This window comes from Gopherus evgoodei, chromosome 1, assembly GCF_007399415.2.
Source record: "Gopherus evgoodei ecotype Sinaloan lineage chromosome 1, rGopEvg1_v1.p, whole genome shotgun sequence".
NCBI lineage: Eukaryota > Metazoa > Chordata > Testudines > Testudinidae > Gopherus > Gopherus evgoodei.
The window spans coordinates 197,662,549-197,785,724 of NC_044322.1; the positions used below are offsets into that span (position 1 = coordinate 197,662,549).

The 123,176-nt window shown below is 43.3% G+C and overlaps 2 protein-coding genes across 3 annotated transcripts; both read left to right on the top strand.

Moving 5' to 3' along the window:
* The first annotated feature begins 43,663 nt into the window (after positions 1–43,663).
* SH2D1B (SH2 domain containing 1B) lies at positions 43,664–53,833 on the top strand. The gene is made up of 4 exons (XM_030552490.1): positions 43,664–43,928; positions 46,754–46,817; positions 49,681–49,852; positions 53,477–53,833. The coding sequence occupies exons 1-4, from the start codon at positions 43,795–43,797 to the stop codon at positions 53,512–53,514; spliced, it is 408 nt and encodes a 135-aa protein (XP_030408350.1). The 5' UTR covers positions 43,664–43,794; the 3' UTR covers positions 53,515–53,833.
* A 10,438-nt stretch (positions 53,834–64,271) lies between these two features.
* CIP2A (cell proliferation regulating inhibitor of protein phosphatase 2A) lies at positions 64,272–100,916 on the top strand. Of its 2 annotated transcripts, XM_030582111.1 has the most exons (21): positions 64,272–64,378; positions 68,866–69,013; positions 70,899–71,011; positions 76,075–76,169; positions 76,818–76,914; positions 78,648–78,770; positions 78,946–79,091; positions 79,450–79,525; positions 81,500–81,727; positions 82,354–82,513; positions 84,326–84,467; positions 85,311–85,410; positions 86,510–86,628; positions 87,275–87,467; positions 91,254–91,328; positions 91,434–91,544; positions 92,525–92,721; positions 93,976–94,089; positions 96,604–96,686; positions 97,300–97,439; positions 99,291–100,916. In XM_030582111.1, exons 1-21 carry the CDS (start codon positions 64,277–64,279, stop codon positions 99,459–99,461), a joined length of 2,733 nt encoding a protein of 910 aa, XP_030437971.1. In that variant the 5' UTR covers positions 64,272–64,276; the 3' UTR covers positions 99,462–100,916. The 2 variants fall into 2 exon arrangements, with proteins under 2 accessions (XP_030437971.1, XP_030437980.1); XM_030582120.1 differs by lacking the exons at positions 64,272–64,378; positions 68,866–69,013; positions 76,075–76,169 and having other exon boundaries at positions 70,905–71,011.
* Positions 100,917–123,176: the final 22,260 nt, after the last annotated feature.

Consider the following 123,176-nt stretch of genomic DNA (forward strand, 5'->3'; position numbering starts at 1 on the left):
GCCCTTGTACTGTCATCTAGTTAATTGAAGTGTACCTTATGGAATATTTCCCTTTATTTAAGTTCACAGTAGGAGAGCAAATTTTAAGTAACTGCTTGTAAACAAGTTCAAACACATTGGTTCTTTACTTAACTGCATTTAGAGAAAAGCCCAGTTCAAAACTAGAGCTGTTTGAGAAGACTGGAATTTTTCTTTTTTAATCCTGCAAGACATTCCAATATTTTGACACTGTAACTTTGTCCTGAAATAGCAGTACCTTTTGCAGAACAAAATTCCAAAATATTTCAATTTGCAATTTTTGTTTTGAATCTTCAATCAAAAATAGAAAATGTCATTGAAACTCATGTCAGGATACTCCAAACTTGAGTACATTTAGATCAAATCTGAACTTTCTTCCAAAAGATCTTTCAATACCTGTATTTTTAATGTGTTTACTTAACAGCGAGGTGGTTTTGGGGCTTGGTACAGGGTTTGAATAGTTCTCTGGCTGTATTTTCTTCATTCTAGGTGAAACTGTGGTGATCCTTGAGTGTTTGGATTTGGATTCAGTTTAATTTAGTGAGATGCAGCTGTGAACAAGGCTGGCTCCAGGCACCAGCGAAGGAAGTCTGTGCCTGGGGCAGCCAATAGAAAGGCGCAGCAGTCCATCCATTGTTGGGACAGCACGTCTGGGCTGGTGGCGGCAGCAGCTCAATCAGTCCAATTATGTCTTCTGCGGCAATTCGACAGTGGGTCCTTGAGTCTCTGTCTTCCTCTTCAGTGGCACCCTGGCGACAGCTAGATCAGGTTGTTTGTTTGTTTGTTTTGCCATTTGGAGTGGCAAAAAAGCTGGAGCCAGCCCTGGCTGTGAAGCTGGTATTTGAATTTTTCTCAGTCTTGGTGTTATGCCTGAGGTCTATCTCTAAATAAAATATATCTAAGTGCAAGATCAGGTAGCCCCTGCTGCCAAATCATTTCTTATTGCTAGCTCCATTCCTTGTTGGTGTATTTTTGCAGATGAAGGCTAAAGTATCTGCAGTCTTGCTAGGAACACAGAATGTAAAAGATGACTAATACAAAGTGGAATAAATAAAGTGCAGTCTTTAGCATGCATGTGCAATATCTGTTTCTCATTTCCTATTTTTGACTGAAGGGGCTTATAGAGGGGAGGGGAAAAAGCAGCAACTGCATTTCTGTAAATGAACATTTCACTTTCTATAACTTGATAAGCCCAGGATGGTTCTTGCTTTGCAAAACATAAATTAGATCCGCTCTGCATTTTATCTGAACTTCCTACATTTGGGAATTCATGCAAAGCTTTGCCCACTCACTTTTATAAACTGATTGTTTCATTTAACCTAACTATAAATCTGCCTCTGTCCAAACATTATACAACTCCTTCAGTCCTGTGGTAGTCAAGTTGCAGATTATACCAAGTAGCCTAGGCAGAGTTTCAGACTTTACACTTGGGTTCGAGTCCATTGTCCGCTCCATCATGCTAGCTGCAGGGTGTAGTGCAAGGTTCCATCTATTAGTCTAAATTACCTCTCCACTGCAACTTCAGAATGTCCATCAAAGTCAGCTATCTGGCCACCTATCTGCTCTCCAGAGTTCACACAAGCCAGAAGCCACAAGTATATCTCATCCAGCACAAGGATACAGATCTTTACCGTGAGCAGATTATATGACATGTTCTAGTTTTGGCCCCTCTCAGACCCTGTCTGCTTTAAGGAAATTCACATGAACTATATCCAGGATGAGCTCAGTTACTAGATATGCTGTGCCACTTTAAAGCAGCATTTATGCCTGTGCAGCTTAATCTAGTAACACAGTGAAGTAAACTGGGATTTGCCCCACTTTGGACTGGTACAGTTTATCTGTAATCAGGTCTTGGACCAGTGAAGCTTCACGGGAGTACCTGTACTATGAATTTCCTTAATGTAGACAGGGCCTCATACTGAATGAGGGATAGGTAAAAGGGGTGGCTAATCAACTGGAGTTTGTTTTCCCAAAACAAAGAGTTGGTTCAGCTGTGGAGATGAAATTTAATGTTGATAAATGCAAAGTAATGCACACTGGAAAACATAATCCTGATTATGCATATAAAATGATGGGGTCTAAATTAGCTGTTACCACTCAAGAAAGATTTTGGAGTCATTGGGGATAGTTCTCTGAAATCATCCTCTCAATGTGCAGCGGCAGTCAAAAAAGTGAACACAAAGTTGGGACTCAAGAAAGAGATAGATAAGAAGACAGAAAATATTATGTTGCCTCTCTATAAATCCATGGTATGCCTATGCCTTGAATACTGCATGCAGATGTGATTGCCCCATCTCAAAAAAGATATATTGGAATTGGAAAAGGTTTAGAAAAGGGCAACAAAAGTGATTGGGGTATGGAATGGCTTCTGTATGAGGAGAGATTAATAAGACTGGGACTTTTCAGCTTGGAAAAGAGGTGACTAAGGGGGATATGATAGAGGTCTATAAAATCATGAGTGCTATAGAGAAAGTAAATAAGGAAGTGTTATTTACTCCTCATAATACAAGAACAAGGGCCACCAAATGAAATTAATAGGTAGCAGGCTTAAAACAAACACAAGAAAGTATTTTTTCAGGCAACACACTGCCGACCTCTGGAACTCCTTGCCAGAGGGTGTTGTGAAGGCCAATACTATAAGGGGGTTCAAAAGGGAGCTAGATAGATTCATGGAAGATAGGTCCATCAATGGCTATTAGCCAGGATGGGCAGGAATGGTGTCCCTAGCCTCTGTTTGCCAGAAGCTGAGATTGGGTGACAGGGCATGGATCACTTGATGATAACCTGTCTGTTCTTTCCCTTTGGGGCACCTGCCATTGGCCACTGTCAGAGGACAGGATACTGGGCTTGATGGACCTTTGGTCTGACCCAATATGGCTGTTCTTATAGGTAGTAAAGTTCAGGTACAGGTAGGCTAAACAAATGTTTCCATATGTAGTACAACAAAGCTCTGTCCTTGACTCTGTCCGTCCTGTGTTTCCTGGTAGATTTTGCTAGCCTCAGAGGCTCACTGAGGCCCTCCACGTATCCTCTCTCTCTCTCTCTCTCTCTCTCTCTCTCGAGGCAAGGGTCACAGCTTACTGAGCCTTTTTCATCATAAGCCAACAAGGGAGGTAAGGAGAAACAATCCTCCCTCACACAGTTTCTATTGTCTCCCAGTCTCAGTGATTAATCAGGGAGGGAGGAGCCTGGCTCTACTCCAGGCTCCAGCCTAGGGACCCTAAAATTAGCAGCTATGGTTGCTGACTTTTTGGAAATAGGACATGTACAATTCCCTGGGCCACTTCCTCACAGCAGTCCCCAACTCAATATCTCCTTCACCATTACCTCAGAGCCTCCTTCCTTGCTCTGGATATGACTTTACACTACTTCATTCCTCCAACAGCACAGCTCCTACCTGCACCTCACTGACTAACTGGGAGGCTTTTAACTAGTTCCAGCCAGCCCTTGATTGGCTTCAGGTGTCCCAATCAATCTAGCTATCTCCTCTGCCTTCTAGAAGGTTCTTAATTGGCCCCAGGTGTCTTGATTAACCTGGAGCAACTGCCATTTGGTTACCATGGTACCAGGGATTTGTTTAGCCTGGGGCTAACATACCTGTTCCTCACTACTTTACTGTAGCCATCTGGCCTTGCTCCATCACAGTAGTCAATTGCTATCTACGTTCCAGAGCAGTTGGGTGGCTAAAGTTAATGTGTATTTTCATAAAGTCTTACAGTGTCCTGAAAGGACATAAACTTTTGTTGCTTCATGGTGGTCATCAACTTAATGCTCTGCTCAAGCATCCCAGCATACAGAAGACTGAAGCAGGCCAGGAGTCTGCTTCTGAGGACTATTTGTTTTGTTCAATGCAGGGAGGCTTGCTAAGGATTTTTTTTAAAGCATATACGATGTGAAAAATGAACCTCAGCGAACCAAACAATATGCAGAGGTATCTTTCCTTGTAACCAAGTTCTCCTGTGGTAGCATTGCAATGGTGGTCAATGTCCTATAGAAAATAAGGGATGATTCTGGAAAGCAGGAAGGTAATCTTGGAGCAAGCCATTTGGGTATGTTTATGCAGCAGCCAGGAATGAGCCTTCTAGGCCAGGTTGGCAGACTCACGTTAGCAGGGCTCAATCTAGCATGCTAAAAATAGCTGTGTGGATATTGCAGCACCCAGCATATAGTTCCCAGCCTGAATGGCTGTGCCGCAATGCAGACACTACTGTTTTTAGCATCAACTCAAGCCCTGCTAACGCAAGTCTTGCTCCCAGCTGCAGTGTAGACATACCCTTGAGGACCTGGATAATTTAAACATACTGTAGATATATGTTGAAATAATTGTTTGGCTATTCAGCTACTTAAGACATTAGCGTGGTATGGCTAAGACAAGTGCAGTTCACCTTTCAAAATGAGAGAAGAAAAGAACCATGCCAACTGGCTGTGTGTATAAGAGAGAGCGAGACTCCTGCAGCTTATCATGTGTCAATAATGTAAAGATCAAGGAGTTTGCTTGTTAAAATATTATTGCTTAGTTTACCTCTGCAGTTAAAGCTGTCTTGGTTTTCTCTTTCAATTTATGCCTTCTAGTTTATTCCGGCTGCTCACCGAGATCTGAAACACAAAACTCAGAAGCAGTCAGTATTTATTTAAGACTTTGATACAAGGTAGTTGTATTGCAGAAGGATACTCTCTGCTCCCTCTTGGGCTTGGTAAAGAAATTGGCTACATAGAGAGATTTATCTAAGAATATCAGCTGCAGTAATGATTATTTCTCCTAACACTCTTATTAACCACAAAACAGAGGTCAAACAGCTTAACTGTATGTTTACACTGATGTGAATCAGGAGAATGTCTGGCACAAAGTTAGCTACATCTGCACTCCACTAAATACTCTGTAACTCTCTGAGGCCTAGATCCTCAGAGACACTTAGGAACTTAATTCCCATTGATTTCAATGGAAGTTAACCCCTTTCCAAGGTTCTGGGCCTGAAATCCTGCCTGTAAGGCAGATGACTTTACAGCTGGATCAAGATACTAGAGAAGGTATACTGGTTATCTAAGGTAGCACTGTGGGCCTCATCTCTCATATCTGTTTTTATCTTGAATAGTTACTTCTGATTAGCAGGAGAGTAACTGAGAGGAAAAACAGGTCCAGTGAAGCATTGGCAGCAGAGTGGGAATAAAATGTAAGGCTCCTAAATCTAGTATCTTCCTGTGATCCTAAGAGTCCCCTAGTGCCAGTTGGCACACAGTTATAGCGATATATACCCAAAAGGTGGCATGTAATATATCACTGGAAAACCAGTAATTCACTGATCATTAATATTCTTGTGTGTTGTATGTACCGCAAACCCACAAAGAACTTTATAGATATGTGCTGGGAATATGTTCTTAAAGTATTTGGCAAGCAGTGTCTAAGCCATGCCTGGTCCAGACAATGGAATGTGGTTCCACCTGCTTGAATGTCTCCAAGGTAAATTAAGAAAGGTGTGACCACAGACAAAGGAAAGCAAGGTAAACAAAAGAGAGCAAGTAGGGAAAGATGACCATTGCACCTCCAGGAAGCCTCCCTGCCTATTCAAGCAGGGTCAGTGAACTTGGGGAAGATATAAGCAGAGGAAAAAAAGCCATTTTGCATCTTTCACCCAATGAGACAAAGAAACCAACCCCTTTGTTCTCTGTGAAGGGTCCTGGCCAGAGAGTCTGGTCAGCCTTGCTGGAAAGAGACTTGGTAAGAAACACTTCTTCAAACATGAGACTCTAGGTTGTTATTCAAGACTAAAACCTGATTTGTGTATTTTTTTACTTTGTGTTGTTGTAACCCTTTCTATCTTTATTCCTTATACCTGTTATCACTTAAACCTATGACTTTTTGTTTAATAAACTTACTTGACTTTAAACCAATTCAGTGCTTTGATTAAAAGTGTGTTTGTACCTAGTTAAGATGAGCTGCTGGGTACTGCCTCATTCAGTTCGCTGCTCCTTTAAAAACTCTATGTGTGCTCAGTGAGAGAGCAGGGTAGAGCAATGTCTCTGAGGAACTTGGGCATTGGAGTTCACTCATTGTTGCCTGCTAGGCAAGGTCTGGCCGAGCAGTGTGCTGAAGGGTTTGCTGGCAGAGTAGATCAGCTGGTATGTTAGGAAGCTGATACAAAGCTCAGCAGCAGCAAATCTCAAACTGCAGCCTGAGGTTGAGAGGAGTAATACATTAACTCACAATTCGGAGAACTGAAGCAGATTTGTCACACTGGCTCCAACACCTAAACACTTGCATTCACTTCAAGGGAAGCACAGTTCGGCCAATGCTGGGTTCTTTTGAAAATCCTAGCCTACCTCTCTGGTTGGAATGGAGCTTGTTGGTGAAGAAGGTCATCCATGCCTGTGAGTTGTAATGCACAGCACTCCTTCAAATGCAAAAATTTGTGGTCAGTTGAGCAAAATGTCATGGATCTGAAGGACCATCCAGCATACCATGTAAAGCAGATCCTCGGTAATGGGACAGATTAACCCTTTCCATGGAAAACTTAATTTCATTATTTTTAGGGGTGAATTCCAATTGTAATCTAAACATAAGGGAATATGTAGTATAACCAGAACACTAGCCCTGATCTTTCACTGGAACTAAAACAGGTACTCTGCTTGCCATTGAGGAATCAAAGGTTTTAATTTTTTGGCAACACTAGTCAATTATTCCAGATCCTCAAAGATGTTTTAGGTGCTTAATTCCTATAAAAAAACAATGGGAGTTAGGTGAGGATCTAGGCCTTAGTGACTCTAGCCTAGTGCTTAATATGTTGTGTTGGGTAGTGTCTAATTTGGCAGGGCCTTGTAATCTTGAGCCTGTTCATTATTTTTTATTTCCGTAGGCATCACCTGCTAATGATCCTGCTGTCACATTAGGGATGGTGCTTGTGTAAAAAGTAGTTAGGAAAATGGTACCAATTTTTATAAAGATAATTTAAGCAGTTTAATCCCACTACAGAAACAGGAGAAATATTTTTGCTTGTTCTAGGACAACACACAGTATAACCTTATATATGCTTTAGCAAAATAATGGTAATCATATGGCTGATTAACCCTTCATTACTGTTGCGTACAGCACACAATCCAGCTATAGAAATGAAGATCATTGCCTCTTGTGCATACAACCATGCAATGTTAATCAAGTATTCAGCCCCTAATTAATTGTATCGAAGCTTGCCAGTTCACTTTCTTTAGGAAAAAGCTGGCCACTTTGTTATGCTTATCTATAAGCTATACTTCCAGCATTAGCTACGAGCAACTTCTGTAAGATTATTTGTCATGCATAAGCTTACATTGTGACCGAAGAACTAATTAACCACTATAAATTAAGCTATTACTGCACTTGCCCGATATATAAAGAACTCGAAGCATATTGCTTGGCAGCTATAAATTCTTTTCCACCTGGCAGGTCAAAAATTAACTGTTTTTAATAGTATTGCTCTCTGTGTATTAGGCACTAATACAGAGGCACAGTGCCACCTAGAGCCCGTACAAAGTTTTTGAAAGGATTTCAGCTCCGATTTAAAATAAATAAAAGGCTTCAAGGCTATGCACGTGCATACAATCAAACCTCTTTGCTTTCAGAACAAAATAGTACACTGAGAGAATGACTTTTACTGTCCCATCACCATTTCCACATGCATTTTCAGATCCTGATGCTAAAAATTAAGTTAACTAATTCAAAGGGGGTGGAAAGGAAAAAGGCAAGAAAATAATTGAAATAGCCACCTAGTTAATTACAGTTGTTTTAAGAATTATGTTGCAGTCACAAATGGCGCTGTATTCAGTGTGTAATCTTTTTGGACATTAGAGTTAGTATAACTGACGTATGTTGTCCTTGTCTCAGCTGGTTTTCATTGGCTTGAAGAAATCCCTTCTGTGTTTCTTGCCTTCTCTGAAGCTTTATGTGGTAAAAATGTGCATATTTGGATTGTAAAGTCAAGTAAAAGTCTGTCTTTGCAAAAAGGTACCATTACACTTATTCCTATAAAGTACAGTATCTAAAAATGTAGTGAAACAACTAAGTTAATTTCCATGGACTGTTGTTCTGTTTCCAAAATCTGGGAAGAATACAGATTTACATATTTAGAAAAACCACTTGATCCTTGCCAGTAAAACTGAAATAATCCTCCAGGATGATCCATACCTATAACTATTTCATTTTCATTCTCCAACAAACTTTAACTTACGTCCCGTCATGAAAGAAAAGCCTTCAAGGTTTGAGGAAGGATTCTAGTGTCAACTGGATATTATCACCTTAAACAAACAACTTTCCATTCAGGTGGTTTGAGGGTCTGAATGCAGAGCCAAGGTAGAACATGGTCTCAGGATGAAAGGTGAAACATCAGTTTCACGAGTTGGGCTAGGTAGCTTAATAAGTCTTCCATATCTCTGGTTTCTTCTATATTGCACTCAATTGGTTAGCCAATAATTGTTTGATCATGTGGTTGCTAGCATATTAGAGAATTTTACATGGTTTTAATGAGGCCTCTCTCAGGGCCTCCAAAGATTGGTGAGTAAGCTAAGCAGTCAGAACTCACAAAATGGCTGACTTCCCCACCTCTGCCCCCAGTCACAAATGATTGCCTTTGTTCCAAGAGGTGCCCCCTGCTCTTTCTGGGGGAAGGTCCAGTGGTTTGCAATCCCCTGTAAACTATTTAGGGAGGAGCAGCAGATCCACAGTATTGCCAGTGCCCAAAATGTCAAAAGTTGTGAGGTTGGCTTAAAAATTATGAGATTAAAAAAAAATGAGATTCTTCCTGTTTGCCGCCTCATGTCTGCACTGGGGTCACCCTTTCAAGTTTTCCTTTGAACCATGAAGGCTAAAACATTTTTATAAATTGAAAGCTGACAATTTCACATAATAGGTTGTCTTCACTGGCTGTAGGTTTAAATAAAACCTCAAATATTGCAGAACTTGTAATAAAATAATGAGAGTTGGCAACACTGGCCCAACTCCCTCTACTGGTTTTCAGATATTGCTTCTGCATCTCTTGCTGCAGAATGGGAGCAGATCATAGGGCAGGCCTGCACAACTCATAAGTGGCGAGGGCCACATTACTCCAAAGAAAACAGCTGAGGGCCGAAACCTCCTGGCCCCGCAGAAACACCCCGCCCCAGGGCCGCCCAGCCCTGCAGAAACAAACCCTCCTTCCCCAGCGCCACCCCACCAAAACAGCTGTGGGCCAAAAAGGAAGGTTGGAGGTGGGGAGGTGACACTTTATTTAAAATAAACCAGGGGCTCCCAGTTGAAGAGGTGACTGGGAGCCCTCAGGGTCAAATTAAAGGGCCCGCAGATCTGGCGGCTGGGGGAACCCAGCAGGGCCGGCTCTAGGTTTTTTGCTGCCCCAAGCAAAAAAAAAATTTGGCTGCCCCCCTGTTATAACCTTAGTCCCAGATTTGGACCTTAGCGTCCAAAATATGGGGGTTAGCATGAAAACCTCCAAGCTTAGTTACCAGCTTGGACCTGGTACTTGCTGCCACCACCCAAAAAAATTAGAGTGTTTTGGGGCACTCTGGTCCCCCTGAAAAACCTTCCCTGGGGACCCCAAGACCCAAATCCCTTGAGTCTCACAACAAAGGGAAATAATCCTTTTTCCCTTCCCCCCTCCAGGTGCTCCTGGAGAGATACACAGACAGAAGCTCTGTGAATCCAAACAGAGTGACTCCCCCTCTCCGTTCCCGGTCCTGGAAACAAAAAGGACTTTCCTATTCCCCCAGAGGGAATGCAAAATCAGGCTAGCCAATTCAACACACACCGATCTCCCCTGATTTCTTCCTCCCACCAATTCCCTGGTGAGTACAGACTCAATTTCCCTGAAGTAAAGAAAAACTCCAACAGGTCTTAAAAGAAAGCTTTATATAAAAAAGAAAGAAAAATTACAAATGGTCTCTCTGTATTAAGATGACGAATACAGGGTCAATTGCTTAAAAGAATATTGAATAAACAGCCTTATTCAAAAAGAATACAAATCAAAGCACTCCAGCACTTATATTCATGCAAATACCAAAGAAAAGAAACCATATAACTTACTATCTGATCTCTTTGTCCTTACACTTAGAAACAAAAGATTAGAAAACAGAACTACTTCTCCAAAGCTCAGAGAAAGCAGGCAGACAGAAACAAAGACCTCGGACACAAAATTCCCTCCACCCAAAGTTGAAAAAATCCGGTTTCCTGATTGGTCCTCTGGTCAGGTGCTTCAGGTGAAAGAGACATTAACCCTTAGCTATCTGTTTATGACACGCCCCCCCAAATTGCAGACAGTGGGGAAGCTCACTGGCGGCGATTTCCTTCTAGAACTTGAAAATAAACAGATTAATACAATACATGCACCTTTACATATACTACTAAGTATATAACTAACAGACTTTTACATTTTAAGAACACTTTTTAACTACTGAATTCTGGGAAACTCTCACGGGAGAGTGCATCAGCAACTTTGTTAGAAGCTCCTGTGATGTGTTGAATTTCAAAATCAAAATCTTGGAGAGCTAAACTCCAACGAAGAAGTTTCTTGTTGTTCCCCTTGGCAGTATGAAGCCACTTTAGTGCAGCATGGTCAGTTTGTAGTTGGAACCGCCGTCCCCAAACATATGGGCGTAGCTTTTCCAGGGCGTACACAATGGCATAGCATTCCTTTTCACTGACTGACCAGTGACTTTCCCTCTCAGACAGTTTCTTGCTGAGAAACACGACAGGATGGAAGTTGTGATCTGTTGCTTCCTGCATGAGCACTGCTCCTATACCACGCTCAGATGCATCTGTGGTTACAAGGAATGGCTTGTCAAAGTCCGGGGCCCTGAGCACAGGGTCAGACATGAGCATTGCCTTAAGCTGGGTAAAGGCTTTTTGACACTCATCAGTCCACTTAACGGCATTTGGCTGGGTCTTTTTGGTTAGGTCGGTTAATGGGGCAGCGATTTGGCTGTAGTGTGGTACAAATCGCCTGTAGTAACCGGACAAGCCTAAGAAGGATTGGACCTGTTTCTTTGACCTTGGGACAGGCCACTTTTGGATAGCATCCACTTTGGCCTGTAGGGGGTTTATGGTTCCTCGACCCACCTGGTGCCCCAGGTAAGTCACTCTGTTTTGGCCTATTTGACACTTTTTGGCCTTAACAGTTAGTCCTGCCTGCCTGATGCGCTCAAAGACCTTTTCCAGGTGGAGTAGGTGTTCGGGCCAGGAGTCTGAAAAAATGGCCACATCATCGAGGTAGGCAACTGCAAATTCTCCCAGTCCAGCTAGTAGGCCATCTACCAGCCTCTGGAAGGTGGCGGGTGCATTTCAAAGGCCGAAAGGAAGGACATTGAATTCATACACCCCCGCATGGGTGACGAGTGCTGACCTCTCCTTGGCAGGTTCATCTAGTGGTACTTGCCAGTACCCCTTGGTTAAGTCTATTGTAGAGATGAACTGGGCACGTCCCAACTTCTCCAATAGCTCATCAATGCGTGGCATTGGATAGTTGTCCGGACGAGTTACCGCATTTAGCTTACGGTAGTCCACGCAAAAGCGTATTTCCCCATCTGGTTTGGGTACCAGAACCACTGGAGATGCCCATGCACTGGTAGATGAGTGGATTATACCCATCTGTAGCATGTTCTGGATCTCCCGTTCTATAGCAGCTTGGGCATGAGGAGACACCCGGTAGGGTGGGGTTCTGATTGGGTGAGCATTACCTGTATCAATGGAGTGGTATGCCCGTTCAGTCCGTCCTGGGGTGGCTGAGAACAATGGGGCGAAGCTAGTGCACAGCTCCTTAATTTGTTGCCGCTGCAGACGTTCCAGGGTGGTTGAGAGGTTCACCTCTTCCACGCCACCGTCTTTTTTCCCGTCGTAGTAGACACCGTCAGGCCACTCAGCATCATCTCCCTGGACTGTAAACTGACAAACCTGTAAATCTCTGGAATAGAAAGGCTTGAGAGAATTAACATGGTACACTTTAGGCTTTAGTGAGGAATTGGGAAATGCTATGAGGTAGTTTACAGTTCCCAGGTGCTCTTGGACCGTGAATGGCCCTTCCCATGATGCTTCCATCTTATGGGCCTGTTGCGCCTTCAAGACCATAACCTGGTCTCCTACCCTGAAAGAACGTTCTCTGGCATGTCTGTCATACCAGGGCTTTTGCTCTTCCTGAGCATCCTTTAGGTTCTCTCTAGCAAGGGCTAAAGAGTGTTGGAGGGTGCTTTGTAGGTTGCTTACAAAGTCCAGAATGTTAGTTCCTGGAGAAGGCGTAAACCCCTCCCATTGCTGCTTCACCAACTGTAATGGCCCCTTAACCTCATGACCATACAGAAGTTCAAATGGTGAAAACCCTAAACTGGGATGTGGTACAGCCCTGTAGGCAAACAGCAACTGCTGCAACAGTAGGTCCCAATTATTGGAGAATTCGTTGATGAATTTTCGTATCATGGCCCCCAAAGTTCCATTGAACCTTTCCACCAGGCCATTGGTTTGATGGTGGTACGGGGTGGCAACCAAGTGATTCACCCCATGAGTTTCCCACAGGTTTTCCATGGTCCCTGCCAGGAAATTAGACCCTGAATCGGTAAGGATGTCGGAGGGCCAACCTACCCTGGCAAAGATGTCTGTTAGGGCCAGGCACACAGTGTTAGCCCTGGTGTTGCCTAGAGCTACTGCTTCTGGCCATCGGGTAGCAAAGTCCACTAAAGTCAGTACGTACTGCTTTCCTCTGGGCGTCTTTTTTGGGAAAGGGCCCAGAATATCCACAGCTACTCGCTGAAATGGGACCTCAATTATGGGGAGTGGCTGGAGAGGGGCCTTGACCTGGTCTTGAGGCTTACCCACTCTTTGGCATACCTCACAAGACCGGACATACTTGGCAACATCCTTGCCCATCCCCTCCCAGTGGAAGGACTTCCCCAACCGGTCCTTGGTTCTGTTCACCCCAGCATGGCCACTGGGATGATCATGGGCTAAGCTTAAGAGCTTCCCCCGGTACTTAGTTGGAACCACCAACTGTTTTTGCGGCTGCCATTCTTCCCGGTGTCCACCAGAAAGAATTTCCTTGTATAAAAGTCCTTGGTCTATAACAAACCGGGATCGATTAGAAGAGCTGAGAGGTGGTGGGGTGCTCCGTGCCGCCGCCCAAGCTTTCTGAAGGCTGTCATCTGCTTCCTGCTCAGCCTGGAACTGTTCCCTTGAGGCTGGGGTCACCAGTTCTTCCTCAGACTGTGGACTTGGGCTTGGTCCCTCTGGAAGCGATGTAGGTGATGGGGTTGTTTCCGTTGCTGGTGAACCGCTCTCCGCTGGTGCACCTGAGGGTATTTCAGGCTCTGGCTGAGCCTTTTGGGTATGGCTGTCTGTTGCTTCTGCCAGTTTGGGCTCGCTGGCGCCCTCTGGCGTTGAGTTTGAAGATGTGGTTGCACTTGCTGGTGCTGGTTGCTGTTCCAGTTCCGGGCCTGGGACTGGAGATGCTGTGGCTGTTTCAGTGTAGGCATGGAATCCGGGTCCACTACCTCTGTCTGGGTCTCTGGTAACACAGACAGGGCCTCTGTGGACGGCTCAGGAACAGGAATGGGTCTGGAAGCTTGCCTGGTTTGGCTACGGGTAACCATTCCCACTCTCTTGGCCCGCCTCACCTGGTTGGCCAAGTCTTCCCCCAGTAGCATGGGGATAGGATAATTGTCATAGACTGCAAAAATCCACATTCCTGACCAGCCTTTGTACTGGACAGGCAGTTGAGCTGTAGGCAAGTCTACAGCTTGTGACATGAAGGGGTAAATTGTAACTTTGGCCTTTGGGTTGATGAATTTGGGGTCAACGAAGGATTGGTGGATAGCTGACACTTGTGCCCCCGTGTCTCTCCACGCAGTAACCTTCTTTCCGCCCACTCTCAAATTTTCCCTTCGCTCCAAGGGTATTTGAGAGGCATCCGGGCCTGGGGATCTTTGGGGTGATGGTGGTGTAATGAATTGCACTCGCATGGTGTTCTTTGGACAGTTGGCCTTGATATGTCCCAGTTCATTACACTTAAAGCATCTTCCATCTGATGGGTCACTGGGCCAAGGTGAGTTACTGGAGACTGGTGAGGTGGAAGAGTAGGGTGTTTGTGGCTTTACTTGGGTGGTATGCGGGGTCTTTGGCTGTCCTCGGTTGTAGGGTTTATGGTCTGTGTGCCCCCTGGGGTAATCGTTCCCCTTGACAGTAGCTTTCTTGCTTTCTGCCAGTTCCATCCATTTGGCTCCAATCTCCCCCGCCTCAGCGAGATTTTTGGGTTTTCCATCTTGTATGTACCGTGTGATGTCTTCAGGAACACCATCCAAGAACTGCTCCATTTGTATGAGGAGGTTCAGTTCTTCCAAGGTTTGAATGTTGTTTCCTGTTATCCAGGCCTCATAGTTTTTTGCAATGTAGTAGGCGTATTTGGGAAATGACACCTCTGGTTTCCACTTTTGGGTTCTGAAGCGCCGACGGGCATGATCTGGGGTTATCCCCATTCTGTATCTGGCCTTGGTTTGAAAAAGTTTATAGTCATTCATTTGCTGCTTAGGCATTTCAGCTGCCACCTCTGCTAAAGGTCCACTGAGTTGTGGCCTTAATTCTACCATGTACTGGTCTTCGGGGATGCTGTACCCAAGACAGGCTCTTTCAAAATTTTCCAAGAAGGCCTCGGTGTCATCACCTGCCTTGTAGGTGGGAAATTTCCTGTGCTGTGGAGCAATAATTGGCGCCGGGTTGTTAGGGTTGGCTGGCACATGCAGCCCAGCTTTTGCCAAGTCCAGTTCATGCTTTCTCTGTTTTTCCTTCTCTTCATCTTCTTTTTGTTGTTTTTCCATTTCTCGGCGGTGGGCCAACTCTTCTTCTTCTAGTTTTCTTTTGTGTGCTGCCTCTTTGGCTGCCTGTTCTCTTTGGTAGGCTGCCTGCTCTCTTTGGTAGGCTGCCTGTCTGATCTGTTCTTCTCTTTCTTTCATCTCCATGTCTTTTTGTTTTATTTCCAGCTGTCGCCTGTGTTCAGCTTCTCTGATTTGTTCTACAGCCTCCATTTTTGTCTTGGTAGACATGGTTCCTGTTTTCTTGTGTTGGGGTGCCCTCCGGTGTTTATCTTCCGAACTGCAGGTTCTCTGTTGCCTCCTGAAGTATGCCTAGCAACAGTGCCTTTAGCTAATCTTCAATGTTAAGTAAACCTGAAAAACCACTTTATTTGCATTTATATAGTGCTGGTATGACTCTCAATGGGAGTGCTATTGTGGTAATGGCTTCTTGCTTAACATGCAAGCCACAAACTGCCAGAGAGAGCAGAAAAAAAAATTCTCTCTGGTTCCCTTTTAAAACCAACTGTTTCTCTCTGCCTTTAGCTAATCTTCAATGTTAAGTAAACCTGAAAAACCACTTTATTTGCATTTATATAGTGCTGGTATGACTCTCAATGGGAGTGCTATTGTGGTAATGGCTTCTTGCTTAACATGCAAGCCACAAACTGCCAGAGAGAGCAGAAAAAAAAAAATTCTCTCTGGTTCCCTTTTAAAACCAACTGTTTCTCTCTGCTAAAAAGCCCTTAGCAGAGAAAAGAAAAATATAATATTCCTACTGGCTTCTGGATTCTGTCTATCTCCCACCCGCTGCCACTCAGTTATAACCTTAGTCCCAGATTTGGACCTTAGCGTCCAAAATATGGGGGTTAGCATGAAAACCTCCAAGCTTAGTTACCAGCTTGGACCTGGTACTTGCTGCCACCACCCAAAAAAATTAGAGTGTTTTGGGGCACTCTGGTCCCCCTGAAAAACCTTCCCTGGGGACCCCAAGACCCAAATCCCTTGAGTCTCACAACAAAGGGAAATAATCCTTTTTCCTTTCCCCCCTCCAGGTGCTCCTGGAGAGATACACAGACAGAAGCTCTGTGAATCCAAACAGAGTGACTCCCCCTCTCCGTTCCCGGTCCTGGAAACAAAAAGGACTTTCCTATTCCCCCAGAGGGAATGCAAAATCAGGCTAGCCAATTCAACACACACCGATCTCCCCTGATTTCTTCCTCCCACCAATTCCCTGGTGAGTACAGACTCAATTTCCCTGAAGTAAAGAAAAACTCCAACAGGTCTTAAAAGAAAGCTTTATATAAAAAAGAAAGAAAAATTACAAATGGTCTCTCTGTATTAAGATGATGAATACAGGGTCAATTGCTTAAAAGAATATTGAATAAACAGCCTTATTCAAAAAGAATACAAATCAAAGCACTCCAGCACTTATATTCATGCAAATACCAAAGAAAAGAAACCATATAACTTACTATCTGATCTCTTTGTCCTTACACTTAGAAACAAAAGATTAGAAAACAGAACTACTTCTCCAAAGCTCAGAGAAAGCAGGCAGACAGAAACAAAGACCTCGGACACAAAATTCCCTCCACCCAAAGTTGAAAAAATCCGGTTTCCTGATTGGTCCTCTGGTCAGGTGCTTCAGGTGAAAGAGACATTAACCCTTAGCTATCTGTTTATGACACCCCCGTCCCAGCCCTGGGCTCCCCTCTGTACCCCCCTGCTGTCCCAGTCCTGGGCTCTCCCCCCATCCCCTCACCCACACACACCCCCTTCCGCCCCAGTTCTGGGCTTACCCCTTTCTTCCCCACCAGTGCCCTTCCTCCACCTCGCTGCTGCCCCAGCCCTGGGCTCCCCCCCACCACTGCCCCCTCACACCTCCTGTCACCCCAGCCCTGGGTCACTGGTAACTCTCTCCCAGGATGGGTCATTCAGCAGGAATTTTGGATGTGCACAAAACACAGACAGGATTGGCTCCCATATGGTTATAGAGCTGCAGTAAAGTGGAACAATTTTCAGCTTGTGTGATTGGAGGATATCTGGATGCATATTATAAGAATGTTCTCCATAAATAGGAAAAGTTGAGGTGCCGTTATTATTCTTTTGTTCCACTCTTTCTTTCTATGGGGAATTTGCCAATGCAATACCGCTGTCTTCCTTTCAAACAAACAAAAAGGCAATGGCTGTTGAAAATACCAATTCCAGTCCTAATAAGCATTTCTTGCTCAATTTTATCCTACTTTTTCTACAGCAAGTTACAGTGGATCAGTATATTTGATTTGGGAGAAATGAAGTAACAGCTGCCCAAACTGAGCGTGAGCACTCCTAAATTTTGAGGTGTTCAAATCTGGAAAGCAGGTTCTGGGCGGGGTAGGGGGGGCTGTGGGCTCTGCGGGGGAGCATGGCAGCAACATGTCTGGAGCTGCATGGAGCCAGACACGCTGGTCTGAGTGGCACCGTAAGGGGGTTGGGGGTTGGAGAAGGGATAGGGAGTTCCAGGGGGGCAGTCAAGGGACAGTGAGCAGGGGAGGTTGTATGGGGCGGAGGTTTGGGGGGGGCAGTCAGGGGACAGGCAGCAGTTGGATAGGCATGGGAGTCCTAGGGGTTTATCAGGGGATAGGTAGGGGGTGGGGTCCTGGGGGGAAATTGGGGGAAGGTCTCAGGAGGGGGCAGTTGGGGACAAGGAGAAGGGAGGCTTAGATAGGGGCTGGTGTCCCAAGGGGCAGTTAGGGGCAGGGGTCTCAGGAGGGGGCAATCGGGGGACATGCAGCAGCTGCATTTAGATATGGGGTGGGGACTTGGGGGGCAGTTAGGCGCAGGGGTCCCAGGAGAGGGGTATCAGGGGACAAGGACCAGTGGTGATTAAATAGGGGGTGGGGGTCCTGGGAGGCAGTTGGGGCAGCAGTCCGGGGAGTGGGCAATCAGTGGCCGCGGCCAGGATTCAAAGGGCTCTGGGGTGCCCGCAGCCACGGGGAGCTCTGAGCCCTTTAAATCCCAGTGGTGGCAGGGATTCAAAGGGCTCTGGGCTGCTAGTCACTGCAGGGAGCCCTGAGCCCTTTAAATCCCAGGCGGCCCTGCCGCCGGAGCTGCGGCCGGGATTCAAAGGGCTCTGGGGTGCCCAAAGCAGCGGGCAGCCCTGAGCCCTTTAAATCCCAGCCGCGGCTGGGAATCTCTACGGGCAGCCCAGAGCCCTTTGACTCCCGACCGCACCTGGGATTTAAAGGGCTCAAGGCTCCCCGCCACTGCTGGCAGCCCAGAGCCCTTTGATTCCCGGCCACGGTTGAGATTTAAAGGGCTCTGGGCTCCCCGCCGCTGCAGGGATTCAAAGGGCTCTGGGCTGCCCACAGAGCGCTGTGTGCGGGGGATTTAGAATCCCCCCCGCAGGCCGCACAGTGAGGCTCCGCGGGCCGCATGTTGTGCAGGCCTGTCACAGGGTCTCTCTCTCAGGAGCAGGGCAGAGTTAGGCCTTCCCTCATCTGTCACTTCTCCCCTCCATCTTTCTGTGGCCTTTTTGTCAATTTGAGATGTCCATGTCCATGGGCCCTATTCACCTCCATTTCCTCCATGGCTGTGAGTTGCCCCATGAACATCTATCCCTCTGCTCCCACCCAGAGTAGGAAGAGAACAAAGAGGTGAGCGCTACAGCAGCACATGGGAGCCTCTGCCCCCTAGCTACTCACTGAGAGAGTCCTAGATGTGTCACAACCAGAGTTGGGCAGCCAGGCCTAGTGGTTGAAGCAGTTGCGGTCAGAGGCCACAAATAGCACCAAAGGTCAGTGCCAGGATCAGGAACCAGGAGTCAGAACCAAAGGTCAGAGCAGGGGTCAGAAGTCCAAGCACAAGTCAAGAGGCAGATCCATCACTACCATTGCCAGTAGATACCATCTTGTTGCACAGCCACTTCCTGGAACTCCTCCTCGGATTAAACAGGGCACCTAGACCAATCAGGGGCCACAAAGGAATCAGTCAAGCCTTCCGAGGTGGCTCTTCCTGTGGTGTTTATCTCCACAGGTTCTATGTGATAATGTGTATGGTCCTATCACAGTTTCCAGGTAGTAGTATAGAGGTGTCTGCTATCCCACGCCTGACAGAAACTCACAAGGAGCTGCTGCTGCAGGCACTAGCCCTGCTGCACACATTTAAAGACCAGCTCCTGACCTTTCTGCTTTTTTTTTTCTTCCTCCTCCAGTAAAACTACTATCAGATCTTACTGGGCCAGGAACTGCATTTTGTTTCTTTAGATGGGAAGGAGGATCAGAGCAAGGAGCTTGCCAGCTGCCACAGTCCTGAGAAATCGGCTAGTATTTCAGTTCTCCGGGACTGGTATTCAAAATCTTGGACTAATCCAGCCAAACCAAGACTGTTGGCAGCTATGTGCTTGACAATGCAAAAGAACTTTTAATTGTAAATATAACATTGCTCGAAATTAAGGTGCCCAGGGGTCTGGAAAGGGCTTTGCAATGTATAGGTTGGAGCATAGGCGGCAGGTTATATACATTTGCGGTGCTCGGGCACCAGGAATATTCAGGGCCGGGTGCCCTGCTCCAGCAATATTTGGAGCTGGGTCTCTTCCCCCAGCCCTGCCTGGATCAAGCCCCGGCCCCCGCAGGTCTCCCCCAGTCTGCGTCCCTGCCTGGAGCAGGTCCCAGCCCCCACCTGCCACTCCTCCCCCTGTGTGTCCCCCACCCCTACACTGCGCCACGTCTCTGCATGACAGAAATCAGCGCGCGCCTCTCCCCTGTCTGCTCCTGCTGCCGGAGTGAGTAGAGCAGCCCTGGCAGAATTGCTGTCTGCTGCCTCAGGGTCCTAGTGCCTGCCATCCCCTACTGGCAAGGCAGGCTGCCCTTACCCTGCTCTTCCACCCTAGCCCTGAGCTGCTTCAATGCCCCAAACCCCTCATTCCCAGCCAGAGACCTCATCCCCTCGCACCCTAATCCTCTGCCCCAGCCCTGAGCTCCCCCACATCATGAACCCCTCATCCTCAGCCCCACAGCCCTCACCCTGCACCCCAAACCTCTGCCCTGAGCCCCCTCCTGCATCATGAACCCCTGAGCATCAGCCAGAGCCCTTATCCCCTCGCATCCTAATCGTCTGCCCCAGCCCTGAGCCCCCTCCTGCATCATGAATCCCTCATCCTCAGCCCCACAGCCCTCACCCCTGCACTCCCTCCTATCCCCAAACTCCCTCCCAGACTGTGCACCCCCTCTCCCTTCCCACACACCCCTTCCCACCCCCAAACTCCCTCCCAGAGCCTGCACTCCTCACTCCGTCCCAAAGCCTGCACCCCTCACCCCCTGCCCCAGCCCAGAGCCTGCACCCAGCACCCAAACTCCATCCCAAAGCCTGCACCCCTCCAGCATCCTAATCCCCAGCCCAGGACCTGCACCCCAGACCTCCCCTCCCAAGTCCCCTCCCAGAGCCTTAGGCTGGCAGGGGCAGAGTTTGGGGGGGGCAGAGTTGGGGGGCGGGTTCTGGGCACCACCATAATTTCTACAAACTTGCCACCCATGGGTTGGAGAATGTTTCTTTTTCATTTTTTTTCCCCTCTCCACAGACTTAATCAGTCCCTTTCAGGAGTGTGATCCTGAACCCAAAGACAATGGCTTTGTAGCTCCAGGGGCTAGAGACTGGAGTGGATGTTGGGAAACCTAAGTTCCCATCCAAGGTCTACTACTATTGCTTCTGTGCCTCAGTTTCTGGAGGCTGTAAAATGAAAATAGTTACCCTCCTTGTAAAAGTGCTTCGAGATCTATGAATGCAAAGCACTTTGTAGAAGTTAATGTTGGTGACTGAACTAGAAAGAAAAACTGGATAGAAGTCAGAAAGAGAAACTTCTATCTACATCTGCTGCATGAAATGCACTAAACAGTTTACATACTGAAAAGGGTATTTTATTTTTGAAATTAGCAGTATTAATAATCTATGCTGGATATAAGTAAGGATGCTTCTGTGTAGTCTCTTGTTTCTATTTCTGGCAGATACTAGTCAAGAGGAGAGTAAAGTAGTTCTAGTTTCTTTTAAACTCTAGGATTGTACTGCTGAATGTCTTAACTTGTAAGGGTTAAAAAAGATTTTTCTTTACAAAACTTGAGTAGAATGTGTTCATTTTTCTTTTAATACTATGACAAGTTTTGGGGTGATCTTAACACTCCATGGCAATGTTAAAAATGAATGGAGAAGCAAAATGGATTAGACATTAAATATTAGGAATCTAACCTGTTATAACCGTAGCTACTGAACACTGACTGCCGCATAACCTTTTTTACCCTAATGCATTCCACAAGACCAGGGACTGGAAATAAAGTTTGGTCTTGTTAACACTTCTGTTTCTCACCTTTTAACACACCAGTCAAACTAATTTAGGCTCAACTGAGGTCAAGCTTACACTTCAAAGCTAAGTCAAGTAGTTGTAGCAGTCAGAGATGTGAACCCCCCCCCCCCACAAACCTGACCAAGGTAGCAACACCAACCTTTAACTCCCAGCACAGATGCAGCTGTGTCAATGGAAGACTGCTTCTGTCAATGGAAGCAAACTTCATTCAAGGAAGTGATGTTCCAATGCAGATTGGAAAAAAACAATATAAAAAACAAAACCCTTCCATTGGGGTAGATTGCATCTGAACTACAGGCTTACACTGACGTAGCTATGCCAGTATAGTTTCCATTGTGTAGACACAACCTGAGTGATATGGAAAAATCTGTGTAAACACAGAAGAATGAACATTACATTACATTTGGCCAGTCCCATGGTTTAAAATCCCACCTCCCAAAAGCCATGAAATTAGCTTAAAAATGAGATTTTTTTAAAATTGTCTTTTTATTTCCCTTCTGGTTTTTGAGACTTAATTTGAGCCATCAAGGGTTTTTGGGTTCTTTTTTTCTGCAACTAGCAAGGCTAGAAACTTACCTTCATTTAAAAATTAAGAGCAGGGATTCTCATGTAAGAACATGATTACAGGAGCTGCAGCTTCACATAAAACATCACATACAGTGAGGCTTGCAATAACGACATCACAAGAGTTGGCTGCACTGTAATAAATGACTAAAACTTTCTAATTTGGGCCCCAGCCCTTCAAAGGGATTTGCACAGTTGGAACGTCCTGCCAGTTTAAAGTCCCACGGAAGTCAGTAGGACTCAGCCTGGGTGTAGGATTCTGCATTCTGCTCATGTGAATCCCTTAATAGGATCAGAGTCTTAGTACTGCAAGGCAGGGAAGGAATCTGTTTATGTATAATAATTGGCTTGCCAGTTTCTCTTTAACAGTCCATATGTAAGCAGTCGGAATGAGCTCTACCCTGACATCTGGTGGTGAGTTGTGGAAAAGGACTTCACGGCCTGATCTTGTTTGCATGGGCACACCCACCCCAGCTAGCCTGAAGGGACTGCTTGCCCAAATGGTCATTTTGGCTGCTGTGGGACCCCCAGTTTCTTTGTTCTTGGGGGCAGGAGTAATAAAGGGTTGTTATCCTGGTTATGGAATCAAGGACAGTAGAACTGTACTTTGTATTTTATGATGGAAGGACTCACCCTCAACTAAGTAACACTCACTAGGCAAGGAACATGGGTTCCAAAGCCCAGTGAATTGAGAGTGAGTGGTGATAGTCTTGGTCATTATTACTTTGACTGTCTTCTCTTTCCACTGTGTAATAACAGTTAATCTTGACTCTATTAGGAGTCTTATTTATATGCTGCAGAGCTGAAAACACTGGCTCCTAGGTCTAAGCAAGTGGTTCTGAATGTGCTAGTAATGGGGCTCTCCTAGTAAAAGCTGAAATTGCAAAAGTTGCTAAAGAGCTGAAATCACTGAGAGCTGTGTTAAGTGGGGGTAGGGGGCCTGAAGATACATTGGTGAGTAGCTAACAGGACAGGCTGGTGGAGAGGAGCAGCCAGCAGGACAGCTGACAGAGAGGAGTGGCTGGCAGTGAAGACTGTAGCAGAAGCCTGCTGAGAGGTGTGGCAATTGGCCATCAACCTGAGCAGCAAAGCATGTAAGCTGCTTCTCATATTTCCCTCCCACTTCCACCCAGGTGGGGAGGTAAACTCTGCAGATGAACTTCTGAACTCTAGGGGCTGCACTGACCAAGGACAGAAACTGTGAGTGGGAGTGACTGTTGGGTTGCTGGACTTAAGACCCTGAGGGGAAAAGGACACTGCCAAACTTACTTGGGTGTGAGTCTTTTGCTCATGGTTTGTGTTATGAATCCTGTTTGTGATGTTTCCCCAACATATGCCACAATGTTTCCCTCCTTTATTAAAAGGCTTTTGCTACACTCAGACTCTGTGCTTGTGAGAGGGGAAGTATTGCCTCTTAGAGGCACCCAGGGGGTGGTATGTAATTGTCCCAGGTCTCTGGGTGGGGGCTCAAACCAGTTTTGCATTGTGTTATTGAAATGGAACCCCTAGATACTGAACCCTGCCCTTGTTGCTGCCAACTCTGATGGGCAGAAGGGTTACACATATTTAATTTAGAAGTGCAAAAACAATCTCAGTTAAACTGTATAACATGACTGAGAAATGTTTTACTATTTCTTCTTGGAAGTTGTTTCTTGGGTATTTCTTTCTCACTAGTAAATGTTGTTGTTTGAGCTGGTAGTTCAGGACTGGGATGTATGCTCTGAGCTGACTGCATTTCTTTAAAGTCTGTCATGCAACTGGAGTTTACCTTCCCATTGTCATATATTCAGTACAGCTTTATTGTATTTGCTTGTAACAATTTGAGTGACATTTTGTTTTACAAAATATCTTGAAGAAGCCTATGGAGCTGCTTTTAGACTATGACAGGGTGATTTGTTGAATCATTTCAGCATGAAAAGCCAGCATGACAGGCCTTGCTTATTTTTCAGCAGGCAAGAAAATAACTCCTAGAAAATAACTTAGCATGGAGTTAATAGGCACGGCTGGGGAGCAGAGGGTCTAATCATGCTCTCAGAGGGTGTACAAGAAACAATCAAATAGCTTTTTTATAGCTTAGTGATTGGGTGGCTTTGAGATGGTGTTACAGGGTTGAGTTAGTTTTCTAGGTGGGTGAAAACCACTTTTTGTTTTGAAACCATCAAGAATCTCAAGAATAAAAGGAGGGGTAAGTTTGCTCATGAAGGCGTGTAACGACTTGCCCCTCTTCCTGGGGCCCAATAAGGCTCAGAGAGGCTTCAAGGTTGTACAACAGTGATGTCTTTATATACATACAGATCTCCCATCACCAGTGTCTGTCTATGTACAAGCATTGCAGGATTAGTCACTTTCTTTACAGGCATAGTCAGCCTCCTCTTCCCTCCCTGACTGATTGATTTCCCCTGGCTGCCCCCTGTCTCCTGGGACCCTCCCAGCCTTTATAGCTTTTGGCTTATCAGGCCACCAGGTGTTGCCAATCCTCAGGCTGGTATCAGGTCTTCTCCATCAGCCCCAGTCTGCTTCCCCTGATTGGAGCTGACTGGGAAGGGGCTAATTAGGTGCTTTTGCATCAGCAGCCTGCTACAAAAGACGGTTACTCACCTTTGTAACTGTTGTTCTTCGAGATGTGTTGCTCACATCCATTCCAGTTAGGTGTGCGCGCCACGCGTGCACGTTCGTCGGAAACTTTTTACCCTAGCAACTCCAGTGGGCCGGCAGGTCGCCCCCTGGAGTGGCGCCGCCATGGCGCCCAATATATATCCCTGCCGGCCCGCCCGCTCCTCAGTTCCTTCTTGCCGGCTACTCCGACAGTGGGGAAGGAGGGCGGGTGTGGAATGGATGTGAGCAACACATCTCGAAGAACAACAGTTACAAAGGTGAGTAACCGTCTTTTCTTCTTCGACTGATTGCTCACATCCATTCCAGTTAGGTGAATCCCAAGCCATACCTAGGCGGTGGGGTCGGAGTGAGAAGTCGCGGCACGGAGCACTGCAGTTCCGAAGGCCGCATCCTCTCTCGACTGCTGGACCAGGGCGTAGTGGGAAGCAAAGGTGTGGACCGATGACCAGGTCGCTGCCCGACAGATTTCCTGGATGGGCACACGGGCGAGGAAAGCCAGCGACGACGCCTGCGCCCTGGTAGAATGCGCAGTCACACGGCCCGTAGGGACATGGGCCAAGTCATAACAGGTCCTGATACAGGACGTAACCCAAGAGGATAACCTCTGGGAGGAGATAGGAAGCCCTTTCATACGGTCCGCTACCGCCACGAAAAGCTGGGGGGATTTGCGGAAGGGTTTGGTCCTCTCTATGTAGAACGCGAGAGCCCTACGGACATCCAGCGAGTGGAGCTGCTGCTCCCTGCCTGAGGAGTGAGATTTTGGGAAAAAAACCGGAAGGAAAATCTCTTGGTTGACGTGGAAGGCTGAGACCACCTTGGGCAGAAAAGCAGGGTGTGGTCTCAGCTGCACCTTGTCCTTGTGGAAGACCGTATATGGGGGGTCTACCACAAGAGCTCGGAGCTCCGACACCCATCTAGCTGAGGTGATAGCCACTAGAAAGGCAGTTTTCCAAGAGAGGTAGAGCAGGGAGCAAGTAGCTAACGGCTCAAAGGGGGGCCCCATGAGCCGGGACGACACCAGGTTAAGATCCCAGGTCGGAGCAGGGGGACGGACGTTAGGGAATAAACGTTCCAGCCCTTTAAGGAATCTCGACACCGTCGGGTGAGAAAAAACGGAGCGACCGTCCGCACCCGGGTGAAAGGTGGAGATAGCTGCTAGGTGGACTTGCAACGACGATAAGGCCAGGCCTTGCCCTTTGAGGAACCAAACATAGTCTAAGATTTCGGTTACCGAAACTTCCATAGGGCGGAGATTTCTCTCTACGCACCAACAGGAGAAGCGTTTCCATTTCGCCGAATATGTGGCTCTTGTGGACGGTTTCCTGCTGCTCAAGAGCACCTCTCTCACAGGCATGGAGCAGCGCAGCTCGGAACCAGTCAGCCACGCAGGAGCCACGCCGCTAGGTGCAGCGACTGCAGGTCTGGGTGACAGAGGGTCCCGTGGTCCTGGGTAATCAGGTCCGGATGAAGGGGCAGGGGAACTGGGTCGGCAATGGCCAAGTCCAGCAGCATGGTGTACCAGTGCTGCCTGGGCCATGCCGGGGCCACCATGATCACGAGAGCCCTGTCTCTGCGCACCTTCAGGAGGACCTTGTGGACCAGAGGGAACGGGGGAAACGCATAGTAAAGGTGGGTCGACCACTGGATGAGGAAGGCATCCGCTATCGACCCCGGCTCCCTGCCCTGAAAGGAGCAGAACGCTTGGCACTTCCTGTTCCCCTTGGACGCGAAGAGGTCCACCCGGGGATAACCCCACCTCCGGAAAATGGAGAGAGCGACGTCCGGGCGAAGGGACCACTCGTGTGACAGGAAGGATCTGCTCAATCGATCCGCCAGTGTGTTCCGTACTCCAGGGAGGAAGGAAGCCCTGAGGTGAATGGAGTGGGCTACGCAAAAGTCCCAGAGTCGTATCGCCTCGAGGCACAGGGAGGAGGACCTGGTGCTGCCCTGCTTGTTGATATAGTACATGGTCGTCGTGTTGTCCGTGAACACGGCGACACAACGACCCTGAAGCTGATGACAGAACGCTTGACAAGCAAGGCGGACCGCTCTCAACTCCCGCATGTTGATGTGTAGCCCCACCTCCTCCTGGGACCACAGGCCCTGTGTCCGCAGGGTCCCTAGGTGGGCCCCCCAGCCTAGATCTGAGGCATCCGTTGTCAGGGATACCGAGGGCTGAGAGGGGTGGAAGGGAAGACCCGCACATAATACGGACTGGTCTAACCACCAGCCGAGAGAATCTAAGACCTTCTGGGGGATTGTGACTAACATGTCTAACGGTTGCCTTGCCGGCCTGTAATGACTGATAAGCCACAGCTGGAGAGGCCTCATGTGGAGCCGAGCGTAGTCGGTCACAAAGGTGCACGCCGCCATGTGGCCTAACAGGGTTAGACATGTCCTCACTGACGTCAATGGGGCTGACCGCAAACGTTGAACGATCGCCGCCATGGTCTGGAACCGTTGCAGAGGCAGCGAGGCCCTGCCCACAGTGGCGTCCAGGACGGCCCCGATAAATTCCACCTTCTGAGTGGGCCTCAGGGTGGACTTGTCTGTGTTTATCAAGAGGCCCAGACTTGCAAACATGCCGGTGATCACGCGGACATGGCTGTTGACTTGCTGTTCCGACGTGCCCCGAATCAACCAGTCGTCCAGATAAGGGAACACGTGGACACGGTTGCGCCGAAGATGCGCCACGACAACTGCCATGCATTTTGTAAACACCCTCGGGGCCGTGGACAGGCCGAATGGGGGGACTGCAAATTGATAATGAAGAGCCCCCACAACGAAGCGGAGAAAGCGTCTGTGGCGCGGCCAAATGGCAATGTGGAAATACGCGTCCTGCATGTCGAGGGCGGCGTACCAGTCTCCCGGATCCAGTGATGGAATAATGGTCCCCAGGGATACCATGCGGAACTTCAACTTCACGAGGTATTTGTTGAGCTCTCGCAGGTCGAGGATAGGCCTGAGGCCCCCCTTGGCCTTGGGGATCAGAAAGTAGCGGGAATAAAACCCCTTGCCTTTCTCGTTTTCCGGAACCGCCTCTATAGCTCCTTTGCTGAGGAGCGTCTGCACCTCCTGCCGAAGGAATTGCTCGTGAGAGGGGTCCCTGAAGAGGGACGAGGAAGGAGGGCGGGAAGGAGGAAATGAAACAAACTGCAGGCGGTATCCCGTCTGCACCATGCTTAAGACCCAGCGGTCCGATGTTATTTGGGACCACGCCGGGAGGAAAAACGAAAGGCGGTTGGAAAACGGGGGGAAAGGATCCATAGGGGAAACTGTTACTGCGCCCTCGGGCGCACCTTCAAAATGAAGGCTTAGGACCAGGCGGGGGTTTTGAGGAGCCTTGGTTCTGCCCCCCTTGGTTCCCCGACTGCCTGCGCCTTCCGTTCCTGCCGCGGCGCCTGTAAAGGTCCTGCCGCTGGCGGAACTGGGAAAACGGCCTGCGTTGTTGCTGTTGTTGCAACCTAAAGGGTCTACGCTGCGTCACGGGGGTGTGCATCCCGAGGGACCGCATAATGACCCGGTTGTCTTTTAGACTCTTGAGTCTGGGGTCTGTCTTGTCAGAAAACAGGCCCTGGCCTTCGAAAGGAAGGTCCTGTATAGTATGCTGGAGCTCCGGCGGAAGGCCGGAAACCTGCAGCCAGGAGATGCGACGCATCGTAACTCCTGATGCGAGGGTACGGGCAGCCGAGTCCGCAGCGTCCAAGGAGGCTTGTAAGGCCGTGCGTGCGACCTTCTTGCCTTCGTCCAAGATGGCCGTAAACTCTTGGCGAGCATCCTGTGGCAGCGGCTCCTTAAATTTGTCCACTGCCACCCAGGAATTAAAGGCATATCTGCTCAGCAGGGCCTGCTGGTTGGAGACCCTGAGCTGCAGCGCCCCAGCCGAATACACCTTACGGCCAAGGAGGTCCATCCGCCTGGCTTCTCTGGATTTGGGGGCTGGAGCCTCCTGGCCGTGACGCTCCCTATCGTTCACTGATTGCACCACCAGTGAACCCGGAGTCGGGTGTACATGGAGATATTCGTATCCCCTAGAAGGGGCCATGTACTTCCTCTCGACACCTTTCGCTGTCGGAGGGATGGAGGCCGGGGACTGCCAGATGGTATTGGCGTTGGCCTGGATGGTCCGTATGAAGAGCAGGGCGACCCTGGTGGGAGCATCAGAAGAGAGGATGGTTACAATTGGATCCTCTATCTCCGAGACCTCCTCTGCCTGCAGACTCAGATTTTGAGCCAATCGCCTGAGGAGGTCTTGGTGTGCCCTGAGATCCAGCGGGGGGGGACTGTTGGAGGAGGTACCCGCCACCGCCTCATCCGGGGAGGAGGATGATGAGACCCCAGGCACGAGAGTGTCTAACTGAGGGTCTTCCTCAGCCCTCGCCTCTGCCTCCGGAGCCACAGCGGAGTCCTGCTGCTTGGACCCTTCCTCCCCTTCCGGGGAGGGAGGGGGGCGAGACAACGAGGCTTCAGGGGCCCTACGCTCCGCAGTCGCCGGCCTAGCAGGGAGCTGCTGGGGGCCCTGGGCCTGATGGTATGCCCAGGGTGTCCAGAATCCCCACTGTTGTGGGCCTTGGTCCTGCAGCGGCGGATCACCAAACAGCGCCGCCTGCCGGTCGGTGCCCAGCGCATACCCGCTGTCCGTCTGGGAGGATACGGACGGCTGTCTAGAGGGCCACGGAGGGGCCGACCCTGGATGGTAAGTATCTGCACGGGCCGGCACGGAGGATCGTCTCGGTGCCGGGGACCGGTGCCGGGAGTCATAACGGTATCGGGATCGGGACCGAGTTCTGTCACGGTGCCGGGATCCTGACCGGTACCGGGCGCCGCTTCGGTGCCGGGACCTGCCACCAGCTCGGTGCCGGGAGGTCGACCGGGACCTGCCACCAGCTCGGTGCCGGGAGGTCGACCGAGACCGGGACCTGCCACCAGCTCGGTGCCGGGAGGTCGACCAGTGCGGCGAGTAGCGTCGGGACCTGCTCCTGGAATCGCGGTGCCGGTTTCGACGACTGGAGCCTGACCGCGACCGTCTCGATGTCGACCGGTGCCGCGAGTGTGACCGGTACCGCTGAGGGGAGCGGTGCCGGGACTGCGAGCGGCGTCGGGATCTGGAGCGCCCAAGATGTCGGGACCTGGATCGTGAACGAGTGTCTCTGGGCGGTGCCGACATCATGGGCTTGCCTCTGGACACGACCCGCACCGGAGGTACCGGGGGTGGCAGCCGAGTGGGCTCAGTCAGGGCAATGAGGTACCGAGCCGAGGCGAAGGTCTCCGGTGTGGATGGGACCACTATCTCAACCCCAGATCTCATGGGGGAGCTCGGCGGCACCGGACTCGACGGACCCGCCGGGCCCGGAGTCGACGGTGCTGGCGGCGCCGCGGCCGATGTCGAGGCCGGGCGCTCTAGCCGGGTCTGCCTGGCCGGAGTATCGGACTTCGACGGCCTTGGCTCTGACTCCAGTGCCGGAGAGGGTCGGTGCCGGGGAGTCTTCTCGGTGCCGGTGCAATCCGGTGCCGGTGCCGATACCACGGCCTGCGAAGCCGTCGGGTCAAGTGCCGCCTCCATAAGGAGAGTCCGGAGACTTTGATCCCTCTCCTTCTTTGTCCTCGGCTTAAAAGCCTTACAGATGCGGCACTTGTCGGATCTGTGCGATTCCCCGAGGCACTTCAGGCACGCTTCGTGGGGATCGCTGGTAGGCATGGGCTTCTTGCAGGCCGCACACTGCTTGAAGCCTGGCGAAACAGGCATGAGCCTGGCGCCGGGTGCCGGGAAGGGCTAAGCCCCCGGCGAAGAACTACTTAACAACTATTTAACTTAACTATCTACTTAACAAACTAATTAACAACTATAATGGAACTAGAGATGAACGATAGATAAACGATAGATAACTAGGAGAGCTAGGGACGTGGAGGACAGCTATGCCACGCTCCACAGTTCCAATGACCGACACGGCGGTAAGGAGGAACTGAGGAGCGGGCGGGCCGGCAGGGATATATATTGGGCACCGTGGCGGCGCCACTCCAGGGGGCGACCTGCCGGCCCACTGGAGTTGCTAGGGTAAAAAGTTTCCGACGAACGTGCACGCGTGGCGCGCACACCTAACTGGAATGGATGTGAGCAATCACTCGAAGAAGAACATTTTAGTTTCAGAACCAGCTGCTCCACTTACACATTTTGCAGCCACATTCCAGGTTTCTTCATTGTTTTTTTCCAGGTTTCAGGTTTCAGGTCAAGTTGGTATTTGACATGCTGTTTTTTCATGTCCTCAAAGTACCTCTCCATACACAGCTTCTGGTGATATCAGAAGCACATCAAAAGGAGAAAAGGATAATGGAAAGGGAAAGATGCAGAGTACGGAAACATTAACACAGATAAGATTGTCCAAAAGCATAAATGCAGCACAATACAGCTACTCTAAGGTGCCTTCTAGCCTTCAAATTTCTGCATGTTAATATTCTTGCAGCCTAGTGAAATAAACAGCAGTACCTTATCCTCAAGCAAAAAATTTGTGGTTTAATGTGGTCAAATATCTTAGCCTTCAGAAAGTCATCTATTCAGTCCTTAGGGATATTTCTAGCTAAAGGGATTCTGCATTTCAATCCCTTCCGGTAAATTGAAAATCACAAAGCTGCAGCATATGACTGTCCTTTTGCTCATGCCCCAGCATGAGTAGTGTTTCATGCTACACTTATACTACACCATGTATTTAAAAACTTATGAACTGATTGAAAAGCCTTATGAATTGATTGCCAATGAAGCATCCACCCCAAATAATAAAAGGTGGAGAAGTGGACAATAATCAAAAACAAACACAGCAAAGCAACAAATAAAAACTTGCTACACTTGTAAATGGCAGAATAAATTTATACTTGCATTAAAAAAACTTAATTTGAAGAATTTGTTAGGCTGCACAGTCAAATACTCAAAAGTTAGAAATGCAGAGGCAACCTTAATTCTAGCAACTTTAATTTTAATCCCTTTATGCATTATCATAGTATTTAATTACATGATCACATGCTATTTTTTTCCCCACAGGACTCCATTATGTATCTCCATCAACTTCGCAGACAAGGCCCTGAATTTACTAAGGATGCAGGGGTAAAAATTTGACACTACTCATTTTCTTTGCTACTGCTTCTTTTGTAATGAACATAGTTATCAGTGCAATGGAGGAGATTTTCAAATGTACAAAGGGCAGTTAAGCAACCAGTTCACAGTTATTTCCATTCAAAACTCTCATCTTGTTCTGAGATGGAACCATGTATTTAAAGTGCACCTTCAGTAGAATTGGGCTTTCATTAGAATTATTTATCTGCTGTGCTGAATTGAAACAAACCAAAACAGAACTTTATGAGCAAGAGTTACTGAGTTGTACTAGTGATATTGTCATATTGAGGAGGCCTTTTCTTTTAAGCCCCTCTTCTCAGGTATTTAACTTTCTGGAAGGATGTCATCCTCTAGGTCAGTGGTTCAAATCCAGTCAAGTAACAGAAAACTATTACCAACCAATGGCAGAGTGACCTATGAAAAATAAGTTGCTCTCAATACCAAATGTGATGGTAGCTAGGGGGAACCTGGATTAGTTATCAATCTTGGCACGAAAGCTAAATTAGCAACAGGCAGTTCACCGGTGGTAGATTCTCTTTCTTTTCAAAATGATAGAAAACTAGAAGACCAGTTAGGGATTCAGGATAATATTGTTCACTAAGCCACATAGGTGGCTTTATATATAGTCTGATGGGTGGCAAGTGGCACCACCGTACTGTTTGCTGATATCCTCGGAAATCCTCAAAGCCGCTATGGGAGGAACACAAGTGGGAATTATGAGTGCTGATTTCGTAAAGTACAGTACTGGATAAAGAAACAGTTGAACCAATTCTGTCTTACCAGAGATGTCACAGCATTTAGACCATTAGAGCTGACACAGCATGCAGTTTCTCAGTGAAGCAATAACAATGTGGTCACACTGTTTTGCAGTGCAGTTTGTGGGTTATGTTCACCTGGAAGCCAGGTTATTTCCCAGTAAAACCATGCAAAGTGCTAGAATTGTCACGTCTACATGAACACTGCTTAACTATTAAATGTGTTTAATCAAGTGATCAAAACAACTGGCTACAGAGGAGAAAGGGATGGTAGAGACAGAAAAAAACTCATTAAGTGTGAGCATCACAAGAATTCAGAAAACTTAGAGCCCTCTGGAATTTGATATTTATCTAAGTGAAAGCACTGTCATTCTGTTTTAAAGCATGCTACAGTGGATTAACATAGTGAAAATTAATCTTACTTACACAATATTTTTAATTTAGGAAGATCCTTGAGGATTTTGTGAATGGAAACCATTCAGGTTTCAGAGTAACAGCTATGTTAGTCTGTATCCACAAAAAACAAATTTGTTCATCTCTAAGGTGCCACAATTACTCCTGTTCTTTTTGTGAAACCATTCAGTACAAGTCCAATGCAGCCACCTCCGGGGTTGCAGACTGTAGCCAATGGACACTTAGCACAACCATGAGCATTTTGACCAAGGACACAGAGATGAAATCCTAATTTTAGGAAAAGTCCAGGCAAAGAAAACAGGGCGGAGGTTTTAAGGGCTCAGGAAAATTGGAGAGTAGACATTATATACTGTTGCCATGGAAATCATTAGTCTGGATAAACTTTTTCTGAGAAGAGGCTAAAGCAGACCATCTCAGCCAGTCAGACTCATACTTCCAACTCTTGTTGGAAGGGCTTGTCTAAAACTGCCTTTGGCGACAAAACAGCAATAGCATACACACTGCAATGGGACTTTTGTTGTAAAAAACCACCCAGTTTTGGCGACAAACTTCCACCTCTGCGAGAGACTCTTGTCTTTTCCCCTCCCTTTACTGTCGACAAACAGCCAGCGTAGACACCACACCTTTTTTTTTTCCCCCGATTTTTTTAGTCTCCAGAAAGTGTCCCACAATTCCCATACTGCCTATCTGGTCAGTGGTTTGAACTCCATTGCCCTGCAGCCAACCCGCTCCTCCTCTTTGCAAGCTCCGGGAATTTTAAATCTCCTTTCCTGCTTGCTGGCTCCCGCTTAGATCACTGCTGAGCTGTTGGATCTGATCTGTATATGGGGAGAGGAGTCTGTTCAGTCAAAGCTGCGATTGACCCATAGGAATTGGGATGCATATGGGCAAATTTCTCAAGACTTGTGTGAAAAGGGCTATGATTAGGACACGCAGTAGTGCAGAGCAAAGAGAAAGGAGTTGCGGCAGAAGTACCATAAGGCGCGGGAGGCAAACCATCACTCCGGTGGTGCACCTAAGACCTGCTGCTTCTATAAGGAGCTGAATGCTATCCTCGGTGGTGACACCATTTCCATTGCCGATACCCCCTGGATACTTTGCAGAAAGAGGAGGTAACCCAGAGTCAGAAATTCTGGATGAAGAAATGGAGCTATTAACATCAGAGAGGCTTTGAGAACCACTTTGACAGTGAGGGGCGCTAACACTTGTCTGCTTTGGAGTTGCTTCCCTGGTTCATCCATGTACAATATTGGGGGTCAAGATCCATGCAACAAAATACTTTAGAAGCCTGTTCCCTCACTCAGGGATATGGAAAATCCATACCCTGGAGCAACATTGTTAAACCAACCTAACCCCGCCATGTAGACAGAGGTAATCTGCCTTGTGGGGGCAGTGTCCACACTGATGAGCTACAGCAGTGCAGCTGTGCCACTGTGGCATTTTAAGTGTAGACAAGCCTTTTATTGAACTGATTTCCCTAGGCTTCAGCCATCCCATTGTCCTAAGGTTGTACTCTCTCTGAAGGGGCATGCCCTCACTCTAGTAGAGGGGAGACTAATGAGCTCTTCTGGGCTCATTCAGCATTAGCCAGGTGCACCTGTAAGTCTTGTGCTGCCTGCAGTTTAGAAGGGGAAAACCTGCCACAGGAAGGAGTGGGGAGCAGGAAGAAAACTGCTACACCCCAGAGACGACTGACCACTGAGACAGATCAGCCAAGAGGGAGACAGTTGCAGTCCTCAGTTCCCTTGAAACTATACAGACTTGCTGTAAAGCAGGGTGCCGGAGGTAGACCCTAATTAAAGACAGTAGACCAACTGAGAAGCCAATTGCCAACAGGCTGACCCCAGAAAGACTGCCTGAGAAATAAGCCATCTTTGCCTTTGTTTCACGCTGATCCCCTGTCTCATGAGGAAAAGAGAGAGAGAAAAGGGCCTTTTGTTTGTTTTTGTTGGGAAAACCGTCATGCTACAAATGGGGAAGACTTGAATTGGGGTCTGGTGACTTGGGATCCCCAATCCTCTGACCCCCCCCAATCCCTTAAAATGTAAGCTAGTCATCTTAATAAATCTCCATTGACCCTCATCTAGCAGGGATATGACACCAGTCCTCTTAGCAGATGGCTGACTCCACATACATGGAGGCATTCAATGATATAGCAAATTCACAGGTTGTATATGGATCTCACATATGGTTACATCTCTTCACCCCATTCTCCCTTCAAAAGGAATGAAGCTGGGATACCTCCCAAGTACCTCAGAAGAGTTCTTATACACCTCATCTGCTATTACCTCTTATTGTTTCAAACATTAATATAAAACAGTCCCAGGAATCATCACACCAATATGCAGTTTTAATTACAGATCAGTTCCCCCACACATCATAGAAACCTCTTCCGTCATGATCCCACAGGACGGGTACACATGGGCAGAGTTTGTGTGCCCCATATGGGCTTGTCAGTACTTCTGAGTTGTTGAGGGGGCTACAAAAGGCCTGGCCCCCTGCTGAGTGGGCCTTAGCCCTGCAGGGCTTCTGGCAGATATGGGGTTCCTGTTTCCAAGTGGGGTAAAGTCTCCCGACAAAACCCCTGAGTCAAGTCCCCATCTCCTTCCCACCTTCTGAGGAAAGATGAGTGGCACTAGTTCCCCCATCATTCTCAGGTTCATTTATGTTTGGACTGACCAACCTGTTGTTATGGATTTGGGAGAAATTCCCACCACCACCTTTTTTCTATGATTCTCCAAGCAGTTGCTTTTTCCACCCTCTGATTAATATAATACATTTGGCTCTGTTCTTTTCCAACTCCCATTTCCCTTCTCCTAGTAAAGTTTTGATTCTCAGCACCTGTCAGCTGCACCTCAGTTTCTCCTGTTTCCAAGCAGAAGTTCTGACCACAAACACAGTTGGCACTGACTTTGTTTCCCTGGTAAGGGTCAGCAGTGAGATCCCTGCTTGTGGTCTGGCTTTGGTGGGTTTGCATCTGAGGCCATGGCTACTGAATTTCATTTGGCCTAGCTATGCTGGCAGAGCCCCCTGCAGTAGATGCTGCACATGTCAATAGAAGCACTTTTCTGTTGACTTAGTTGCATCCACTGAAGGGATTTTGCCAGCATAGATGTCACCTAGAATAGCTTAATTCTCATGCTGTTGCTTGGACAGTTTAGAGGCCACTGAATACATTAGTTGCCTCCATGATCTTATGTCTTGAGCCAGATCTGGTGCACTATGGGGTAGGATACCAGTGAGGGACAGGTATCGGTTGACACCATCCATCAGTCATATCTTAGGTCTTCCAGGGGGTCTTTTCCATCCTGCTTTCATTGTGTCAAAGTAAAAGATGATTCTCACAGAGAAGTCGGTAGGCATTCAGAGTAGCTGATCCTACCACCTTAGAGAGCTGGGCAACTGTTTGAGAGAACAGCACTTGTTGTCTTTTCAATCTTCACAGGGAGGGGCCACATTTCAGTCCCATAGGTCAGAATGCTGACTACTAAAGCATTATATGTCCTTAGCTTTGTCTCTGTAGGTGTCATGGTGGTTTGGTTTGTGAAAGATGTTCTCGACGAGGCACCTTCTAACTGACTAAGTTTTTGCAGTATGGGCCTCAAGTTCTTTCTCAAGGCTGCCCATGTTATTGACAACAGAGCTGAGGTAGGTGAAATCACTGACAATCTCAACTAGGTGGTCACCCATTTAGAGCCTGTAGCATGTTTCCAATTACTGGCAGGAACTATTTTGGTTTTACCCCAAATAATTTTCAGCCTAAATTTTGCTGCTGAATGTTCCAGGGCTTTAAGTGCCAAGACTAGCTCATTCGTTGATTTAACAGCGAGCGCTATATATAATAATAGGAGATATACTTATCTCCTAGAGCTGGAAGGGACTTTGAAAGGTCATCAAGACCAACCCCTGCCTTCACTAACAGGACCAAGTACTGATTTTAGCCCCCAATCCCTAAGTGACCCCCTCAAGGATTGAGCTCACAACCCTGGGTTTAGCAGGCCAATGCTCAAACCACAAGGTCATTCATGAAATCAGTGCCAGTGAGGTTCTTAGCAAAGCATATGCCTAAAATGTATTTATTTAGTGTCTGAGCAAGCTCATTGTATATGACATTGAACAGTTCTAGGGTGGCAACACATCCTTGTCAAATGCCTGACCTAATTTGGAAGAAGGCGGTTCTTTTACCATTAAGTACTCAGCTTGAGGAGCTATTCTACAGACTGTGTCCAGGAGCGAGTTTCAAGATCTGCCAAAGCGATTCCTTGCCAGAATCAAAAGTGGCCTTGATATCTGCAAATGCAATGTGAACAGCGTACTTGAATTCTCATGACTTCTCAATAAGCTAGTGCACTGTGAAGAATACTGTCATGGAACAGCTAGAAGTAAAGCCAGTTTATTGTGGTCCTCACTTGCCCTTAAGATATTAGCAGCTCTAGACAACAAGACTGAAGCAAAAACTTTTCCTGGGACAGACAGAAGAGAAATGCTGTGATAGTTACAACAGTTTTGTTTGCCTATTTACAGTGATAAAATAATATATTTTGCCAGTCAGGTGGGACCAACTCTGTTCTCCGGATGATATTAAACAGCACCTGCAGCCATAAAAGAATATCTGGTCCAGTGGTTTTTAACAGGCCTGCAGGAATTCCACAGATTCCTGCTGCCTGACTTACCTTAAGCTTCTTTACCTCTCTGTGGATTTCATCAATAGTAAAATCACCAGGATCATTTTGTGCAGAATGGGTCAGCTCGGCAATGGCCTTGATGTAAGGATCCAAACTATTTGGGGATGCATTTAGCAGCTGGCTGAAATGTTCACTCCAATGTGCCATGCGTTCTGCTTCTGTATGGATTAGTTAACTTGAACTGGAGTAGACTACACCAAGGTCAATGTCACCTTGAGGATGTGAATTTTTTACAATCCTGCTGTATAGCTATGTCAGCTAAAACTTTGTAGTGTATATCAGGCCTCAGCTCTCTGGAGTCAAACCTTCTACATCATTTCCCATTAACACACCAAAGGAATATCCTACACTATCCCTACTCTCAGAATCCCAGAACTTTCTTTGGTGTCCATATTGACTCAGGCAACTGGCAGGGTGATGGGGTTCATCATAGGGCCTTTTACCCTCATCTATTTACTTGCTAGCACCTGTAAGGGTTTCATCACATGGTGTTTGACTAACGTGTGACCAGTAACAGTGTGTCTCCACCCATGGATTCTTGCCTCCTGTTTCCACTGGGGGATCTGGCTCTATGTGACTCTAGGGTGCAGGGAGGGTTGGGGTATGCATTCAGGCTTCTGCATGTTGTACAATCCCTCTTTGTTTGCACTTATATGATTAGTCTGCTGCATCTGTGGGGCAATGTCCCAGTGCCCCTGCCCCAGCCAGGCTGCCACAAAATTAATCTGCTATGGTGTATGACAATAGATAATTGGCTGGTTTTCCTGTTTCCCCTTTGAAGAGAGCACTCTCATGTGCTCCTTCTTAGTCCCATATAGAGGCTATTTCCCTTTGGGCCTTCTCTGAGACCAAACTGTCTGTATAAGTATGAGCCCATTTCCCTACAGTGCACCCAGCCCTTGGACTTTGGCCTATTAACGAGAATTTTTAGATCAGGGCAGCAGAGTTTGTAAAATTGCTGTTGGGTAGTCATTTCTCATAAGCATTTTTGACATTATTAACTCCTCAGTTGCTTCCCCATTTTTGTATGTTATTTGGATTTCAACTTCAAAATAACTCAATCTCCTTTTTTCTACCCCTCCACTCCTCCCTCCCCTCCCCACGAAATGTATTCCTCTATGCCTCAGGTGTTAGTTTAAACGTCCACGGTAGAGCTTGGTTACAGGGCTCATAACTGCCACAGTCTTCCCTAGACATTTGGGTGAATAGCTTCTAGTGCCTCTGTCAGCAGGGGGAACAGATACTGAACCTGGTCCTTGTTGGTTACCCAATTTACTTCATAACTCCTCTCAAAAGCATTTAAAATTGCATCCATGTCCTCCCACTCTCTTTAGTGTGGTAATCATTTAGAATGTATGCCGTCTGAGGAACCAGGTAATCGGGGTCTGTCCCTAGCTAGCAAATCAGGGTGCTACTGGCACATTTTCTCCATTTCAAGTTTATGTAATCTCTGCCTTCTCTGTCTTGCTGTCAATCAATCAGCTTCTGTCGCACCAGCTCCTCCTGCTCACTCTAATGCATGGCCTTCAGCTCCATCCATATCTTCCCCGTGAGCAACATTTCTCCTTTAGCTGCAGCTTCTTCCATTCATACCTTGCTGCTCTGGAACTCTAATTCTCACCACCGTGTCTGCTGGACTGTCTGTGGCACAGTCCCCTTGATGACCTACATGCCCTGTAGGAGAATTGGAGACATCTTCTGGGCCCCCATTTGAGACAGGTGTTCCATCCTGCCCCAGATCACGGCAGTGCAGGATGGACAACAGCTCTGACTTTTTGAGATCAGCAGCAGGCAAACCTCACTGTGCACACAAACTCAAAAGCTGATTGTTCTTGAGCTGTTTTGTCATTCCTGCTTGCTATCTGGCTTTACTCCAAAGGCCTAACAGATCTGCTCTTTGTTTCAATCCTGAGTAGAAAGTTTAGATCCTTGCAAAAGTCTCTCTCACACAATCATGCTCATCACACTTGCAGCCCTCATCAAAGCTTTATCTTATGCAGTACGTGGACAAAGCGGGTCTCAGGGATAACTGGCGGTAGGTACACTGCATGAATATGGGGAGAATGCTGTGCTTTCACAATTAGCATTTTGTCCCCTGCCGTATTAGTAGCTACATTTCTTTCTTCACAGAGGAGACAGACATAACAAGAGCAAGATTCAAATTCATAATGCATTGTACCCAAGATTCTAGAGACCCCACTGCTGCATATGCTTAAGACAGCAGCTGATTTTTCAAGCTGTGCAGCAGTGCACACAAGTGTTCCTCCCAGTGGTGCGGGAAAGCCATATTCATGAGAAGTATATTGAAGACACCATCCCCTGGAGGGTTTGAACATTGTTCTGTGACACTTGTTGTGTAGCACTGTTCCAAAATAACATTGAGTGAACTCCAAAGTGTTCCCTGTGGCCTGTTCCCTGGGATAAATGGAGTTCCATTGAAATCAAAATTTTCCACAGGAAAATATCTACTTCAGTGGAATTTTATATTGGGAAAAAATCTAAACTAAATGTTTCAGGTTGATCTGTATCTGCCTGAGCTGCTGCAGTGCCTCATGGGAGATGTAATTCCAGGTTCCTAATGCCTCCATTCTCTCCTGCACATCCAGCTCTCCAGTTAGACTACATCTCCCCTTGATGCACCATGGTGTCTTCTTCAGGGGTGTAGTCCTGAATGGGCAAGTACAGATACTACCAGAACGCCCCTGCCAGCAAGACTTCACGCACACGGTGCATGCGGAGGATGCCATTTTCAAAATAAAACTGCGTCCTCCATGTGGCAAAAGTGCCAGAACACTTCCAGCACATGCCACCTGAGAGGCTGAGCTGCCTCATGCAGCAAACTGCTTCCATCTGGTAATGCTGAAGCATTTCATTTTGGTAGAAAATATCTAATCTTATTCTTTCGACATTTGTGAATCAAAAATTTTCACATCTTATGTATAGGTCGAAAACTAATGTTGAAATATTGGAATTTCCTGCAGGATGGAAATTTTGGTGGTCAATCTGCTAATGGTATTGTGAATAAGGTTGCAGTTAGGTATGTTGCATTTTTCAATTCTGATTTATCGGAGGCAAATTTGGATTGTTATTCTGTTTCCTAAATCCTTCATAAAAATAAGCCACTTTAAAGAGAGTTATGGGATCAAGTCTCCTCTTAGCTTTTCAGTTTGGAGGCAATCTAATAATATATCTTTATTCTAGTGTTGCAAAACTGACTCTAGTAACACCTATTATCTACAGATCTTGGCAACTATATTTGCTTCTTGAATTTACATTGTGACTATCCTCTTTCAGTCTGAAGATCTGATTATCCTGCTGTAACAAAGAGCCTATCTACAATGGAAAAATCTATTTAATTGGAGAGCCCGGTTACAATGAGGCAGCACACTGTGGCTTAAAATGTGGGTTGGTCTTGCAACGTAGATGAGACCAAACTGTATACCTAAATCATGCTACCTTGGACATTATAGACTTCAACGTGGTCTGGTAATATGTTGAAAACCTAGTTTGCACTGAAAATCTGAGTCATATTTTAATTTTATGATGCTATTCTGAGGGGGGGGGGGCCTGCATCATGGCAGTTTTTCACATGTTACAGAAAGAATCAAAGATGACAGCAGATAGAGTTGGAGCTCAGCATTGTTTTTCTTCTCTCACATATCCGCCTTTATTATATGGTCAAAATATAAATGACCACTTCCTCTATTTCCTGTTTGTTTCTGTTCACATGCTTAGCATTTTGTTAATGTTGCGTGTAGTTCAGACATCTGTGCCATCAGATCCCATACTAGTTAGGCAAGTTCCTCTCTGGTGCTTACCATCAGCTGTTCCCAGCAGTGCTTTGTTGGCTGGCTCACGTGATTAGACTTCCCAAAATTCACTGGCTGCCTTTCTTCCTTACTATTGTTCTGATAACTGAAGATGAAGTAGAATTGGGTTTGATACTGAATTCCTCTTACAGTGTGAGCCAGTCTAGTCTGATCCATCTGCTCAGCAGTCACTGTTCTCCTCTTGACAGTTCTCTGTAGCAGTTTCTCCAGCCTCTGTATATAAGCTGAAACCTTCTTGCCCCTTTACTGTAGGACATTAAGGAACTTAAAATAAATATCCTCAGAGTTAGTTGTGTTCCCAAAGGTGTGATTGAAGGCCTCTAGGCCAGAGGTTCTCAACCTTTTTTTTTTTTTCCTCGGCCCGTGTCGCTTCCTGCAGCCCCCATTGGCCTGGAGTAGCAAACCGCAGCCAATGGGAGCAGCGATTGGCCACACCTGCAGATGCAGCAGGTAAACAAACCGGCCTGGCCCGCCAGGGGCTTTCCCTGAACAAGCAGCAACCCTAGTATGAGAACCACTGGTGTACAGCACTGAATGTGGGAAATGTTCATCTTCAGTGGGGATGGAGTTTGCAGGTGGGAGGGAAAGCAGGTGAAAGCAGGATTTGAAGTGAAACCCAGGACTGTGGGGAGGTATGGTATTTACACGTGCACTATGCTGCTTTGTCCCTCCATAATGTCAAAGACTTATGGCTTTCTTGGCTCTTAATCATTCTTAGAAGGAAATATGGGACTAGGATTTAAATATCTGATTTTTAGCTTCCAGGGTTGAAGTTGGTTCCTTTGTAGCCAAAGTCAAACCATATATTCTTAAACAGCAATTAGTAAAAAATGGCATGGAATTATGTAAACTGAATCAATATAAAAGTGTGTGTGTGTGTGTGTGTGTGTGTGTGTGTGTGTGTGTGTGTGTGTGTGTGTGTGTGTGCACGTGAATCCCCAGTATATGAAAACTTGTGACAGCCCTTCCCAATCCAACCCTAACTCTTGTTCAGATCCAAATTGTCTGTAAATATACTAAGTGGATTCTCAACAAAATAGCTCTTAGGTAACCTCAAATGATACATCTGAGACCACTAGACAACACTGAACTGCAGGACCCTGTAATCACTGATATGGTACTGGATTTCTGTGCAAAATTACTTTACAGATCAGCCCCTCACTCCCAACTAAATGTTACAAATGTATGGTAAATAACACATCCTGCAGATCCCTAGATGATTCTTTCCTATCCAGAATTGTCTAGGGATTGCAGAGCTGTATTGCTTGGTGAATGGAGATCTCTTTTGTCGCTTACAGGTCTTTCCACCCCGCCCCCAAGCTACTTAGGAGCATTGGTACAGTGTGGCCAAATAGCATAGTGCAGATTCCCAGTTTTAGAATGGTAATTCTTTTAAAGTTAAAACTTCAATCTGGGAATGAGTAATGAACTTCATCTTTTGAATAAGGAACTGGAAATCTGAATAAGGAAGTGGGAATAAGTGACCAAACTCAGCCAACTGATGAACCATCTCGATCTTTCTCATCATGCCAGTTATAGATGTAATGATGCAGCCAAGTTGACCAGATATTGGCAGACAGCAGAAGAATAGTGAGACTTGGGAATCTTGGGTTCCATTCCAGGCCCCGAAGGGGAATATATTTGAATGGGCATAATCTCACAGACTACTCTGTTCTAGTTCTGTGTGTCTCTTGCCCCTTCTACACTTTACAGGTTCCTCAGACTAGTCTTAGTCTATTTGCTTTAGTAGTCCCAGATTCCTCCTCTGGGTTTCCCTTCTTCATCCCAATCTAATCCCTCCTTTGCCACACCCCCAAATTTGCCTCTTGTCCCTTCTGCATTCAACTCAGAATGCTTCCTCCTTCTCCATGCTACCTGGGCAGTAAAGAAAGACCACGGAGAACACAGAAAAGACAAGCTCACTGCTCTCAGTTCTGCTGCCTCTGTGGCTGGTAGCAGCAATTCCAATGAAAGTTCTGCTCTGTCTCTACATCTCTGAGCTGGCACATACTTGGTACAGACTGAATCTGTACAAATTTAGCTGCCAAACTCTAAATGTTGCAACTCACACAACATTTTTCAAAGAGTTATAATTTGGCCAAATTTGAGCAGATTTTCATGGGGGCAGCAGAAGGTACATCCTTGACAGCAGAGCAACCCACCGCTCAGCCAAATTTCACATTCCATGTTCTAAATCTTGGCTGCACTACAGCTGCTCCACAAAATGGTTGTGTACAATTTTTAACATGGGTAAAACATGTTTTTCTCTAATTTTGTTCTCAAATAGTTGAGCAGCGTTTGCAGATACTTCTCCCACGCCTGAGGTGTACACTTGACAGGGAAAATATCAGCCCAATAGATTAAACTTTGCCAAAGCTATGAGCATTGGAAAACATGGTCTTATAATGAAGCATTGGAGGATGGAGCCTATTTCAGTTACACCATTGGCCATTTCACATTTCCTGTGTTGATCATATTCATTTGATCTCTGTCTGCTAGAAGAGCTTTCCAGACGGTCAGTAACAACCACAGAGAAGAACCCACTGACACCCGCAGTGCTTCAAGAAAAACTTCCCCTAGCACATGGTTTCAATTTCAACATCCTGTAGCCCAACTTTATTTTCATGCCAGACTGCTGAATTCACCTGGAATCAGTTAAAAAGGCAAGGGGTCTGGTTGCTGTTCTTCCATGGAGCTCCCATTTTATCATGGAAACATTACGAGAAAAACCTGTGAAGAATTACTAAGCAAGAAAGGCAAGGATGGCAGCTTTTTATTACGAGAGAGTGAGAGCATGGCAGGAGCCTTGTGTCTTTGTGTTTTGTAAGTACTGTACTTATACTTAAAAATTGTATTAATTTTAAGACAATCACAAGCGAAAGTTATCACATCCTTAAAGGAGAATAAGTAGCAAATGTGAAAGTGATCTCACAGGCCAGAAATTTAAATAAGCTGCATATCCCTAGTTAGTGTACAAAATACTTCTGCAGAGGTAAGAGGCACACATTGCCTCTGGCATAGGAGGGAGTGAAGACTTTGGGCATTGGGGGGCAGAGCCGACGAAAGGGAGGGGAAGCCGGTACAAATTACCGGGGCCCGGCAGTCCAAAAGGGGGCCTGGGGCCCACCTTCGTTGGCCCTATTTAGCTAGTCCGCTCTTGCTGGGGGGCCCGAAAAAAAAATTTTCACCAGGGCCCAAACCCGTTCTCGGCAGCCCTGGGGCAGGGGAGGCAGTAAACACCTCTGGCATGAGGGAGGTGCCGGTAGTTAGAAAGCCCTGAAATTGAAAAGGTTGGAAGGGTGGTACACAGGATCCTTTGCATACTGCTGGCATGGTAGTATGTTAAAGATCAAGTCCCATATATATCTCTAGCTGCAGTCCAGCGCAATCTGATATACTCCAGGTTAAAGTGACCTGGCTCATTATCACACCTGGAATCCCCATGGGCAGGCCAAGCTTTAGGGTTCTGGGTAGCCCATGTTAAAGCTTGTGCTGCCACAGCTTCATTGTTCTGGGACCCGAGCTAGCTAAATTAAAGTTAGCTTCAGTATGTCTGCTCCATCTGGAGTCACACCTATATTTATTTAAATATTTTTGGGTGTTTTCTACATTTTCAAATATGCTTATTTCAATTACAACACAGAATACAAAGTGTACAGTTCTCATTTTATATTATTATTTTTATTACAAATATTTGCACTGTAAAAAGATAAATAAAAGAAATAGTATTTTTCAATTCACCTAATGCAATTACTGTAGTGCAATCTCTTTATCATGGAAGTGCAACTTACAAATGTAGATTTTTTTTATTTTTTTACATAACTGCACTCAAAAATTAAAATAATGTAAAACTTTATAGCCTACAGTCCACTCAGTCCTGCTCCTTATTCAGCCAATCACTAAGACAAACAAGTTTGTGTGCATTTACAGGAGATAAATGCTGTGTCCGCTTCTTATTTACAGTGTCACCTGAAAATCAGGACAGATGTTCACTTGACACTTTTGTAGCCAGCATTGCAAGGTATTTATGTGCCAGATATGCTAAATATTTGTGTGCTTCTTCATGCTTCCATGCTGATGATGCTCATTTTAAAAAAGTGTTAATTAAATTTCTGACTGAACTCCTGGGGAGGAGACTTATGTCTTCTGCACTGTGGTTTTACCCACGTTATGCCATATATTTCATGTTATAGCAGTCTCAGATGATGGCCCAGCATATGTTGTTCATTTTAAGAACACTTTCACTGCAGATTTGACAAAACACAAAGAAGGTATCAATGTGAGATTTCTAAAGATAGCTACAGCACTCGACTCAAGGTTTAAGAATCTGAAGTGCCTTCCAAAATCTGAGAGGGACGAGGTGTGGAGTATGCTTTCAGAAGTCTGAAAAGAGCAACACTCCGATGGGGAAACTACAGAACCCAAACCACCAAAAAAAGAAAATCAACCTTCTGTTGGTGGCATCTGAGTCCAGTGGGGGCGAGGGGAAAAAAGTGCATCAGTCCACACTGCTTTGGATCATTATTGAGCAGAACCCGTCATCAGCATGGATGCATGTCCTCTGGAATGGAGGTTGAAGCATGAAGGGGCATATGAATGTTTAGAATATCTTGCATGTAAATATTCTTCAACGCCAGCTATGAAAGTGCCACATGGGCAGCATTATATCCTGTAAATGTAAACAAACTTGTTTGTCTTAGAGACTGGTTGAACAAGATTTAGGACTCGGTAGACTTGTAGGCTCTAAAGTTTTACATTGTTTTATTTTTGAGTGCAGTTATGTACATAAATAAAAAAATCTACATTTGTAAATTGCACGGTCATGATAAAGAGATTGAACTACAGTACTTGCATGAGATGAATAGAAAAATACTGTTTCTTTTATTTCTTTTTACAGTGAAAATATTTGTAATCAGAAATAATAATATAAAGTGAGCATTGTATACTTCGTATTCTGTGTTGTAACTGAAATAAGCATATTTGAAAATGTAGAAAATATAAAAAAAAATTTAAATTGGTATTCTATTATTATTTAACAGTGCAATTATAATTGCATTTAATAGCTATTAATTTTTAATCGAGTTAATTTGTTTTGATTTAATTGCTTGAGTTAACTGCGATTAATTGACAGCCCTAATATAAATCTAATGTGAAAATGAATGTGTGCCCGAAACTCTCCAGTATCCTTCTTTCATGGTAGTGCTTGAAGGAAAGTGTTTGTTTAAAAATGCACACAATACACTTCAGGTGCCCTTTTTAAAAAGGTAAATGGACACTATCTCTGTTTTAAGGAACTCCTGCTTTTCTTTTCCTTTTTTTTTTCATCAGATTTAGGCTGCAGAGTTAGCTTTGGACTTTCTACCTTCACTAATTAAATGGCTAACCATTTTCTAAAATAGCTGTTTGTACAAGTGACATACTTTGTACTTTAGAAGAGATTTAAATGGTATGTAATTGTTAGCAAAAAATGTAATGACAGACATTTCCTGAGATTGGCTCCCTGGGGTTTTAGTCATTTATTGTTTTAGCTTGGTTTACGTTTAAAAAAAAAACACTTCCACCAAAAGGTTTAGATGTAGTGGTGTCTAGCCATTGGTCTTCCTTGAATGTTGATAAAACACAACTTATGAAAGGGTATCTTTTCACAGCTTTGAACAGCTCATCTATACTTATCGAATCTTCAGAGAAAGTGAAGGTTACCTTAGGATTCAGGTAAAAAATGTCATTTCATCTGCAAGAAAAATATTGTTTAATGTCAATTTCTGATGAAAAAATAATATCCATAAAATCTCACCTTCACAAGGTATTTTCATACCTGCATTCTGCCCCACAGAACCCTTGACAACACTTTCTGTCAATACCCACTAGCTTGGAAGTAACACACTACTGCTATCTCCACAGTAATCTCTTTGTATCCATCATTTATTATGTGGCTTGCCCATAGCTACTGATTTGACTGTCTTTTTGACAGCATAAAATCTATCTCTTGAGTATCTACTCTCATATTTTTTCTTCCTTTTTCTGATGGAATGTGCTTCCATTTCACCAAAGACATTGCTGGGTCCTGTGTACAAACACCTTCTGCTTCTGAATGTTAAGGGATTTTGAGTTTTGGAATTAGTCCTTTCCTTTTAAAATGATCTATATGTAATATTTTTGTGTGACTGTAATGCTCAGAGAGGTGCTTTTGAGCATTACTGATTTGAGCTGGTTTCTAAGCAAGGGCATTCTGCTTTATTTTATTTTATTTTGTTGTCTTCTGTGTCTATACCACAGGGTATAGATGGCTTGCTAGGATCATCTGGGAATATCTCACCAAACTAATTCACTGGCAGTCCAGGAGCATCAGGTATTGGTGGGTGGGTATTTGAGTGGAATTTGATGGCCTGTGTTTATTCATTTAGAAAAAGTTTCTATCCTTTATGGTTGCAGAGCAAAACTTGCAGACAAACTGTTCAACCTAAAGACTATGACATCAGAAGACAAAAAGAACTCAAAAGTACTTTTTTAAAAGTATCCCTTTTAAGCCAATCTCCTAATCTTGGAACACTTGGAATTGGCATTACAGTATATCCTTTTTATAGGGAGATAGCTTCCAAGCCTTATATTTCCCACCACAACTCTCGAAAGACTTCTCCCCTTGATCACAGCAGCCTGGGCCCTCAATCACAGGCATGACCACCTCCTAAGTGTCTCAATGCTGTTTACAATGTTGGGGAGAGACAGGGCGGCAAGCCACGGGGGGCACTCTGCTGGTCACTGCGAGGGCGGCAGGCAGGTTGCCTTCGGCAGCATGCCTGCGGAGGGTCCGCTGGTCCCGTGGCTTCAGCAGACCTCCCGGAGGCGTGCCGCCTAATCCTCAGGACCGGGGACCTCCCGCAGGCAAACTGCCGAAGGCAGCCTGCCCGCCGTGCTTGGGGTGGCAAAATACCTAGAGCCACCCCTGGGCAGAGAAGACTGCTATACACCCAGTTGAATGTGAAGGACGATGTTTGTAATGTGAACTTTGATTCCCTAAGGCTTTGTCTACACTACCACTTTCATCGGTAAAACTTTTGTTAGTCAGGGATGTGAAAAAAACACTCCCCTGACCGACCTGAGTTTCACCAGCAAAAGTGCTGGTGTAGACAGCGCTATGTTGACAGGAGAGGCTCTCTTGCCGACATAGTTAACGCTGCTTGTTGCGGGTGGTTTAATGCCGGCCGGAGAGCTGCTGTTCTGGGGAAGCAACAAAAACATTTAGATCAGAGTGGGTCAGATTGGCTATTTGAGAGATTCAGGCAAGGTGTACACTAGAAAGTTTCTCTGGGATAAAAATGTCTGCTAAGAGTGTGACTTCTCTCTCTCTCTCTCTCTCTTTTTAACAGTATTTCTTGACTGGCACAAGCCTCAGTGTAGATGCAGATATATCAATATATCTTATTTCACTCAGAAAACCAAGCATAAGCTATAGCAGAAGCACTTTGTTTTGTTTTTTAAGACAAGCTGTTTCTACACTAGGAAGATTTGCTGGAACAGCTATCCTGGCAAACCTTTTTTAGTGTATATGAGGCCTACACTGAATTCAGGCTGGGTGCCAAGAGTTCTCTGGCTTCCTAAAAGGGCAGAGCCAAACCACATTCCTTTAACTTAAGAAGAAAGGCTATCTGTTTTAGCTTGTAGCAAAGCATCAGACTAAATATGCATGTAGGCTGTTTACTCTAAAATTCTTTTTTCTCTAACACTTTTGATCAAACTGGTAAATACAGTATCAGTATTTGTTTTAAGGAGGCTTTTGGTCACTATACCACTGGTCACAGATTCCCAAAGGGCAGAAATGCAGGTGCCTAAAATCCAGTTGGTCTTACAGGGTTGGTATACACAGGGTACAAGCACCAGATCCCAGTCTTAGAGTGGAAGACTTGTATGATTCCACCCTAAGACAGATAAGGACAAGAGTTGCATCACCAAAGAGGGTGCACTCAGAGAGACCAGAGAGGGGACAGAGGTACAGCTAGCTCTTTAGCTGTGACATGAGCACTTCTCTATATGATAAGACTGGTGCTTTTATAAATAACTGAACATTTTATTTTTATTTATTTATCAGTCACCAAATCTGTTCAGCATTCAGTTAAGAATGAACTACTGATCACACACTTACAGTACTCTGACTGAATAGGGTGACCATACGTCCCGTTTTAGCCGGAGAGTCCCTTTTTTAAGCCTTGTCCCGGCCATCCTGACTTTTTTTGGCAAAAGTAGGCATTTGTCCCGTTTGCTCTTGCCAACTTGATCAGTTGGCAAGAGCAAATGGGACAAATACCCACTTTTGTGAAAAAAAATAGGGTGTAGAGGAATGTGCGGGCGTGGTGAGCTATGATGCCAGACCCATGCCAGGGGGAGGCAGGACTCAGACGGGGTGCAGGCAGTGCTTGGGCAAGCAGTGACACCAGCCCTGTGCAGGGGCTGGGGGGAGCTTGGGCAAGTGGCTCAGGCCAGCCCTGCGCCAGGTAGTGTTCTGTTTTCCCTTTGAGAAATAGGGTCACCCTATGGATGAAACATACATACAATGGCAATGCTTTTAAACTTCTTTCAGACTTCTGAAGATGTTCCAAAACGGGTCTTCAAAACAATAAAGGACTTAATATACGCATATGAAAAGCCAAATCAAGGACTTGTCGTCAACCTTCGCTACCCAGTAAGGAGACCGAAGCCACCTAGGAGGAGAATAAGGAAATCCAAGGTAGAAGGGGATGGAGATTATGATGGTAAGAGGTTTATTTCTGTCTTTTTAGCCTAGTGCTGGATTGACCGTTCTGAGAGTGAATCCCTTCTGTTTATCCTCAGTGCACAGAAAGCACAGACAGCAGTTCTACACATTTCCCACCCAGTCCTTGCTGATGTGTTTCAATAACACTTTGAATCACATTTAAGAGTGAGAAAGGAGCTCTGTCAGCCTTTCTTAGCCTGCCAATAAAGATGCCATTTAGTAACAATATAATGGCAACTCTTAGAATAGGTGTCCGTGTCACAATGAGCAGGCATGTGAAAATCTATTCAGCCTACTGTAGATGGGTAAAACTGAGGCACAGAAAGGTTTTGGAATTCATCTAAACTCTCTTAGTATGTCAAGGTGAGAGTCCGGAGTGATACTCAGAATTCTTGCCTCTGATGCACCCTCCGGATGGTTATAATCTTAAGTACTGTCAACACAGGCTGGATCTGAACCCATGAGTTAGAGGCAAAATATTTTGCATCCTTGAATCATTGAGTCCCCCATACTTGATTTTAAACTTTCTTTTTATTTCAAAATGAAAAGCAAAAATTACATATTCTGCCTAAGTGATCAAAGTTCTACCAGTGACATTAGCAAAATAGCCCTGTAATGAAAATGGGGACAAAGACAAACTTAATGACTTTGATGGAACTGGAATTTGAGCCGTAATGTTTTAAGATTTAAATAAACATATTGCCAGTATGCATTACTTTAGTATGGTTATTTGCAATATACTTCCTATAAGGTGCCGAGTCCACTGATTTCAGTGAGAACCTGGGTCCTAAATTACTTTCATACCAAAAATGGCACAAGCTAACTAAATTCTCTTTGAGGACCTAGGGGAGAAAATATAATCTAACTTCAAACTCATTGTTTTTTTGTTTTGCCTTGTGTTCTAACATCATAAGTAGTCTTAAATCCAAACTGTCCTAAAAATAAAAATTTAGGGAGGAAGTACAGTCCAGTGGTTAGGACACTGTCCTGCAAGTTGTAAGACCCAAGGTCAATCCTTGCTTTGCCATAGTCATATTCTGTGAAGCTGGGAAACTCACATTGTTTCCGTCTCAGTTCCCCAGTTGTAAAATGTGCCTAATACTTCATGAAGGTGTTTAGGATAAATACATTAAAAATTATGAGACTCTCAGATATAGTATATTTTGATTGTTGTTGTAAGTTCTACTGGAACATGCCCTTGGTTTTGTTAGGATGAATTTAGTAAAAGTGGTAATTGTTAACCCAGACAGTGCTGTTGACACAGAGCAAAGGACTGTAAGAACTGCTGAATAATGCTTAATTGCTGAGTTAATCAGGCAATGTGAACTGTCATTAGAAAGATTTCAGAGTGGTAGCCATGGTAGCCTTTATCAGCATAAACAATGAGAAGAACTTGTGGCACCTTGGAGACTAACACATTTATTTGGACATAAGCTTTCATTGGCTAAAACTAACAAATTTATTTGGGCATAAGCTTGCTTGCTTATGCCCAAATAAATGTGTTTAGTCTCTAAGGTGCCACAAGGACTCCTCATTGTTTTTGTCATTTAAAACCATTTATCCATTAGAACTGCTTACCCATAAGAGTGAATGCTTATACCAGCAAACGTGTGGGAATCATGTATGCATGACACAAGAGTCCTCACTTAGGCACACTGGCTATGTGAATGTAAATTCAGAGTTTCCAATCCTCTGTGTGTTACACCTCTTGTGGGTAACCTGGAGCCCTGAATGGCGATCTTTGAAATAGCTATTAATTTAAGGTGAACTGACATTTTATGTTTAAATGGCACAGTTTGTAAGGGTCAAAATCATTAGTGGAACACAGGGGAAGGCTTAAAATGACAAGTACATGCTAATAGTTAACTGAAATATATTTTTACCTGAGTCCCTCAGTAAGAACTAAGCCCTATCCCTGACATCTAAAGCGGTGTAAGAAATACGGCTCTTGCATTGCTTTAGAGCCTTGTCTACATTGGCACATTGCACCTGTTTTTCAGCAATGGTGCAGTTACCCTGGTGCTAACAATGGTTTAAAATACACATCTACCTCGATATAATGGTGTCCTCGGGACCCAAAAATCTTACCACATTATAGGTGAAACCATGTTATATCAAACTTGCTTTGATCTGCTGGAGCGTGCAGCCCCCCTCGGAGCGCTGCTTTACCACTTTATATCCGAATTCGTGTTGTATCGGGTCACGTTATATCAGGGTAGAGGTGTACTTAGATATCTTCAGCACAGCATCAAGAAGACTTGCTCTGGGAATGCCTTGAGCCCTATGCCTACTAACGTTCAACATGCAGATACACTGGCACCAGCAATACCATTGCCAACAATAAATAGTAAAGTTGCAGCCTTGTTTATACTAGCAATTTAGCCTCCCCACAATTGCCCAATAGCTGGTAGCCATGGTGGGACTACTAGGGTAGATCAGTTGCAATCTAGACCTGCTCTGAGCTGAAGTAGAAGACACTGAGCAGGTCTCCTGGCATGGTGGCTACAATGCTGGTCTAAACTAGAGCTCTCATCATTGTTAGCGTGAAGGGAGCTCTACTGGCAGGAGAGTAATGGTGGGAGATTTTAAGAAAAAGGCTAATCTATAAAATATGCTATAGTATCTGATGTTAAAGCTGCATTGGCTCTTGGAGGAGAAAGACTGAAGCCTGAACTTGGCTTGTGGCCTGGCAAATACTTAATGCTTAGAGTGTAGGCATTTGTCATAACACTTTTGGGATTGGAAACGTAGTTTGTATTTTATTTTTATTCCATTTCTGTTGCTTCCTACATAAAGCTCCACTTTGCAGGAGCCTTGGCTCCTGTGTAATGCTACTGAGTTGCACAGATGCGCTGAGGTTAAAAAATGTTTGTCTGCCGTTGGATACCGGGAGAGGCCACTGGTGCCTCTTAAAGGAAACCACAATATCTTTTTGACAACTATCTGTCCAAGATCTAGAAGTAGCTGCGCCTCTGCTAAACTTCCTTTCTCTCACAAAATTTGAATACATGAAAGTAATATACGAAATGTTCAGTGCAGATAGCTGCTTGGATGGACATCTAAGCTAATGGAAAGGGAGATGAGGGTCTGAAGAGCTCAAATCTCATCCTTGTCCCCAACTAAATACAGAAGTTAGTTAGCATTACAATTATTATTCTCGGAGAGATGGAGTCTTAGTTTACAATTGCCTTTCTATTTGGAACTATTGCACGTAGTGGAAGGATATGTTGCAGCAATGGCAATCAGAGCCACTGACCTATCTTGTAAACTGTTTCCACTCAGTTGATTACTTCTTGCTATGAGACAGTCCTAACTGTACTTCATGGATACGATAGTTCTCCAGAACCTGACAGCTCAGTTCTTGAAGAACAATGCAGAGTCTCTGCAGCTTGAGTTTCAGGCACACTCAGATGAGTGGCAGAGGAGTGGTCTTGGGGGGCCAAATCTGCAAGACTCTAGTCCTAACTGGAGTCATATTTAATTGATGTCCAGAACATTGAATGATTCCATCTCAAAAACCAAAATAAAATGTGTTATTTTAGAACAAGCTCCTCTTTCCTCCTCCTAAAAGATCATTGGAATGTACAAATGATGCCATGCTGTTATGCTGCTTTCTTTACAGAAGTTGAAGATAGAGATTATGTTGATGTCTTACCTTAAATCAGCTGGGACCTGTATTTTTGTCAGAGGCCACCTTTTATCCTGCCTCTCATCTCAACAGATCAAATGTAAAAAGCTTTCTCTGAGAACTTAACTTTGCACATGCCACATCTGCTGACTGGACATTCTCATCAGTGGACTTGTGCCTCTGAAATTCACTCTCCTGGGCAGCTCATCAAAGTAATGGACTTGTACTCTTTGGGACACAATACAAGTTACATTTATTTTATTCATTATTAGAATAACTTGTTTTTATTTTTAATTTATTATTTTCCTTTTTGCTAACTGAAGTTCTAGCTGCCCTGGTCTGCAGCATGTTAGAAAATAGTAAGATAAATATGTTAATTGCATATGGGTAGATCAAATGATAATGGCAGAGCTGAAATCTACTATGATACAAACTCTATAGACTCCACAGAATGTTAAAACCATGTTTTCTTGTATTTTCATACTTTGTGCAGGAGACATTTGTTTTGCTTCATTTTCAGCTAACTAGATGGTGTATTCAGCTTCAGAATCTTTAATATCTTGAAGGAATAATATCATCCTGTAGCACTGATACAATCTAAGGCTGCTGACAAAAAAGCATTGACAAGTAGCAGCAATTGAAAATAGAGAATATTACTATACAGTGTAAATAAATGGCCTGGACTGTTTTCATATCTATCAATGGTATTGTTGAAGACTTACTTTGGGACTGCAAGTTTTACACAGATGCTTTTAGGAACAGTTTAATTTTTTTATACTTAATATTTGTTGCATGTATTTGACAGCAAACAAATGGCTGTGTGGTGCCTATATTTCTTTTTTTAAACAAGAGTTGGCTTTCAAGAATTAAATCAGGAATCTGCTTATTGTACAGCTTTGTTCTGAAAGTCACTGCTTGGGGCAGTAGTGTGTCTAATGGTAATTGCCAGAAAGAGAACTCAGGAATATTGACTGGCAGAACTAAGAACTGAAAATGGATTGTTCTGTGACCTCTGGCAAGTCATTTAACCTTCCTGTGTGTGTTCCACATCTGTAAAATGAAGATACAGAGGCATGACAAAGATTGTTTCTTTAATGTTTGTAAAGGGCCTTGAGATCATCAGGTAACATGCCATAGAATTGTGAAGTATGACTATTGGCTTGTTGTAAATTTAAAGTGCTGGTGATTCCACATGTTGAAATCCAGAGGGTATTTGCAGTGTTGTGATGCAAACAGGTGTTTAAATTAATCCTTAGAGTTAAGATTAGTGTAGACAGCCAAAACATTGATTTGTCTGAGAAAGTAAGTGGTCACCCAAGGGGAGAAAAAACTGTTCTGTATTGTAGGGAAAATCTTACTTTAAAGAAATACAGGGATTAATGCTTTCATATTAGTAGAGTTCCAGCACTCTGCTCCACATTCTATCATCAGACTGCTAGAGCACTGCTATAGCATGTCAATGTAGACACTCACTACAGCAACCGGAAGGATTTTCCTATCACTGTAGTTAATCCACATCCAGGAGAACCAGTAGCTTGGTTGGCAGAAGAACTCTCCCATCAACCTAACGCTGTCTATGCCAGGGATTAGGTCATCTTGTAGGCCAAAAGCCTAGTGGAAAGAAATTGTTTCAAGTAAAATTATACTTTATTTTGCTTATTTTGCCATATAATTTATTTTGCTAGCATTAAATTAGTAAAATAAATAAATTTAGCCTCAAATTAAAACCACTAGCCCAAATTGTAGCCTTGAATTAGTAAGAAGAAATGGTTCTGAGTTTATTCTTTACTAATTGTGTTTGATAATTGTTTTTAGAAGGATGGAAATTTTATGGCTGTAGTTGCTTTATTTACTGTTCGGTGTGAGTAAAGAATGTACGGTAATTAACTAAGAAAGAACAACCAGCTAGGTCAGATGGTCAAGAAGGGAGTGGAGGAGTCAAAAGGCACCAACTTTCACCCAGATGGCAGATTAACAATCCTTAAGCAAAGCCATATACCCCAAGAACAAGATAGAGTGAAGCCAGAGGGATGAGATACGAAACAGCTGCGAATAACTCCCAGTAACAACCCAAATAATGCTAATTAAAGCAACCTTGAACAGCTCCGGTATAACACAGCAAGGTCCAAAACTTGTACAGGAACTTATTACTATAAAAAAGGATGTATTGCCATGGGACTTTGGGTTCATTCTGCATCAACGTCAGAGCTTCGAACGCATTTGACAGAGCCCAGCTTCCCCTCCCTCGTGTGCAGTTTCAGCTGACCACTGGAAGTGACAGAGCAACACTAAGGACTGGTAACTATAAGATCCAGCTGCAGAACCTTTTGGAGCAGGGGGGTGGTAAATGGAAGCATATACTAATTTTAATGCTTGAACTGTACTCTCAAACATGGTGTATTGCCTTATCCCCTTGTCAAGGTTTTTTCCCCACTTTGAACTTTAGCATCCAAAAAGTGGGGACCTGCATGATTACTTTTAAGCTTAATTACCAGCTTAAATTTGGTACGCTGCCACCAGCCAAAAATATAGTGTTTGGCACACTTTCTGTTCCCCCAAAACCTTCCCTGGGGAACCCAAGACCCAAACCCTTTGGATTTGAACACAAGGAGAAATTAGCTTTCCTCCCCTCTTTTTCCCCCCAGATTTTCCCCTCCCTGGGTTACCCTGAGAGGCTACACTGATCCAAACTCCTTGGATCTTAAAACAAAGAGGAATTATTCTTCCCCCCCTTCCTTTTCCCCCATCAATCCCTGGTGAGTTCAGACCCAATTCCCTTGGGTCTTAAAACAAGGGGAAAAAATCAATCAGGTTCTTAAAGAAAGCTTTTAATTAAAGAAAGAAAGGTAAAAATTATCTCTCTAAAATTAGGATGGAAAATGTTTTACAGGGTATTCAGATTCATTTAGCCTAGAGGGACCTCTCCCCACCCCCCGTTAGCCTGAGATTCAAAGGTATAGCAAACAGAGGTAAAAATCCTTCCAGCAAAAGACGCATTTACAAGTTAAGAAAACAAACATAAAACTAATCCGCCTTGCCTGGCTACTTACAAGTTTGAAACATGAAAGACTGATTCAGAAAGATTTGGAGAGTCTGGTTGTATGTCTGGTCCCTCTTTTTCCCAAGAGCGAACAATGAACAAAACAAACAGCACAAAGAAAGACTTCCCTCCACCAAGATTTGAAAGTATCTTGTCCCCCCATTGGTCCTCTGGTCAGATGTCAGCCAGGTTCACTGAGCTTCTTAACCCTTTACAGGTAAAAGAGACATTAACCCTTAACCATCTGTTTATGACACCCCTTTTTTAAAATTCTGTATGCTTATTATAAGCATAGCAATCTTAACTATGTCACTTGGAAGTGTGAATTTTTCACTCCCCTGAGTGACGTAACTGAGTTGACCTAACTTTTTAGTATAGACTCTACCTAAAAGCCAGCAGTGTTCAGGTTCCCAGATTACAGTATGGTACATCATTGGACTAAGCTCCACAAGAAGCTATGTTCAGTTCTCCATGGCCTGAAGAATAGATGAGCCAATTACATATCCTTTGGAAGAACATGTGAGAGAACGAGGGACTCGATCCTGTGAAGTCGGAAGTAATAAGTGCAGTAGATGTCAGTAGAAGCACAAAGCAGTCAGCACTTTGCAGGATCAGGCCCTAAAAGAGGGGAGCAGGAGAGTATGAAGATAAACTGAGCCAAAATACCCACTTGTACCGATACAGGACTCATTGGACTATGCAGTAGTTGCTCTTTGGACAATGTGTGAGATTATTGGCAGTTGGGAGGAATATATAGTCAGATGTCTTATTTGTCATTAAAATCATGACATGTTTGTAGATAATTCACGGGCCTTGAGCATCAGGAAAATGGGCCCAAGTTTCTAATACCTGCATGCAAGAGATCAAGGCCCAACCATGGTCTGTGTTACGCAGGAGGTCAGACTAGATGATAACAATGGCCTGAAATAATGAGTGGGGTATTAATGCTATAAAGGTTTCAGGGAAAGCTCATGACTGTATATATAAGAGGCAGCTTTATGCCAGTATCCTAGGCAGGTATTGCACTACATGTATGTTTAAAAAAACAAAACAGCAAAAGACCATCCATTTTTCTTGCAAATGAGCTCAATAAAGTTCACTAAGTTAGCTCACTAATTTCACTCCTGCAAAAATTTTTGCTAGGTGTTTTCTAATGAACATATTAGGTCAACACAGGCCATATATACTGAATGAGTAAAACATCGTTGAACGTCAGATTTAATTCTGGGGAAAGACTATCTTGAAAGCTGCAGAGAATGAGTCACTCCCTTTTCTTGACTTTTAAATAGCCTTAGATACAGTACAGCACAGGAAACCACAAGCTTGTCTACCTCTCTTCTCCAATGTACTTTAACTCTAACTTGGAGGGGCCCTTGGGAATCAAAATTATAGTTTGATTTCCTCTTCAACTTTTAGCCAATGTCTAGACTTTCAGTGGAACCAGTCGCTATCAATGAAGTGATGTTGTTTTTCTGAGATAAACACTTATTCTCTAGACCAGAGCTGACAGTGTCATTTCACCCAGGCTACTGAACAACTTTAGGATGGTAATGACTGTTGGTCACTACCAATCTGGGCTGGATTTGAATAGGTGACTTAAGAGATGAAGGGCTTTTGTATGTTCTTCTATTACCAGTGCTTAAGGAATGCTGGGTCACAGACCCAGCTAAAAATATTGCTACAGCTTGAGCCAGTTAGCTCAGGGATGCAGACTTCAGCCCTGTTTGAGGGAAAAACCTTGCTGATTTCATTGTCTGCCTGCCCTACGTACCTGCCTCCCAGGGAAGAGCAAGAGATCAGAACTGCTGCAGGAAGGAGGGAAAAGATCTGCCTGGCTCTTCTCAAGGGAAGGGGGAGAGGGGAGCAGAAATAGGCCAGCCACTTAGGATGGCTCTGCTCCCTCCTCCTGTCCTGTGAGCAAGAGGATGGCTCTGCTGCTTCCTTCCCCTCCCTGCTGAACCCAGCCTGGAAGAGGTACTGGGGTATGATGTTTCAGGGAGCAATCCAGACCAGTGAGGGGATGTTTCACCCTTGCCCTGCAACCTGGGGTGCCTCACAATACTTTGTAGCTGTAACTCCCGCCTGGGTCTCTCACAAACAGATAAACTGCAGGCAGGTCACACCCTGAGAGTGTGTGTATAGCTGTAACCTGCCAGCCACATGTTAGTCTCACTCTGGCTTTCACCAGCTTTGATTACTACTTGCAGAGTGATCCCAACACCTTCCCAGTCCCAAATTTTCTCCCAAAACATTATATTCTGCACAGTCCAGCCCTTTCCTTGCCAGTCCAGATATATTAGGTCTGGTGCCCCACTTAGCAGATCAGTATACAACAGTCTGCTACCCTAACTGGAGTTACTCACACAAGTCAGTTTAAAAACAACATTGGATTAGTTTTGATTAATGAATAAAAAAGTTTATTAAATTACACAGAGGCTTAAGTGAATACAAGTATAAGGCATTAAAGTCTGAAATGGTTACCAAAGAAATAAAGAAAATACTCTTCCTAGTACTAAAACGTAACAAACTAGACTTAGTTCAAGGTGAAATCTCTTACCACATGTTCCCAGTACCATGGCTGATCAAACTCTCCGACCAGGATCTCCCCAAGTCCAGAGGCTGTTTCTTTTATCATCTTGGATGAAGGGGAGAGAGAGAAATGTACAGGGAGAGATAACTATGGGTGTTTTTGCCCCTCACTTTTATAGTTCGGTCACCCTTTGAAATGCATTTTCCTGATAAAGTTTCTTCTCGCTGTGAGGACAGCAGCAAGCTGTCTTGTGGTGAAAGAGGGTTCATGCTGTTGTTTGATAAGATGTAGATCTGTTTGTTCCCACTTCCCTTCTTTGCCAAAAAATGGCCACTTGACAGGTGATGGCCCATCAGCTTTGATGACACTTGGCTAAAGGGGTCAGTTTGTCCTTTGTTTTTTAGAACCAGGCTTACCCACTCCTCAGACTTGTCTGGTAAACATACTATAGTCATGAGTTCAGCACATGTTCATAACTTTACATCTAATGTTGCTATATACAGCTCAACATATTATTGACCAGCACCTTTAGTTTTTCAAATGATATCTCAAAAGGCATATTTTCACAAAGATTAGTACAACTGTGTGTAAGGTGTGAAAATGGGTGTATTCTGTTACAAGGGGATCCTGCTGCAGGCCACGTAGGCCTGGGAGAGGGGGTGATGAACCCCAGGAGAAGCAGAGGTGGAGAATGCAGAATTGAGGTGGGGCTGGAGGGGTGTAGAACAGATTTTACTTTCATTTCTGTAGAAAAAGACTCCCCTACGTGCACTTTTTTTCAGACTACTTTAAACACGGCCTTTAATTAAATGTTTAAAATCTGAGGCCTCCAATCTCCTACTGAATTTATTGCCAGTCCTTCTTCCCTTCTCCCCAATCTCTTAAATTTTAAGATTAATTTCCTACCTTACCCAGTTTTTTTTCCAAAAACCAAATCACAATGCAATGGGCATCTGCCCAGGGAAGGGCCTGAACTATAATGAGAATTTTTGTTTGTAATTAGAAAATGTCTTCAAATTTGCCATATTATGGGCCTATACACCACTACAGCTAGATGCACAGTGGAAGACACTGGAATACATTGCACAACTTCAGAAGGATATTGTCAGTCATTATTCACTGAATGTTTCCCACTGCATGGCATGCTGGGGATGATGGCATGGGGGAAACACTGGCTACAGCTATTCAAAGCTACAGTACCACTTTGCTCCCACCCAGTGCTTCAAGGGGGCATTCTGCTTTTCAAAAGCTTAATGTTTCCAGGCCCAGCACATGAATAACTGATTTTTCATTTTTGGAGACTCCTCCGCCCCTTCCCTATCCAATTTGGTTCACATTGGATTGAACAGAACATTTCATTTGATCTGAAACAACATTTTGGGGGAAGGGGTAGTTTTCTGGATAGTTTTTGTTAAAATCAGCTAAATTTCAAAATGAAATGCTGTTTCCAAATGAAAAGCTGAAACGTTTTGTTTCATTTCAAAATGGCCAAACAAAATAGTTCATTTTAAAATGGCTGAAATGAACTGTTTTGACTCTTGAAAGTTTCTTCTTTTCCTTTTTTTCTTTTTTCAGCTAAAGCTATTTGCAAACTTGTCAAATTCAATGAATCACTTCAGAGCCATGAAAAATGGATTTTTGGCAAAATTAACCATTTGCCTAAAGACTTCGCATTGCTCTAATTTTCATTTCCCCTAATCCAGCACAGCCTTGGAAACAACATAAGAGAGCCAAATAAACTGTAATTTTACATTTACTCACTATTGGTTTTAATGTTTTGGAAGTTTGAGGAAAAAAATCTTGTTCTCTCACAATCTGTCTAGTAAAAATGTGTTTTCTAATACATAGGAATTGCCAGATTGCATCAAACTGAAGTCCGTCTATTCCATTACACTGCTTTTCATAGTGTTCAGTATCAGATGCTTCAGAGTAAGGTATAAGAACCCCACAGTAGGCAGATGTAATGCATATTAAGTGAGGATTAAAAATATGACAAGATTCAATGTAGGCCGGTTTAAAAACCATTAAATTGCTTGGAGTCAACCTTAAGGACAACCCCAAGATCTTTTGAAAACTGCTTGTAGACATAGGAACAAGCAGTTATTTGTGGTGATTCCTTAGCCCATACTGCTTGATAGTCTAATGACCCAATGTGGAATATAACATAAGATAGAATTCAAGTGAAAGATGATAGTGGAGGGAAGCTGTGAGTGTTGTACCAATTTCTTCAGCCTCCAGAAGAATTTCTGATTTCAATTTTTTAAGTATTTCTAACTCAGTAATCAAAGTGAGAACACCAGGTGTGTACATAAAGTAAATTAGAATCTAAAATTAGGGATGTCTTTCCTAACGAGGAACAGTTTAGAGATGATTAACTGTTTCATAATGACACCATCTGATCTTTCCTTGTAAGCCTCTCTCTCTCTTACTGAGCATTCAGCAAGCCTACAGTTGTAGGACAATATAGGGCATGGCCAGAACATTTCATCTGCAGCTGAACGGCAGAGCTGGTGAGTTTCTGCAACAGCAACTGACCATAATTAAGAGATCATCTCAAAACAAATCTTTTAAATGGATTAAGAAATGTTCCATGTTGGCTTAAACTACACTATCATTTTCACTGGAAAGGCTTTTGATGCCAGAGGCAAACTCTTCCATGTGCAGCTCAAGCAGGGACTGGAACCTATCAAGGATTTACTATCTTTTTCTTGAGGGATTCTGGCAAACTATCACCTGTATTACACGCAAACTATTAAAAGTGTTAGGTAGAAAATTCAAGCATGCAAAGTTTAGCAAATGATAGATTTATAGTTGCCTGTGCAGGCTTAATTCTGCTCCCCTTATGGATTCATCTGTACACTGAATGAGGCATGGCTGTAGTGGGAAAAAGTATATAATCATGTAATTAAAGGCTATATCACACTACATATATGCAGGTGAAAATAAGCTTGCATTTGCATTTCCTAATTTGAGTATTTGACTCTGAAATAATGTTTATTATTTGTGTTATTTGCTTTTTTTAATTAAAAAAGGTAAAAATAAATTTTGCATTCAACTTTAACAACTAATTTCTCCCTAAGAATCATAGCAAGGTTAGCCTTAAACCTTCACTATTCTAGTACAGATTGCTATCATGTGAGCTAAAGAGTTAACAATCATTTAATCCAAAGAGAAGGCTGTTTTTCTAGAGGGTGGAATAGGAGGGATGGGTTACTATATAGAGAAAATTGTAGGGGATGAAGACCAGGCAGCCTGTTTTCCACGGTCTTCTGCCCCTTGATTTAAATTAGATGTCCTGTCCCTCGTATTAACTGAGCTCTCCCCCTTCTGGCCGAATGTGTTACCTAAACCTTTCCTTTTACCACCCCCTTCTCCTGCCTATCACATTTTCCCTATGCTGGGGGAAATCCACAGACTCACTCTACTGTGCCATACATTTGAAGGGCATAAAGTGTCAAGAAGTCATAGCTTTTATTGGACCAACTTCTGTTGGTGCAAGAGACATGCTTTCATGGTCTCACAAAGCAGATGACGTAAAGAAAAGCTGTGTTTGGCTTGAAAATTTCTCTCTCACCAACAGCAGCTGGTCCAATAAAAGATATTGCCTCACCCACCTTGTCTGTCTATTATGCTGGGACCAACACTCCAACACCTCTGCAGACAGAAAGCATTGTGCTGGTTTTCAGATGCCTAAAGCCCACAACGTTTTCGTAACAATGCAAAACTATACTATGGGTTCCCTGCATGAGATACTTTCTATCAGTGCTACTTTCACGTTCCATAGAGCAAGTGTCGTGTTAACTGGCCAGGTCGCCCAGACCAGGGGCCAGTAACACTTAGTGCTCATGTAGCCTCCATGGACAGCATCTTGCCTTGTTAGGTGGCTGGGCAGCACGACAGGCATCTGTCAGGATACCTGCTGGGTCAGGGCGAGGGTGGCTGGGGACACTGCGGCTCCAGCGGAGCAGCAAGCAGGCAGGCGCACCCTCCCCCCACGTGGGTGGAGCAGAGGGTGTTGCACTGAGGCCATGTCTACATCTAAAATTTTGCAGCGCTGGTTGTTACAGCTGTATTAGTACAGCTGTATAGGGCCAGCGCTGCAGAGTGGCCACACTTACAGCAACCAGCGCTGCAAGTGGTGTTAGATGTGGCCACACTGCAGCGCTGTTGGGCGGCTTCAAGGGGGGTTCCGGGAACGAGAGAGCAAACCGGGGAAGGAGACCAGCTTCGCCGCGGTTTGCTCTCGCGTTCCCGGAGCCACCCAGCAAACCGCAGGGAAGGAGACCTGCTTGCTCGGGGTTCCGGGAACGAGAGAGCAAACCGGGAAAGGAGACCAGCTTGATTACCAGAGGCTTCCTCCTTCCACGGAGGTCAAGAAAAGCGCTGGTAAGTGTCTACATTGGATTACCAGCGCTGGATCACCAGCGCTGGATCCTCTACACCCGAGACAAAACGGGAGTACGGCCAGCGCTGCAAACAGGGAGTTGCAGCGCTGGTGGTGCCCTGCAGATGTGTACACCTTCAAAGTTGCAGCGCTGTAACTCCCTCACCAGCGCTGCAACTTTCTGATGTAGACAAGCCCTGAGGCAGGCCCAGCTCGCAGCTACCCTGTTCCCACCCACCGGTGCGGGGACTACCCATGCACCCCTCCGCATTGGCTTTAAGTGATTCCCATCACATACAGGGTTTACAGCCCCAGCAAGCCAAGCGCTCGCCTGGGGCAACAAGCCGCGGGGGACGCTCCGCCGGCACCGCGAGGGCGGCATGTCTGCGGAGGGTCCGCTGGTCCTGCGGCTTCGGCGGAGCTTCCCTAAGCAGCCTGCCTGCCTGCCTGCCGTGCTTGGGGCGGCAAAATGCCTACAGCCGCCCCTACCCATAATGACAACGCACCCAGCCGCTGCCTAGTCTCCTAGCTTTGGGAGCGAACCCCCACAGAGCAATGGCGGCCTCACTTCCAACCGGCATAGGAAGCGGGCGGGGCTCTACCCCCACAGAGCGATGGCGGCCGCCGTTCCCAGCATGCACCGGCAGGAACCTGACTCCGCCCCGCCCACAGCGCCATGGCGACCGCCTCAGCTAGCGCCGGTCCCGTGATGCACCGCGCGGGGCGGGCTGGCTTTCCGGGTCCGGACGCTCTCGGAGCTAAGATGGCGGCGCGGGCGCCAAATACGATTGGGAGCCGGCTGCGCGTGTGAGGCGCCGAGCGGGGCGGGGCGCGGGCGGCATGGACGCCTCGGCCTGCATGAAGTCCCTGCTGCTGGCCGCCGCCCAGTACCGGGCCGCCAAGAGCGCGCCCCACGCGGCGCAGCTGCAGCGCAGCCTGGAGGTGAGCGCGCGGTCGGCCCGTGGCCCCCGGGAGAGACGGGGCTGGGAACCGCACAGCTCCTGTCTCACACCGCTCGTCGGGCTGGGGGTTCCTTGCCCGCCGCGCTGGCCTCTCTCTCTGCTCGGTGGGAAAGAGTTCCTGTGGGTCCCACAGTATTGTGTGCGTGTTTTCTTAAAGCCCCAGCTCTGGGAGTCCCAGGATCAGGGGGGGGGTCACTTTTAAAAAAAATCAGTGTTGAGCTTGGAAACGTGACTCAGGTGCCTTAACCTCGCCCACCCCGTGGTGTGGCCCTGGGTAGCAAAACGAGCCCTCCCAGTCTGTGCTGCTTCTTAAATCTTATCCTGGTTGTGTCTTTGTGCCTGGCTTTTTATTTAAATGCTAGGGGTTGGCAAAGCTACAGCGGCAGCCCCATCAGGTTCCTGGGGTCTTGCACCCTGTATTTTTGTTTATTTAGTCGCCTTGATCCTTTTCTCCCCACCCTTGCCTTTTGTTGTTGTTGAATTAATTTGCAGTTGCAACTGGATTGCAAATGCAGTTATAGAGGAGACTAGCTTAGTTCAGCCAGACTGTTCTTGCCCCTGCATGGACCATTGAGCCCCTGCTCTGATTGCCCCCTACCTCTATAGAGTCTCTTCCCATGTTTGCTGCTGGTTCTTGTTAAAGAAATCATTGTCTTTAAAATTGTACAGACATTAGAGGGAAACTTTATTTCTGTATATAGTTAATTACTTTTTGAGTATGATCAGTTTTATAGCTTCCCCTGTGTAAGTCAGTTTGGCCTGTTTTTGTTTGGACCCTTCATATGAGCATAGACAGAGTATATTTAAGAAAAATATACATTGATAAAACAAAACAATGAAAACTGTCAGGGAGCTAAAAGGCAGGTATACACTTGAGACTTTTTAACTTCTTAAATTGATCAAAGCTTCAGGATGACTGTTCCTGTAGAAGATATGCTAATACTTTCTTGCTGTCATTTAATAATAGTATTCTGCATTTATGAAGTCTCTTAACGACTCCAAAGCACTTCATAGTTTGATCTACAGATTATACATTGGGGTCATTTCATAACTAAAAATTATAAATATTAACAAACAAAAGCCATGGGATGAGACTTGAATGAAGCAATTTCCTATATTATAACGTATGTATTTACAGTTAAAGCCTCCTTTCCCAACCCTGTGGATAGGGTTTTAAAAAAATCCAAATACATGTGAAAACGAGCTATCAACTGACATTGTACTGTTGAGCCAGGATCACAAGATATTTACGTGCCAGATGTGCTAAAGATTCATGTCCCCTCATGCTTCCACCACCATTCCAGAGGACATGCATCCATGCTGATGATGGGGTCTGCTCATTAACAATCCAAAGCAGTGTGGACCGACGCATGTTCATTTTCATAATCTGAGTCAGATGCCACCAGCAGAAGGTTGATTTTCTTTTTTGTGGTTCAGGTTCTGTAGCTTCTGCATTAGAATGTTGCTCTTTTAAGACTTCTGGAAGCATGCTATCCACCCGTAGTCCCTCTCAGATTTTGGAAGGCACTTCAGATTCTTAAACCTTGGGTTGAGTGCCGTAGCTATCTTTAGAAATCAAGCATTGGTACCTTCTTTGCATTTTGTGAAATCTGCAGTGAAAGTGTTCTTAAAATGAACAACGTTCTGGGTCATCATTCGAGACTTCTATAACATGAAATATATGGAAGAATGTGGGTAAAACAGAGCAGGGGACATATCTCATCAAAAGAGATCAATCACAAATCTAATTAACAAATTTAATTCCATGCTGTCATGGTATAATTCCCCACTCTGAACCTTAGAGTCCAAAAGATGGGGCACCACCGTGAATTCCTCTAAGCTCAATTACCAGCTTAGTATTTGTAGCGCTGCCACCAAACAGGAATTCCAGTGCCTGGTACACTCTGGTCCCCCCAAAACCTGGCCCGGGGACCCCCAAGACCCAGTTCCTCTGGATCTTAACACAAGAAAAGTAAACCCTTTCCCTCACCGTTGCCTCTCCCAGACTTCCCCTCCCTGGGTTACCCTGGAAGATCACTGTGATTCAAACTCCTTGAATCTTAAAACAGAGAGGAAAATTTACCTTCCCCCCCTCCTTCTCTCTCCGCCTCCCAGATTCCCCTTGAGAGAGAGAGTAATCCTAACACAGAGAGAAATTAACCTTTCTCTCCCCCTTCCCTCCTTTCTCTCCACCAGTTCCCTGGTGGATCCAGACCCAGTCCCCTGGGGTCTCACCAGAATAAAAAAAAACAATCAGGTTCTTAAACAAGAAAAGCTTTTAATTAAAGAGAGAAAAACAGTAAAAATTATCTTTGTGAATTCAAAAAATGGAATAGGTACAGGGTCTTTCAGCTATAGCCACTGGGAATATCTCCCAGCCTAAGTATACAAGTACAAATTAAAATATTTTCAGCAAAATACCAATTTGAACTCCTTTCAGCCAAATACACATTTGAACTCCTTCCAACCAAATACACATTTGCAAATAAAGAAAACAACCATAAGCCTAACTCGCTTTATTTATCTAGTACTCACTGTTCTGAACTTATAAGAGCCTGTATTGGAGAGATTGGAGAGAAACCTGGTTGCACATCTGATCCCTCTGAGCCCCCAGAGAGAACAACAACCAAACAGTAACACCACACACAAAAACTTCCCTCCCTCAAGATTTGAAAGTATCCTGTCCTCTGATTGGTCCTGGTCAGGTGACAGCCAGGCTCACTGTTCTTGTTAACCCTTTCCAGGCAAAAGAGATATGAAGTACTTTTGTTCTACTAACTCTTACTTATCTGTTTATGACACATGCCGAACATCATCAGCATAGAAGCATGTACTCTGGAATGGTGGCTGAAGCATGAAGGGGTATATGAATGTTTAGCATATTTGACATGTAAATACCTTGCAATGCCAGCTCCAAAATTCCCAGGCAAATGTCTGTTCTCACTTTCTGGTGATCTCGTAATTAAGAAGAGGGCAGCATTATCTCCCATAAATGTAACAAACTTGCTTGTCTGAGCGATTGGCTGGACAAGAAGTAGGACTTGTAGGCGCTAAAATTTTACATTGTTTTGGTTTTGAGTGCAGTTATATTACAAAAAAATCTCTATTTGTAAGTTGCACTTTCACGCTAAAGAGATTGCACTACAGGACTTGTATGGGGTGAATTGAAAAATACTATTTATTCTGTTTATCATGTTTACAGTGCACGTATTTGTAATAAAATATACACTTTGAATTCAGTTACGACACAGAATACAATATATATGAAAATGTAGAAAAACATCCAAACTATTTAATAAATTTCAATTGTTGTTCTATTGTTGAACAGTGCGGTTAAAACTGTGATTAATTGCAATTAATTTTGAGTTAATTGTGTGAGTTAACAGCGATTAATTGACAGCCCCAGTTAAAACCTTAATCAACTTTATTTTCTCAAAATGCACTTGACAGTCTACTGGTGCGAGTTATGAGTGATACATGAATGTTTTACAACTGAAATTGTCAGTTGCCTAAGTTTCAAAATATGCTCAAATGCAGGTAATTAATTTAATGTTTTAATGAGTATGTCTGTAACTCTTTCATGTTTGTTCATTTTTTCTTCATTGTCTATAGCAACCAACTATAGACATAACTGCTATAACTTTTTTTGTTGTCTAGTGTATATACTGTTTCTAGCAAACTATTCCATGGTATGGGCTGTAGAGTTAAAATGAGATTAATTCCATCGTGTTTTAGTGAATTTGATGGTTCTACATTAAAGAAAACAGGTCATTCTTTGACACCCCCTAATTTGAGTTGATGAAACAGAGTTCAGTCTTTCCTGCCTTGGTTCTTCAATGCAACAGATTAGCAAAATGTTGTTTGTGAATATTTCATATCTTTGTACAGAATAATGCTTTTTATTGAAATTCTGTGTCTTACTGTGAATTAATCTATCATATTTAATTGGGAACTAGTTTTCAAACCTTCTGTTCAGACAATACATTTCCAGGCTATGTAAAACCAATATTTTTTTTATCCTAAAAGATGCATAAACTGGTGGGTAATTTACCTGGTGCTGTATGTTTCTTATGTACAAATACAGACTTGTAGTATTTTTTGTATTTGTAAACTAGTAATGATTTGTGTTCACGCTGCAGCAGCTGTTAACTTAAAATCAATTCCCACTGGTATAATTGGTAGTGCTGTGCACAAAATAAACCAACTGTTTATGAGTCTGAAACAGAAGAAATACGCGTTTTTCAAATATTAAGGACGCACATACAGTAATGAAAAACATATTTCCAGAGTTATACAAATTCAACAAAAGTGAGCTAAAAGAGGCAAGTGAAAGTATCTGTGTGCTGACAATGATGCCACTGGTGTTGGCAGGATATTGTATTGAACTGAAAATCTGACTCCCCTCTGAACTAAGACACATATTGTTGCAGTAATATAATACTTATTTAATTTAAAATGTCTTTTTAGGTTATCTCTGGATTGAAGCTAACAAGATTGTTTGCATCAAACCAAATTCTGCCAAGTGAATGTCTCAGCTGTCTAGTAGAGCTCATTGAGGACCCAAATATAAGTCCATGTCTAATCCTGTCTGTGATTACTTTGTTGTCACAACTAGGTAACTTGTTCACATCTTTTAAGTTTTCTCTTAGGGGAATTAAGGCAAGATTTTTAATAAGTCTTAAAACAGTTGGAATCAGTGACAACTCACATGCGCATGCAACCTATCTGCTATATTTGTATATTATCTGTGCAAATTGATTTGAGGGATGAGGAATAATTAACTCGGTACTGTAATAAAATAATAAGTATTTAGTTTTCTAATATCTTATTCCTGGCAATGTGTGATATCTTGCATTCTATGGGAGCACAGAAATTGCCAGACTGAATCAGAAAAAAAAATCCATCTGGTTTAGTATTGTCTCTAATATGGCCCATACCAGATGTTTCAGTGAATTATGTAAAAGCTCTTGTGCTTGACAGCTATCTGATACACCCATAGGAGAAGTTTGTTCCTAAATCCATATAGTTAGTGGTTGTCTTACGTTCGAAAGCTTGAGGGTTTTTCTCCCTCTCATAGAATTGGAAGGGACCTCAGGAAGTCATCTAGTCCAACCCTCTGCTCAAAGCAGGGCCAATCCCCAGATTTTTACCCCTGTTTCCAAAATGGCCCCCTCAAGGATTGAACTCACAACTCTGGGTTTAGTAGGCTAGTGCTTAAACCACTGAGCTATCCCTCTCCATCAACCTACCTTGTGTAACTGATGAATGACACTTGCAGTATTCATTTTCTTTGACAGCTGCTTTCCCTTTGGGATTCTTCCACAGTTGCAGTTAGCAAAAGTGTCTGAGGTATAAAAGAGAGGGTTGCTGGCAGGGCATTTGTTACGGGGCTGCACAGTTGGAACTTGCTTCTGCTCTTTAACAGACAGGCTGATTCAAGCCAATCTCCAGGGCATGCTTGAAGGATGATCTTTTCTTTCTGGCATTTAGCCCATAAAAGTTGAGAAACGAATGAGGTTGCAGAGTATTTGAAGGGGGCTGGTGGTCTTAGATTTATTACATCTGGTTATATGTCGATATGATATGGGGTAGTTGGAGTCTGTTTTAAATCTTTTTTTTTTTTTTTGGTAAGGATTTTTATGGATTCCTAGAGCTTGAAACTGTTGTTGTTGTTTGTTTCTTTTTAGTTTTTTTTAAATGTGTAGCAGTAACCTAGAAAAATGCCTTCACTCTAGTAAAGAGTGAAAAAGCCTGCTTGTTTACTCACTAGAGTGAAGAGTAGTTCTATCTTACAGTGTGTGATCTGTGAGTAAACTTAGTTTTGAGGGTCCTCCCCCACCCAATCTTGGTTGAAGAGCCACAAGTAGATTTTTCTGCGTAGGTTAATAAAGCTGCTTGTCAGTTTTGTGCAGCTGGCCTATAATACTTCAAGAGGGTTTTTTAGACAGGGTAGAATGGTCCTTACAATATCCCGTGAAGTAAGTGGCAGTGGTCCCATGTTGCATTTGGGCAGAAGGTAATCTGGAACAAGCAGAGAGAAGTTTTTACTTGCTCATGGTCACAGAGCATGTAAAAAGTTATGGAGCTGGTTTAAAAAAAACCAACAAACTAGGGTTAGAGCTCAGAGTTAGGGCTTGGCTACACTCACACTTTACAGCGCTGCAACTAGGGTGTGAAAAAACAACCCCCTGAGCGCTGCAAGATACAGCGCTGTAAAGCGTCAGTGTAATCAGGACAGCGGCGCTGGGAGCGCAGCTCCCAGCGCTGCACGCTACACCCGTAAGGGATGTGGTTTACATGCAGCGCTGGGAGAGCTCTCTCCCAGCGCTGCCGCTCTGACTACACTCACACTTCAAAGTGCTGCCACGGCAGCGCTTTGAAATTCCAAATGTAGCCATACCCTTACTGGTTCCCAATTCAGTGCTCAGACTGCTAGCTGATATTGCTTTTATTATTAACTGCTGTTGTGCAGGACTTTAACAAATGCCTTTACACTGTAGTTTTGGACAAAGAGACCAGAGAGGCTCTTCAAAATACTTATAATTTGACTAGCGTGCTGGCAGGAGTGGTTCACCGAAGCTCTACCAATCCTAATGATCCAGTCTTGGTACAGGTAAGACAAAGTAATTCTTAATATTTTATCGGTATCCTAGAGTTAATTCTTCTAAAGAGTCTATTCTCAAATTTCTAACAAAACCAAAATGCTGTATTTTTAATAAGCAGGGATCCCTAATGAAAATCGTGCATTTTAGGAAACTCAAGGTCAGGGATTCTCACAAGAAATGTTTAGGTAGCCTTAGAGTGCAGCCACCAACTCTTGGTGGTGGGTGCTCTGACAATTTTTCTTAAAATACTTTAGGAAAAACAAATGCACATATACATGTCCAAATCGTAATTTATTTAAATAGGGTTTTTTGCTGACTCGATAATAAAAATAATGTACAATTGTGCCTCTTCTTTACTGGACATAAACAGAATAGAAACAAAATAAGATGCTTTGCTTGGTCTTGTCTTTTTTGTTGTTTCTTTTGCTTTTTTATTTTTTTTAGACTTGCTAGCTGGTAAGTCTACTGCTGTGAAAACTAGTACTTGTATGTTTGCTAATATCACTTTAAATCTCAGACTTACTATATGGCTCAGAGGCAGTGAAGAGTGATGTTAACAAACATACAAATATCGCCTTTCACAGCAGAATTACTCAGCCCTGGCACAAGCCGGGCAACAAATTAAGCCCTGGATAGAGAGGCGGGTAGTGAGGCAGCAGGGGCCGGGGCAGTGGAGGGCCCGGGAAGTGTCAGGGTCCAGCGACATTGTGGGATTGGTGAGCCTGCAGCCTGAGCTTGTAGCCCGGCAGCCGGGGGGTGGAGCCCCACAGCCAGAGCCTGCCACCCACTACCCCAGGCAGAAGCTGGAAGGCCAAGCCCCACTGCCCCTGGGAATATGGGGAACTCACATCAGCTGCCTGCTACTCAGGCATTTGTGGCTCCAGAAAGGAACAGGGCCCAACCCCTGCTGGCAGCCCCAGGAGAAGGGCCACTGCTTCCCTGCCCCAGTCACTGCCCAGGAGTCTGTGGCCGCACGCAAGAAACGCTGTTCAAGGTAATCTCCCTGATATATAGAATCAAAGTATTTAAGTTGTATATTTTGTTTACTGTGTCAAAGTTGTCTGGAACACCATCATCATAGTATCTAAGTTATGTACAAATGGTTTTAGAACTGTTCAGTATTTACTTATGATAAACTACTTATTTACTTTTATCTTGTGTTTTCACCCTGCTCTAATATACATGAATAATTGGCTTAGGGCTTGGCTACACTTGAGAGTTACAGCGCTGATGGTGGCTTTACAGCACTGTAACTTACTCCCCTTCCACACTGGCAAGGCACATACAGCACTGTATCTCCCTGGCTACAGCGCTGGTTGTACTCCACATGGAGGAGAGGAATAAAGAGAATAGAGCTGGTGCTGCAGAGCTGGAGTGCCAGTGTAAACAGTGATTAATTTTACTACACTGTAACTGACCTCTGGAATTTTCCCATAATGCTTTTAACTAAAGAACTCTTTGTTTTGTTGTGATCTCCGGGCTCCCGGAGCTGCTTATCTAAAAACACAGCAATTGTTTGCTCTAGCAGAGGCAGGCAGAGAATGTCCACAGCTAGTGTTTGCTTGAGAAGAGAAACAGCACGGCGGGGTTGGTGGGGGGGAGTCCCTTGGAGCAGCTGCTTATCTGGTCTGAAGGCTATTTGCATTTAAGAGTGAAGGGGGGGGGAAGTGGTCGGAATTTGTAAGGCAGGGAGCTGACACAGTGTCGGCTCAAAAAATCCACACTCTCTCCCCCACGCTCCCTGTCACACTCCACCCCACCCCCGCTTTTGGAAAGCAGGTTGCAGCCACTTGAAGGCTGGGATAGCTGCCCACAATGCACCACTCCCAACACAGCTGCAAATGCTGCAAATGTGGCCTCACTGCAGCGCTGGTAGCTGTCAGTGTGGCCACACTGCAGTGCTTTCCTTACATAACTGTATGAAGACAGCTTTAACTCTCAGTGCTGTACAGCTGTAAGTGTGGCCAAACCTTTAGAAATTGGCAATGTTTACTTCGAGAGGCTAGTGAGGGGGGGAGTTGGTTCACTTTCTGTTGTTTTGAAGCAAGTATTTAGCTTTAAGAATATCACTCTTGATAGTCCAATATATCTGTCTTGCATGTTTCCATCTTTACATTTTTGTTACAGACTCTTTTAATTCCCCATCTCTTGCAACACTCTTCTTTGTAAAGTGCTTTGAGATCTAGAGATGGAGACAGACATCTCGATCCCTTTTCACAGATGGGAGAATAGTTATTTATATCACTCATAGACACTGATTCGCTGGTCAACTTATTTGTGTCTACTCTAGCATCAGTCATTAATGAAGGGAAAACTGGCTTTTTCCCACTGAAGTTCTGCAGGTTACTTACAGTGGCTCTATGTTTTTGTTCTTCCATCTGTTCACAGCTATTTGAAGGCAGAAGCAGACCTATCAGCCAAGGCAGAATGGGGAATGGCTGTATTTTTTTAGACCCTGCCATTTATGTTCTGCCATCAACTGCTGCAGGCAGATCCTACTCATTCCTCTTAAAGCAGTCCTCCCCAGATTGATTTCACTGATTTTTGGTCTGTCCTCTTTATTAATCAAGAGCATTTGGCAATGCTTTTTTTAACCCCTGTAGATTTTCTTTTAGCTGGTACTGGTCTCCCAGCTGTCATTTCTCTGCCATCCTTCTTGTGTTGCAACTCTTTCTTTATGGTGAAGACAGACAAAAGAACAGGATCTGCCTGCAATGCTGCACTCCTTTGGTAGTGTTTCGACAGGAATCTGCAGGGACCAGACTGAGTCACCATTGCAGCCCATCTCTTCTGATCTAAGGGGATTCTCCAGAGGTCACAGGGTCTGTGAGGGACTGTTAAGGTACCAGGCGACTCAGGCAGCTCATGGGTTTGTCTGGTGCTTAACATATGAAAGCTTCTCTCAGTATGAAAATTCCCATTTAAAATAGCAGTGAAGTGTCTAAGATGGCGGTGGTGGCAACCCGCCTATTTATATTTGTTCCCACTTCCCTAACTTAGAAATTTTAAGTTAAGTTATATATTTGGGTGATATCCTTGGCTATACTATGTAAACGTTTACAGTCAAATCTCAAATTAGCTACTTTGGGAAGTTGAGTGAGTAAGCTCATTTCTCTGCACATAAAAAAGGGGAGTTGGGGGGTATTTATAGTAGAGTTCGTTGGAAAATGTTTTCTGCAGGAAAATTTTTGTTATAAACAGACATTTCCTATGGAAATTTCCATTTTGACAAAAAAGCCATACTCCTTTGGGGAAAAAACCTTCGTATTAAATAATTATACTGTTCTTCTTAGTATTCATGTCTACTTACAATATACTATTGCCGCTGTAGATTACATTTTGGAGGTCTCTAAATAGTTATATGGGATTTGTTTAAAAAAAATTCAGGAGCTTCACTGAAACCCAGTTAAATATAGAGAATCCCTCCACCTCATTGCAAGTTTGTTGACCAAGCTGTGTGGGAGAACTGGGCAGCCTATTCCTAAGCAAGTCATACATGTTTGAGCATTCAAATGTACTAATCCAAGATTGTTACCTTGCTTTCATTAAATAAGTAAAGATATACTAAGTGAATATCCCACATGTATCAATACTACATTGTTTCTGTAACACCATAACTTTCTACTTACGAGACCTAAACGTGATTCAAGTCTCAAAATTAACAACTGCTTATTCTTATGACGCATTAAACCAGTGGTTCTCAAACTTTTGTACTGGTGACCCCTTTCACATAGCAAGCCTCTGAGTGCGTTGACACTCCCCCCCCCCCCCAATTTGTAAAAAAGTGTTTTTAATTTAACACCATTATAAATGCTGGAGGCGAATGGGGGTTAGGGGTGGAGGCTGGCAGCTCACGACCTGCCCATGTAATATAACCTCGTGACCCCCCCCCCGAGGGGTCCTGACCCCCAATTTGAGAACCCCTGCATTAAACTGTAGAGAAGTATCCTCTGTAGCAGGCCTGCACAACTCATAAAGCGGCGAGGGCCATATTACTCCAAAGTAAATAGTTGAGGGCTGAAACTTCCAGCCCCACTGAAACACTCTCCCCGACCCCGAGTGCCACCCAGCCCCACTGAAACACACCCCTCCCCAGTGCTGCCCCGCCCCTCCTGGAAACACAGCCTCCACTCAACACAAACACAGGGGCTGCAGGGAGCTGGGGGCGTGGGGGGGGAGGGGATAGTGTAATAGGGGCTGAGGAGGGAGAAGGTCCCTAGACCAGGAAAGGAGGCAGCAGTCGAAGCAGGGTAGGTGCAACACACACACACACTGTGGCCTGATCTACACTTGGGGGGGAGATCGATTTAAGATACGCATCTTCGGCTCCGAGAATAGCGTAGCTGAAGTCAACATATCTTAGATCGAATTAAAATTACTTACTTTGGTGTCCTCGCAGCACTGGATCGACAGCCGCGGCTCTCCTGTTGACTTTGCTTCCGCCTTTCGCACTGCTGGAGTTCAGCAGTCGAAGGGAGAGCGATTGAGGATTGATTTATTGCATCTACACTAAATGTTGTAAATCGATCCCTGATAAATCCATCGCTACCCGCCAATCCGGCCGGTAGTGTGGACATACCCAGAGACACACACACACACACCTCCCCCGGGGATTTCCTGGCTGCTCGCAGACAGTTCACCCTCCCTCCCCCACAACCGATCATTACGGAGGCCGCCCTGGGACCAACCAGTGTAGTAGCCACCCCGCCCCAACCGAAGGGGGGTACTTAGGAAGGGTCTCAGCCCAGTCCTGCCCCCCTGCCCCTGAGCTGCAGCTTGAGCCCAGGCCGGGTGCCCCTCCCTTTGCTCGGCACTTATTGGCTCTGCCTCGTGCCCAGCGCTTTCTGCCTCAGCGGGCCCCAGAAGTGACGCACCCGCCGTACGCCAGGCAAGGGGAGCTGGAGACAGAGACACGTGTGGCTCTGGCCATGAGGGTGGTTGGAGCGCAGCACACTTGGGGTTTTGAGGCATGCGGTACAGGCCTGCTCTGTAGGCTTAACACCAAATGTCCATGTTCTGAAGTAGAATGTTGTGGGAAAGCTATGTAATTGATTTGGTTTTATTTCTTCAGAGTATTCAACTTCTGCAGAAATTAACCTACAATGTCAGAGTTTTCCATGCCAGCACTAATATTGACGAATTGATTTTATTCCTAATGCATCATGTGTAAGTATGTGTTCAGTTTTCTTTTCAGGGAGAATTCTTTAGCTAAACACATTTCTGAGCTTTCTTTAATAGCTTCTTTAATTTGTTATTTCACAAGCTTTGGATGTAGTATTAATTATGTAGTAATCACTTCTAAATCACCAGACATTTGTCTTTTTCAAAGTGCTGTTGTTGCAAAGACTATTCAAAGATGGGGCATTTACTCTGCAGCTGGTAGAGTTTAAGGAGAATTTGAGCTTTTTGAAGAAATAAAATAAAGAAATTAACCAAAAAACTAAAATAGCAGTGAGAACACCTTCTGCCTGGCATTTAAACTTATTTCACAATTTAAGCCACCAACTCTACAACAGGCTTTGTCCTGACAGATCGCTGTGCCTGTGTAGAGCTCTAGTGACTTTAATACATGCACCTAAAGCTCATTGCAGGTTTAGGAGCATAGACATGAGTGAACTGTCATGTGATTGGCCTTTTGTGTTGTGAGTAGCTTTTCCATAGTGAATATGTATTGCAAGTTTATAGATGTCTTTAATACATGACTGTAATATGGATGAATGTTTATGCATAGGAGATTTCATTGAATTCTGAATATATAAATGAAGCTAAATGGCTATAACTGTTAAATTCTTAAGTCCTGTGGAACTTTTTTAGTCAATCAACAGAAGATGAATTAACGATACCGTGTTTGGGATTACTGGCAAATCTTTGTCGACACAATCTCTCTGTTCAAGCTCATATAAAATCTTTGGTAAGAAACTTCTCTGATTATGTATTTTCTCTTCTGGGGATAGAGGAAAGGAAGAGAGTAGTTGAAATCTGATCATTTGAGGACTTAGAGCTCCCTTTTTCACAGACATCCTGTTTCCACTCATCCCTCATGCAGCAGTGAAGATTCCAACTTTCCCTCCAGAGCTTACAGTGCTGCTTTAGTCCATTGATAATTTTCCCTAATTTTAATGTGGAACACCTACCCTTCTCTGTGCTTTGTTCACACCACTACCACTCAGTTCAGATTGCAGATGCCACTTCCATGCATCTTTAGTGAAAGATTAAGTTGAGGTCTGAAGCTGACCCACCATTTGAGATCTTGTGGGAGAAGCTACATTTTGTCATTGTAAAAGCATGGCATCTTCTCTATACCTTCAACATGAGACTGTTTTAATGTTAATATTGTAGATGGATTTGGGCAACCAGTGTTGATTTTTGGCATAACTTGAATATGAAAGGCTTTTGCCTTTCCGAGAAGAAAAGCAAAAATCGCCCCGATCTTGGTGTTGGATTCATGCCCTTATTCTGCATCGACACAAGTTTTTATTCAACAGTAATATACCTTTCATTGTTGTTCCCACCACTGCACAAGTTCCTGTTAACTGTGGTTTGTAGCTGAATGATGAATTCACAGCAAAGTGGAAAAATTGTGGCATTTTATGGGAGAGAACGACAGATTCCATGCCAGTGGAATTAATCCAGGGGGCCAGATTGAAGTGAAAGGGGAAATCCACATCTCAGTTAGCTTCCCTGCAAACTCAAGCATCATCCTGTTGCTTTACATTTGGCTTGTCTTGGTTGTTTTTTAAATTTCTCTGCTATGATAATGGCACAAAATTGTGTTTGGAGACTTTAGGTGAAGTCTAGTGCTGCAGAAGTAGAGTACACAGGATCCTAGTTAACTACTCCACAGGCTTTTAACACCCTGCTCCTGGTTTCTTGGGGCAAACTAAAGCTAAAATTTTCACCAAATAATTCTCACTCTAATTAAGACTACAAGGGAATAAAATGGAAATGTGAAATCTACTCTCAGCTTTGCCAAAGTATTTAGGGGCATACATAGTTATTTCCAGTATGTGGAGAAGTTAATTCTTCCATAGATGACACTGAGAGTAGACTTCCATTGTAACCCTGATATTTATAAAGAAAAAAATATAGCTGAATTAGAGAGGAATCGGGTGTCCATTTACGATAGCTAACTTTTATCTACAAAGACTTGTGTTCATGAAATAGCATTCCATTATCTTGCAAAATGAGGGTGAAAATCCTCCCTCCCCTTTTTCTTTACCAAGTTTAACTTAAAATCTCCTTTCGGATACTTTTCATGCCAGTATGTGCCTTATGTGGAAATTACATTTTGTATATTTCCCATGAAAGCAGCAAAGAATCCTGTGGCAAAGAATCCTAACAGACGTTTTGGAGCATGCATCCGATGAAGTGGGTATTCACTCACGAAAGCTCATGCTCCAAAACGTCTGTTAGTCTATAAGTGCCACAGAACTCTTTGCTGCTTTTACAGATCCAGACTAACACGGCTACCCCTCTGATACTATATTTCCCATGTAATTCACTGGCCTCTTTCTGGGTTTCACCGTAGAGTAGTTTTTAGGCTAGGTTAAATGCTTATTTATAAATCATTATTTCAGACAGTTCTGTCAATTATGTTCTCATTAAAACTGTCAAATGCTAATGAGTTTCTCCTTTTTGCTATAGAATGACGTAAAGGGTTTCTATCGTACCTTGATCAGTTTCTTGGCCCATAGTAGTTTAACTATGGTTGTGTTTGCACTTTCAATATTATCAAGCCTTACTTTAAATGAAGAAGTTGGAGAAAAGGTAAGTAAATATTTTGGAGTCTTGTTATGAAAATCTCATTGAAATTTGTAAACTTTGAGTAAAACTATCAAATAACCATAATGACTGAGTTGGTTTTTCTGACTAGTTTGTTTTGACTAGCTGGAGATGATTTATTGGTGGTGTAGCATAAATAGCTCTCATTTCCTTTTATTAGCTCTTCCATGCCCGAAACATTCATCAGACATTTCAGTTAATATTCAACATTCTTGTAAACGGTGATGGCACACTGACAAGAAAATATTCTGTTGATCTACTCATGGATCTGCTGAAGAACCCCAAAATTGCAGATTATCTTACTAGGTATGACTTCGCTTTGTAAAATTAGCCAGTTGCAGTTTTAGACTCATCTTCAAATAATGATGAAAGAAGCTTCAATATCCTGAGTTCCTAAAAATATGTAATATAATAAAATTATTTAGATAGCAACATTAAAATACAAAAACAAGCTTCAGGAGAAAGTGATTTTTAAAGTATAGCTCAGTCTTTTTAAATATAGTGGTTACAAGGTTGAGGATGCTTCCTTTGGCTTTTATTTCTTCCTATTGGCTTTTTGTAACTATTCGAGGGATGGGGCTGGGAGAGCTGTTCATAAATGTTTAATCAAGTAACTACTTCATTGAAGTAAGAGCTTAGTTTATTTTTCTCATTTATAATCTAGATATGAACACTTCACCTCATGCCTCAATCAAGTATTAGGCCTTCTTCACGGAAGGGATCCTGATTCATCATCAAAGGTATTTTACAGTGAGAGAAACTGTGGAATCTAATTTAACAAGCATTTGGCCTAAATCAGGAGCTCATAAAACTTCTAATACTGTCTCTAGTTACTTTGTGGCCTTGAGCAAATCTCTCTCACAGGTGTTCAGTAGCTCTTGAAACCTAAGTCCTGTTAAAGTCAGTGGGAGTTGAAGGGGCTCAGTAACCTATCCATCAATTTGACCATTCATAAAATGAAATAATTCCTCTTGTTTTGAAGATTAATATTCATACAGCAACCTGGAAATGTTACAGGTTAAATAGTCTTTGCAGTTGTACCTTGCATATAATGTAAAAGTAGCTGTTTTTTAAAGGTTTTTTTTGTAAACCTTCCTAAAATGAGTTTTACAACATGGCAGATGATAAATGCTGAATCATTTTAATGTGTTGGACATTGAGTCTACTAGTGAACTAAGATACATGCTTGATATGTGAAGGTTCCTAGAGGTTCGTTATTTAAAATCTCTTCTTTTGTGAATATGTACATTTTCATCCATTAATATCCTAGTATATATACATGGGCACTGCCAATAGATTGCTTGGCAATAGTCATTGTTTAATATCCAGTGTGCATGGACAATGTGTGTGTGGTTTTTTTGTTGTTGTTGTTGTTGTTGTTAACCCTTATAACTTGGTCAAATTAGTTGGGTTTCCATCAGACCATTTAAAGGGATTTCTGCATCTTAGGGAATTTGAACCTGCTAACTTCAAAGAAAAATAATTCCTCTTAAAAAGAGAGCAAGTATACCTAATTTCTTTAATAGAATAATGTTCTGAGGAGGTTATAAGCAACCGAGTGATCTTTTGTAATGGAAAGCAGGGTGTATGATGATTTCATTTTTAAGGAGAAAGTGGATATTGATTTTAATTATTTTAATATTTTCTAAAATGTAATTTAATTTAAAATTAAATTTGAATTTCAGAACCTATTTTAAGACCTAAACTGGCTAATCTATTAATTTAAGTGACTTGAAGTAAATTATACTCAAGCAGTACATGTTCGCTGCCAATGTTTTAGAGAGGGACAAACTACTGTACTAGTGGGTGTCTCTGGCTAAGTACTTGGAACTAGAATTAGCTTGAAATCCTAAACCAGCTTTGACAGCAGTGGCTGCTTGTGCTGGTGTGAGAGAGTATTTTCTTCATTTCATTTTATTTTATTCAGCTAGTTCAATTCAACGAGTAGCTCATTCAAAACTAAGAAACAGACTGGGATCTGAAAAAGCTTGTTTTCTCTTCCAATCTGTGAATAAAAATCTGAGAGGATGAGGTCTGCTAGTTCTATAATCTTGTAGGACGTTGTGACTAGGAAAAATCAGTTCAATTAATTTTACTACAGCTAATACTTATGTTTAATACATCTGTTTTAAATGCAAAACTTGTTTTTGATAAATTTTCTTATGTATCCAGCACTTTAAAGTAGTTTAAAAATATTTAAATAATTCAATTAAAATTTCTATTCAAGTGCAACTTGACATAAGTCACAAATTGAAGTTAATTTAGTAAATAAGAAATGCATTATTCACCATTTTCTAACATTAACATATGTTCAGATTCTTAATTTAAGGTATGTAATTGCTGAAATGTGTATAGTGTATCCTCTTAGTAGCAAAAAGTACCATATTTAGTGTAAAGGCTATATTTAGTTGCAAAAATAAATGTTTTCATGGTTAAATGCCAATGAAAATCAACTTTTGTTTATAACCTTGTTTTGCAGTTGTACTTTAGCTATTTTCCTAATTAGGTGACTTTAATCAAGATGTCCTGGTTTTAATTATGATTTAATTCAGCAATCAGTGTTTTAAATCACTTTAAATCAATCCACCCTCATGGAAGTGCTGAGACAACCTTGGCAGTAGGTGTCACTGTGCACAATTCTAATAAACAAGGTATTTGCTTTATTTGCGTGACTGTAAAATATTTAACTCCTCTTGTACTTCTGATTTGTACAGGTCTTGGAATTACTACTTGCTTTTTGTTCAGTCACTGAACTGCGCCATGTTGTGCGTCAGACAATACTGGAGCCATCTGGTGTGCCAGTCTCTGGAAGTACCAGATTCACAGCCCGTTCTAAACCTTCAGAGCCATCTATTGTTTTAGTGCACTGGTTAAACCAACCATTGGAAGGATCTGAAAACTGTTGTGTTCTAGCTTTAGAATTGTTCAAGGAGATACTTGAGGTACTAAGACTCATTTTAGTGGTCACCTTGTATCTGAATTAATGTTATCCAATTCAGAAACACACACACCTGTATTTTACAAATCATAAATGGTGTATTACATACATATTTTTTATTTGGAAAGCAAAGCATGAAGATAAACCTTGAGTGTAATTGCTATAATGTTTCTTTCTAGACTTCCAAATTTTGTAACTTGGTTTTCCCCTTAAGAGGGCACTGTCAGTCTAGATCTTATATCTGATATACACTAAAACTGTTACCCAAATGCATGAAGTCTTACAATTAGTTCTAAAAAGTTTGGAATACAAAATTTCTTCAAGAAGTGAACAATTGTAGCTATTTTGAAGGACTTGCAGAAGTGTGGTGGTCTCTGCTGATTGTGTATACTTAACAAGTCTTTCCTCAAATCTGGTGATGCTGGTCAATAGTTTGAAAAGTAAATCTAAAAACAGCATCATCAGTTGGGAGTAGAGCTGGAGAGGCCCCTAGGCCGGGACTGCATGAATGTTACTGGGACCAAGGTGAGGAAGTTAGTAGGCTGATGTAGAGATAGGAGTAGCTTACACCTCTTTGATTAGTGGTTTAAATTTTGATTCAGTTTGGAATCTGTATGTGTTTTGCTGCAGGATGTTATTGATACCGGAAACGGCACTTCAGCTGAACGCTTTGTTGATCTTTTGCTACCTGTCCTCCTTGATCACCTTCAGTTGCCAGAACAGAATCTGGATGAGCTATTAGCGAAGAAGAAATGTGAGAGAATGGTCAAAGTCATTGATGTCATGCTAAATATCCTTATGCAAGTTATTCCTGTTGGCTGTATAATATGAGCTCTGTTATTATAAGATCTTACAAGTTGCTATTTTTATAGTGTGACAAAGTTCCTCCTCTACCTTGGTGGGTCCTGTGCTTATTGGCAGATTTGCTCACCTCAGTGATCTTCCCCACAGTCTCAGTCAACTTCTCCTGTGTCTGATCAGGAGTGGGGAGGTTTGAGGGAAACCGGGCCCGCCCTCTACTCCGGGTTCTAGCCTACGGCCCTGTGGATTGCAGCTGTCTATAGTACCTCTTGTAACAGCTGCATGACAGCTACAACTCCCTGGGCTACTTCCCCATGACCTCCTCCAAACACCTTCTTTATCCTCACCACAGGATCTTCCTCTGGTGTCTGATAACACTTGTACTCCTTACTCCTTCAGCAGCACACCCTCTCACTCTCAGCTCCTTGCACCTTTTGCTCCCAGCTCCTCACACACACTTCCTCTCCTCTGGCTCCCCCTCTCCTGACTGGAGTGAGCTCCTTTTTAAACCCAGGTGCCCTAATTAGCCTGCTTTGATTGGCTGCAGGTGTTCTAATCGGCCTGTCTGCCTTAATTGGTTCTAGTAGGCTCCTGATTACTCTAGTACAGCCCCTGCTCTGGTCACTCAGGGAACAGAAAACTACTCATCCAGTGACCAGTATATTTGCCCTCTACCAGACTCCTGTATCCCACTGGTCTGGATCTGTCACAATAGATACTTGTAAAATCGCTTTTTTCAAAAAAAAAACTTCAGTTTTTTAAAGATATTAAGATGATCTGAAATTAATGTCTTAAAAGTGAACTTCAAAATTAAATTTTCCTTTTTTCCTTGCAGCGTGAAATCCTTCAGGATGAAAAGTACTTTATTAGTTATTGTAACCAATATACAAAGATCCCTTACTTAACATTCAGTATAGGTGCCTGTAGGGTGAAATGTGGCAGGCAGCTGTTTAACAGCACATAGTACCACTACCCACAATTATGACAGGAAATAACCTTTTCTAGTTGAAACTGCAGGGGAAACTTAAGTAGTGCATACTTGCTAAGTTGCTTTTGCAAAGAATCCATGGATTTTAGATGATCGCAAAAAGGATTGTTTTGTGGTTAAGAACCTGGACTGCTGTTTAGGCAATCTGGGTTCTGTTCCTGCCACAGACTTCATGTGACCTTGAGCAAGTCACTTTCTCCCTATCAGTGCCCCATCTATATAAAAAAAAAGAAAAGAAAAAAAAAGGAGGGAGGGCTGCTATTATGCTATTTCACATCAGTGTTGTTGATAAATTCATAACAATGTGGAATGGTCAGTTACTATGAGGCTCACCACAAAGCTTTCAATTCATGCATTTATTTGTATGTCCTCTTTTGTAAATTTGTAAAAATTACATCTACAGCATTAACGATCTGTGTCCTGTCATGCAGGGAGGGATATTCTTTTGAGTGAGCTCTAAAGTGCAGGGTGCCGTCTTTTCAGTCATCAGTTATTTCCTGTAGCATCTTGGTGTTCTTAGGAGATTCCTATCCAAGAACTGGCCTAGACAAACTTTGTTCTGCTAGTGATTCACAGCTTAATATGGTAGGAGTTTAGGTTTTTTAAGTGCCAAAAAAATCGTTTTGTTTAGAGAGAAAAAAACAAAAAAAAGCTTACTCCCTTGTATCTTTAAGGAGCTTCATTGTAATTGAGAAGTGGTGTTCACTTGTCAAGTGTCTCAAATATTTGATCTTTTTAATCTAATCCAAAAAGCTTTTAATATATTATAATGCATAAAAGAATAAATTAGTCTGCATCCTTAACTGAATTTACTGCTTTGTGGAGATGACACAATGAAAATGCATGCCTCTAAGGCACTGACTGCAAGCAGATGCACATCTCTAATAGAACACCAGTTTACATGCAGTGGGATTGATGTTGGCTTTGGGACAAAGGTGGTGGACTCTGAACTGTGGTGAGCATGCTAAAATCAAATTAAGTTAAAACTCTGAAAATGAGGGTTATAAAGTACCAAAAAAACCTATGCTTCTGTTAAGGCTAATTTTCTTGGCAACAGAGAGCAGCATTGAGAGAGCAGAATGGTAGCTTTAGCTGTTCATTGTGTATTGTCTTCCTTAAATTGTTAGACCTTTTGTAGTTCTTTCAGGATAAACTGGAATTCTGGTTATATAGAAAAGCAAACCTAATATGAACTAGTCCAACCTTAGTTATCAGTTTATATCCTAGGTGCCTTTAATGTTCAAGCCATCCATTCTTTTACATCTTGGGTTTAGACAACTGAACTTCAGAAATCTGTTTGAAATTATTTTGGTAGAAACATTGAAAATACGTGATTTCAGGGAGACCAAACGGGTTGGGGCATGAGAACGGGATCATCATAGGTTTCACCTCAATGTCACCAATCTGAAACTATCTCATATGATTGGTGACTAGGAGTTATCATTTGTTCTCTATTAATTGGCTTATGTGACATGAATTTGTCTGCTTCAAGTTTTACAAATGTCTCATGTAAAATCCTCCCTTGTTGCTTCCTTATCCTTGATCACAGCAGAGAGACCACAGTGTAGTGACTGAACTTTCTGCTAGAAATAGCTGGTACACATTGCATGGTAGAGTAGGGGAACCCTGCATTGCTACCATCTGTTTCTGTTCTATGAATTGGTGGTGGAATTTAATTTCCATGTTAGCCATTATATCATTAAATTCAAGTCAACCTTTTTTCTAAAAAGAAAGCACAAACTTACTCTCAGTATATATTTAAAACTCACTTTTCATTCCAATTTTATTTTATTTAAAGCAAACTTGCTGCTGATATCATTTTGAAAACACTTGATCTTATGAGCAGACTTAAACAGTTGGTGCCTAGTATGGAAGTCAGTTTCTACAAAATTCTTCAGGTAGGCTTTAAATGATTTACAAAGAAAGTTTAAGAAGGTGAATATATATTATATCATCCTTGATTTGATTCTGAATGTGTTTCCAGCATAAATCTCAAGTGTCCATAACTCATTGAAGAACTTGCCCAGGGTGCTCTGATTCCTCGTGTTTTTTGTTCAGTACAAAAGTTTTTTTGTTTGTTTTTAAAATATTTAGTTTTTAAAGTTTTGAGCCTTTTATTCCAGTGATGTATGTAAGATATACTTAAATATAATGTTTATGATCAACTACAGTAATAGTGTTAGGGTTGAAATTTAAAATGTCCTATACTCGGAAAATTATTTTGGTTCCTACATCAAGTATCTGTCTCAGGGGATTGGTTACTAGGAAATGAAACTTTTCACCTCTTGTCTGAATCCAATTTAGCTGTTTTGTCCGTATGGAACAATATAAGTCATTACTGACAAGTACGATGAATTGTATTCAGTATGCTTTCTTGTGGACAGGTGTTCATTGTGCAAAAATCATCATAATGCCTGTATTTGGCACCCTTTTTCTCAAATGCAAGGACACTCAACTTACTTCTAGTTCTCATTGGGTGAACCTCTAAAACAAGATTTGTGTAGCTTTCAGGACAGTAGATAACTTAAGCTATTCTAGGCCTGCGTCTAGCATGATCTTGTAAACCCTTTCAGCTCCTGACCCCTCATGTTCAAAGTGAAACACATGCTTAATGGATTGCAGATTTGGGGCATTAGTCTTCCTTCTGCTATCCAGGCCAGATGGGAGGAATACTAGTATTTGGACACATCAGATGATTTTGTACTTGGAGACCATAATGCCTCTCTCATTACACATCATCTGAACTGAATGCTTGTATTACATAATTCTGTGCAGATAATGTACAGAATCCTGAAAGCAAGTTTTGTAGATTTGTAAAAGTTCATTGCTCTGGTTAACTAAATGGGTTTTCAGAAAATTGCAAGTATGTGTGTATACTTCTTTTACACAAGTGTAACTGAAATTTAAAAATGTATATCTGTTCACATTGGCTTTGGTCTATTGCAATGTCTGGATTCTTTAGTTTATTATAAATTGACATAAGTGATTTCTGCCCAGGATCAACGTTTGATTACACCTTTGGCTTTTGCTTTAACATCAGACCACAGAGAACAAGTACAGGCTGGACTTAGAATACTGTTTGAGGCAGCACCATTACCAGACTTCCCTGCCATAGTGTGAGTTTCTTATGTGTGGTAAGGGGGGTGGTAATCTGATTTTCACTTTCATTACTTTAGTCTGAGTGACTTGTTTTAAGTCTGTGTTTGAATCTTTTAAATTAGGACTACGAAAGTTCCAAGTGTTTGAGTAATTGTTACCTTTTTCAAAACATTTTTTCTGCTCTCATTGTTGAATCGTTCTTCTCATCGCCCCCAATTCTGGTCTGTCATGCATGCATCACTGTTCTCGGACAGGTTTAAAGTCCAGTAACTCTAACTATCAAAGCTAGAAACAGATGCTCCATTTGAGAGGAGCTGGAAATATCCTTTCCAATAGGATAAGGCACTTATTTCTAGATATAGTAGATAATGAGTAATGGAACCTTAAAATTCACATAGTGATTGTAGAGAGAAGCTGCTATCAGTGAACGATCATCCTGGTTTTTTCTTTAGCATTTCTTCTTTTTATATCTCAAAATATGAGCATGCAATATCTAACTGAAGTACCTACTACAGTATGTTAGTGCAAGTAGGGTTGATGTGTTTTCAAAGTCTAGTGTGTAATTGTTGTAGACTCCTCTTTTACGTAAAATCATTGTCTCCCACCTTCACATTAACATTCTTGCCAGGTTCTATTGCTTACTTCCTTTATCTTGTTATATAGGCTTGGTGAAAGCATTGCAGCAAATAATGCCTATAGACAACAAGAGACAGAGCATGCACCAAAAAAAATCCATATGCGGTCATCCATTACTAGTGTTATATCCATGAAGTGCTCTACTTCCTATCCTTCAAATGATGATGCAACAACTTCGAACATTCAAGAACTAATACAGAAACTTCAGTCTGGACTGGAGGTTAATAGTATTTTTCATATTTCTGATAGGATAACTACTAACATTCTTAGTATTTACAGAAGAGGTATAGCACCTGAAACTTTTAGGCTACAGTGTGTATGTTGACAAATGTTAACTCAGACACCTCACCTGAACTCAATATGTATACTATTACATTCTCAGGCAGAAGGCCAAATAAAGAGGATCCCTGTTGTGTCCAGAAAAGTCAACAGTCTGGTCTGTCGGACTTTAATAGTTCAGAACCTTTACCCTGAGAGTGTATTGCATATGTTTACCCAGCTTTCAGATATGGGGACTTAGCAGATGTGTCCCAGAAGATCTAAGCTGTTGCAATGATGCACAAAGGGAGAAGTTTTTTTACAGAAAGACACTCCCTGGGGGGCAGACGACATTCTGGTATATAGGATCAGGCATAATCACCCATCTTCTAGATACTTGTATGTGCCCCCCAAACATGGTAGCATTTGATCACCTGATCTTGATATTTATCCTCACAGTATCCCTGTAAGATAGGGAAGTCATTTGACAACAGTGGAAATCTTGCTTCCCTGTGATATAGCATGCATTGTAAGTTGAGCAAATAGCTTTATTACATTAACATTCCTTTTATTTGAATTTGTCTAAGCACCAAATGCAGAATTTGTTGTATTAAATTAGTTGTGGTTTCTCCAACATAAAGGGACTCCAAATACAGGAACAGCTCCTGCAACCCAGACCATAAGATGAACTTGTGACAGAAAGCTTATTGGCATATATCTAGTGATGCACTTAACTCTTCTGATCAGAGGAGTTGCTCCTTCGAGGAGGGAATGACTTTTAAATTTGATATTTTGTTCCATGAACATCAAACACTTCAGCCTTAAATGTTTAACACAAGCTACAGAAGAAAAGTGGACACTGTAGAACAGGGGTCGGCAACCTATGGCACACGTGGCAATTTTTAACGGCACGCTGCTGCCTGCCAGAGTCCTGAAAACACACAGCCAGTGAGGGGCAGAGCCCGCGCCCCGCGAGAGTAGAGCCGCTTCAACGGCCTGCCCATGGACTCCCATGTCCCCTTACCCAGCAAGGAGACCTGCCCAGGGGGTGCGGAGGGGCCCAGTCATCTGGGCCTCCTTGGTATAGCTGGCCATGGTGGATTGGCAGCGCGCCGGTGGAGCAGGTTCTCTGCGGGACCTGTTCCCGACTCCTGGCAGCAGGACATGGGGGCGGTGGAGATGGGAGAGGCCGGCGGCAGCAGCAGCGCCGGCTGCTGAGCATCCCCAAGAGGAGGCACCCGGCCGCAGCCAGGGACTGGTACCTGCTGTTCGTGAGTTGGGAGGAGCAGAGAGCCCCGTGGCCCAGCGGCACTGAGTGCATAGCAGGTGCGGGCGAGCGGGAATCGGTGGTATCCAGAGAGCCCTGGGGCAAGGAGCTCGCATAGCTTGGGGTCATGCGCCACCTGGAGCAGCTCCTCCAGACACAGCCAGAGGGGACTCTCGCTGGGGGCCGCTAGTTGCACTCATGGAGCGCGCCACGGGGCCCTGAGTTGGTGAGCTGCCTGGGGGCCGCAGGAGTGTATTGGTGGGGGCCTCCATCCTGACCCCCTCCACACACACACACCCAGCCCACAGCCCCGCACACACCCCAGGCCCGCCCTGAGCCCTGTACCTCCCTCACACACACTCAGCACTCTGCTTGACTCCTTCACACACACACACACCCCACGACCCAAGCCCTGACTCTAGCACCCCCCACACATACCCAGCCCCTCATGCCCTGACACCTACACCCCCCCCACATGCCCTCAGCCCTCTGCCCTGACTCTTGCACCCCTTCACGTCCTGACTTTTGCACCCTCCACATCCCCATCCTGAGCACCAAATGGGAGCTCTTGCACCCCGCCCCTATTCCTACCTGCACCCCTCACACCAAATGGGAGCTGCTCAGTTAAGTGCCCCCACACCCAAACCTCCGACCCCAACCCTGAGCCCCCTCTCTCATTCTACCTCCTGGCCAGACCCTTCACCTCCAGCCCTGTTCTCGGTCCACGCCCACCCTCAGCTCAGTGCAGAGAGAGGAAGAGAATGGGCCAGAACCAGGGAGAAGGTAGGTATCCACTGTCTGTGGGCAGGGCCGGGACCCCAGACTGGCAGCGGGCTGAGCGAGTCTGACAGCCAGGGATCCCGGTTGGCTGGAGCTGGCAGATGGAAGCCCTGAGCAGCAGTTGGCTGAGCAGTGGGCTGGGGTCCCAGCCACTGGCCCTGCACGGCCCGCTGCCGGTCTGGGGTTCTGGCTGCCGGACCCTTGCCAACTGGGGTCCCGGCCGCAGGTCTCGCTCAGCCTGCTGCCACCCTAGGTGAACAGAACCCCAGACCAGCAGCAGCCTAAGCAGGCCGGTGGCGTAAGATATACATTTTAATTTAATTTTAAAAGAAGCTTCTTAAACATTTTGAAAACCTTGTTTATCTTACAATACAACAGTAGTTTAGTTACATAATGTATAGACTTAGAGAGAGAGACCTTCTAAAAAACATTAAAATGTGTTACCGGCACGCGAAATCTTAAAGTGAATAAATGAAGACTCGGCACACCGCTTCTGAAAGGTTGCCGACCCCTGCTGTAGAAGATGCCATCTTTTTTGTAATGTAGTTTAAGTTCTTCACGTGGAGAAGCTAAATAAATTAAATACAAGATGTGCAGAAAACAGAATATTCCAAGGAATGTTTTTTGTCATTAACTTTGACGTGTTTGTACATTTAAATAAAATTCTAAATGAAAGTACTTACTCCACATGATCCTTCAACTTTGTAACAACAACAGTAGGGTCCAGGAGGATAAAGAGAGCTGAAAAACATACAAATGGGGAAAATAATAGATATTTCATCTCCTTCCGCATTAGGGAACTTTGTACGAATTTTCCCGTGTTAGAGCTGGTGCTGTTTTGAAAACAAGGTGTTGGTAAACTACTATTGGATGATATTTATCTTCTGTACTGAAAAGCACAAACAGCTGGGCTCACTTCCACAGCTGCATCTAGCCACATATAATGAACAATCTCCCCAAAACTGGCACTGGCATCTTTCCAAGCACTACCTTAATGGAAAGCTTTATTAATCCCCAGACCACCCCTGAAAGACACTCTTTCCTCAATTACCTACTCAACTGACTAGAAAAGTGTGTACACATATATTAATTTGAATAAAAATATAAACCCTGTATTGTGCCATAAAGGTCAGTAAACTCCTTAGCGTACTAAAGGATCTTAATGAAAGATGGAGGAGACGTTTCACAAAAACTTTCTCTGTATTGTTTTCATCAAAATATTCTGACCTATCTCTGTCAAGGTCAATGAATTCTGAGATTAGAATTTTTGGCCATAATGCCCTGCCACTAGTCCTGCAGAACTGAAATACCATTTGTCAGGAGGAACACTTGGGCTTCCCATACCCAACTGAACCAATAGGCTTACTGTAGCAGCCTATGTAATGAGTTTTCCCTCATTTCTGGAGTAACACTAATTTATGATCATGATGGCTGATGTTATGATCATCCCCTTTATTGGGTAAATTTTATTCAGCAATTCCAGTACTTCCTTAAATTAAACTGAACAGGACTGAGCTATACCCAAACTGATGCAGGAAGGCTTTTAATGTTTGAAGGCAGAGCAGCTGCCAGCCTGTGGGCTCATTTAATTACTATCCTTTCATTAAGATGTATAAGACGAACGACTTTTCATCCAGAAGCTACAAATTAGACAATTTATCTTCAGGCTGTTGAATTCTACTACTCTAACTTCTCCCACAGATTAAGGAACCAATCACTGATGTGAGGATGTCTGACATAATGGATGTCTATGAGCAGAAACTAGCGGCATTAGCCGTGAGTACATATGAACATGTGTATTTACGTCACTGTAGAGTGTGTGTACTTACTATGAAAGATAAAATTAATGAAATAGTGCTACTAATCTTTCTTAATCTTTAGTCCAAAGAAACCAGATTACAAGATCTATTGGAGGCAAAGGCATTAGCGCTTGCTCAGGCTGATAGGCTAATTGCCCAGTACCGTTGTCAGAGAGTCCAAGCTGAATCTGAGGTGAGTATGAACTACCACATGCTGGATGGTAGAGGTGGAAGATACTTATAAGGTCATCTAGTCCAAACCCCAGTGTTCTCTCACGGAGGCCCCAGTACAGAATGGTTCTCTACATGTGTCTAAGTTAGAACTTCAGTTTCTTCTAAAAACTAAACACAAAGATTAAGATCACCACTTGATTAGAATATTTTCCACAAACTGCTGTGTCTGCTAAATTCTTCTGATACTTACTGTAAATATTCTTTGTTTCATCCTCTTATGTCTATAAGATCTTTGAGCCTCCATATTTGACATTTATGCCCTTTAGGTATGACCTTATGTGATTTTTGAAGCCCTCCCTTCCTCCACTGTTTAGCTAAGTTACGTATATGACCTTTTGTGGACGTGGATAGCTAGTGTTAATGCCCCATTAATGGTTGATCTTCCAGAACAGCCTCAATAATCTTCCCATCTATGCAATAAGATTTACTGTACTAATGTTACTGTTTGTTCTATAACACTATTTTAGAGAAACTGTACTTCTAAGTACAGTACTAAAATGTTAGAGGTTTGCAGACAGTCCTAGAACCTTTTCCTGTTTATATGCAAGCTAACAGCCAGAATATATTCTTCTGGATAGTTATGCTTTCAAAAGAGACTTAAACCACCAGTGTAATCACTTCAGATACTTTTTTTTTTTTTTTAAATAGTATCTAACTTTTTTGTTTTACATTTAAGGTCACAAATGACTACTCTATCTCAGAGTGTAAAATAACTGATTCAGCCATCATTTGCCAAAACTTTAAAAGTGCTTAAAACTTGCTATCTAATTTTAAATATAGTGCACTGACCATGGAGCATTTGATCATAGAGGTTTTGTGGATAATTTAGCAGTAGTGTAAATTCTAATTCCGTGTGAAATTCTCCATTGTTTTGAGTGAGTTAAGCAACATATAGATTAAGCTTGTAAAGGAGTCTTTGTATTTGCTTTTTGCTCAAAGGCAAGGACGCTTGCTGCAATGTTGAAGGATGCAGAGCGAAAAAATGAAGAACTTGATGTATTGCTGAAAGCTCAGCAGGTAGAATCTGAACGAGCGCAGAATGACATAGAGCAGCTCTTTCAACACAATCGAAAATTGCAAACAGTGGCTGAAGAATATGAGATACTGAAAAGATCATCCGTTGATCTTCTACAGAAGTAAGAACTTAAAATCTATTTGTACTACTCGTGTACTAACCTAAAACAAAAAATTTCTGGATAGATAACCAATTAAAAGAGAAAATAGGTTTTCACAGGCCCTTCTTAAAGGACCTACTTTGACCTGATTAGTCCTTTCAACCAAGGAATGCTGGGTAGAGCTCTGTCTGAATCCAGTAAATGCCCAATCTAGCTGAAGCAGAAGGAGGACTTTGATGTGTTCAAAGCACTATCCTTTTCTAGGCTAATCATATTGCAGGACAGTGTTAAAACACTCTGTTTAGCAGTGACCCGCTTAAAACCTTTAATGTACTTGAATTTTATTTGTTCCTGGGTCAAATTAATCTTGTTTGAAAAAGTTTGTAACTTGAACAGAATATACAAATCGATGGGTGAAAATGCAGATTCCAAAGCTATTAAGTTAAGGAATGGGTGAGGATGATTTGAATAATTAAGATTTCTTTGTAAAGAAAGAATGGAGCTAGTTTGTTGAGTGGACATGGTAGGTGTACAAAATTAATGGCTGAAAAGGGCAAATAGAGTGCTCCTATTTGCCTGTCCTCATAATACAAGAATAAGGGGACAGACACTTAGCTTTAAAGTTGTTGCCTTTATTTCACTAATACAAAAAAAAACTAGGCTAAGAGGCTGATGAGATTCAAAAAAGTATTGCACTTGTTTGGATGAGACCATTCAGAGTTAGATTAGATCAAAAAATTTAAAAGAAATAAAAACATTTGTGCTTTAAACAGAGACTAACTTCTACCAGAGACTCCTTAAGAAGGAACATCTCCTATGTGAAGATAATCCCGTAATTGTCCATTATGGGAATTCTTGAACTTCCTCTGAAGCAGTGGTCTGGCCTCTGTCAGACAAGCTATTCCCAGCTACTGGTCTGATTATGTATAACTTGCTACGTTTGTGTGAACCACCTGGTTGTGGTGAACTTTGTTTACTAAGATTAAGAATTGGATTGAGACTACACATTTCTTTCAGACAGTCAATGATAATGTGTAAGTGTTCCAATGAGGATTGAGGTTAAGATGAAAGTTGCTGTATGTTTGTTTTTTATATTTTATCCCCTGCAGGTTTTTTAATAAGTTTTTTGCCAAAAGTGGGCATAACAATTTTTGCTTGGAAGTGGAGTGGAAAAATAGCTAATTGGATGTCAAAAGTATTTCTTCTTTCCTGACACAGTGAAGCTTTTAAGAAGTAGTTTCTCCTCTTAACCATAACCCGTTAACTAACTTTTAGGCATGAAACCACTGAAAGACAATATAAAGATCTGCAGATTACCTGTAATTCACTAAATAAACAAACTGAGGCCATGAAAAAGCTGAATGAATCGCTCAAGCAACAAAATGACAAGTAAGTTTAGTTCTTTTTTTTTTTTTTAAATCAAAGGGAAACGATCAAGTCACATCAATATTGATTGTTTAATTATCTGTGGTTTCATGTAACACCTGCGGGTGTGGGCGGGACAAGACACTTCTTCATTTTGCTTTGTGTAGTTACTCACCTGTTTCCTCTGCATAATCAGTTTCTACTGGTTTTGTTTCTACACATAAACAGGCAGGAGAATTTGAGGTAATGTATAATACCTGAGACTACTAACAGTGTATTTTATGGAACTTAATAGGTTTCAAGATTCCCTTCTAATGTACAAGGATTCTCTCTACTCATGCAGAATATTGCTTTTGTCAGCAGATGGGGTGAAAAGTTTTGCTAATTAAGTAATGCCCTCTCATTAGAGGGCATCTTAAATCAGTGCCAGAGATTTTTGAAATTCACTATCATTTAACTACTGTGGGCCAAATTTCGGTCTTTGAGGCAGGCAACTTTCTATTAAAGTCCAATAGGAGTTTGATTAGTCTATGGCTAAATCTGACAGTCTTTATTAGTACTTTGATAGCTGGTAGTAGTCAGGGCAATAGAGAACTTGACAAAGAAGATGACTCTTAAATTCACTCTTCTACAATTGTAGAGCTTCTAACTTGATCATCACTTTCCTCTATAGCAGGGGTCTTCTGTACAACTTGAAGTAATGGTGGTAGATGGCTGGCCTTCATTGCAGTGGGTCAACCTATAATCACTACTGTAATTCAATATATAATTCACTTTTGCTGCACTTCATTCTCTTCCTGTGATGCAGGGCTTGAAACATGATCAAACATCAATTACTAATTTTAATTTCTTTCTTCACTTCACAAGCACAGGTATATTCCCATAGTACTATAACAAATGAGCAAGAATTCTGAATTTTGTTTTTCTTCCATCTTTCCTAATCCATCAGAGTACCACCTGACCCAGGTTTTTAAGAATAAAAACTACAGTTTGTTGCAACTTGATGGTCTGACAAGAGCAGGGGGGCAGGCAAACTTATCTTTTACTGCAGCAGCTGAAGGAAGAGGCTTCCTGGTTGTAAACAACAACAAAAAATTCATGTTTCTAACTGATATTTTAAAGGATGGTACTATTCTGCAAAATGACAGAGTAAGGCCAGATCATTCATTTTATTTATAAAGTGAATTTAATTTTTCTAGCTGCCAGCCCTGAAGGTCAAGTTGCATTATTCGTGGCTCTTGTTAGTGCCAGTAGTAAACATTCTGCAATCAGAATTCAGTTAACTAGTCTGATTTGTGAGACAGAATGGAATGCCGTTCACATTAATAGGTGTAAAAATGCATATTAGCAATCAGGTATTACTCAATGCACCAGAAAGCTGTTCGGTGTTTCACATGGCCGTTTTCAGATTATCTATTGTGGTAGTGCCTAGGGACCCTGCGAATTTCCAGTTAGGATTTAGAAAATAGGCAACAAGTGAATAACAGACAAACTTTAGAGGGAGGACAAAGTGCATTTGCATAAGTTAGTGGTCATAGTGATAGAGTTGAATTAAACTTAAATTCCCACAATTTAAAATTTTTAACTTAAGCAATTAATACCTTTTTAAAGTGTAGATGTGCTACCAGCAAAAAAAGATTGTCTAGTACAGTGGTTCTCAACCTTTCCAGACTACTGTACCCCTTTCAGGAGTCTGATTTGTCTTGCATACCCCAAGTTTCACCTCACTTAAACTTCTTTCTTACAAAATCAGACATAAAAATATAAAAAAAAATAAAAGTGTCATAGCACGCTGTTACTGAAGAATGGCTTACTTTCTCATTTTCTCTGTGTGAAATTTTAGTTTGTACTCACTTTGCAAGTGCTTTTTATGTAGCCTGTTGTAAAACTAGGCAGATATCTAGATGAGTTAATGTAGAACCTGGAAGACCTCTGCACACCTCCGTGGGTACATGTACTCCTGGTTGAGAACCATTGGTCTTAGTGGATGAACAAAATTGTACTGGAAACTTTTCACAGTAGTTGCAGAAGACACTTTTTTTTTTCTTCAAGCTGACTTTTCTAATTTGCTCAATATGGGATAGTATAATGTTAGTAAATCTAAAACACTAGATACTTTTTATTTTATTTTTTTTTTTAGAGTCTTAGTAGGATGGTTGGGTTCATTTCCTTGGTAATATCAAAAATGCTTTACTGCTTGTAGTTGTGGAGACTGATTCTCCAGGATTCAAGCTCTAGGAACGAATGAGGTTTCTTAGGATACAGAGGTTCTACTGTGTGTGTTTGACAGAGGGAAGGAAATAAAACTTGAATACTGTATTGTTTCAACCAAATTAGGAATCAAAAGAATATATTCGTACAGCATGGAATTAAAGGTGCACTTTAGCCAGCCTAGCTCAAAAAGAACTTGCCTGACCGTGCAAAGCAATGCTGCACAAGTTATTCTAACTTGCTGCTGCAAAGAAATGGAGACATGAATCTTGCATCTGTCTTTTATCTTTGAAATAACTGGTAATCAGGATTTTCCTGCAATTTCAGAACTGTTGCACAATTGATGGAAACAGAAGATCATAGAAAAGAATTACTGAAACAGCTACAGGAAAGAGAGAGTAAAATATCAAGTAAGTCACTGTCTGGTTTTGTAAATCTTGTGCTATCCATACTGAATAGAATTAACTGGATTTAAATAGACTCATTGCTGGATTATTTTTTGGTGAACTTCTTAGTTCTGTGGGCAGCTACATTTTTGTTAAATATATCATAAGGCTCAAAATGCACTTCTGGCTGCCTTCTGCTCCTGAAAAGCCTGTAACTCTTATTCAAAACATAGACTTAAATATCTGTAAACTAAAAAATGAGGAATTGTTTTAAGGACAGATGAGGAAAGTTCAAGGATGTTTAAAAGTCTGCCACACTTAGGCTTAAACCATTGCATTTTGCATGCTGTCAAAACCCATAGCTGTTTCCTTGAAAACTTTCTGTTTAGAACAAGTTCACTAGAAAGTTTTCTGCTAAGCTACAAATTAGACATTAGGTTAGATCATAATTTTCAAAATCTTCAGTGAATATGAAATGTCTGTAACTACCTACTAAAATTTTGCAGTAGATGGCAGTACTGGGTAATTCATTTATATTAGCAGCCCTAGTGTGTGTAAAACTTAAACGTACTGGGAGTTTTACTAGTAATCGGGCAAATTAAAACTTGCAAACTGATTCTAAAAAATCTTTCAAAAGGTTTGCAACAAAAAATAAAGCTTCTGGAAGAAAAACTGAAAGCCCGACAGAAAGAGAAAACAGATATGGAAGAAACTATTGACATTCTCAGAAAGGAATTAAGTAAAACGGAGCAGGCAAGGAAAGAATTGAGCATTAAGGTAAGACTCTTTGTTGGCAGCTTACTGAAAATTATAAAACCCAGAGTTAAAAAATAATTGGTAGAAATGAAAAACTGGTATGAAAATGGTAAAAATGGCTAAAGTTAAGGCTGCTCCAGTTTCTTATATAGTTAATTGAGAAAAGGACTTCTGAGATTTAAACCAGAGAGGTATGATTTGGGTTATCTGTGCTGTTAACGCAGTGAGTTCTATTTGATTTGGTGTAGATCCACCCTGTCCAGTAAGAGTTATAGATGTGCTTCTGGGAGCCACAATGTCTCCTAAGTACCTAACATGTGGAAGAATGCACATACTATACCAGGTTGTGAAAGAGTGGTGTATGTTCTTCTGCAATCACTGTCGGGCTCTATTGGTTAGTCTAGAAGACAGACATCTCTACTTTGGAGTTAGTTAGGGATCTGTCCTTGCACTGAGCACAACAAGGGTCTTGCCCCTGTTGGTGTCTGTGGAGAAAGAGAGGCTCTTGCAAGAGACAACTTGGTCTTTAAATTTGTTTAAACGGGGCTAATGCTTACCTTTCAGGGGTGGGTATTGATATTTTTACAGCATTTTGAAGATGCAAATTACAGCAGGTGCTTTTACCAGTAGTAGTAATCCATTCCCTGGAAATGCAGGCTAATTATCTGGAGACCCTAGTGTCTGCTACAAATAGGGTGACCAGGGTGAAAATATTGGGACAGGTGGGGGGCAGCGGGGAAGAGAGTTATCGGGGCATCTGGTCACCCTAGCTACTGTTGTGGAAAAATTCACCCACGCATCATTTTTGATCAGAGACTCAACCTGAGGTCTGTTTATTGATAACACACCAATGTGTTGGGGGCAGCAGATATTGGAACTGCTCTCCCAAAGCAAAGCATACAGGAGCTTTTAAAGCTTAAAACCCCAAACAAATTACACACCATTAAGTAATGGCCTCCATATTAGGAATTAAGTTACACATACTTGAGTAATAGTGACCTTATTAGGAATTAGAGAATTAGGGTCTCGGTACTTTCCAGTGTTCTTTTGCAACTTTGCCTGGTCTGGGTGTACTTTGAGTTAAGGTCTTTTTGGTACTTTCCACCATGGTTATAACCTGGCCTTTTTGGGGGGGTTTCTTACACAATTGTCCTTTACAGGGTACAGTTAGATAATGGGGCCAATTACACAATTGGGATAGGGGAGGGCATCTAAAAATTTACATAATTGCTTCACACAAGCAGTGGTTATATTTCATAAGCAGTAGACACATATTGAAAAATGTTCTTGTTTCGGGGACTTTCCCCACCTTCCCTTTGTCCCCTTCCCCCCTCTGTCTTAACCTTTGACCGCCGCTGTCAGGGAGCACAACACTTAGCTTAGCTCAGGTTTTGGGCCTGCTAGCTGCAAGGCAGGCCTAGACCAAGCAAATAAATGCCTAGACTATCAGGGCTAGCTTAATTTTCCACCACCCTACAAAACTGATAGTGCCCCTGTTCTTACACACATTTACCTCTGTAAGGGAAAAAAGCTAGTTTTTATTCAACCACAAACTTTTTTGTTTAGGTTTTCACTCAATGTCTTGACCATTAGGAAGATGACAGGACAACAAATAGCTATTTAAAACAAAAATTAATTCCCAAACCATTTCTGAAGTGTAATAGCGGTAGTTATGAACAAAATTTGTGTGTGTAGGTGTGGGGGGAAGACGCATCCAAAACAAATCCCTTTTGTTTTGAAACTCTGCCTTTGCTATTAAATATGTTGCTTAAATGTATTACATCAGTTACTTGTCTGTTACATGTAAATGAAAGTGTTCTGTGATCTGTGTTGTGGAAGAGACTATTGAACTGGTTTTTGTTCATGTTGCAGGCATCTTCCCTCGAAGTTCAAAAGTCCCAACTGGAAGGACGTTTGGAAGAAAAGGAAGCCATAGTAAAACTGCAGCAAGAAGAGCTGAGCAAACATTCTCATATGATAGCAATGATTCACAGTTTAAGTGGTGGTAAACTAAATGCAGAAACTGTGAACCTCAGTTTATAGGGCTCTGTAGTTACAAAGTTTGGTTTTGTGATATCTTGTACGTTTGTGTAAGTCTAAAGTTTATACACCATCTTGCTCAAATGTCATAGCCCACCTAAAATTGACACAAGCATAAACCATTGTTAATTGAAGAAAAACATGATTGCTTGTTTTTAAAAATCACTTTGGCTTGAAAAATCTGAGCCATATTACAGAAGGTAGGCCTGCTGCTGAGGTTTAATGGCCAAATTCCCGGTCACTGCAGTGGGAGCAGGATAAAGCCCTGGTCTTGTTAATGTGACTAACAATCCCTTGACACTGGAATAAAAAGGAGAAAGTCTTCTCTTCTTGCTACCCATCCTGTTACTGCCAGTAGGATATACTGACCCTTTCATTATGGAAAGGTTAAGTGCCACTTCTGTAAGTAGACTCAAAATAAGGCATATGGAATATACAGATGTCACATATAGAAATATTAATGCAATATTGATTCCAAATGTCTAAGGTATACATTTAGAAATAAAATGGAGTCAATAATCTGGATTAAAAGGTAGTACTTGTTGCAAGAGACCTGTTTTACAGCGAGAACTGTATTAGACATAGCTTTAGTTGAAATTACATTAAGTATTAAAATTGAACTAATATTAGAAATGCCTCCACATATTTGTGAAAGGATATGAATTTGGAAAAAAATGCATACTTGTCAAATTTCCAGAAAGTAGTGTCAATTAGAAAAGGTAGATTTATGGAATACTTTACATCTCTATGCATCTTCAAATATCTTTTAAACTCCATCAGTACATTACTCTTAAATTTTACAGCACTTTCTTCTGATTCTGAGCGGTGTGCAATTAATTCGTCAGTTTTACCTGGCACACACTAGCTTTTTCAGCATTGTCAATTGTGCATTGTATAAAGGATTTTATACTGTTTTAAGCTTACAGTATAAGTACTTTTACCATTTTCATATGAAGAAAAATTTTATATTTTTAACGCAGATGATGTGCTTTTTTTGGAGCCATGGGAACATTATTTTCTTTGTAATTTACTAAAATTGGATGTGTGACATAACATGTCTACAACCTCAAATTTTAAGAATGGCTGTGTGCATTTTAGAAAAAACATTATAGCAGCATTTTGAATGATGTAATGTGTGCCACAATTGTATTATTACTGCCATTATTTTACTATTTATTTTGCACTGACCAGACTTTAAGGTCTTGCCATAAGTGTAGATGCCTTAAGTTTTCTCAGTTATATTGTGGGTCCATCTTTTTAAATCTGCGCAACTATAGAGTCTGAGCACAATCTTTTACACATTAGACACATTTGTAATCTCTAGCTGAATAGTGGCTATTTTAACTTGCTTATCAATTGTATATTTATTATGACTTGGTGTATCTTTTGGCTGTTGGCCAGTTTATAGATGTCATTGGCATCCATGATGGGAAGGGGAATAAAAAAAATTATTCCATATTTTGTTTGTTGTTCTTATGCTATAATAGAAAGTATTGGGCAACCTTAATTATAGATACAGTTACCAGTCAATCTATTCCAGTTTTGATGCATTTTCCAGACTTTGATAATGGGTGCTTTAGAAGGTAAAAATTCTATTACCAGCTCAGTTGCTTGTCAGTTTTTAGACTTGTATGCATATATTATACCGAGGAAATAGATTGTTAGCTAAAATGTATAGTTTTAGCGTAAAGAGTTAACACGTCTGAGGAATGTCATAAAATCATTTTACGGGCTCAGGTATATTTTTGAAAAACCTTTCTCATGGGTGAAAAGATAGTAAATGTTTTCACCAGGCAAAAACTCCTTTATGTATGGTAGTACTTAGTCAAAGTATCAAGCATTTTACTAATTTAACTGATTAAATGTTAATATGGCATTTTTCTCCCCTCTTAAAAATAGGCATTCTGATCACTGAATTGAGACTATTCAATAAAAAAAAGTTTCATGGCCACAGCCAATTAATTAATGAATGTTTGAGTTTAGTACACAGAATTAACAAAGATAAATGCTCTATATAAATGTTTCTGTAGAAATGTACTACCCCAATTTTGCTTTTCTAGCTGAGCCTTATTAATACTCTTAACAAATGAACATGCACACATGAAACCACTTTGGCCAAACTTGTGTTTTGGTATTACTTGTAATTTGCATTCTCTAACCTGTAATACTGAATATTACTTAATGGAATTTACAAACAACTTAGGCATATTTTAAACAAAGCACTTTCTGCCAGTCATAATTAAATCCTGTTTTGGTGGGGGGAAAATTTGAGATGTTTATGCATTAATTACTATATTATAATTAAGCATAGTTCTTCTTGACTTCAGTTGCAGGCATTGGAGCGTCTGCAGATCAAAACCCAAGAGCCTCAAGTTGTGCACACAGAAAATAATTAGTGACTCCAGGCAAAAAGTTTGGCTTAAGGCACTTGTCTAGCATTACACAGGTACTCTGTGGCAGAAGCAGGGATAGAATCCATTTCTCTAAGGCAGCATTCAGATACCTAAATGGAGGCTTTCCTTTCTCTTTCTACAATCCCTTGCCTTATTTATTACACACTTCTGCAACAAACAATGCAAGAGTCCTACAGACAACTGCCTCCTTCACTACACAACCCTGCTTCAGAGTAGGACTATTATGTGCACTAAATGAGGCAGAAGTCTTACTTTAAAAAAAAAAAAAAAAAAGTGAACATGTAATTAAGACCATCGTAATGCATACACACAAGGGGGAACTGAATTAAGTTTGTACAAGCAACCTGAATTCTGGCACTTAACATTTGAGTGGTTGTCGTTTCATTTTGAATGCTCTTAATATAGTGTGTGTGTAATTTCCTAGGTCTCTTTAAAAACCAAAAACAAATTCAATCAGATGGCATCAGATTCAGACTTATGGATCATCAGCAGGGTTTGAAATCTTTAGAGCCATGGCAGATTTCTGCCACTTGAGCTGAGTTAATAGTAATTTAGAGCAGTAGTAGGTTGTCATCCTCTATGTGGACCAGCATTTGAGTGGGATGGAACACTTTTTACCACAGTTATAGGGTGACTGCAGAAGAATGGTAAAACTTGGGAATCTTTGATTCCATTCCACGGTCCATAGGGGAGGATTCTTTTAATGGGCAAAGGCCCTTCTCATTCCCCAAGCTTGACCCCCATTTCTGCCCTGCCCCTTTCAAACTCTCTCTGCCAGGTTCTGTCTTCCCCACCCCTGTTCATCATTCCCATCTCCATTTCCCATCCCAGTCTTCCTGCCCATTAAATCCTAATCTTTCCCTTTCAGACTATACCAGTCCTGCCCCACTAACTCCTTACTGGCTTCTCATCTGCTCTGTCTCTCTGTTCTCACTTTGGCCTCTATAGCAACTGCTCTCAGTCCCAATGTCCCTCTGAGGGATCCTCATCCAATTTCAATGACCCCACTCTTTGGCTCCTTTGTCCCAATTCTCTGCCTGTCCCTTAACTTCTTACTACTTCAAGTACCATCCCTATAGGTGTTCCTTTTTAGGTGTCTGTGTCCCTGCGTCTACAGCTCCTAACTGCAGGAGTCAGTCTGTCTCCTGAGGTAGTAAACTCTCATGAGAAGGGTCCCTGAACTCTCTCATGAGAAGGGTCAGAGAACTTCAGTAACAGTGTCCATCTGGCCCGCACATGCGCAAGCACGAGCAGAGATGCGCCAGGAGGATAGGCACCGCACACAGGCTAATCCTCCTCAGTCTTTTCTTAACCACCCCGGCTAGAGTCTCAGAGCCTTAGTTGTTCGCTGGCTGATTGTTAACTCTTACTTTTGCTAAATTTTAGCTTCCTTTGAAACATCTTTTGTTTCTTTCCTCATGCTAAATATTTATTTGGCCATGCCTGGTTTTATTAAAAAAAAAAAAAAAAAAGGAAGGGCAAGAAGTTCTGTTACACAGTAGAAAGTCCTCCATGCGATGCACTTACCTGCAGAAGTGGTCAAGGTTTCAGATTTGGTGCACGTCCCAACAAATCTCTCCAGTGTCAGCAACTTTTCCACATATTCTGAAACATGCTCTGACCCTTTTAAAAAAAAAATCAGGGTTATCCTTGAGCTCTCTCAGGGTCCACCTAGCAGTCATCACAGTGTTTCACCAACCCATGGAGGGATACTCAGTACTATCCTACTCACCCACCAAAAGGTTCTTAAGAGAATAACAAACCTCTTCCCTCAACCTCGGCTTCCTACCCCGTCATGGGACTCAAACCTGGCACCAAAAGGACTGACCAGGTCCCTCTTTGAACCTGTAGCTACCTGTTCACTGACAACCTATCGATCAAAATGGCCTTTCTGATAGCAGTTACCTTGAATAGAAGAATAGCGAAGATAGCAGCTCTGATGGCACATCCCCTGATGCAGTATTCTTCCCTGACATGGTTACACTCAGGCCGCATCCAAAGTTCATTCCCAAGGTAACCACCTCTTTTCACTTGAACCAGTCAGTCCACTTTCCCATCTTCTACCCCAAGCCTCACCGAGACAATAGGGAAGTCATACAGCATACCTTAGATGTTAGGAGAGCCCTGGCATTCTACCTCAATAGAACAAGAGCCTTCAGGATGTCCCGAAAGTGTTCCTCTCTATGGAGGAAAGATCTAAGGGTTCAGCAATATCAGTCCAAAGACTCTGTAAGGGGATCTCAGACAATGCTACCAAATTCCGTGGTACTGTTATCTGTGACTGACGCAATGCTGAAGTCCCAGCCCTCCAGAAGGACTACTGCTCGGGAGTCACCTACAATTCAGCACCCAATAGGGACACTATTCAAAGAAGAAGTTATTCACTTTGTGCAGTAACAATGGCTCTTTGAGATGTGTCCCCCTCTGGTACTCCACAACCTGCCCTCCTCCCCTCTACTTTAGAGTACTCGTTTATGACTCTGCAGTAGAGAAGGAACTGAGGATGGTTAGTCCATGTGTGCTGGCTAGGGGAATAATCACTTCCCGGATCTGCTGGCAATGTTCCTATTAATACAACACCAAATGCCGTTGGCCTTCTTAGCAACAAGGGCACACTGCTGACTCGTATCCAGCTTCTCATCCCCTGTAATCCCCGGGTCCTTTTCTGCAGAACTGCTGCTTAGCCAGTCGGTCCCCAGCCTGTAGCAGTGCATGGGATTCTTCCGTGCTAAGAGCAGGACTCTGCACTTGTCCTTGTTGAACCTCATCAGATTTCTTTTGGCCCAGTCCTCCAATTTGTCTAGGTGACTCTGGACCCTATCCTTCCAGCGTATCTCTCTCTCCCCCCAGCTTAGTGTCATCTGCAAACTTGCTGAAGGTGCAAAATTCATCCCATCCAGATCGTTAATCAAGAAGTTGAACAAAACCACTTGATACCTGCTGCCAACTAAACATCAAGCTGTTGAGCCCAACGATCTAGCCAGATTTCTATCCACCTTATAGTCCATTCATCCAGCCCATACTTCTTTAACTTGCTGGCAAGGATACCGTGGGAGACCGTATCAAAAGCTTTGCTAAAGTTAAGATATATCACATCCACCACTTTCTGCATATCCACAGAGTCAGTTATCTCATGAGAGAAAGCAATCAGGTTGGTCAGGCATGACTTGCCTTTGGTGAATCCATGTTGACTGTTCCTGATCACCTTTCTCTACTCCAAATGCTTCAAAACTGATTTCTTGAGGATCTGCTCCATGATTTTGCTGGGTACTGAAGTGAGGCTGACCTGTCTGTAGCTCCCCGGTTTCTCTTTCTCCTCTTTTTTTAAATATGGGCACTATATTTGCCTTTTTCCAATTGTCTGGGACCTTCCCCAATTGCCACAAATTTTCAAAGATAGTGGCCAATGGCTCTGCAATCACATCAACCAATTCCTTCAGCATTAGATCTGGACCCATGGACTTGTGCATGTCCAGCTTTTCTAAACAGTCCTTAACCTGTTCTTTCACCACTGAGGGCTGCGCACCTCCTCCCCATACTGTGTTGCCCAGTGCAGCAGTCTGGGAGCTGCTAATGAGATGCTACCAGCTCAACTTATACTCAGTAAAGTATTGAATTGCTGATATTAATTATAGTAGGTTTATATTTGTAACATATGTTGAGTTTGTTTGCTAGTGATCTAGATAGGTGGATAAGCAGATCGATTTGGGAAAAGTTGAGAAAGAGAGAATCTAAAGTTGTCAGATCAACGCAGAGAATTGCAAAAGTTCACCTATAGCTTTCAGTAGTGAACAATCTTTGCAGTGCCAAGAGCTGTTAGCTGTGTGCCAGGAGCCTTAGGGCTGCATATATTTTTTCATTTAAATTTTACATAGTCTTTTAAGCTGAGATAAAATCATGTAGCTCTTATAGAAATACTGTAAGCGTGCACAGCACTCTACAAAACGCTAGACAAAATAAGCTGTAAGAATGGTGGAATCACTGGTGAAAAATGGAACAGCTGTTTTCCAACTTGCTATCTAGCCCTTTAAGATGTCGGCATATGCTAGTGATGCAGGTTCGTCTGGTAGGTGTTATCTTGACTAGTTGAAATTTATAAGACTTTTGTTTCAAATAGTGCTTTTTTAGGGAGGCCTCTTTGTATATAGCAGTCGTCTAACATAACTGGATGACACCTAGAGCAGTGGTTCTCAAACTTTTGTACTGGTGACCCTTTCACATAGCAAGTCTCTGAGTGTGATACTCCCCCCCCCCTCATAAATTAAAAACACTTTTTAATATATTTAACACCATTATAAATGCTGGAGGCAAAGCGGGGTTTGGGGTGGATGCTGACAGCTTGTGACCCCTCAGGTCCCAACCCCCAATTTGAGAACCCCTTACCTAGAACAGCGTTATTAGGTTAACTCCGCTAAACGTGGTTGGTATCCATTTGAGCACTCTGTCAGTCATTCTAGTGGACCTTTAGCCCCCTCATCATTTCCTGGTTCAGCTGAAATTGGGACTGAAAACAAGTTGAACGCTGTTCAACAGTACAGACTTTAAAAGTGGAACAAATTTATCTAGACATGCTTTGATACATCTAGCGGAGTGTTCTGCTCTGTAGAAGGCACAAATTTGGCTCTCATAGATCTCCTGAACATGCGTTAAGTTAGAAATTGGGAAAATCCATTCCATTGATTCTGTCTGTGCAAAACTTACTCATTGTAAACAAACGAGTGTTCTGCCTTCTTCCCAGACCAGCGGCAAAGGGAGGCACTCCTTTGTTCCTTTAGAAGTTAAAACAATCTCTTGCTGCCACCTAAAGAGAGAGAGTATATTAGGTAATTAAGTCAAGTCAAGAAAACTCATTCAGCCTTGCAGAGTTACTTACAGAATGACTCTTCCACAGACTTCTATGCCTGACTATTTCTGAAATCTTCAGTTTTGCTCAGCTGAACTTAACACACAGGAATTCCCTCTTACCAACTTCCTCTCACCGGTATTTTCCTGTTGCAGAGGGCTACTAAAGCCAGGAGCAGTCTGCACATAGTTATCACAGATAACAGATTTCTGGGGTCCTGATTTCCCATCTGATCTGTGTGGGATGATTTTCTTGAAAATCTGATGTTTAGTCATGTTCAAAATTAAATATTGGTTGGAACTTAACAGGATATATATTTCTCTGCAGCTTTGAAAATATTCAACTAGTAGGTGGGGAAGGGACATGGCCATGCCTCAGAGCTTGAGTGATAGGTCTGGAGTGCTCTGGAAACTGCAGAGGGAAGATGTAAATGTCAGAGAAGACATTGTCAGTTAACATGTTTTCCGGTTTTTATCTCCAACTTCTGTTATATTCACCTACAATGGAGATAAGCAAACTCTTTTGCTTGTTGATTTTGCATCAGAGCATACACGTAAGTCAAGTCTATGGTTCTCGTACTTGCATTCTGTGTAACCCTTCCAAAGAGAGATCCTCTTCTATCTATTTCTCTGCTACTTGCTTCTTAACATGTGATTCATGAACTGATGTTTTCAGGAGAAGAATTGCTTTTAGGTTGAAAGTAGCTTTTCTTTGCATTGTAAGTTGCCATTATGAAATTGATTTGTGATGGGATCATTCAATTATAGTAAAAACTTTCTATTAGAATTAATATTGACTTAAGTTTCTATTAGTACATATTAGAAGGCTTGTAACTTATAAATTGTGACAACAACAAGGGGGAAGGAATGCAAGCCAAAATAGGGAAAGACTAGGTTACTAGGGTAAAGACTATTTAGACAAGTTAGATATATTGAAGTCAGCAGAGCCTGATGAAATGCACCTTAGAATACTTAAGGAACCAGCTGAAACAATCTCAGAACTGTTTGAGTTTTCAAAGATAATCACATAGAGGACAATTGAGGTCTCAGTGAATTTCAGAAGGCAAACATAGTACCTGTCTTTAAAAAGAGGAACCAAGAGGATCCAGGGAATTAGAGGGCAATCAGCCTCACTTCAACAGTTGGATACATACTGGAACAAATGTATTAAACAATCAATTTGTAAGCATGTAGAGGATAATAAAGTGATAAATAATAGCCAGCATGGATTTGTCAAGAACAAATCATGTCAAATCAACCTGATTTCCTTCTTTGGCAGAGTTACTGGCTCGTTGGATAGTGAGGAAGCTGTAGACTTAATGTATCTTGATTTTAATAAAGCTTTTGATACAGTCCCATGTGGCAAGCTAGGGAAATGCAGTCTAGAAGAAATTACTATAAGGTGGGTGCACAACTGGTGGAAAAGACTGTACTCAGTGAACCACTGATAACTACTCTTTATCAGACTGGGAGAGTGTAACTAATGGGGTCCCAAAGGGGTCTGATCTGGGTCTGATACTATTCAATAGTTTCATTAATGATTTGGATAATGGAATGGAGAGTGTGTATAAAATTTGCAGATGACATCAACCTGCAAAGGGTTGCAAGCATTTGGGAGGATAAGTTTAGAATTCAAAATTATCTTGACAAATTAGAGAATTGGTCTGAAATCAACAAGATGAAATTCAATAAAAACAAGTGAAAAGTACTACTCTTAAGAAGGAAAAATCGAATGCACAACAACAAAATGGAGAATAAGCAGGTAGGTGGTACATTGCTGAAAAAAGATTGGGGGTTATTGTGGACCACAAACTGAATATAAATCAACAATGTGATGCAGTTGTGAAAAGGGCTAATATTCTGGAGTGTATTAACGGGAGCATCATAGGTAAGACATGGGAGCTAACTGTCCTGGTCTACTTGGCACTAGTGAAGCTCCTGCTGGAGTACTATGTCCAGTTTGGGTGCAAAGATATGGACAAATTGGAGACATTCTAGAGGAGAACAGCAAAAATGATAAAAGGTTTATAAAACCTGATCTATGAGGGAAGGTTAAAAAACACTGCTCATGTTTAGTCTTGAGAAAAGAAGACTGAGGGGGGACCTAATAACAACGAGGAATGGACTTTGATCTCCATGTCCATTGAAAGTAGGTCAAGAAGTAATGAGCTTAATCTGCAGCAAGGGAGAATGATGATTTAAGTCATAGGTTACATACCACAGTTCTACAATTTCATATTTGAGTTCCTTCAAACCTCTTGGGTAAATACCATCTGATCCTGGTGTGTTATTACTGTTTAATTTTACAGTTTATTCCAAAACCTCCTCTATTGACACCTCAATCTGGAACAGTTCTTCAGATTTGTCACCTAAAAAGAATGGCTCACGTGTGGGAATCTCCATCCCATTATCTGCCATTTAGATTGATGCAAAGAATTCATGTAGCTTCTCCACAATGGCCTTGTCTTACTCAAATACTCCTTTATTGTCCAGTGGCCACACTGATTGTTTGGCAGGCTTCCTGCTTCTGATTTACTTGAAAAAAATTGTTAGTTTTTGAGTCCTTTGCTAGCTGCTCTTCAAATTCTGGTTTGACCTGCCTAATTATACTCTTACACTTGGTTTGCTAGAGTTTATGCTCCTTTCTATTTTCCTCAGTAGGGTTTGACTTCCAATTTTTAAAGGATGCCTTTTTGCCTTTGACTGCTTCATTTATTCTGCTGTTTAGCTATGGTAGCATACTTTTTTTTATCCTCATATTATGTTTAATTTGGGGTAGATATTTAATTTGAACCTCTATTATGGTGGTTTTTAGAAGTTTCCATGTAGTTTACAGGCATTTCACTCTTGTGATTGTACCTTTTATTTTCTGTTTAGTTTTCTCACTTTTTGTGTAGTTCCCCATTCTGAAGTTTACTACTGTTGTGGACTTCTTTGGTATTTCCCCCCAACCTCTACCCCAGGGATGTTAAATCTAATTGTATTATAGTCCTTATTACCAAGTGGTTCCACTGTAATCACCTCTTGGAACAGATCCTGTGCTCCACTTAGGACTAAATCAAGAATTTGGTGGCAATTCACTCATGTCTGCAGGCCCAGTGAAGAACTTCTTGAAAATGTAAACTCTACTGTGTAGGGTTGAGAGTCTAACACTAGTTTTCAATACTAGTATTCTGGCTTCTTATGCACCTCTATTTTGCTTAAGCACATAGACCTCATCCACTTGAACTCAATAGAAATTCCACCTCAAGTTCCTGCCCTTCAACTTGAAGGCTTCTGCAGAAGCCATCTTTAGGAGAAACTCATTGTAACCATAACCCCTGAGGAGACTGACTAAATGCTTTTGCACTTTCCTTGCAGTAGCTGAATCTTCATGCATACTCACAATCGGATTTGTGAAGAAAAAGGATGCTCTTATCGTTAAGATTGGGACTCAGGACATCTAAGTTCATATTCTAGCTCTGCTACCAGAGACTACCTGTGTGGTCTTGAGCAAGTCACTTTAATTTCATGTCTCAGTTCCCTCAATGTAAAATGAAGGTGCTGCGTGAACAGACTCATTGCTATTACAGGTTCTGGGACAGAACTGTAATATGAACAATATATGTATCCAGATAGGTAAGAAACAAAACAAGTTAATGGCTGAACTTCACGCACCTGCAGAGGGAAGTTCAGGCAGGATTTTCACTTCTAGCTTTTGTGGGGGCAGGAGATAGGTAATACTCTTTTCAAGAGCATCCAGAAAAGTGCTAGGCACTTCACAAGTAAAGCCCCAGTCCCAAAGAGTAAAACCACATTCCTGGTGAGTGCCCTAACCACCAGGCTACTGGCTATTCTGGAGTGGGGTCTCTCATTTTCAGAACAGAAATTCCATCCCAGAGCTATGAAACCTTCCCAATGAATCTGTATTTTCTAAGCAAAAATGTTTCATCACAAAGTTCCAAATTGGCTCTAGGTAGCAGCACTTCTTAGACAATGGAGGGATTCACAATAGGGGAGTAAGGGAACTAGATGGAAGAAAAAGTCCTAGGTTTCCTTGAATAAGGCTACATTAATTAAACTAGCTATGGTGTAATAACCAACAGCTGTGGTTTTCTTTTAATGTGATTGTCTCCTAATCCCAATATGTGTAGTAGTCTTTGTTCTGACTCCATCCAATGGGTTGTCATTGAATAAATGCAGATTAAATTCTGCAGCTCCTTTCCCTCAAGATGAAGCATATCATCTCTGGAAAAAGTTACCCAAACATGGAAAGCAGAATTTATATAGGGCTAGGATCTTCCACATAGCAGAAATGGCTACTCAGGAATTGTAATCCTGTTCCTTGATTTCTGCAAACATAAACTGAGTCTTTATACTAGAGGACAAATACCTCATGAAGGTCTAAGTTGTTCTTCAAAGTAACTGTGAGTTTACAATGTGTTTTGGGGTCTCACACTGTATTATGTTATTAAAAACTAATTTTGCTAGTAAGCAGCTGTTGTCTTGGCTAGATTTTACTTTAGAATACTGTATCTGTGTGTATTGTTTGTTTATGTTGGTATTCAAGTGTTGCATTTCAACTGAGTTTCACTGCATAGCCAAAAAGTCCTATGACCTTTGAAGGAAGTATAAAGCTGCTGTAATTTTAAAATCCAGAGGCTTATGGTAAGCCCTGAAAAAAATACAACAGTGATCAGTTACAGAATATTTTGTTTTATCTTAGAAAAAAGGTCAAGAGCCATTGCTGCTTGCTTATTTGTGTCAGATCAAGTGCCTTAATTGTTTCTCTTTTTATCTCCTGAGGGTATAGCTTAGACACATTCTTGGTTTATTTTTATGCCCTATCCAACTTGAAATGTAGGTTACAATGAAATATCTATGAATTTTCTTGCTTGTGTGGATTTGTCCTATTCTGAATATAACTCTTGTTCTTGTGGCCTTGTAAAATAATAGGAATTCTCAATGAGGGACTGTAATCTTCACAGCTTTTCAGAAGCAGACTGCATCAGTATATAAAAAGCAGTTTGCCTTTGACAATGTGGGAGAAGTTACTTGGTCCACCTATTGTTCTGCTGTGCACAGGGCTGCTGAGAGTGGGTTCAGGCCCCAGTGAAAAAAATTTTGGGACCCCCCCCCCAGCAAGGGCAGACCGGCTAAACAGGGCTGATGATGCCAGGACCTCTTCCATACCGCCAGGCCCCAGTAATTTGTACCGGCTTCCCCCTGCTCTTGTCGGCCTGTGCATTCGAGTCAGATGGCTTTATCCTCTATGCTGCCTGGGTACCAGCTTGGGTGGTAATTGGGAGTACAAGAGAGACATGCTCTCTGCTCTCAGTTCTGAAGTCTGGCTTCACCGTCACCTTGACAAACCAGGAACAGCCATTACAGGAAATGTCCAGTTTTTCACATGTAGCCCTGGGCTTGAAGCATGCTCAATCTGGTCAGCACTGGGAGCTCTGAGGAGATTGAGCATGCTCAATGATGAGGGAACCTTTGGAGAATTTAGCTGCTAAAACCTCTAAAGTCTTTACTAAGTGTGTGTGAAGTGGGATATTTCTACTAGGACAAATTTGGGTGGATTGTCACAGGACCAGCAAAAGACACACATCCCTGACACAAAGGCTACCTCCTTCCAAATTTAAGTCCCTGATCCAAAGCAAAGGGATGATGAGCTTCTCAAAGAAAAGGTGACCAGAATTTTTTTATATAGAAAAACAAAGTGTTTTTTCCTCAGCCTACTTTTGGGAAAAGGCTAAACCATTTTGATCGAAATTTCAACACACACACACACACGCTCTCTCTCTCTTTCTCGCTCTCGCCTGAGGCAGTCATTCAGCATGGAAAATTTTAGCCCAAGCCGTTAAAGTTGGGCAAAGTCATTAAAAACAGGGTGTTACAATTGGAAGCATTAGGCATCTTAATAAGTGGTGCTCCCTGCCCCACCTATAATAAATTTTGAAATGCTTTGACTTATTTTAGGGTGAAAAAATGCTGTGGAAATGTAAGATGTTCATTCTGATCTCAACACAAAGGATGCTTCTCTAAACATTTTACCTTGACATCTGGTGGTGGTGCCATTATGGGTCCTAGGCCCATAGTAAAACCTTCAGAAGCAAGTAACCTTAAATGGAACTATTAGTTCAGTGGCACTGGATACCAAGTACTGGAGCTTTGAAAGGCTCTATCTTAAATAGAAATTTTTGTTTAGACAAGTAGCTATGGAAATTATTACTATCCCAGCACACTAAGATGTGGCAACATGCCACAACATGTATTGGGGCTTTCGTCACATTGGCCATAATACAACTTTACCACTTAATAAAAGTGGAAGACAATGAACCTATTTGATACTGTGAAAAACTGTTAATTTTCTTCAGTATATATCTGATAAGAAATAAACATGCTTTTCTTCTTCGAGTGCTCGCTCATATCGATTCCAATTAGGTGTGCGTGCGCCGCGTGCACGTTCGTTGGAAGATTTTTATCCTAGCAACACTTGGTGGGTCGGCTGGGTCGCCCCCTGCAGTGGTGCTGCTATGGCGGTGAATATATACCCCTGCTGACCCAACGGCCCTTCAGTTCCTTCTTACCGCCCCTGATGGTCGTTGGAACTGTGGAGCGCGGCTTTGCTGATCTCCACTTCCCTAGCTTCCTCGTTGTTCTTTACTGTTAATTGTGTTTATTAGTTCAAGTTTTACAGTTGTAGTTAGTGTTAGTTGTTGTGTTTATATATAATTAGCATATTTAGTTGAGGGGGGTAGCCTAGTGTATTTAACCCCTTTCCTCCACCCCAGTTCTAGGCTCATGCCCACGTCACCGGGATTCAAACCGTGCTCGGCGTGCCAGAAGCCGATGCCAATAGGGGATCCCCAAGACTCCTGCCTCAAGTGCCTAGGGGAATCCTACCTTCCTGACAAGTGCCACATCTGTAAGTCATTTAAAATGAGACGAAGAAGGAGCAGGACTTTTGACTGAAACAACTTCTCACGGAGGTGGCACTTAGCCCTGCAACGTCGGTACTGAGCGTTCACCTGTGAGGAGAGTTCCTTCAGCTCTGGACCGCTCCGGTACCGCGAAGGAGCCACGGCACCAACCCTCACCGGCACCGACGTCTGCTTGGCACCACTCCCTGTCCCCGAGGCCCAGGAAGCAACACAGTGCTCCAACTGCTTCGGCACCACTTGCACCACAGAAGGAGTGCCTGTCGACGACGGATCGCCCGGCACCGTCATCTGCTGCGGCACCGCCGAGTGCAGCACCATTGATTCCGGTCCCGCAAGGGCCGTTGAGTCCGGTGTCTGAAAGCTCCCCGACTCACGCCGTGGTCGAGCTCTCTCTCCCATCCACGCTGGAGACCTTCACCACGGCACGAGAGTTGATCGCGATGACAGAGACCACACTGCCTCAACCCCCGGCACTGCCGGTGCGTGTCATCCAATCTATTGGCAAACCTACCTTGCTGAGGCCGCCTTCTCTGGGAGCCGCTGAGAGGCATCATTCAATATCTCGATCCCGCCAATGATCTCGGTCCCACCACCGATCCCGGTCCCGACGCCACTCACAGTCTCGGCACTGCTCTCCATCACTGTACCAATCGCACTCGTGGCTCCGCTCGGCCTCCCATTCACCTGCCGGATACTCACGGTACTGATCTGACTCCCGGCACTGTTCACGGCACCGCGCATCTCGCAGCTGCTCCATGCGAAGGGACTCGAGATCCCGGTCGACCTCCCGGCACCACTTCGGTCGTAGGTCCCGGTCTCCCTCACAGTACCGTTACAACTCCCGGTAATGCTCCCCGGTGCCGTCCCGAGAAAGACCAACCTGAGATGTGGTTCCCTCTCAGGGTCTATCAGCACCAACTTGGCCGTCGAGACACACCTCAGTGTCATCACAGGCTAGTAGCATTTCTTATCCACAGGATCGTGACTCAGATGTCCCCAGCCATATGTTTCCTGAGAGTCAGAGCCACGAGCAAGGACCCCATCTGTGGTCTTTCTGGACACCATGGGCGTACCACCAAGCCCAAGGTGTTCCCTCAGTTGCACCACGGTCTGCCCTGTCAGAACACCGGGCACCAGAGGCAACCGTAAGCCCCATAACACCTCCCCCACGGGTACAGATGAAGCTTCAGTACCACTTGCAGACACCCAGGTCCCACCTGAGTCTGACGCCTCTTCTCAAGAACAGAAGCCCCCACAGGACCCTCTTGTCCCTGGCCCCTCCTCTTCCTCCTCGCCAGACGAGGCTGTGGCAGGAACATCCTCCTCCAGCCCTCCCGCAATTGACCTAAGGGCACATCAAGACCTCTTGAGACGGGTGGTTCAGAATATGAATCTGCTGATGGAGGAGGTCCCTGAAATAGAGGACCCTGTAGTGGACATCCTATCTGCAGATGCACCCACTAGAGTGGCCCTGCCGTTTATCCACACTATTCAAGCAAACGCGGACACCATTTGGCAATCCCCAGCCTCGATCCCCACCACAGCCAGGGGAGTAGAGAGAAAATACATGGTACCCTCCAAGGGGTACAAGTATCTCTACATACACCCACTTCCTTGCTCCCTAGTAGTTCAATCGGTAAATGAGAGGGAGCATCATGGCCAGCAAGCTCCTGCTCCCAAGTCCAAGGAGGCTAGGCACATGGACTTCCTAGGCCGCAAAATATATTCGGTTGGGGGCCTTCAACTTAGGGTGGCAAACCAGAAAGCCCTCCTAAGTAGGTATAACTATAACACATGGATGTCCTTGGGGAAGTTTACAGAACTTCTTCCCCAGGAGTCCTGCCAGGAATTTAGGCCCTACTTGAGGAGGGTAAAAAGGTGGTGAGAACCTCCCTCCAAGCTTCTCTGGATGCAGCGGACTCTGCAGCCAGGACTCTGGCGTCAGGAATGACGATGAGGCGTATCTCCTGGCTCCAGGTATCAGGCCTTCCTCCTGAATTACAGCAAACTATTCAGGACTTGCCCTTTGAAGGCCAGGGGCTCTTCTCAGACAAGACTGATCCCAGATTACAAAGTCTGAAGGACAGTCGCATAATAATGCACTCGCTGGGGATGCACACACCAGTGACCCAACGCAGGACCTTCCGGCCCCAGCCTCACCGTACTTACCCCCCGCCTAGGCCATGACACGACTTCAGCAGAAGGTGTGGCCAAAGGAATCGATGGAGGCAGTCTGGCCCCAAGGGGGGCAAAATTGGGCCCCGCCTAAACCACTGGCAGGGCCCAAACAGAACTTTTGATGGGACACCCGAGGACGGCCCACCAGTTGTTTTCCCGGATCCTTCTCCTCCCTTTTACAACCACCTCTCCCATTTCCTCCCTGCGTGGTCCCACCTAATTTCGGATCGTTGGGTCCTGCGCACGGTGGAGTTGGGATACCACCTTCAGTTTGTTTCAACCCCACCTTCCCACCCTCCCTCCTTGTCCCTCTTCAGGGACCCCTCTCACGAGCAATTCCTCTTACAAGAGGTCCAGTCACTCCTAACCATTGGAGCCATAGAGGAGGTACCAAAAGACCTGAGGGGCAAGGGGTTTTATTCCCGATACTTCCTAATCCCCGAGGAATCCCGATACTTCCTAATCTACGACCGATCCTAGACCTGCGAGGACTCAACAAATTCATGATAAAGTTGAAGTTACGCATGGTATCCCTGGGGACCATTATCCCGTCTTTGGATCCCGGAGACTGGTACGCCTCCCTCGATATGAAGGACGCGTGTTTCCACATCGCAATTTACCCACCACACAGACGGTACCTCCGTTTTGTGGTCAACCATCAACATTTTCAGTTCACGGTCATTCCATTTGGCCTTTCTACGGCTCCAAGGCCGTTGTGTATCAGTGTTCATGGACAACACAACAGCCATGTTTTACATAAACACGCAGGGCGGTGCACACTCCTCCCTCCTTTGTCAGGAAGCCATTCAGCTCTGGGACTTTCGCATAGCCCACTCGATCAATCTGGTAGGGTCCTTTCTCCCAAAAGTTCAGAACACTCTGGCACATCACCTCAGCAGATCCGTCCTGTCTCATGAGTGGTCGATTTGTCTGGACATCATCCATTCTGTTTTCCGGAAGTGGGGTTTTCCCCACATAAACCTCTTCATCACTCGCGAGAACAGGAAATGCCATGTGTTCTGCTCCTTCCAGGGGCGCTCCCCGGGCTCCCTCTCAGATGCATTCCTGATACCGTGGACGAACCGTCTACTCTACGCCTTTCCACCGTTCCTGCTGATCCACAGGGTCCTTCTCAAGCTCAACAGGAACAGTGCCTACCTGATCATGATCACTCCAGCGTGGCCAAGGCAGCACTGGTACACCATGTTGTTTGACCTCTCAGTGGCAGACCCAATTCCCCTACCACTCTGGCTAGATCTCATAACTCAGGACTTCAGCAGACTTCACCATCCAGACCTACAGTCTCTTCACCTCACAGCATGGTTGCTGCGTGGTTAAGCCGGACCGAGTTACATTGCTCTGTCTCGGTCCAACAGGTACTCTTGGGCAGTAGGAAGCCTTCCACTAAGTTGACATATCTGGCCAAGTGGAAGCGTTTCTCCTACTGGTGTGCTCAACATAAACCTGTCCCCACGCAGGTACAAGTTCCTACAGTCCTGGACTACCTCTGGTCCCTGAAAGAACAAGGCCTAGCGGTCTCTTTCATAAAAGTGCATCTGGCAGCCATCTCCTCCGTCCACCTAGGGGAGGACAGGTGATCAGTCTTCTCTCACCCCATGGTTTCGAGGTTCCTCAAGGGCTTGGAACATTTATACCCGCAGGTTAGACACCCTACCCCTACCTGGGACCTCAATCTCATTCTAGCCAAGCTTATGGGTCCTCCTTTCAAACCGCTAGCCACCTGCTCGCTGCTGTACCTCTCCTGGAAGATGGCCTTCCTCGTCGCTATTACTTCAGGAAGGCGAGTATCCGAACTTCGGGCCCTGACAGCAGACCCCCCCCGGTATACGGTGTTTCATAAGGACAAGGTACAGCTGTGACCACACCCCGCCTTCCTCCCTAAGGTAGTGTCTGCCTTTCATGTCAATCAAGACATCTTCCTTCCGGTCTTCTTCCTGAAGCTGCACTCTTTGCGTCGGGAACAACAACTGCACTCCCTAGACGTCCGCAGGACTCTCGCCTTTTATATCAAAAGAACAAAACTCGTCTGAAAGTTGCCTCAGCTCTTTGTAGTGGTGGCAGTCCAGATGAAGGGCCTGCCAGTTTCCTCCCAGTGAATTTCATCTTGGGTGACGTTTTGCATCCGTGCCTGTTATAATTTGGATCACGTTCCAGCTAGCCACCCCACTGCCCATTCTTCTCGGGCTCAGGCTTCATCTGCTGCCTTCCTGGCCCATGTTCCCATCCAGGATATATGTCGGGCAGCTACTTGGTCATCGATTCACACCTTTGCGTCACATTACACATTGGTACAACAGTCCAGAGATGATGCAGCATTTGGCTCAGCAGTTCTACATTTTGCGACATCTCACTCCAACCCCAGCGCCTAGGTAAGGCTTGGGAGTCACCTAATTGGAATCGATATGAGCAAGCTCTCGAAGAAGAAAAGATGGTTACTCACTTTTGTAACTGTTGTTCTTCGAGATGTGTTCTCATATCCATTCCAAACCTGCCCTCCTTCCCCTCTGTCGGAGCAGCCGGCAAGAAGGAACTGAAGGGCCGTTGGGTTGGCAGGGGTATATACTCACTGCCATAGCGGCGCCACTCCAGGGGGCGACCCAGCTGACCCACCGAGTGTTGCTAGGGTAAAAATCTTCTGACAAACGTGCACGCGGCGTGTGCACACCTAATTGGAATGGATATGAGCAACACATCTCGAAGAACAACAGTAACAAAGGTGAGTAACCGTCTTTTCTTTGTGGATCTTACCACCTGCCATAGCATAGACATGGCCAGTGGCATAACACCAACCCTGTACATTTTTGCAGCCCCTCCAGTCACAAGATATTCTATATATAGAGAGAGATATATCTATATCATAGAGCTGGAAGGGACCCTGAAAGGTCATCGAGTCCAGCCCCCTGCCTTCACTAGCAGGACCAAGTACTGATTTTGCTCAAGAACCCTAAGTGGCCCCCTCAAAGACGGAGCTCACAATCTTGGGTTTAGTAGGCCAATGCTTAAACTACTGAGCTATCTCTAAAGCATCATACTTGCCTGGATCTCCAGCTATACTTGAGCATCAAAGCAATTCATCTATCCCATGCACTAGATTTCTAGTTCTTTCCCCATACTTGATCATGCTCCTGCCTGACTCGTGTGCACCAGCAGCTTTTGCACAAGAGATGGCTGATGAGAAAGAAGCCAGGGTTCTGAGGTGTGCCTGTAGAAACCACCCAGTATACCAGGGCCATGAAGAAGCTGATTCACTCCATAAAAGCAGAGCTATTCTCCAACACAGAGCTATATGGCTATAGCTTAAATTGCACTAGGAACTTATAGAATAAAAGGCCTTTTGGCCAAGATAATTTTGTTACATAATGTCTTTTCAGGAAGGCTGTATTCTGCATTTGTAGGAAGTTGGATTCTCAATAGGTCTCTTGTCTCTTACTAATATGATCCTACATAGATGTAAAATATTGATGTTCTACATGAATAAGACCCAAAGAATTGGGGGCAAGGAGATTTTTGAAATGTAAATTTTCTGAATTCTTACAGAAACTTTTAATGTCTTTGAGACTGAAAGTATTTCTGTAGCACAGCTGCTGTGAATATACAGAAGATATGAATGTTTCCTCTCTTACAGATTATCAACTGTCAGATCACCTGCACAGTAAAATTATAGATTTTCCCTACAATCTTCTGCTTCAAAGCACCTAGAGTACAAATCCATATAAGTAACTAAAGGGTCAGATTGCAAGGAGTGGTGTTAATCTTTGGTAAGTATTTTCCATTCACTGTAGTGTTGAGAAGTGAGATAAAGTTTTAAATAAGGTAGCTAAAGTCTGGCATTAGTCTTGGACTGTTGTGAAGCGGTAACATTTTCTTGGATTTAACCCAGACTCATGAAATACAAACAGTGACAATCAACCTAATGCCCATAAATATGTTATGAATTGAAATATTAAATTAGTGACCACTTAAACTGGAAACACAAAAACAGTTTTGGCCTAGATTATGTCTCAAGGACAGTGCTCATATTAAGGGACGTGTAGCTGTGCTACGCCAGAAACATCCTAGTAAAGAAATTGTGAGAGCAAGAGGAGGAGTGGTCCGTTCCTCTCACTCCTTAGTGCCCCACCTTACTCTGGCATGCGCACACCCAAGGTCTGGGTAGTCTACATACAGCTGTAGGTGAGGGAGGGTTCTCTTCCTTTCCTCCTCCCCTTTATTTCCTGGCATGGGTGTAAGTAGCCCAAGTAACAATCTAGCTTTTAAAATTTGTTTATAAACATAGCTATTTAATATGCAGGCAACTCACCAAAGTAACTGCAAGTCCTTTTGTTATAACCCTGTCAGACCTCTCACCCCTGCATTTTCCCCATTTGTAGTATTTTCATTATTCATGAGTCTGTACTAAGAAAACAAGGGGCAGGGTATGTTTGTTCTAGTATACTTTGGAAAATATTTACATTAATAAAGACTAGAGTTAGGCACTAAGGAGTTCGGCTTCTAGACTTTCCATACAAGTCCTGTATTACCTTGGATAAGTCTTGGACTTTCTGCCTCAGTTTCCCTGTGAAACGCTGGCATAGCTCTCACGTCATAGTGGTTTTATGAAGCTCGCTTCTTAACCATTAAAAGCGTAAAAACCTTTGGATGTATATTGCTATATATAAACATTTATTCTAGAACTATTGTCTTCAGATTAAATGTTTTTGTGAAATCTTTAATCTAAGATTATAAAATTTCTACAGTGTATGGATTAGGAATGTTGTTTAGAGATACTGAATGCACATTGATACTGCATTTTTAATAACCATATGTAGCAAGAAGAATATTGGCTGGTTTATATATACTCAAGTGGTTTAAGTGGGTAATAGATGCATGTGACATTCTGGAAAAACCACTTAAAGAACAATAGACAAGGTCACTTCATGTCATTTAGGCAGGGTGTTGCAGGACTATGAACCCAGTTCTCTCTTATGCTTACTCTTCCAGTTGGGATAATTACAATTGCAGTTCAGTCACTTGATTTCCACAGATTCCTAGTATAAACAGACTATCTTTTAAAGAGAGGTAAAACACAAAGGCAGGAGGTTGTTACTTCCTGTGGCTATCTACATTGTTCACAGTAAATTGATACAGCAAACTAATAAATTACACCGTCCATTACATATATTTTGATATGATGACCTCATTGAAAACTAGTTCAAGAAGTTCTGTCATGGGTAAAATTGTGACTTTTTGGTCACCACAGTCAAGGATTTAATATTTTCATAGTTGTTGTTTTTTTTAATTAAGTAAAATACTGTAGTTCTTTAAAACAGTTGGATTATTTTAGTAGTATATACTAAAACAGAAAGGAAATCAAATCTGTTTCATGATGCAAATAGATTGCTGCCAGGGGTAGAGAACTGGGAAACTTCTGATTTATATTATGAAATAATACATGTATTTGGTCCCCCCCCAACCCCGCCATACATACTGTTACCTACCAGGATGAAGGGGTTAACTTCTTTTGCTTCTTATTGTCACTGATCATTTCCAGAGGGGAGATGTGACAGATGTGAGACATTGGAAGCATGGAGACTTCAGACTATTATATTGAGATGTGTGCTATAAGCTATGGGCAAATGGAATTTTTGTAGACCTTTGTATCAATAAGTGTTATACATATCTTTGTGTTTCTAGCTCCTGTACGAAAGATGAAGTGTAGCAGCCCAAAAGTTACAGCACTTACTCTTTGAGAATAGATTAAATGTACTGAGAATTTACAGGTCCATTAATTAGTGAGAGTTCAAATACATTCCAAATTGGATCCTTTAAGAATTTTAGATCTGTCACTGTTTACTTTGTTCTGAGTAAAAATGGAATAGCACAGACACTTGACATTTTCCATATAGTTAAACTAATTGAAATCTTGTGCATAGGGTATATTTGAAGAACTTGGTTTATAATTAAGTTATAAGCAACTGTTATATCTAATTGTTGAGATTATATGGACTACAGAAAGGCTCAAATAACAATTAAGTGGGTCTATGTAACTCAGCTAATCAAATCAACAAATTGGCTGTAATGACTTAGTGGTATGAGGGACACAGAGTATATGCATCAAGAATTCTCACTGGTACATTTATTGTCCCAAGTGTCCCTGCTCTTTGATGCTGCATGGCCACATGCAGCATCAAAGCTCTCAATGGCACAGATACATTGATTGCACTTTCCATTGAGTGAGCACTACTGGGGAAACTGAGGTAGCAGCATAAGACACCGAGCCATTGGGGCTCAGGGACTGGGCTCTCTCCGCCCTCCCTTCACATAGTGTTGGTCTCACTGACACAGCCCTCCAAGCCAGTAAGTCAATTGTAAACAAAAGGCCATATTCACCACTTTGCACTTTGGCTGTATTGCACTGCACTAGCAACCTGAAACAGCGGTCAACTCAATTTAACTGACCAGTAGGCACTGGCTGCTCTGTGCTCCTTTGGTCTACTGGTGAATCTGCCCTTAAAAGTTAAAGCTAAACAAGTACGTAAATACATTTTACAACATGATCTCAGGTTGATTCTACATACCTTCAAACCATTTGAAATAAAACTTGGTAGCAGTCTCTGGGTTTCTTGTTTAGTGTTTGTGTATGAGTTTTTTTTAGTTAAAAAAAAAAAACTAGGGAAAGTCCCAGAGAAAAAATTGTTAAGACGAAGTTGTGCTTGAGAGTACACATCACTTAAGGGAAAAATATGGGATTAAAATATAATGTCTCTTTAAAAAAACAGTTTATTTTGATCGGGGCCCACAAATACTAAAATGCCTTAATCATGATCATACAGTTATTGCATGGCAGCGCTGTGCAGGAGAGTTACAGCTGTTTAGGTGCCTTAACTGTGCCTTTCTCACTCTAACATGTTTGGATTTCTTTTGAGTGTAACCTTGTCTCTGAATTTCCTGGGTTTGTGATACTTAGTTTTAGGATAATTACAACATCCGTGTAATTTTTTCACACTTAAGTTACTGATACATACGCTCAAACATAACTCCATCTGAATGTAGTTTTATCTGGTATTAATATATATTTATATAATGAAGCACCAGGCAGGATTTACATGGATCTATTCAGAAGAGACAATTATCTGTAAATGGGGTTGGTGGTTCAACACCCTCAAACTTTAACAGGAAAATACTTCTCCAATCAGTTTCTGCAGAACTGAAGCTTTAGATTTTATTTTAAAAGTGAGGTCCTTCATGGTTCTGAAGGTAGTTAACTTACCATGACTTGGGGGTGAAAGAAACTTAAAGGACTTACCAATATGCTGGAGTCCTGAGCAGGGGGCTGAGCCTCAACCAGAAGGGGTAGG

Bases quoted from the DNA above. Each gene is read 5' to 3' on its own strand.
- SH2D1B (XM_030552490.1), top strand. From the start codon at position 43,795: ATGGAGCTCCCATTTTATCATGGAAACATTACGAGAAAAACCTGTGAA. The intron at 43,929-46,753 runs GTAAGTACTGTA...ATCTTTTCACAG, and splicing joins GCCTTGTGTCTTTGTGTTTT to CTTTGAACAGCTCATCTATA. The intron at 46,818-49,680 runs GTAAAAAATGTC...AACTTCTTTCAG, and splicing joins AAGGTTACCTTAGGATTCAG to ACTTCTGAAGATGTTCCAAA.
- CIP2A (XM_030582111.1), top strand. From the start codon at position 64,277: ATGGACGCCTCGGCCTGCATGAAGTCCCTGCTGCTGGCCGCCGCCCAG. The intron at 76,170-76,817 runs GTAAGTATGTGT...GAACTTTTTTAG, and splicing joins TTATTCCTAATGCATCATGT to TCAATCAACAGAAGATGAAT. The intron at 78,771-78,945 runs GTAAGTAAATAT...TCCTTTTATTAG, and splicing joins ATGAAGAAGTTGGAGAAAAG to CTCTTCCATGCCCGAAACAT.